General features: G+C 42.8%; 4 protein-coding genes across 6 annotated transcripts; 1 reads left to right on the top strand and 3 right to left on the bottom strand.

The window, feature by feature from the left end:
• Positions 1-27470: 27470 nt before the first annotated feature.
• Positions 27471-48778, top strand: b4galt6 (UDP-Gal:betaGlcNAc beta 1,4- galactosyltransferase, polypeptide 6). Of its 2 annotated transcripts, none has more exons than XM_064935786.1 (9): positions 27471-28031; positions 34113-34229; positions 34580-34693; positions 35663-35787; positions 36354-36470; positions 36664-36851; positions 37562-37684; positions 37787-37888; positions 44264-48778. In XM_064935786.1, the coding sequence occupies exons 1-9, from the start codon at positions 27917-27919 to the stop codon at positions 44409-44411; spliced, it is 1149 nt and encodes a 382-aa protein (XP_064791858.1). In that variant the 5' UTR covers positions 27471-27916; the 3' UTR covers positions 44412-48778. The 2 variants fall into 2 exon arrangements, with proteins under 2 accessions (XP_064791858.1, XP_064791860.1); XM_064935788.1 differs by lacking the exon at positions 27471-28031 and adding an exon at positions 28051-32480.
• Positions 48779-51182: 2404 nt separating this feature from the next.
• On the bottom strand, positions 51183-54466 carry ttr (transthyretin (prealbumin, amyloidosis type I)). Its single transcript, XM_064935785.1, has 4 exons — positions 54341-54466; positions 52265-52404; positions 51973-52108; positions 51183-51351 (listed from the first exon to the last, which is right to left on the bottom strand). Exons 1-4 carry the CDS (start codon positions 54404-54406, stop codon positions 51244-51246), a joined length of 450 nt encoding a protein of 149 aa, XP_064791857.1. The 5' UTR covers positions 54407-54466; the 3' UTR covers positions 51183-51243.
• Positions 54467-57068: 2602 nt separating this feature from the next.
• LOC135513090 (desmoglein-2.1-like) lies at positions 57069-94422 on the bottom strand. The gene is given in 16 exon segments (XM_064935784.1): positions 57069-59300; positions 59376-62159; positions 62349-62708; positions 65869-65993; positions 66163-66408; positions 71153-71374; positions 72913-73055; positions 76958-77135; positions 77138-77462; positions 77633-77818; positions 85307-85441; positions 85795-85964; positions 86300-86438; positions 88320-88475; positions 89273-89401; positions 94232-94422. Coding segments are annotated over 16 exon segments (6297 nt in total). The 5' UTR covers positions 94295-94422; the 3' UTR covers positions 57069-58364.
• Positions 94423-111643: 17221 nt separating this feature from the next.
• LOC135513088 (desmoglein-2.1-like) lies at positions 111644-133737 on the bottom strand. Of its 2 annotated transcripts, XM_064935783.1 has the most exons (15): positions 133565-133737; positions 130898-131032; positions 128441-128599; positions 128167-128308; positions 127652-127815; positions 127074-127208; positions 126553-126738; positions 125936-126399; positions 125440-125582; positions 120928-121149; positions 120015-120254; positions 117820-117950; positions 117354-117671; positions 115634-116595; positions 111644-115556 (listed from the first exon to the last, which is right to left on the bottom strand). In XM_064935783.1, exons 1-15 carry the CDS (start codon positions 133613-133615, stop codon positions 115400-115402), a joined length of 3609 nt encoding a protein of 1202 aa, XP_064791855.1. In that variant the 5' UTR covers positions 133616-133737; the 3' UTR covers positions 111644-115399. The 2 variants fall into 2 exon arrangements, with proteins under 2 accessions (XP_064791855.1, XP_064791854.1); XM_064935782.1 differs by having other exon boundaries at positions 115516-116595; positions 130898-131029; positions 133565-133736.
• Positions 133738-143254: the final 9517 nt, after the last annotated feature.

Here is a 143254-nt window from a genome sequence, read left to right as displayed (position 1 = left end):
CCTATATCCATCCTGCCTATCTAAGGTCTTCGAAAGCCAATTCAACAAACAGGTCACTGACCATCTCGAATCCCACCGTACCTTCTCCGCTGTGCAATTTGGTTTCCGAGCCGGTCATGGGTGCACCTCAGCCACGCTCAAGGTACTAAACGATATCATAACCGCCATCGATAAAAGACAGTACTGTGCAGCCATCTTCATCGACCTTGCCAAGGCTTTCGACTCTGTCAATCACCATATTCTTATCGTCAGACTCAGTAGCCTCGGTTTTTCTGATGACTGCCTTGCCTGGTTCACCAACTACTTTGCAGACAGAGTTCAGTGTGTCAAATCGGAGGGCATGCTGTCCGGTCCTCTGGCAGTCTCTATGGGGGTGCCACAGGGTTAAATTCTCGGGCCGACTCTTTTCTCTGTATATATCAATGATGTTGCTCTTGCTGCGGGCGATTCCCTGATCCACCTCTACGCAAACGACACCATTCTGTATACCTCCGGTCCGTCCTTGGACACTGTGCTATCTAACCTCCAAACGAGCTTCAATGCCATACAGCACTCCTTCCGTGGCCTCCAACTGCTCTTAAACACTAGTAAAACCAAATGCATGCTTTTCAACCGTTCGCTGCCTGCACCCGCATACCCGACTAGCATCACTACCCTGGATGGTTCCGACCTATAATATGTGGACATCTATAAGTACCTAGGTGTCTGGCAAGACTGTGAACTCTCCTTCCAGACTCATATCAAACATCTTCAATATAAAATCAAATCTAGAGTCAGCTTTCTATTCCGCAACAAAGCCTCCTTCACTCACACCGCCAAACTTACCCTAGTAAAACTGACTATCCTACCGATCCTTGACTTCTGCGATGTCATCTACAAAATGGTTTCCAACACTCTACTCAGCAAACTGGATGCAGTTTATCACAGAGCCATCCGTTTTGTTACTAAAGCACCTTATACCACCCACCACTGCGACCTGTATGCTCTAGTCGGCTGGCCCTCGCTACATATTCGTCGCCAGACCCACTGTGGCTCCGGGTCATCTACAAGTCCATGCTAGGTAAAGCTCCGCCTTATCTCAGTTCACTGGTCACGATGGCAACACCCATCCGTAGCACGCGCTCCAGCAGGTGTATCTCACTGATCATCCCTAAAGCCAACACCTCATTTGGCCGCCTTTCGTTCCAGTTCTCTGCTGCCTGTGACTGGAACGAATTGCAAAAATCGCTGAAGTTGGAGACTTTTATCTCCCTCACCAACTTCAAACATCTGCTATCTGAGCAGCTAACCCGATCGCTGCAGCTGTACATAGTCTATCTGTAAATAGCCCACCCAATTTTACCTACCTCATCCCCATACTGTTTATATTTATTTACTTTTTTCTGCTCTTTTGCACACCAATATCTCTACCTGTACATGACCATCTGATCATTTATCACGCCAGTGTTAATCTGCAAAATTGTAATTATTCGCCTACCTCCTCATGCCTTTTGCACACAATGTATATAGACTCTATTTTTCTAGTGTGTTATTGACTTGTTAATTGTTTAAGGCAACAGCAGCCCTCAGACATGCTGACATTGTGGGTCATGTTCAGCAAGGGAGAGGAGGCCTTGGGCTAACTAGCCGTGCTGCTTGGAGTAAGGCCACTGCACCAGAGCGGCGGAAGATGGTAGTGCAGGAAGTACGCCATCAGGAGGAGGCTGCAAGGTGGGCCAAGGCAGTCTCTCTTTCCAAACAGGGATAGTGGATTCGATGGGACAGTGTGGAGAAGAGGAAGATCAGCTGGAAGGACCTGTGGGCCATGGAAGTGAGGCGGTTGAGCTTTTCCATCAGAGCAACATATGACGTCCTTCCAACACCAGTTAATCTTCACCAATGGTATGGTGAAGATCCGGACTGTGCCCTCTGTTTCCTGCCAGCTAACCTCAGGCACATTCTCAAAGGGTGTAAAACAAGCCTCACCCAAGGACGCTACACTTGGCGTCACAACCAAGTCCTTAAAAACCTTGCTTCCGCCCTGGAGGACAAGCGAGCTGCCACCAACTCCCTACCACCCCCAGCAGCCACACACCCCTTACGGACAAACTTTGTCCGCGAAGTGGCTAAACCACCGAAGAGCGGCTCTACACCATTAGAGTGAGACCAGCTGCGCTTGGCCCGCGACTGGAAAATGCTAGCTGACATTGGCTTGCAACTTGTGTTTCCTCCGGAGATCGCAACCACCACCCTAAGACTTGACATGGTGCTCTGGTCCCGTTCGCTCAAGAAGGTCTTCATCAGCTGGGCCCCGAAGTGAGAGGGCCAGGAGGTATGCGGTCAACAATGCTTGACTCAGTGAGGAGGACGCCCCTGCCATGCATAGTCCCATGGGTTGTTGGCTATCAACAACAAGGCAACTCCTATGACTAATTGGGAATGGGAAGCAAGCTTAGGATTGATCACCCTGTCGCTGGCCTCCTTTGGGGAGGGTGTATAGTGTGAAAGGCCGAAACACCCTAGGAACCAAAGGTACACTACTGACAATGCGCTCCCCAAATTTCACCAGGCTCACTGTTCATTAACTCTTGGAAGTGCTTGCACAAAGGATAGTAACATCTCATCCTGTGTTCTTGGAATCAAACTTCATCTGAAAGTTTCCATATTGATTATTTTGAACCCAAGAACACATTTTAGAACAGTAATATCAGTATGAAATATGCTAACATGATTGCCATTGCTAGCTAGATAGCTAGCTAAAACGGGTGCCTCGCAACACACATCTTAAGAAGATTTGTAAGAATGTATGAGTTAATGAGAAATTCATAAAATCATAACATATTGTTGAGGAATTGCACTTCCGAACTATCTTATGGCTGTGTTTTCTTTTTCTTAAGAAGCTTCTTAAGTTTTTGCATAAAAAGTGTTTTGTGAATCTGGGCCCTGGTATCCACAAGGACAATAAAACCAAATGACACAGATACACAGTCATCTTCACTGCCCAGGGTGAACAGGAAGAGAACTACAGTAGTGGGTGTGCAGGCTTTTGCTCTAGCCCTACACTGACACACCTAATTCAGCTAATCAAGGTCTTGATAAGCAGCTTATTAGATAGATCACACATACCACAAACTGTATAGAAACACTCACGACGTAAACTGGAGAGTTAATGCAAGCATAGAGAGTCATTTGTTTCTCCTCACAGTTTTCTCCGGGAAAGATGCCAGTCTCGTGAAGCATCTGCCTGCCGGTGTGGGTCATGATATGAGTGTGTGAGTGTGTGTCATGCACGCATATGAGTGTGTGTGTGCGTGCTGGTGTGTGTATCTATGTGCGAGCTGGAATAGGTTCGGCAGCAGTGTTGGGAAGAAGTGAACTACATGTAGTTCATCTAGTAATTTAACTTCATTTTGCAGTAGCTTGGTGGTAGTTGAGCTAAATTGAAATCTAGATAGTATTTTCAGTACTTATTTACTTTTTTTGCCATGTAGCTAACTACTGGAACTACACACTACTTTTTTTGCAAAACGAAAATATGGGTGAAGTAGGTATGAATTTACTTTATTTTTAGGCATCAGTCCTAACTAATTCTCACTTGAAACAGTTTTTGTGTTTAATTGGATAAATGAAACATTCTGTTAACATCTGACTACAGTGATCTGTTCTTGCAATCTGTATTCTATGACTTTTCAGATTTAGATATAGTTTTTCACTAACTATTCAAAGTAGCTTTAGTTAAGTGAACTATATCTATCTTAACTTCTTCCAGTGTGAAATAATTGGTAGCTTGGTAAACTATACTTTCAGAGTAGCTTCCCCAACACTGGATGCTAGCAGATTAAAGCAATGGGAAACACACTGATTGGCCATTTCCATGGAACCCAAGCAGTTTATTAGTGTGACGTTTCCTTTCTTAATTTCAGGGTTGGGAGGAATCCGATCAACCAGCTGTAGGGGGGGCGGCTCCAACCAACCAACCAACCAACCAGACAAAGCCTAAAGTCTACATTGACTAAAGCAGTCTCAAAAATGAGAGCAAGGCAACAATAGATCACATGAAGAATATCAATGAGCTGTTTGTGATATCATTCTCATCAGTTCAGCTCTCGTGGTCCACTGACTGAGTCACAGATTTCCCAAAAGGCAAAGCAACACGTCCAGACTAAATAATATATTCCACAATATCTACTACATATGTGTTTGATCATGAATAGGATGATATAACTTTAATCATTTACAATGAGTCACTGACTTCCCGATAGGTTAGTAAGGGTCTGTTGTGCTCTGGATGGCACGGTAGAATTAACTTGACATGGGGTATTGAATGTGATGAGATCAGCTGATTCCTCATCCAGTTTGATTTGTCAATACCCCTCCTTCTCATCTAGGATAGTGAAGATCTTCTTGACTGCTAGCTTGCATTGCACATCCTCTGAGGTGGGAATGGAGAAGTGTTGGTGCTGTATGGCCTTGTTCAGGTCCTTAGGATCCAAACACACCCAAAGAGAACCATTTTTATTTTCTGTTATGACTAGGCTGCTCACCCACTCAGTTGGTTTTGTTACTTTGCTCACCACACCCCTCTGCTCTTGATTGTCCAATGCCTCTTTCAGCCAGTTAAGCACAGCATAAGGGATTTTACTACATCCATGAACAACAGGAGGGACTTTAGGATCAATGTAGATGTGGCACTGGCCTGGAGTCCTTTAAACACAGATGCATCGTGCTTGAGTGGCTCCTCCTTGGAGCATGGTGTGCAATTGTTACAACTTTTCTGATGAGGTCAAGCTGCACACAGGCCTCTCTGCCTAGTAGTGGTGTGTCAGATGCATCTGTAACAGAACTGTAGCAGGGCTCATTTGTGCCGCGTGTGCACTTGCAATGTCATGGTTTCGTTTGGTTTAACGCGGGAGCTTCCATAGGCTATGAGTACAGTCTCAGTCTCTCAGTTTGAATTACTTGGGCAATTTGCTTGTGGGAGCACATTAGCTTCAGCTCCTGTGTCTAACTTAAAGTTGACCGTCTGTCACCCTATTAGCAAGTTTGTGCCAGCCAGCCAGCAGCTTTGTTGAGTGCTTGTGTCACTGCATCTATGAACATGTCCACTTCCTTGACCTCTGTTTCATCAGAAGCAACATCTGTCCCTGACCTACACACAGCTGCAAAGGGATTTCTCTTGACACATTTTTTTTTTATACTCAACATTGAATGCAGGACAACTCTTTGGTTTGTCTGTTTTTCCACAAGTATTCGTCTGTTGCTCACTGGTTGAGTGCTCGGCCTGTCTTTGTTCTGACTGACCTCATGATTGCTTAACATGGCAGCCCTTTTTCCCCCATACAACGCACAAACTGGTCTGTGCTATTGGTAGCTGACCTACAGTTGTTTAGCCTGAGCTGATGTAACTTATTTTGCACGGCAAACATACAGTGCCTTGCAAAGTATTAACTTAAGGGGGCTGAATAATTTTGCACGCCCAATTTTTCAGTTTTTGATTTGTTAAAAAAGTTTGAAATATCCAATAAATGTCGTTCCACTTCATGATTGTGTCCCACTTGTTGTTGATTCTTCACAAAAAAATACAGTTTTATATCTTTGTTTGAAGCCTGAAATGTGGCAAAAGGTCGCAAAGTTCAAGGGGGCCGAATACTTTCGCAAGGCACTGTATATTGCCTTAGCTAGAGTTAAATCTGAAATGGAGAGTAGTTTCTCTCTTAGCCCACTATCTTTGACACTAAATACGATATTGTCCCTTCGCATTAGATTCTCAGTGTCTTTGAACTCAGTTACATGTTCCCAGTCTCAGTTCGGCTATAAACTTGTTAATACCTGCCTGTTCATTGAACTTGTGTGCCCAAAATGGATGTCTCTCCAAAACAGTGTGGTGAACAGTAGTTTTCAAACGCTTTAATTACCTCGGCCAGTTTCTTGTTTTCGTTGTCTGCATAAGTTACGTGATCTCCATCGTGTTGTTTATCGACAGCGCCTCCTCACCGATGCAATGTAACAAAACTGCTATTTTCTAGCCTCTGAATTTCCATTTAGCCCACTGGCTAAGTAGTACGTTCAGTCTTTGTTCCCATTTCCGCCAATTTCCTGCGAGGTTTCCAGTCAATAACAACGGAGATCGTGGTATAAACGACTGCATTGCTGCTAATCCCAAGCTTGACAGCCTACAATATTAAAGTATGTTGCTTCACTCATGTTAGTGTATGCCTGCTAACTAGCCACTCATTTTAGTAGTCTACTAGTGAAGTACAGTCGTGGCCAAAAGTTTTGAGAATGACACATTAATTTTCACAAATTCTGCTACCTCAGTTTGTATGATGGCAATTTGCATATACTCCAGAATGTTTTGAAGAGTGATCAATTAATTGCAAAGTCCCTCATGTATTTTTAGAGTAACAGTGGGTGTAAAATAAGGAAATGCTTGTGCTTCTAGTACTGACTATGCAGTAATATCTAACAAGTAATCTAGCAAATTCACAACTACCTTATATACACACACACACACACACACACATGTAAAGGGATGAATAAGAATATGTACAAATAAATATATGGATGAGCGAGATGCAGTAGATGGTGTAGAATAAAGTATATACATATGAGATGAGTAATGTAGGATATGTAAACATTTATTAAAGTGGCGTTATTTAAAGTGACTAGTGATATCTTTTAAGTCCATTTATTTAAGTGGCCAGAGATGAGTCTGTATGTTGGCAGCAGCCTCTCTAAGTTAGTGCTGGCTGTTTAACAGTCTGATGGCCTTGAGATAGAAGCTGTTTTTCAGTCTCTCGGTCCCAGCTTTGATGCACCTGTATTGACCTCGCCTTCTGGATGATAGTGGGGTGAACAGGCAGTGGCTGGGGTGGTTGTTGTCTTGGATTATCTTTTTGGCCTTCCTGTAACATCGGGTGCTGTAGGTGTCCTGGAGGGCAGGTAGTTTGCCCTGGTGATGCGTTGTGCAGACCACACTACCAAGGAGAGCCTTGTGGTTGAGGGCTGTGCAAATGCCATACCAGCCCAATAGGATGCTCTCGATTGTGCAACTGTAAAAGTTTGAGTGTTTTAGATGACAAGCCAAATTTCTTCAGCCTCCCGAGGTTGAAGAGGCGCTGTTGCGCCTTCTTCACCACACTGTCTGTGTGGGTGGATCATGTTTCTGGTAGCCTTGCCATGATTAAAAGCGGTGGATCGCGCTTTCAGTTTTGCGTGAATGCTGCCATCAATCCACGGTGTTGCGTCTTTGGCTATGCTGGATTAAGTGATATGACATGCTATTCTATAAAATAATTTCTCTATAATTAATATTACCTGATTAAGCTAATCAGCTAAATAATTAACTAGAAAGTCGGGGCACCACAAAATAATGTTTATAGAGCTGTAATCTTCCGAATAAACTCTTAAAGACCTGGTAATCTTTTACCTCAATAGCAGTCAATATTGAATTGTCACTTCATTTCGTCTCATCTGAAAGTTGCAAATTATTATCTTCATGAACCCTGGCTAACAAGTTGAATCAGCTATACAAAATTTGGTTTAATTATTTATTTACTAAATGCCTAAATAATCACACAGAATTACATATACACAGAATGTATCATACATTGATTACAAATTATGTCAAAGGAAAACGTCCCTGGCGGACGGAACAGATACGACGGCTGGTTACACAAAGCGAGGGGGTTGGGTTTCAGTGAAAGAGCAGGAAGACTGAGTAACAAAGGGAGAAGCTATGCTATCATAAATACAGAATCGTATGCATTCTAAATAACCGCCCATTTGAAAAAGGAGGATACAATAAATATTTACTCTGAGCTGCACTTCGGTAGAATGTTCATAGATGGGAGGTCGGGTGGTACAGCATGGATCTCTGGTCCTCTGAAGACTGTCTAGTGGTGAACTGGAGCGTGGTAGAATGGATACTCTGTCCGTCCTCTCCTAACCTACGTTTAGCGGGCGGAGGAGGTAGCACTTCTTTAGTGAATAAGAGTTCTAAGTTCATATCAAGTTGCCATATTTTAAGCTCATGCTATATTCTGGCTGGTATAGTCGAAATTCATCCTTCCGGTGGGTAGGTTGTCACCTTCACATTGAAATTTGTTGCCAATTGTGTTAGGTTCTTGCTGATGTTGGCTTAGTTCCGTAGGTGATCTTTGTCCTTTCAACGTGGGGAGTGCCAGTCCACACGTCCTTGGAACAGAAAGTTACATTTTTGTCAACAGGTTTATATAGTGTTGAAAGAAGGGCGCGTTTCATAGTTTACAACCCATGTCTGTTCAATTGGGCGGGGCCTCTGAGTGAGCAGAGTGGTGTTCTTCTGACAAACCGTTCTCTCATTAAGAAGCTTAAAATTACATTTAATCTTTTCACAAATAGTTTCATATTTAAACATTTAAATTGCACAACAATTCCATGTGAATCTGATCTAACTAGAATGTGTATATTTTCCAAGATACAGTTTGTCGTCCTATCATCAGTAATCATGTCTCAGATGCCAACTGAACTGACATCATATTCATTAATTCGTCATTAATTAGCTGACATGCCCAGCTAGTGTTTGAGAACTGTACAAGTTCAGCTGATGCTATTCCAAGTTTGGACTGGGCTTCTTTGAACTTGTGGTGATTGACTAGGGATGTACTGAAAAACAAATACACATTCTCCAAGAAGCTGAAACTCAGCAGCCAAGGGAATATCCCTGCAAGTATTACACAACACCAAATTAAGCTCATGGGCATAGCAATGTACATAAATTGCCTCCGGATGCAGCACTCTGAAATGTGCTTGCTCACCTCCTTTGGACCCACTCATGACAGCTGCACCATCATAGGTCTGTGCAACGCACTTCACAACTGCTATCCCTCTCCTTTGGAGCTACTGTTGCAACTCATTTACTATCGATTAGGCATCAAATGACTTGATTTCTGCTCGTGCTAGTAAATGCTCCTTAACTGTCCCCTCAGTCACATACCTAACACACAGAGCCAACTGTTCAGACTGCCCATCCCTGGCCTCAACCGCCACCATGGCATACATTCCAGACTTTGATATCTCAGAGACGATGGTGTATGTAATCTCTTGAGCACAGTGTCATGACTGTCCTGATCAGGTCAGGTTACAGGAGACCACAACCCTACAGATTATCTCTAAACCCCAACAGAGGAGGAGAAATCTAGGGGTCTGAAGATCTGGGGGTTTTATGACCCTTCATGCCCCTGATAAATCTCAGGCCACAGACAAATTCCTTTGTCGTGTTACTATGGAGAACCAGCCTCAGAACATTAAACATGAAATAAAGGGACTTTGGAACAATGGTTTACGTCAGCCACAATGGTGGTCATGACGATAAATGGAATATGAAAATGTATGTCTTTTTTTTTTTTTTTGCTATTAAAGGTTAATAGATGAAGTTATTACGAAAACATTGTAACATCCACCGTTTTCCTAGTATATGTTTGATGTTTATACGTTGTGTGAAAAATGTCCGAATCAAAGGGAATGTTTTGGTAAAGATGAAATGTGAAGTTGTCCAAAATTGGATTTGAGAAAAACCTAGACCTTGCTCTTAACTTGGTACGCCCAGAGAATTGCCCTAAAGGCGGTTACGCCCACTTCTGACCCAAGGGTATAAAACCTGTGAGTAAAGAATTTACAGAGAAGACTACGTGACCCAAGTTGCAGCCAAGGTCTAAAAAGTCAACGAACCCAAAACGCAACGCAAGTTTGAAGACACAAATCCTTTTCTACCCAAGTTACGGATGAGTAGCTGTGTCTAAGCGGGTGAATTCAAGTCAAACCACCTAGCCTCCATCTCCCATCAAATCATGGTATCTACACTGTTTCATTCCAACGCTCTGAGCTACAGAGCTGTCTGTCCTCAGAAGACCCCTTCCAGAGCAAGAGTGAGGGAACAGACTCCTAAGCCAAAAGGACACTGACATCGGGAGGACGAGCAGAGAGGTGCGCCAGAGAAGTGTGTCACCGAGCAGCTGAACGGTCCCCTGAACGGTCAGAGAATGCAGAGAATCCTCGGAGACCTTCCCCACGTAATTACATCATTATATTCTGACCCATAAGAGCGGCAGTTTGGGGCAAGGCTAGGGTTAGCATAGCATAGCTGACAAATTCACCCAAATGTATATTTCTCTCGTGTACTTTCTTTTTCCTCTCTCTTTCAAATCCCCATTTTGGGTAACATGCGCCATAGTGTGTTGGCCCGTTATACTAAGTTCTAATCAATAGCCTATAATGTGTTTTGTCTATGTGTATCTTTTATCATCATTTTAGCTTTCTAGTAAATAAATATTCAACTAAGTTTGGTGTGGTACGAACTCATTGGTGAGACCCGGGTCCGTGCAGATTCACGGACTATACGACGTTCAGAACGAGATTGTAGAGGTAACTGTTTAATTAGCGACTGTTGTAAAATCGATATTCCAATATTCTTTGAGTTAATTTTTGGAAATAGAAACTCAATAAAAACTAGTTATCCCCATGGTGCCCCAGGTTAATAATTGCTTGATTCAGTTAATCACGCAATTAGAAACTTTTAATCATTCGATGAACAACAGTCGTCACATTAACTAATACGTCACAACAACAGCATTCGATCATGTCATTTGGAGATTCTGAAGAGAGATGCATTGCATTTGATGGAGTATTGTACCTTTGCAGGAAAGGGTCAAACTCCTTCAAATGCTCCATACGTTCAGGAAAGCTCCCTCTATTTGTGCTTTCACTAGATTCATCATTGGCACGGAAAGAGTCTCTGTCTTCCTCACATTGAGGTGACCGCAACAATTCTTCTCAGATACTCCCTTCTCTCTGCAATATCACTAGCATGGGCAGATGTTAAAATCTGAGCAATGTTCCCATGATTGCTAGTTGCCTGGTAGCTTTTCCATGCCACAACACTGTCTCTCTGTGTTTGTGCCTTCTCATGTTAACCGAAGATATACAAAGCTTTTTTCAAATTTTTGCAGCCATTACTGTCAAAATATTCCAATTTAATTTTTTTGCCAAAACCTCTACAAGCCAGCAGTGCCCTTTTCTGTGTACCAAAACTTTTATGTGGGTAGCTATTCAGCTTCACTTGTTTGGGCCCAGTGTTTTTGCTGCAGTGGCTTGATTACTTTCTTTCTCTGGATCTGTTTGTTGTCCCGCTCTCTCTGGATCTGTTTGTTGTCCCTCTCTCTCTGGATCTGTTTGTTGTCCCTCTCTCTCTGGATCTGTTTGTTGTTCCTCCCTCTCTGGATCTGTTTGTTGTCCCTCACTCTCTGGATCTGTTTGTTGTTCCTCCCTCTCTGGATCTGTTTGTTGTCCCTCTCTCTCTGGATCTGTTTGTTGTCCCTCTCTCTCTGGATCTGTTTGTTGTCCCTCTCTCTCTGGATCTGTTTGTTGTTCCTCCCTCTCTGGATCTGTTTGTTGTCCCTCCCTCTCTGGATCTGTTTGTTGTCCCTCCCTCTCTGGATCTGTTTGTTGTCCCTCCCTCTCTGGATCTGTTTGTTGTCCCTCTCTCTCTGGATCTGTTTGTTGTTCCTCCCTCTCTGGATCTGTTTGTTGTTCCTCCCCGTCTGGATCTGTTTGTTGTTCCTCTCTCTCTGGATCTGTTTGTTGTCCCTCTCTCTCTGGATCTGTTTGTTGACCCTCTCTCTCTGGATCTGTTTGTTGTTCCTCCCTCTCTGGATCTGTTTGTTGTCCCTCCCTCTCTGGATCTGTTTGTTGTCCCTCCCTCTCTGGATCTGTTTGCTGTCCCTCCCCGTCTGGATCTGTTTGTTGTCCCCTTGTTGTCCATACAGCAACACCCTTAGATTTCTGATCTGTACAAAGCACATTGCAACCATTTATGCCAATATTTTTGTCAGTAATAGATTTTTTTAAGCCAGGTTTCAGAAAGCATACATAAATCAGGGTCTGCAGTTTTTATCCATTTATTCACAAAATAAAGGTTCGGCAGAAGACTTCTTACATATATATGCAAAAACTTCAGGCCACTCTGACTACTTAATTCGTCAGAGGTAAGAATGTCAGGACCTGGATTAGACTGGACATTTCCAGACAATAGAAGCAACAAGATAATTGCAAATCTAGATCGAGGGTTGCAACATTTGGAGTTACAGACAGCAGTTGAAGGAGAATCCAGAGTCCAGATTCTTTAACGCCACATATTTCAGGAGATGTGTGAAGTCCAGAGACAAGGTTAAGTACCAAGAGAACAGTCCTGACATGCAAGAGTCCCATTTCTCATGGGCATTTCCTCTCATGTGCATTTCCGGAGCAAGTGTGGGGTTTCTCACAATACTCAAGGGAGAAACAATCATATATTTCCTCATTCACAGTGCAACAGGCTCTAAAAGTATCGCCAACATTGTAAAAGCCAAGGGTAGACAGCAGCAAAATAAACAATAGCATCATGTTTGTTAAATGCCCTAAAAGTCACTAATCAAATAGTTCAACCGCTGATCAATAAAAAGTCAGCGACGTATGAGTATGATGTAGGCGAGCAAAGGTCCCGGGAGAGAGAGAGAAAGTGGCGAGGGCACCTGTACAAGAATAGGAGATACAGAACAGGGCAGGCATCTCACAACTCGCTCCCGTGTTGGCGTCTAGATGTGAGATCCGGTGACTGTGCTGGCCACTCCTCTGAATGTGGGGGGACATGTCCCCCGTCCCTAGTGAAAGTTGCACCGCTGCACACGTACTGTACACACGCACTTGCTCTTACTTCTTGTGAATGGACGGACTGTGACGAGAAATAGTCTCCCGAATTTCAACACTAAAGGCACATTTTTTTTCTGTGAGGTCCCCATTACTAGCCAAATAATCAAAAAACGCCAAAAAACGAACAATTTAGACAGGCTAAAGATGGACAGCCTCATCTGGTATTTGGCCAAGCTGTCCCTGCCTAGAGAATTACAGACAGTATGGAAAATGTTCAGAAAACATCAGACAACTGACGTTGCTGTGTCTTCTGATTAATCAATTTCACACAGGCACCTTGGTTTTACTACTACTTGTTCTGTTTAGCATTGGGTAAAGGATGCATCCCAAATGGCACCCTATTCTGTCCCTTTATAGTGCACTACTTTTGGTCAAATGTAGTGCACTGTATAGGGAATAGGGTGCCATTTGGGACAGACAGAAGTCTCCAGATGCACTTATGTGGCAGTCAAGAGGATGATCTAAATTAGCTAATGGACCAGATCAAAGTGTGTACCAGGCCACTTCTAGTTTCATTACCCGTCTGATTATTTGTACTTTGTTCCCCTCGGGTCCCATGGTTGACATTGATCATGTCTGTTGAGCGCGCAATAATACGAGTTGTGTCTCCTATTAACTTATTGAGAGGAATGCAATCTAGCAGTGTGCGGCTGTGCTTCTGATCATTTTGATACGCATTGTTATTTATTTATTATTATTATTATTTCATTGGAAAGGAAGAGCATGTGAGTCAGATCAGAGAGTGTGTATAAATGTAAATGTTGGAGACAAACTATGACCCGTTCTGGCTATGCCAGTGCAATGATCATACGTGCCAAAGGGACACATGTGTTCATGATTTTCAGGTGCGCATAGACTGCATTAACTTGTGTGGTGTCACCATCTAGTGGCCATGGGCATCTCCTGACATGTACAGAAGGACTTCTGAACAACACAGCTTGAAGGGTAGCCTGGTTAAGCAGACTGATCGCTGCTGCGCTCATGTTTCATTTCACTTGAAAAACAATGTGAGCTATTATAAGACCAGGATGCAAGGGTATTTTGGTTTGCAAGGGTACTTCAAGGGCAGCTAGGGGCCTAAATCTTAAAATACCTGGGGGCCAAGTTTCTTATGGGTGCCATTTCATGATGTGGCACCTGGGACTTGAGTTTGAGGCCCTCGTTCAAAAGCAAAATCTATCATTACAAAGTTTAAAAAAATATACATTACAATAAATTACAATAAATGAATGCATGAATAATTTGTGAAGTCTATCAGGCCCATTTAGCAGCGAGTGAGGGATAGTGTGGTAAACTGAATTAAAATATTCATTGGGGGTGACAGCTGCTGTGTGAAACACCAGGCTGTGCCAAGATATCAGGGGTGAATCACAGGACAGGAGGGAGGGAACACCGGGGAATGGAATGGTATCACCAAATCAAACACATGGTTTCCTTGTATTTGATACCATTCCATTCACTTAATTCTAGTCATTATTATGAGTCGCCCTCCCCTCATCAGCCTCCTTTGGCTAGAATACATAGCTAAACAGACTGGTACCCAGACCAGGCTAACATTCCACTCCTTGTACTCTGCGTTTTGGCTACAGAATATATGAGTACAACTCTGGGATGAGCATCAACTGATTGGGAAACATTGTGTGCAAAGAGCCTAAATAAAATGTATGATTCCACAAATCAATTGTGAAAAATGCAACCCGACTGGCTCAACCTGACTTTTGATTCTTCCTGAATTTTAAAGCTATGGTAGTACCTCAGATGAAAAGCAGTCTTCTGTTTACCTCTCACAAGGCACACATATACCCTACATAGGCTGCGTTTAGACAGGCAGCTCAACTCTGAAATTTTTTCCACTATTTGGTATTTTGACCAATCAGATCAGCCCTGAAAAAATATCAGATGTGAAAAGATCTGATGTCATTGGTCAAAAGACCAGTAAAAACACTTAAAAGATTGAATGAATGACTCATGACTGACAACTACTGGAGTGGTTTCTATAATCTTAATGTTTTGCTCAAATAACATGGTCCATTGTTGAATTATGGCATGGGTTACTGGAAGTCACATCTGAAACACAAAATATAATGTACAGTCGTAGCCAAAAGTTTTGAGAATGACACGAATATACATTTTCACAAAGTCTACTGCCTCAGTTTGTATGATGGCAATTTGCATATACTCCAGAATGTTATAAAGAGTGATCAGATGAATTGCAATTAATTGCAAAGTCCTTCTTTGCAATGCAAATGAACTGAATCCCCCAAAAACATCTCCACTGCATTTCAGCCCTGCCACAAAAGGACCAGCTGACATGTCAGTGATTCTCTTGTTAACACAGGTGAGAGTGTTGAAAAGGACAAGGCTGGAGATCACTCTGTCATGCTGATTGAGTTTGAATAACAGACTGAAAGCTTCAAAAGGAGGGTGGTGCTTGGAATCATTATTCTTCCTCTGTCAACCATGGTTACCTGCAAGGAAACACGTGCCGTCATCATTGCTTTGCACAAAAAGGGCTTCACAGGCAAGGATATTGCTGCCAGTAAGATTGCACCTAAATCGACCATTTATCGGATCATCAAGAACTTCAAGGAGAGAGATTCAATTGTTGTGAAGAATGCTTCAGGGCACCCAAGAAAGTCCAACAAGCGCCAGGACCGTCTCCTAAAGTTGATTCAGCTGCGGGATTGGGGCACCACCAGTACAGAACTTGCTCAGGAATGGCAGCAGGCAGGTGTGAGTGCATTTGCACACACAGTGAGGGGAAGACCTTTGGAGGATGGCCTGGTGTCAAGAAGGGCAGTAAAGAAGCCACTTCTTTCAAGGAAAAACATCAAGGACAGACTGATATTCTGCAAAAGGTACAGGGATTGGACTGGGGTAATGTCATTTTCTCTGATGAATCCCCTTTCCCATTGTTTAGGGCATCTGGAAAAAAGCTTGTCCGGAGAAGACGAGGTGAGCGCTATCATCAGTCCTGTGTCTTGCCAACAGTAAAGCATCCTGAGACCATTCATGTATGGGGTTGCTTCTCAGTCAAGGAGTGGGCTCACTCACAATTTTGCCGAAGAACACAGCCTTGAATAAAGAATGGTACCAACACATCCTCCAAGAGCAACTTCTCCCAACCATCCAGGAACAGTTTGGTGACGAGCAATGCCTTTTTCAGCATGATGGAGCACTTTGCCATAAGGCAAACGTGATAATGGGCCATGGCCAGGAAACTCCCCAGACCTTAATCCCATTGAGAACTTGTGGTCAATCCTCAAGAGGAGGGTGGACAAACAAAAACCCACAAATTCTGACAAACTCCAAGCATTGATTATGCAAGAATGGGCTGCCATCAGTCAGGATGTGGCCCAGAAGTTAATTGACAGCATGCCAGGGCGGATTGCAGAGGTCTTGAAAAAGAAGGGTCAACACTGCAAATATTGACTCTTTGCATCAACTTAATGTAATTGTCAATAAAAGCCTTTGACACTTATGAAATGCTTGTAATTATACTTCAGTATTCCATAGTAACATCTGACAAAATTATCTAAAGACACTGAAGCAGCAAACTTTGTGGAAATTAATATTTGTGTCATTCTCAAAACATTTGGCCACGACTGTACAAATGACATCTGTGCACTTAACATCTGTATTTGAAAATTGCCTTTGAAAATCAAATTGACACTTACAATGCAGATTCCTTCACTTCAAGTGTCCATTGCAGACTAACAAATTGACAGTTACCCTGTAGATAATGCAGTGACTTAAAGTCAGTAAAACAATTCCACACAAGATGAAGAATAAATAAGGGGTTAATTTCATTGGGAACTTGCTGGCTAAATGACAGAAAATATGCCTTACATTGGCTGGGGTCTTTCCATAGGCAGCTGAGCTTTTCAGACCAGAAGGATCAACTGCAGGAGTGCAAAATATGATTTTTTTTTGTTGTTCTTACAAATAATTTTGCTATCCAGTTCTATCAGAGACACTCAACCCTCACTAAAGCTGGCTAAGTTACCTAGCTAGCAAGCAGTATATTGCTTGGCTAGCCAATAACATTTAACAATAGATTTGGAAATTACATTTGATCTAATACATACATGATATGAATTCTACTTAACTCTACTCAACAATTTCCAAAACAATTCTTCACACTGCACATTGGTGGCAAGCTAAAGGAGAGTTTATCTGGCTTGCTGGCACAGCTTGCTAGCAAGCTAGATAAACTCTTGCTTGCAGTTGAATAAATTATGTTCTTCCTCTGTCACCTACAAGGTTAAAAACATATTTTAATGCAATATGAATCTTTTATCAAATAAAATGCCATTATCCACAAGAAAGCTTTTTGGCAGTGACAGCTGCTCTTCCCCTTCTTCTGATGAAAATGCACAATTGCAATGGCTACTCTGTCAGTTCGAGGTGAGGCTCAGGAACATTTCAAATTGTGATTGACAGCTCGGAAAAAATATATTTCTCAATATATTCACAGATATGTTCTACATGTCGTTTCAAAATAAACACTTCAATAGCTACTGAATGTATTTTCAACTACAACTCAATGATCCAACTTTTTGGGTGTGAGTGTATTTTACACATTTTACAAATATATTTACATATTTTATTTAGTTATTTGATAAATACATTTTCACAATATATTTTAATATATATTTTGTGGATATATATCCCCCCCCCCCCCAAAAAAAAAGAAAATTCTGTATGTAGGCGTCAGGAGTGTAACTGCATTAGAGCAGTTAGATCGGTGAGTGGCTGCTTGTGTGGTTGTCACAAATTGAAAATCTTTCAATGAAATAACAAGGATTTCCTGTATACAATCCTAATCGAGGTGTAGAGGCTCCATTGGATTATTACTAATAAGACCAGGTGAATGATGTGCATCCAATGGCAGTGTCTGCTAGTGATACACGGGTTCACTCATAACCCGCAGTCCCCGCGGTTATATCCACCGGGCGTGTTTAGGATCATTAAGTAGTGTGTGGATGAAGGGCACCGGCCTGCGGCTTAAATCATTCATGTGCAATTTATGTTTATACTGAAGTTTTTCTTTCAGTATTTTAGGCTATCTGACATTAGTGCAAAAGTGCCAAACAGCCAACATGCCAAATGCTTTTGGGAATGGGCAGAAAAAGCAAACGTCGAGCCACAGAGGCAAAGAGGACAATGTCAGAGTTGAATTCAATAAGATAAAAGCTGCTTCGACTCCTGGGGCGGGCCGGGCGCAGTGCGCGCTAACCAAGGTGCACGCTAACCAAGGTGCACGTTAACCAAGGTGCGCACTAACCAAGGTTGCCAGGTGCACGGTGTTTCCTCCAACACATTGGTGCGGCTGGCTTCCGGGTTGGATGCGTGCTGTGTTAAGAAGCAGAGCGGCTTGGTTGGGTTGTGTTTCGGTGGACGCATGACTCTCCCGAGCCCGTACGTGAGTTGTAGCGGAGAGACAAGAAAGTAGCTACTAAAAACAATTGGATACCATGAAATTTGGGAGAAAAGGGATAAAAATAAATAAAAAATGAAGAGAAAAGCTGCTTAATGGAGAGTTGAAAATAAAGACAAGGGAGGGCCAGAAGTAATGTTTGGGAAAGAATTGGTGAAGTAATAAAAGAGGATGATAGCAGATAGCTATGTTATGTATGATGATTGTGAGGTGATGGGGACTTCAAATAGGTCTGTGGCATGTTAAGGGAACTATAGCCTACTGTTCAGATGGGTTACAGAGAAATTAAAATATGGACACAGACTGTAGGTCTATAACCTCAAATATCCTTAATATTAACTCTTGCAGCATTTCTTGCATTAAAATTATATACCAAATGGAGGCTAAATTTGGTGGAGAAATAATATTATTTATTTCAGCGTCTTGAGAGAATTTGAATGCGCAGTGAGATACTGTCTGTAGAGGTCCTTTCTTTATCAGCATCATAAAAGCTGATAGTATTTAAACCACATTGGAACAGTGGCACATGCATGTGTCAAGCTCTGTTTTTTTACTTAATAAAATGTGTTTATAAGCCAGACAACAAAGTTCAAATTAACCACCTAAAATCGATATATCAATAAACATTCCGAAGGCACCGGGGTAAAGGAGATCAAAATCCACAGCCACTCCATTCTATTAGTCCAGGACCTGTCTGTTAGGCTGGGAAAAAAAACGCAAGCAATACATTCCGATCAGACAGTCACTGGAGGAAAAACTAATTAAATTTAAACCCTGCATCAAGGGAATACTGTGGGTATGGAAGGGAACACAATGGATGGAATTATCAAGCACCGATGAAGACCTAATCAAGGTTCAAGAAACCTTCCCAGAAACCTTCCTAGTTCAAGGAGGAGAGACCCCTGCTATGAGAAGAGGTTGAAGTAGGAAATAACAATGAGCGTACGAGGCTACAAACAATGACACCTGGGACCACAGCTTATCATAAATTGAGACTATATCCTTTCCCCCTCCCCCCTATAAAATCTATACTTTACTTTCCCCATATAACTGTTCTCCTCTATGACGTAATTATAGAAGTAGCCGATGCCAATGGACTACATGGACACTGAAAAGACAATTGAAAGTGGGAAATATAGCATGTATGTCAATAACTGTTCTAGGGATGTAGGTGTGTTTGTGTATAAATGGGAGGGTGAGGGATGGTGAATATGAATATGTGTAGGAGGGTGGGAGAGAATGATTGTATGGATGCATAGGTTATATGTTTTAGGCAGGAATGGATGAGTAAGTTGATGGAGGGATGGGTTTAAGTGTGTCAGAGGTAGGGAGGATGGGAAAATGACTCCTTGTGGATTTGTGTAACTAGATAATAACCACATTCTCTTTCAATAATAATGAATGCCAACATAAGTTTTGACTTTTGAACCATTCTTCAAACATTATTACATTTATGTTCAGTAAATTCACAAATGTTTGTTCTAATATAATTAGCACTTAGCTCTTAAGTATAAGCAAGCAAAGAGCTCCGATGAGGTAGGCCTATTCGTTCAGCAATTTCGCAAATGGACAGCGCCAGAAATTCAGATAGATATTAGTTCAGAAAAATGCAGCAAGAAGCCTTAACTGTACTCTTCTTTAAAAACCTGTTTGGGCTAGGCGTTTCGCTAGCGGAACCACTTCCGGTGAAACTGGTGGGGGCGCAATTCAGATAAATAATCGTAAAAATGATGGATATTAAACATTTATGTACATACCAGTGTCTTATATCGGTTGAAAGCTTAAATTCTTGTTAATTCTTGTTAATCCAATTTATAGTATCCATTACAGTGAAAGCAAGCCATGAGCTTGTTTGAGGAAGGCTCCCCACATCAAAATATTTTTCCACCGGCACAGGTTTCATAAATTCACAAATAGCGATTAAATATTCTCTTACTTTTTGAAAATCTTTCTCTGATTTGTCACCCAAAGGGTCCCAGCTATAACATGTAGTGTTGTTTTGTTAGATAAAATCCTTTATATCCCCAAAGGTCTGTTTAGTTGGCGCCATCGATTTGAGTAATCCACTCGTTCAACATGGAGAGAAAGGAATGCGAAAATCCACCGCTAAACTTTGTTTCAACAAGTCAAAATAGGTTTCAATGTACTCCTCAGATACCTTAAAATGTAATCAAACTATAATATTTCTTACGGAAAGAAGTATGTTCAATAGGAAACCGATTTTAGCAGGTGCGTCTTGTCGTCATCGCGCTCCCAAACATGAATTTCCAAGACTGTGTCCCTGTACTAAAACTCATATTTCTTACTCGTTTTGGAAGACAAGCCTGAAACCTTGAACATAGACTGCTGACACCCTGTGGAAGCCATAGAAATTGCATCCTGGGAGCTAGAATTCAGTATGCCCCTATACCTTCCATTGTAAGAGCAAGGTCTTTCTCAACAAAACAAATTCTGGTTGGTTTTTCTTTGGGTTTTCTCCTACCATATCTATTGTGTTATATTCTCCTACATTATTTTAACATTTCTGCAAACTGCACTGTGTGTGTTTTTTTTCAATGGTACAAATTATATGCATATCCTGGCTTCAGGGCCTGAGCAACAGGCAGTTTCCTTTGGACATATCAGTCAGGTGGAAATTGAGAAAAAAGGGGCCCAACTGATAAGGGAATATATAGGTTTAAGGTAATGATTAGATAATTCCACCCTGAAAAGGTAACTATTAGTGATTATTAGTTTATGTTACATGTATAATGAATAATTAAAGTACTAAATGTATGTCTAACAAGGTTCGGTAGAGACATGTGAGGGAGAGAAATGTGTGTGTGTGTCTAAGAAAATACCGTGAAAAATTCAACTGTGTATGACCTGACCTGGCTCGAACTCTGAGAAACTTACAATAGGACAGGGAGTCCTTTCAAGGTTCCTCTAATCTCGTGGGAATGGAACTGCCGGCTTGGTGGTGATAAACAGTGGATACAACTCACCTACTGTTCGTGTGTATGTATGTGCGTAGGATATCTACTGTTTGTGTGGAGGTATGTGCGTAAGTAGGGAGTGAGTTATAAAATGGATGTCTTTGTATTATGGACTTCAGAATGTTCTCGTGAATAAACTGTACAAACCTTTTGCATAAGCTGAGTCTTTGCCTCATTATTGTTAAACCCAGGGTCTTACAAACCTCAGGGATTGGTCAAAGCTTATTGATTGTTAGTTATTATCATTGGGATTGAAAATGACACCAACCCTAAGAAGTTAAGTCACCACAGAGAGAGAAAAAGAGAGGCTAACCGCTGAGTCTGGGTTTCGCTCTATGTGGTCTAAAGAGGAAGGACAATATCATTTATTTAACCAGGCAAGTCAGTTAAGAACAAATTCTTATTTAGAATGATGGCCCATCCCGGCCAAACCCTAATGATAAATGTACCATATTACGTATTGGATCACTAAAAAATGCACATTTTACATTACCATGTAGTTTACCAATTAAATGGTCTGACGGAGATGTGGACGTACTCGGTATACAAATCCCAAAAGAAAGAAATGATCTCACTCCAATCATTTTTTATAGAAAGTTAGTAAAAATAGATAAGATCTTGCTACCATGGAAAGGAAAATACCTGTCTATTTGTGGAAAAATCACCCTGATTAACTCCTTAGTTATATCACAGTTTACCTATTTGCTTATGGTTTTGCCTACACCTAGTGACCTGCTTTTTAAATTATATGAACAAAAAAGATTCAATTTTATTTGGAATGGCAAACCAGATAAAATTAAAAGGGCCTATTTATATAACGAATATGAATTCGGTGGGCAGAGATTATTAAAGCATTAGACCTCTCACTAAAGGCACCAGTCATACAAAAGTTATACTTCAATCCAAACTGGTTCTCTAGTCAATGTGTACGAATGTCTCATCCTATATTCAGGAAGGGCCTTTTCCCCTTTATTCAGATTACAACCTGCTCACTTTCGGTTGTTTGAAAAGGAAATCATCTCCAAAATATCTTTATTTTTTAAACAAGCCTTAGAAAGTTGGTTGCAATTTCAGTTTAATCCACCTGAAAGGACGGAACAAATAGTACAACAAATATTGTGGTTAAATTCAAATATACTAATTGATTTAAAAAAAACTGTATTTATTGAAGAAATGTTTAAAAAAGGTATAATTTTAGTGAATGATATCATAAATAGGACTGGTGGAGTTATGTCATACATGCAGCTAACACAGACATATGGAAATATCTGCTCTACCCAAAATTACAACCAAATAATTGCAGCATTACCACAAAAATGGAAGAGGCAAGTAGAAGGGGAAAAAAGTAAGGAACTTGTATGTCAGCCCTGTATTAAAGAACATAAATGGTTAAAGAAAAGTGTGATAAATAAAAACATATACCAATTTAATTTAAGGACAAAAAAACTGACAGCTGTGCCATATAAATTGCTAAATAGTTGGGAAGAGATTTTCGATGTACCCATTCCATGGCACATGGTTTATGAATTGATATGCAAAACAACGCCGGATTCAAAACTTCGACATTTTCTATATAAATTACTATACAAAATTCTTGCAACTAATAGAATGTTATATATATATATGGGGGTGTCACGCCCTGGTCGAAGTATATTATGTTTGTCTTCATTTATTTGGTCAGGCCAGGGTGTGACTTGGGTTATTGTGGTGTGTTTTTGTCTTGGGGTTTTGTGGGGTGTCTAGCATAGTCTATGGCTGCCTGAGGCGGTTCTCAATCAGAGTCAGGTGATTATCGGTGTCTCTGATTGGGAACCATATTTAGGCAGCCATATTCTTTGAGTATTTCGTGGGTGATTGTTCCTGTCTCTGTGTTTGTATTCACCAGATAGGCTGTATAGGTTTTCACGTTCTGTTTGTTGTTTTGTATATTTAAGTTATTTCATGTATAGTTAATTTTTTCATTAAAGAACATGAGTAACCACCACGCTGCATTTTGGTCCGCTTCTCCTTCAACAGACGAACTCCGTTACAGGGGGATACAATCTTCCCAGCTCTGCAGATTCTGCTGTGAGGAGGCAGAGTCATTAGATCATTTATTTTGGTAACAACAAAATCAAACTAATTACATGGAATGTGCACAGGCTTCATGATGATAAAATAGCATATGATTCTTGAACACTTAGAGATTGTCAGGAGATGTGGTTTTCCTGCAAGAGTTACATTTAAAAAAAGGAGACATTTAATATTTAAAGAGGAGCTGGGTTAGAAAGGCATATGCTACCACCTACTGTAGTAACAGTAGAGGTGTAGGCATCCTGATAGATAAGACTACACCCTTTCCCTTATATCCCAGCACACAGACCAAGAAGGCCATTTTCTAATGTTGAATTGCACCATACATGTTGAAAAATACATGTTGATTTCAGTGAATATCCCACAATGGGCAAATCTGGTGTACTGTATTGCGATATAATTAATCAAATTCCGACAGGAAATATTATTTTAGCAGGACGCCTAAATCATACATTTGATAAGATTGACAGACACAGCAAAAACAAAAGGCAAATTCAAGGAACCTCAGAGGTTGAAAAATTACATCTCTACAAATAATTTACAGGACACTACTACTATTGCCAAATAGAAAAGACTACCCCTTTTTTTCAAAGTAAGAAAAGCTTTTCAAGAATTGACAAAAAAATGTATTTCACGTAAGTGAAAAATTAAAAACCATTTCAAATGTAGACAAAAAGGACTGAGATATCTCCCGATATAATTTGGGATGCTTTTAAGGCGCACATTAGGATAAAGATAATCTCATACTCTGAAAAAATGTAATCTGAGAATTGTAAATGAAAGACAAATAAATCACTATTTTAGTAAAAGCCCATAAAAAGGTAAATATGATTTTACTTTTGAAGAGAGCCAACAACTACAGGTTAAACTCAAATAAAGCATACTATTCAATGGCAAATAAACCTGCTAAATATCTCACAGCACTCACAAAACAAATACACGCCAAACCAGTTAAAATGTAAGATAAATATACAAATGACAACACATATGTCACTCAATTCAGTAATTCCTGGATTTAACATTCCAGACTTGGAATTGTATCAACTCGTCACCCAGGCTTTTACTTGCCACAATAAACGTCCTCTCACTGTCAACTGCATTTATTTTCAGCAAACTTAATACGTGTAAATATTTGTATGAACACAACAATATTCAACAACTGAAATATAAACTGAACAAGTTCCACGAACATGTGCCTAACAGAAATGGAATAATGTGTCCCTGAACAAAGGAGGGGTCAAAATCAAAAGTAACAGTCAGTATCTGGTGTGGCCACCAGCTGCATTAAGTACTGCAGTTCATCTCCTTCTCATGAACTGCACCAGATTTTCCAGTTCTTGCTGTGAGATGTTACCCCACTTTTCCACCAAGGCACCTGCAAGATCCTGGACATTTCTGGGGGGAATGGCTCTAGCCCTCACCCTCCGATCCAACAGGTCCCAGACGTGCTCAATGGGATTGAGATCCTGGCTCTTCGCTGGCCATGGCAGAACACTGACATTCCTGTCTTGCAGGAAATCACGAACAGAACGAGCAGTATGGCTGGTGGCATTGTCATGCTGGAGGGTCAAGTCAGGATGAGCCTGCAGGAAGGGTACCACATGAGGAAGGAGGATGTCTTTCCTGTAACGCACAGTGTTGAGATTGCCTGCAATGACAACAAGCTCAGTCTGATGATGTGACACACCGCTCCAGACCATGACGAACCCTCCACCTCCAAATCGATCCCTCTCCAGAGTACAGGCCTTGGTGTAACACTCATTCCTTCGACGATAAACGCGAATCCAACAATCACCCCTGGTGAGACACAACCGTGACTTGTCAGTAAAGAACACTTTTTGCCAGTCCTCTCTGGTCCAGCGACGTTGTTGCCGGTGATGTCTGGTGAGGACCTCCCTTACAACAGGCCTACAAGCCCTCAGTCCAGCCTCTCTTAGCCTATTGTGGACAGTCTGAGCACTGATGGAGGGATTGTGCATTACTGGTGTAACTCGGGCAGTTGTTGCGTCCATCCTATACTTGTCCTGCAGGTGTGATGTTTGGATGTACCGATCCTGTGCAGGTGTTGTTACACGTGGTCTGCCACTGTGAGGACAATCTGCTGTCCGTCCTGTCTCCCTGTAGTGCTATCTTTGGCGCCTCACAGTACGGACATTGCAATTAATTGCCCTGGCCACATCTGCAGTCCTCATGCCTCCTTGCATCATACCACTGGGTTCGCCCGGCAGTGGAGGCTGCTGAGGGGAGAAAGGCTCACAATAATGGCCGGAACGGTGCAAATGGAATGGCATCAAACACTTGGAAACCATGTGTTTGATACCATTCCAATGATTCTGGTCCAGTCATTACCACAAGCTTGTTCTCTCCAATTAAAGTGCCACCAACCTCCTGTGCTTAACCTCCCAGATCAGGAAAAACTCTGGGTCCCAGGACCCCCCCTCCCCCATAACACATATTGGAAGGAACTATGAAATGTAAGATGATATATGATAATGTTATATAACGTTATGATATATGATAACGTTACTTCAAAAACTTCTTATTTTTTTTAAAACACAACAAATACAAAGAAACAGAAATATACAAACAAGAGTACATAAACCTAACAGACAGGGGTATTACATATCAAGATTCATTTTCAATTTGTTAAATACTATTATGGTGCGTATTGCTTTTTTGTTTTTACATTTACTGATCATTTCAAAATAATATTTAAATTCTATCTTAAATAATGTGAAGAGGGGTTTGTTCTCTGCCCCATTCATTTTATGGGTAAAGAATCTTTGATGAAAGATAAACAAATTAACAATGAAAGTTAAATCAGGGTCCATATCATTTGGATCAAAATAAAACATAACATCAGAGTCTCTCAAATTAACATTAATAGTAGTTTATCTTAAAATAAAATGGTTTTAGAAGAGGGAATAATAATATATTGACATAGTTTCCTTATATACATGTTATTACATTTATAGTTTAAAATGGCAATTTCTTCTGATTGTATTGAGACTACAAAATCCTCAATTGTTGCACTTAGAGTATTGTTATATTCTCCTAAAAGAAGAATAGCACCTTTAGGGACAGCTCTAACAACAATTTGATACTCCTCAGGAGTGAATGTAACATTGTGTGTTCTCATGAATGCTGGATAATCATACAGTTGTCCATCATTATTCAATAATTGTTTAACCCAAATAATGTTGTTGCCAAACCAGTTCTGGAAAAACAAAGACTTGTTTTTGTATTTTGTGTCTTTATTATTCCAGATTGTATACCTATGTGGGGAAAAATTGTGTTTGTACATGAGGTTCCAAGTTATAAGTACTTGTTTATGAAAGTTTGCAAGCTTAATAGGGATTTTACCCATATCAAAGTTGCATTTTAGTAAGAATTCTAGACCACCAATCGGAATATTAAATTAGGGATGATATTCCAAATGTAATCCTTATTTCTTAAATAGTTTTGTATCCATTTAATCTTAAAAATTATATTAGAGGTTTTAAAATCCAGAGCATTCAACCCTCCCTCACTTTGGGTGCTACATATTACCGCTTTAAAAAAATTATAAATAATTAGGTTTATTCCTCCATATGAAGTTAAATAATTCAGTATCAGCCATTTTAGTTACTGACAGAGGAACATCCAAGGCAAGGAAGGTATAAACTAATATGGACAGACCTTCAGATGTTGATAAAAGTGCACATCCAGATAAAGAAATATCTCTTAATAACCAGGAGTTAAATCTCTTTCCAATTTTCTCTACAATAGGAGAGACATTTAAATTGGCCCTTACTTCCTGATATTTGCTAACTTTAATACCAAGATATGTGTTCACATCTTTTACAGGGATATTACATACTGAGTTTAATTCACATCTTTTCAACGAAAATAATTCACATTTCATAATATTCAGAGATAAACATAATACATGTGAGAAGGCATGAATACACTCAATAGCTTTCCTGACTTTATTATGATCTTTCAAAAAAAATGGTGGTGTCGTCAGTCACTTGTGAACACCTCACATCTTGGACCTGTTGTGCCACCTCTGAAATCACACAATCTTACAAATTAAGAAAAATATCCTCTACTAATTAAAATAGTCGATTTAGTATCTCGAAATGTTTAGATAGTATGTCGACATACTATCTACGTCTACAAAAATCGCGGTGGGGATGCGCTTCCATGCAATCAGAATCGTCAGATATCCCTGCTGATTTGGTGAAGTAGTTTGCCAAGTGTGAGTGTTTTGGAAACATAGTTGAGACTTACTTGTGTGTGGTGGGAGGAGGCAGCGGTGCAGACCAGCTTCCACCCGATGGTCTTCTTTTAAACCTTCAACGCCGGGCGAGATATACATATCTAAGCATGGACCAGTATAACGAGTATTCCTAAGAAATGTGCCAGTATTAGTTATTTGTCTACACATAAGTAGCTAACGGTTTCACTATGCCCGATGGACAGTGTTCTTTGATGCTTGGCAGTTCCTGATGCAGGCCTATTTTTTTCGATCTGGAAATTTCTTGACGGGAAAACCAAGATTGGGCAGCTTGGCTAGCTATCCCAGTATTACCCTTTTCGCTGCATCCCCGACTCAAATTATGCGGGTTATGTCGTTGCATTGATTTTGCATGACCATATAATCTACTTTTACATGTCAATTTAAGTATTATTTTTTTATTCAAACAGTATTTATGGGATTAGCGGTAAATCAGAAACAAATATGGTGAATTGGAGGCGGCTGCTGCGGGTATCGAACCGCTCCTTTTTGGCCTTAATTGTTTTCTTCTCCATGTCAACGACGTGTCTCTACTTCATATATGTTGCTCCTGGAATAGGTGAGTTCATTAGCTAACTAAACACGATAAACTAATGTTATCGCTTACTACCCAACCATGGCATCATTAGGGATGCTTTCCTGACAACTAGCTGGCTAATGTTACTAATTAGCTTGTTGCTAGCTAGGTGGATGGATGGATGGATGGCTGGCTGGCTAGCTAGCTAACGTTACTCAAATCAGAGTTAATTCATCGTGACTGTGTGGCCAATCGGACAAGCTAGTGATTAGTTTACAAACTGTTAGGATTAGTTAGTGAACCGGTACCTTGTCGATCTAAGTTAACGCAATCATCCACGACTAACTAGTTATGTTGCTACAATACTACCACGGATCTGTGCAAAACTGCTACAATAGCTAGCTAATTATATATTTTTTAATTAAAAAAAATGTACTTCTTGCTGATGTGAAACATAAGGTGCATATCAACGTATGTTTCGAAAATCGGTTTGAAAGCGATAATTATTCACTTTTCTAAATGCAAACAGCGTCGGGATTGTAGTTCACATGGAACCAAATATGGGCGAATGTAACTGTTTTAAACCCTAGCAACATTCGGAGTAGGGTTTTTGAGAGAGCTATGTTGCTGCTAGCTAGCTAGCCAGCCAACTATCGTTAGTTAGCTAGCAGCACAATATAGCCAACTACCGTTAGTTAGCTAGCAGCACAATGTAGCCAACTACCGTTAGTTAGCTAGCAGCACAATGTAGCCAACTACCGTTAGTTAGCTAGCAGCACAATGTAGCCAACAACCGGTAGTTAACAAGCAGCACAATATAGCCAACTACCGTCAGTTAGCTAGCAGCACAATGTAGCCAACTACCGGTAGTTAGCTAGCAGCACAATATAGCCAACTACCGTCAGTTAGCGAGCACCACAATGTAGCCAACTACCGTTAATTAGCTAGCAGCACAATATAGGTAACTGGTTACTGTAGCAACATTGACTGAGAGCGATCCGGATTTTGCAACTTGTCTGCTTGCTCCGAAACCATCCGTCTAACAATGTAATAAGCTAGCTAGTTATCCTAACTAATTCATTTTCTTTCAGGGATTTCATAAAGAACATTTAACTGATGATTGACTGGGCCTGTTAGCTACCCATTGGCAACAAGCTCTTATAAACATCTGTCATGCTGTTGGGCCATGCCATGGTGGAAATATGGGGTTGTCCACATTTACAAATCATTGACAGAGCCTGCAAGTCGGTCCACATGACCAATCCTGCTAGCTAGCTGGTTTAGTAGCTACAGTACAGCTAAAATGATAGGTCTATATTTTTTTCACATGAACAGAGAGTGAGCAAGGTAACCTAGAATAGGACCCATGTCTATACCATTAGTCAGCCAATGCTTACGAAAATGTCAATAGACCAGCTGTTTCCAAGTAGGCTAACACTTGTCTTGAAAGTTATTTTGGAGCCGTTTGTTTGTTTGTTTACACCCACACCAGTCCAACACAGAACATGTGCTTTTTAACATGCTTAATTACCTGTTTCTGGTAGGAAAACTATTTCCCTCATATTGTAAGTCATATAGGTCATATTTCATAGAAATCTGGAAACACTACATAAATGTTTAACTATGACCATAGGAGTTGGCAAGACTGCACAGAGTAATGCTCTGTTTGATATCTCCGGAACTTCCCACTGACTATGTCCCGCCTACATTTGCAATTTGGGCAACTCTGGCTACTATAGCATTTGTCACATTAGCTGAAACCTAACCCTTTCTCTTCAAAGATTCTCTCAGACAAAGCAGTTTTCAGGCCTGGCCATGCATGGATGGTTTCTACTGAGGAGCTGATAAAGTCAGCACTTAGAGAAAAAATAAAATAATACATGGATCAATGTGTTTAGTTTGGATGGTCAAAAAGAGATTCACCTGACTTTGTATACCATATGTTAGGGGCCTACTGGTTAAAATTTTGGATTTTGAAACTGCACAGAAATAGAGCGGGGACATTTGTTTTTAGGCCTAAATGTCATGGGTGTTGTCCACTGACTGGTTCTGTGTGGCTGGCCTGGGATGACCTGTCGAGGCATTGGTTTTGTTGTGGTGTGCTGTTCAGTCCCTGCGGGGTTCTGTGATTCCAAAGTGTTTAGCAAAATGAACAATGCCCTGCATATTATGAGGGCTTGCAAGTTGGACCTATCACTGCACTATTTCTGCATAGAAGAGGCAAATCATTGCAATATTATCACATAAATGGACCCATCAGCACAGTACAAAAAGGGGGCTCGCAATTTCTACCAATCACTGCATAATATGGCTAAATCAAGCCACGTCAACAAACATCTTCCCTCATCAGTGTATTTTTGCAAAAAATTCATAGCATCTTGCCACGCAAAATGTCAGGATTGCTGCAGCAAAATCAACTATTTCCCCCCTGCAAATATAACAAAAAATCCGGGAGTGACTGGCTGATGTAGTAATTGTCACCAAAGTTGTTAGCTCTCCCAGATGAGCACAGTGACACAACTATCTGGGTGGGGACAAAAACTAATTTCAAACTAAAATACCGTTCAAAAGTTAGGAGTCACATAGAAATGTCCTTGTTTTTCAAAGAAAAGCACATTTTGTCTATTTTTAAAATAACATCTAATTGATCAGAAATACAGTGTAGACATTGTTAATGTTCTAAATGCCTATTGTAGCTGGAAACACCTGATTTTTAATGGAATATCTACATGGGTGTACAGAGGCCCATTATCAGCAACAATCACTCCTGTGGCATGTTGTTAGCTAATCCAAGTTTATCTTTTGAGAGGCTAATTGTTCATTAGAAAACCCTTTTGCAATTATGTTAGCACAGCTGAAAACTGTTGTCCTTATAAAATAATCAATACAACTGGCTTTCTTTAGACTAGTTTAGTATCTGGAGCATCAGCATTTGTGAGTTTGATTACAGGCTCAAAATTGCCAGAAACAAATCACTTTCTTCTGAAACTCGTCAGTCTATTCTTGTTATGAGAAATGAAGGCTATTCCATGTGAGAAATTGCCAAGAAACTGAAGATTTTGTACAACGCTGTGTACTACTTCCTTCACAAAACAGCGCAAACTGTATCTAACCAGAATAGAAAGAGTGGGAGGCCCCGGTGCACAACTGAGCAAGAGGACAAGTACATTGTTTCTCAAACTAGATGCCTCTCAAGTCCTAAACTGGCAACTTCATTTAATAGTACCAGCAAAACACCAGTCTCAATGTCAACAGTGAAGAGGCGACTCCAGGATGCTGGCCTCCATTCCTTAATATTGGATGTTTCCGTTTGTTTGTGCGCCTTGTCTCCAATGATTGGGACAGTTTGATTATGTAATGGGTCTGGATTATATAGTCAGTTGGTCACAGTTCGTATTCCACAGTTAGCTACGGTCAGCAAATAGCATGTTACACACCCTCATCTGTGCTTTTTACATTGCTTACAAAGTGTGATAATGCCCTAGTTGTGATGGCACAGCACTGACGCTGATTTGCAAATATTTGTGGTTCAGACTCAGTCTTACACGGTCTCTAATAACAGTAACAAGGTTTATTTGCTTTATGCTGTTAGGCTATACTATAGGCTAGTCAGAGCTGCAGTCCTGGTTGAAGCCTTGTTACTTAGCCTGAAAAGGTGTCTGTGAATGTATTCGTTAGCGTTTCATTGGAATGGGCTCGTAGTGCTTGACCTGTCCTCTTTACCGAAGTAGATACACTCATGCATACACACATTAATGCTTGCACACTGTACACATACACAGGGTGCTCACGCACACACTGCAGACTGAGAGGGAGTCATACTTCTGGAATCCATCATTCAACAGTACTGTCATTGTTTGCTGTGGCAGGTTTGCATCCTTATAAAGATTAAAGAACTGAACTGCCACACAGGATCAACTTAAGGTCCTCTGTAATGGGTGATAAAGCAAGGCATGCAGAAGGTGTGCTTAAATGCGGGGCTGGGAGATTGTGGTGTCTCGGGGTGTGAGTTTGTGGCGTTGCAATTTGTGTGTGTATTTGATGATGTGACCGTGTTTGATTAAATGCTTGAGTGTGTAAACTGACAAGGTGTGTGTGTGTGTGTGTGTGTGTGTAACCTTAGCTGACGAGGTGTGTCTGTGCACCCTGGCTGTTTTGCTGCAGTAGTGAATAGTGGTAAATGATTCAGGGCTCTGCTGCCTGTCTGTAGTCTACCGTGACTCTGAGTCCCAAATGGCACCCAATTCTCTATATATCACACTACTTTTGACTGGGCACCATAGTGTGTAGTGCACACTATAGGGTGCTATTTAGGATGCAACCTGAGACGGGGAATTTCCTCTTATCGTGCCTCTTATCTTGCCCGTCGGCCCGGTGCGTCTCATCGCTAGCTGCTGCTGGGCGTTAAACCGTGGCATTGGGCCGGTGACAGCGAAGGTTGTTCCTTTATGGCCAAGAGGCTGAGGGAGAGGAAGCTTTAACGCTGATGACGTGAGTCTGCTAATTTACTGTCACTGCACTTAGGAGTCACTGGACTGGTACGTGAAGGGGGTGTAATTGAACCACTCAAAACACTTCTGATTTCACTCTTCCTCTTTCTGTCCCTCTCTCTATTCCTCCCTGTACCTGTATTCCACCTCGTCGTCCTCCATCTCTCTTCCATCCTCTCTCTCTTCCTCCCTGTACCTGTATTCCCCCTCCACCTTGTCATCTTCCATCCTCTCTCTCTTCCTCCCTGTACCTGTATTCCCCCTCCACCTTGTCGTCCTCCATCTCTCTTCCATCCTCTCTCTATTCCTCCCTGTACCTGTGTTCCACCTCGTTGACTTCCATCCTCTCTCTATTCCTCCCTGTACCTGTATTCCACCTTGTTGTCCTCATCTCTCTTCCATCCTCTCTCTTCCTCCCTGCACCTGTATTCACCCTCCACCTCGTCGTCCTCCATCTCTCTTCCATCCTCTCTTCCTCCCTGCACCTGTATTCTACCTCGTCGTCCTCATCTCTCTCTCGCTCTGTCCCTGCACCTTGTCGTCCTCATCTCTTCCATCCTCTCTCTCTCTTCCTCCCTGCACCTGTATTCCACCTCGTCATCCTCATCTCTCTCTCGCTCTGTCCCTGCACCTCGTCGTCCTCATCTCTCTCTCGCTCTGTCCCTGCACCTCGTCGTCCTCATCTCTCTCTCGCTCTGTCCCTGCACCTCGTCGTCATCCTCATCTCTGTCCCTCTCGCTCTGCTCTGTCCCTGCACCTCGTCGTCCTCATCTCTCTCTCGCTCTGTCCCTGCACCTCGTCGTCCTCATCTCTCTCGCTCTGTCCCTGCACCTCGTCGTCCTCATCTCTCTCTCGCTCTGTCCCTGCACCTCGTCGTCCTCATCTCTCTCTCGCTCTGTCCCTGCACCTCGTACGCCTCATCTCTCTCTCGCTCTGTCCCTGCACCTCGTCGTCCTCATCTCTCTCTCGCTCTGTCCCTGCTCTCTCTCCTCGTCCGTCCTCATCTCTCTCGCTCGCTCTGTCCTGCACCTCGTCGTCCTCATCTCTCTCGCTCTGTCCCTGCACCTCGTCGTCCTCATCTCTCTCGCTCTGTCCCTGCACCTCGTCGTCCTCATCTCTCTCTCGCTCTGTCCCTGCACCTCGTCGTCCTCATCTCTCTCTCGCTCTGTCCCTGCACCTCGTCGTCCTCATCTCTCTCTCGCTCTGTCCCTGCACCTCGTCGTCCTCATCTCTCTCTCGCTCTGTCCCTGCACCTCGTCGTCCTCATCTCTCTCTCGCTCTGTCCCTGCACCTCGTCGTCCTCATCTCTCTCTCGCTCTGTCCCTGCACCTCGCTCGTCCCGTCCTCCTCATCTCTCTCTCGCTCTGTCCCTGCACCTCGTCGTCCTCATCTCTCTCTCGCTCTGTCCTGCACCTCGTCGTCCTCATCTCTCTCTCGCTCTGTCCCTCGTCGTCCTCATGCTCTCTCGCTCTGTCCCTGCACCTCGTCATCTCATCTCGCTCTGTCCCTGCACCTCGTCGTCCTCATCTCTCTCGCTCTGTCCCTGCACCTCGTCGTCCTCATCTCTCTCTCGCTCTGTCCTTGCACCTGTATTCCCCTTCTCTCCCCATCTTTCTCTTGTTACCTCTCTCAGCCAACACCTACTTCTTCATGGTGCAGGCCCAGGGTATCATGTTGAGGGATAACGTGAGGACCATTGGCCAGATGATCAGACTCTACACCAATAAGAACAGTACCCTCAACGGCACAGGTGAGTTGGATTGGAGACCCCCGTCCCACCGACCCCGTCTAGCCAACCTCCTGTATTAGCAGGGTAGCAGGCTTGACGGTGCTTTAACCAACATGGGACGGTGGGCAGCCAGAAATCCCACAAATGGCCCTCGCTCACAATCTTAAGGGAGTAAGAATTGCTATTTTCCTTCTGTTCTTGTGATTTTTGCCTGCACTTCGTCTCATGTTGTTTGAACTGCTGTCTAACACCCCCTACACACACACTACCTATTAATCAGCATGATCCCTCTCTTATCTACCTAAAAGGGGGAAGATGGGAAAAGTCCAAAGAAAAACATTTATTTACATGTCATTGTTTTGTTTCTGTAGATTACCCAGATGGCAGTAACTCCAGTGAATATATGGTTCAACCAACCACATACCTTCCTGAGAACTTCACATACGCCCAGAACCTCCCCTGCCCAGAACGCTTACCTTCTATGAGTAAGTAACCAGGATACTAACCTTCAAACATCAATTTGCCAACTAAGAGAATCTTACTGAGATCAGGTGATGATATTATGTAACTACTCTCATGAGATAAGCTACTCTTTGGTGTGTCTTTGTGCTGCCTCTCCCTCTCTAGGCTGTTATCACGCTGGTTAGATCTAGATGGATGCTCTGGCAAAAGTTACATATTTTGCGTTAACGATAATCCCCTCTGTGCTGTCAGTGAAGTCTGAAGACAAATGGGAGGACTGTTCTATGGCACACATACAGTTTGTGTACCAAACAGTAAGAACACCTGCTCTTTCCATGACAGACTGACCAGGTGAAAGCTATGATCCCTTATTGATGTCACCTGTAAAATCTACTTCAATCAGTGTAGATGAAGGGGAGGAGACGGGTACATTTATTTTTAAGCCTTGGGAAAATTGACATGGATTGTGTATGTGTGCCATTCAGAGGGTGAATGCAAGGCAAAAGATTTGAAGTGCCTTTGAACGGGGTATAGTAGTAGGTGCCAGGTGCACCGGTTTGTGTCAAGAACTGCAACACTGCTGTTTTTTTCACACTTAACAGTTTCCTGTGGCTGCTTTGCGTGATGTGTTGTCTCTACCTTTTACCCTTTGTGCTGTTGTCTGTGCTCAATAATGTTTGCCATGTTTTATGCTGCTACCATGTTGTTGCTACCATGCTGTTTTGTCATGTGTTGCTGCCTTACTATGTTGTCTTAGGTCTCTCTTTATGTAGTGTTGTCTCTCTTGTTGTGCTGTGTGTTTTGTCCAATATTTATATAATGTTTTAATCCCAAGCCCCTATCCCTGCATGAGGCCTTTTGGTAGGCCATCATTGTAAATAAGATTGTTTTTCTTAACTGACTTGCCTTCTTGTAGGGAGTCCTTCCCCATAGCTATGAATAGTAGTGATGTTTGTAGTGATGTTAAACAGGTCTGTGTTGTGTATTCTCAGAGGGTCCCATAGATGTGAATATGACTGAGATTCCTATGGAGGAGATTGATCTGAAGTTCTCTAAGTATCTGGATGTTCAGTTTGGTGGCCACTGGAGACCCAAGGACTGCAAACCACGCTGGAAGGTAGGACTGTGGACATGTAGGACTGCAAACCACGCTGGAAGGTAGGACTGTGGACATGTAGGACTGCAAACCACGCTGAAAGGTAGGACTGTGGACATGTAGGACTGTGGACATGTAGGACTGCAAACCACGCTGGAAGGTAGGACTGTGGACATGTAGGACTGCAAACCACGCTGGAAGGTAGGACTGTGGACATGTAGGACTGCAAACCACGCTGGAAGGTAGGACTGTGGACATGTAGGACTGCAAACCACGCTGGAAGGTAGGACTGTGGACATGTAGGACTGCAAACCACGCTGGAAGGTAGGACTGTGGACATGTAGGACTGTGGACATGTAGGACTGTGGACATGTAGGACTGTGGACATGTAGGACTGTGGACATGTCAGTTATTTTACTACTTTTCCGATCTCTGTTATCAATATAGAAATGTAACTGTAGTCATATTTCTATTCACCTATCTTTATTTTATTTTATTAGAAGTGTATCTTATGCTTCCCCTGAATTCAAAACACATGAGCTTATACCCACAGCATGTATATCTGACTGTCCCCGCTCTTTGTGTAGGTAGCCATCTTGATCCCGTTCCGTAACCGCCACGAGCACCTTCCCATCCTTTTCCAGCACCTCACCCCCATACTGCAGAGACAGAGACTGCAGTTCGCCTACTACGTCATCGAGCAGGTAACACCATTTTCTGTTCGTCTGTAAACAAGATCTGTTGTTACTACCCACATTTATACTGTCATCCTATTTGTTCTCTTTGTTTTGTCAACTCTGCCACCCACTGGTCAGAAATATAGAATCTATGATGTTGACAGAGCCATGTTATTTAATGTGCCTTTCTCTCGTTCCTCCATCTTTCCCTCTCTCTCAGTCTGGGACGCAGCCCTTCAACAGAGCCATGTTGTTTAATGTGGGTTTCCTGGAGGCCATGAAGGATCTGGACTGGGACTGTCTGGTGTTCCACGATGTTGACCACATCCCAGAGAATGACCGTAACTACTACGGGTGTGGTCAGATGCCTCGCCACTTCGCAGCCAAACTGGACAAGTACATGTACCTGTAAGTCACCTGAACACTTGGCGTGTCAACTTGTCAATGCCCCAGGCACATCTTCCAAGAAACACTTAGAAAAGCACTTCATTAGACCGCCTCCTCACTCAAGGGGAAAATAGGACCTCTGATCTTGTTTAGTGACCGAAGATGAGACATGGAGAGTTGACGCTGTCCCATAACCAGACTATGGTTTCACTTCCTGCATGGTATGGGAGACATGTACTGAAGAGTCTCTTTATGTTGATTTATTTATGGTCATTATTGTTAAATATTTTACATGTTTCTTTCTTTACAGACTTATTTCTACAACAAAAGGAATTAATTAATGTTTTCATGATTTTCTCTGAGTTTTGTTCAATGTGAGAATAATTTGGGAATAAACCGCTTCATTTAAACAGACTGTAAAACAGAGGCTTGAAGGCTAAACCATGTTGTCATTGGCTCTTACAAGGTCCTGAAGTAAGGCTTAATTTATGAACAGATTATCCTCTCTGGTTATGTGTGCATCTCTTCTAAATTTGATGGCTGTATTGTGCGTAGTCTGAACCTAATTGTGTGTTGTAACACAGCCAGACTTGTTCTTTGTTGCTTGGTGCTTACCTTTTGACACTGACTGGTAAGGGTTCTCACTCGCTCCCCAGGCAGAGCTTGGCTATGTAGTTGTCTGTCCCCTGTCCGTGTGTATGTGTAACAGTGTCTGTGTGTGTTTTGCACAGTCTACCCTACAGTGAGTTCTTCGGGGGCGTGAGTGGACTTACAGTGGAGCAGTTCCGCAAGATCAACGGCTTTCCCAATGCATTCTGGGGCTGGGGAGGAGAGGACGATGACCTCTGGAACAGGTCAGTGAGTTTGTCAGTTGTCTGTGTGTTTGAGAGAGACAGTCATGTAATATCTAATTGGGTAACTTAGTGAAAGACTATCTGTCCCCTTCTCTCCCCCAGAGTGCACTATGCTGGTCTGAACGTCACGAGGCCGGAGGGAGAGATGGGTAAATACAAGTCCATCCCACACCACCACCGAGGAGAAGTGCAGTTCCTCGGCAGGTCAGTAACGCGAGCAAACATACGCATTAGCAGTGCATCGCCGGTGGCGTCACCATGTTAAAGAATGTTTACCTAACGTTACCGTAAACGTCAAATTAGTTTTGCTCTTTCAATACACTCTGCTCTGGTAAAGGTTTCTATCTCCTTATAGGGTTCAGTGTTACTCGCTACTTGAATGCAGCTGTTTCCTCATCCATTACTCCCCATTGAGCAGGTTGTCCAGCGCCCTCTGCAGGCAGGGATGTCGCTGCATTTAAATCAAATTTTATTGGTGTTCGCTTTAAATTGCTTCTATTCATCTTAACAATAACTTTAATGTTATTGTACTCATGGAACAGTCAACTGTGTGACATATTTCTGACTATCACAATTCTGTAGTCCTGCTAGCCTTGGTGTACACAGAGATATGATCAATATAATAGGGGTTGCTTTCCTTCCAGGGTTTGTGTAGGTGTTTGCTCTGCCAGCTTTGAGTTATTTAACCTCCCGTTCATTGGCCTAGTCCCTTTTGCCCTGTTGAGTCATGTCTCTTTACTCAAGTAAACCAGGTCTCATCCTCATACAGCCTCCAGAGTAACTCTGTCCTAGAGGACTGATCCTCATACAGCCTCCAGAGTAACTCTGTCCTAGAGGACTGATCCTCATACAGCCTCCAGAGTAACTCTGTCCTAGAGGACTGATCCTCATACAGCCTCCAGAGTAACTCTGTCCTAGAGGACTGATCCTCATCCTCATACTGATCCTCATACAGCCTCCAGAGTAACTCTGTCTGTCCTCCAGAGAGGACTGATCCTCATACAGCCTCCAGAGTAACTCTGTCTGTCCTGTCCTAGAGGACTGATCCTCATACAGCCTCCAGAGTAACTCTGTCCTAGAGGACTGATCCTCATACAGCCTCCAGAGTAACTCTGTCCAGAGACTGATCCTCTACAGCCTCCAGAGTAACTCTGTCCTAGAGGACTGATCCTCATACAGCCTCCAGAGTAACTCTGTCCTAGAGGACTGATCCTCATACAGCCTCCAGAGTAACTCTCAACTAGTGTCCTAGAGGACTGATCCTCATACAGCCTCCAGAGTAACTCTGTCCTAGAGGACTGATCCTCATACAGCCTCCAGAGTAACTCTGTCCTAGAGGACTGATCCTCATACAGCCTCCAGAGTAACTCTGTCCTAGAGGACTGATCCTCATACAGCCTCCAGTCCTAACTCTGTCCTAGAGGACTGATCCTCATACAGCCTCCAGAGTAACTCTGTCCTAGAGGACTGATCCTCATACAGCCTCCAGAGTAACTCTGTCCTAGAGGACTGATCCTCATACAGCCTCCAGAGTAACTCTGTCCTAGAGGACTGATCCTCAGACAGCCTCCAGAGTAACTCTGTCCTAGAGGACTGATCCTCATACAGCCTCCAGAGTAACTCTACCCTAGAGCACTGGAGGGAGGGACAGCGTTTAGATGATTTAGATTGTCATTAGCTGTTGCACATACAGCAGATACTCCCTGTTCCTGGGGTTCAGAGTAGGGGGAGAGTTTCTCTTTTGGGGTTAGGGTTTTCCTTCTGCAACTGGAGCAGATAGCTTTAATGCTAATGAATCAGCGTACACTAAGGAACCTTCTGGTATTCTTATGCTTGTGTGTACAGTGCATTCAAATTATTCAGACCCCTTGACTTTTTCCATATTTTGTTATGTTTCAGCCTTATTCTAAAATTGATTAAATGTATTACATTTTATATAAGTATTCTGACCTTTCACTCAGTACTTTGTTAAAGCACCTTTGGCAACGATCACAACCTCGAGTCTTCTTGGTTATGACACTAAAAGCTTGGCACACCTGTATTTGGGGAGTTTCTACCATTTTGTTCTCTGAAGTTCCTCTCATGCACTGTCAGGTTGGATGGGGAGTGTCACTGTACAGCTATTTTCAGGTCTCTCCAGAGATGTTCGATTGGAATCAAGTCTGGGCTCTGGCTGGGCAACTCAAGAACATTCAGAGACTTGTCCCGAAGCCACTCCTGCGTTGTTTTAGCTGTGTGCTTAGGGTCATTGTCCTGTTGAAGGTGAACCTTCGCCCAGTCTGAGGTCCTGGGCGCTCTGGAGCAGGTTTTTATCAAGGATCTCTGTACTTTGCTCCGTTCAATTTCCCCTCAATCCTGACTAGTCGCCACTACCATGTTTCACCGTAGGGATTGTGCCAGGTTTTCTCAAGATGTGACACTTAGCATTCAGGCCAAAGAGTTCTATCTTGGTTTCATCAGACCAGAGAATCTTTTTTCTCATGGTTTGAGTGTCCTTTAGGTGCCTTTTTGGCAAACTCCAAGCAGGCTGTCATGTGCCTTTTACTGAGGAGTGCCTTCCGTCTGGTCGCTCTACCGTAAAGGCCTGATTGGTGGAGTGCTGCATAGATGGTTGTTCTTTTGGAAGGTTATCCCATCTCTACAGAGGAGCTCTGTCAGTGACTATTGGGTTCTTGATCACCTCCCTGACCAAGGCCTTTCTCCCCCGGTTGCTCAGTTTCCAAATCATGTCCAATCAATTGAATTTACCACAGGTGGACTCCAATCAATTTGTAGAAACATCTCAAGGATGATCAATGGAAACCAGATGCACGTGAGCTAAATTTAGAGTCTCATAGCAAAGGGTATTAATGCTTATTTGATTAAGGTATTACTGTTTCTATTTTTAATACATTTCTAAAAACCTGTTTTCGCTTTGTCATTATTGGGTATTGTGTGTAGATTGATGAGAGAAATATTTTAAAATAAGTCTTATACAATGTGGAAAAAGTCAAGGTCAAGGTCTTTCCGAATGCACTGTATGTGTAACTGATAGATGTTTTTAATGTATGTATTATAAATAAATGTATTTTGTCTGTCTTTTTGTTGTTACTTGTCGTATTGGCGTCGGCTAATGGGGATCCTAATAAGTTAAATCAAATGCTGAAGATAACTAAGGTTCCCCCTAATTTCATTAGCATTAATGCTAACTAAGGATCCCCCTGGTGTCATTATGCTAGCTAAGGATCCCTGTGGTGTGTAATTGATTTGGTGTCAATACTAAGTGCTAATGTAGTTTTGTGGAAATTATTCAACTATTTATGTTGAATATAATAACTACATTCTTTAATCTGACTCCAATATTATGTGAATAAATGCAACTAGCTGTGTGTCTCTGAATGACGGCCTTGGAACAGTGGGTGAACTGCCTGTTCAGAGGCAGAACGACAGATTTGTACCTTGTCAGCTCGGGGGTTTGAACTTGCAACCTTCCGGTTACTAGTTCAACGCTCTCACTACTAGGCTACCCTGCCGCCCCATGAACATATGTGTAACTTGCCCGTTATACAGTTATTACGAGACTAGATACAATTATTACGAGACTATACAATAGCTAATCCTGGCAACCAAAGTTCTAGCATTAATTTGAGCAAGCAGATCAGAGACGTCAAGTTGTTATCCAAGCATGTATAGTGTAAATCAGTGGTTCCCAACCAGGGGTACTTGTCCTATTCATGCGGGGTACTTGAGAAGACTCATGAGACCATAGGCCTACTGGTAAAATGTACATGAGGGGGTACTTCAGGGATACTCCGGGCAGAGCTAAATTCAGTTGGTGGTACAGTAAATGAAAACGGTTGGGAACCACTGGTGTAGATAACTACCAATAGTAGTTAAACTAAATTTATAAGAGTGTATAGTCAATCAAATAATTACTCCATAAACCAGGAATGCATTTACTCAATTCGACTAATAGAATGTATTAGTCATAAAAAGCAATTGGTGTACATGAAATACATGATACATTAGTCTACTCAGAGTAAATTACCATCACCAATAGACTAAGACTTACAGTGCCCTCAAAGTCTTCAAACCCCTTGACTTTTTACGCATTTTGTTACAGCCTGAATTTAAAATGGATTAAATTGAGATTTTTTTGTTGTCCCTGGCCTACACATAATTCCCCTATGTCAAAGTGGAATTATGTTTTTAGTTATTTTTACACATAAATGGAAAAAGCTGAAATGTCTTGAGTAAATAAGTATTCAAACCCTTTTATTATGGCAAGCCCAAATAATTTCAGGAGTAAAAATGTGCTTAATAAGTTGCATGGACTCTGTGTGCAATAATGTTTAAGATGGATTTTGAATGACCATCTTATCTCTGTACCCCACACATACAATTATATGTAAGGTCCCTCAGTCTAGCAGTGAATTTCAAACTAAGACCAGAGGTCTTCCAAAGGGCTCCTATTGGTAGATGGTTAAAAAAAACAATGAATATCCCTTTTGAGCCTGGTGAAGTTCTTAATTATACTGGATGGTGTATCAATACACCCAGTCACTACAAAGCTCCAGGTGTCCTTCCTAACTTAGTTTCCAGAGAGGAAGGAAACTGCTCAGGGATTTCACCATGAGGTCAGTAGTGACTTTAAAACAGTTTAATGGATGTGATGGGAGAACTGAGGATGGATCAGCAACATTGTAGTTACTACACAATACTAACCTGATTTGACAGAGTGTAAAGAAGGAAACTTAGGAAACTACAGAACAAAAATATTCCAAAGCATGCATCCTGTTTTCAACATGGCACTAACGTGATGTATTGTCTCAACCTTCTTTCCCTTTGTTTTGTTCTGCTACCATGTTGTATAGCTACCATGCTGTGTTGTCATGTGTTGCTGCCGTGCTATGTTGTCTTCGGTCTCTCTTTATGTGGTGTTGTCTCTTGTCGTGATGTGTGTCTTGTCTTATATTTTTTTTTATCCCAACCCCGCCAGAGACCTTTTGGTAGGCTGTCATTGTAAATAAGAATTTGTTCTTAACTGACTTGCCTAGTTAAATAAAAAGTAGTACTGCAAAAAATGTGGCAAAGCAATTCCCTTGTCCTGAATACAAAGTTGTATGTTTGGGGCAAATCCAATATAACACATTACTGAGTATCACTCACCATTATTTTCAAACCTAGGGGTCGCTGCATCATGTTATGTGTATGCCTGTTGTTTTCAGTATAAAAAATAAACGGAATATAGCTAAGCACAGGCAAAATCCTAGAAGAAAACCTGGTTCAGGTTGCTTTCCAACAGACATTGGAAGATGACTTCACCTTTCAGCAGGATAATAACCTAAAAACAAGGCCAAATCTACACTGGAATTGCTTACCAAGAAGACAGTGAATGTTCCTGAGTGGCCAAGTTACAGTTTTGACTTAACTGCTTGAAAATCTATGGCAGACCTGTCTAGCAATTATTAACAACTAATTTGGCAGACCTTGAAGAATTTTGAAAATAATAATGGGCAGATGTTGTACAACACATGTGTGGCAAGCTCTTAGACTTACCCAGAAAAATTCACAGCTATCATCGCTGCCAAAGGTGCTTCTACTAAGTATTGACTTGGGTATGAATACTTATGTAAATTAGATTTGTGTTTCATTTGCAAATTTGTCTGAAAACAGGTTTTCACTTTGTCATTATGAGGTATTGTGTGTAGATGGGTGAGGATGAAACATATTTTGAATTTCGGCTGTAACACAATGTGGAATACGTCAGGTTATGAATACTTTCTGAAGGCACTAACGTGGTTCCCCATGTCTTCAGTTAAGAATCATCTCTAAGAGTACATTTGTGTGTAATACACACAGGAGCTTGCTAGCAACTTCTCAAAGTATGGAAAAATTCACTGTCCTTTTAAATCAAATTCAAGCAGAAACTTATATTAACATTTTTAAAAACAAAAGACAGGAAAACACACCCAGATTCTAATCAACTCAATTTAAATTATAGGAACGCACCGTGTTGCTCCCTCTTTGAACTGTCCTCTGTCCGACAAACAAATCTGTACCACTTACAGTACAATAAAACATATCAAAATTCGTAGCTCTTTATTAACTCTTGAAACAGTCCAAACATTTACAATTTAATTCACACTAACATTAATTTCCTCAAGTTTTCATCAGTCTTCACACCAACGTGTCCGTGCTCCCAGGGATCTGTGGGGACATCTCTTCTCCATGAATTCCACAGATAAGGTGTGTTTGACCACTGTGACAGCCCACAAATGAGTCATCACGCTGGACCTCAGGGCCTGTAAATCACCAGGCACAAGTATCTCACCTTCTCTCATGTTTCCACCAAACGAACTAGGCCAATCCTCTGGTTTCACTGTGACTCCAGGTATAAATCGTACTGTAACGGCTGGCTGCACCACCTCTCCTCTCTTTCCCTGTGTCTGCACCTGAAATGGAACCCTATTCTTACGTAGTTAACTACTTTTGTTCAGGGCACCTAGGGAATATGTATTTATAACGGATGCCGTTTTGTGACTGTCAGTATGGATGTTAACTGCTCGCTTATCCTCACCCTCCCTGTCCTCTCTCCAGGTACAAGTTACTGAGGTATTCCAAAGAAAGGCAGCACCTGGATGGACTGAACAACCTCAACTATACCCCTGAGATCTCCCTGAGCTCCCTGTACAAGAACATCACCGTGGACCTCCACCCTGACCTGGCCCCCATTACAGACTACTGAACTCTGACCCCCACTGTACCTGACCTCATCACACCCCCTCACACTCCAACTGGGACCCCAAAGCAGGGCAGAGGGGGGCTGGGGGTGTGGTGGGAGGCACACCGTGTAACGCTGCCAAGAAACCTTACTCTGAAGAAAATGTCCAACTAAAATATGAAAGCGGAAGGGACATAGGGTCTGTTTAATCGAACAATTGTGTGTGTGTTCTGTGAGGATTGTGGATGTTGAGATGGGGTGTGTGTGTGTGTCTGCATGTCAATGTGTCCATGCTGGCTTTAGCTACTAAGCTACTTAACATCAACATGTCATGATTCAGTATGAGGAGGGAGAGGCAGTGTTTTCACATCAGATGTTTACTGCAAAGCCTTAAAGTGTCAGGCTCAGCCTCAGAACCATGGCTCTCTGGTTGCCTCCCAAATCACACCCTATTCCCTATATATTGCCCAGGGTCCTTAGTGCTCTGGTCAAAAGTAGTGCACTATATAGGGGAAAAAGGTGCCATTTGGGACTTTGCCTTTATCTCACAGCTCAGCACAGTTTTCACTTTTAACATCTCAGTACCATCACCTTACAAGCCAACAGACATTTTGTGTCTTCACTTTATATCATTTTTACACCGGTTAAAAAAAAAAAAAGAAACATATTCCTTAAAGAGGACAGGCGCTAAGTGAAGGTGACTTATTTGTGATGTACATTTTCTGAAATGGTCAAATGTTTATTTTTTTCTTCAGTTTTTGCCTTTTTTTAACAGATGTTTTTAAAGCACTATCCTGTTTCTCTGTGTCACATGAGTGTTTTGCTGTTCCTTTGCTGCACTGCTGACACGCATGATGCACAGAGCACGTATGTAAATACTTGACTCTTCAAGCTCGAGCATAGAACACGTATGTAAATATTCAGCCTTTTAAACGCTCAGAGCCTGTTGTTATTCCAGTGGATTTTAATTTTGTTTTGGCAGCTACCTTCCTGAGGACTTACCTGGTTCTTCCATTTAAATGGAAAGATGTTCTAACAATAGGTGGCTTAAAAAAGAAAATATACCAATCTCTTAGGCTGACATTTTGCATGCCTTAATTTATTTTATTACCAGATGATTTTTTTTCTTTAATTATAATTTATATCATTTTGAGATGTCTATATTTTGTTCCAGTTTAGCCTTTTGTGTCTTTTTTTCCCTCGAGGTGCACTGCGTGAAAAGACTGATGTTATGGAGGGTGTTCCTGTACAGAAAGACAGGTCAGAGGTCTATAGTCGCTCTGGTCCAGGGTGTTATGTCAGGCTTGCTGAGCCTTCAACAGCAAGCCACCTGCAACAACCTGGAGCAGAGCTTAAGACTGGAGATTCTAAAGCTGGATGTCATTTTTCCTCTGGTATTTGTAGTCTGTTATTATGGAGGAGTTTATACAGTGTGGACAGTGTGTTTGGTACAGGATTATGTTTCAAGCGTGTGTGTCTCATGTATTAGGTAACTGGACCATGTGTTTGAGCATATGTTAGGTGTCTTTAATGAGTGTGAGCTTGCAGATTGGCCAGTGTGTCTGTCTGAACCAATAATTTATATATACACTAGATGACTGACGTCAGGCGAGGTTTTGAAGCTACCACCACTCCATCTTGGCACTACGTCTACATCGCAAAAAAAATATATATTTTTGAAACTGTAGAAAGGCATTTATTCATGTTTAGCTCACAATTTAAAAGTATGCATTAAGTGTGTAATAGAGTAAACATACAAATAATTTGTTTTCCTTAAAGTATAATTTATTGAAAGTTCTAATGCTACTGTCCCCATTACTACAACAAAAATACTTGTAATTTTGTCCTGTGTAGAATTTCATTCATTCCTATGGAGGACTGCTTCTTCTGGAGTGCCAATATTACTGACCGGTGGCTTCAAAGCCTCTTACTGGCCAATAGCAATCCAGGGTTTGTATACATTATTGGTCTGAACTGTGGCGTGTTCCTAATAAGCGTGCAAGGCATTGAGAGGGGCCAGAATGAGAGAACGGAAGCTAATGCTAACAGCTAACCCTGTTCTTGAATGGTACAGACTGCAACTTGGGCCATAAAGACTTGAAATTCTTAAATATTTAGCACTAATATTAGCAAGGAAAAATGTAGGAGGAATTTTATTTTTTACTTAGCGTTTTTTTCTTGTACATAGTTGTTTCTCATACACTTCATATTTATGCATAGATGTACTTTTCTGTGTTATCCTAGTGATTTGTTCATTTGTCAAGTGTACTTCTCAAGTAGAACTGCTCTATCCAAACAACCCAGGTTTTCTCCATCACAGTACTGCAAGAATGCAGGAGAACGAGAGTGTGAATCAAACTGGGATACTCCTGTCCTGCTCCAAACATGGGGTTTGTTGAAAATGGCACCCTGTGTCCTAAAGTGCACTATTTTTGACTGGACTCCTATGCATCCTGGTAAAAAGAAGTAAACTATACAGGGAGTAGGGTGTCATTTGGGACGTAGCCTTGCACTCTCGGTCCTGTCACTCTTGTAGTGCTGGGGAGGAACAGTCATTTCTGCTCATAAGCTAAAGTGGTTAACAAAGCACCAGGCTAAAGTCTGTGTTTGGTTTGGCTCCGACATGGCTACAATGGTCACATAAGACCTCAATGTTGTATTTCTGACCAATCAGATGAGGCGAGACAGAATCTAAAAAGACATGGTAGTAATGACATTCTTTTGGAGGTGGTCAACCGTGCCAAAGTTCCACTTCTGTTACCCATTATCATCATTCTACCTACCTCTCTTCTGCACTTATCTCTACTCGTTCCCCTTTTCATTCTCTTCCCATGATCCTCTATTGTGTCTCAGTAACTTGTCAGTGTTGAGAGAAACCTGACAGACTAGTGTTGATCATAGGGATCAGGGTCAAGGTATTAAAAGCGATATACCTATGACATACTGTATACAAGGTATTTCTCTGTATATGGCTCTGGGTATAGGTCAGTGTTTGGGGCTTCTCTTGTGTTATGCCTTATGCTCCATAACAGATCTTTGCAATGTTGGATAAATGCTCTCGTTGTTTTTATACGTTGCAGAAGATGTGAGCAGCCTAGCTGTCGTCCCTCTTTTGAGGGCATTATGAGTTACTGTAGCAGAGACACTGAGTCGGTGGCTTCTTTCTCTGGATCCCGTCATCTTACTTGCTACAAAGGATCCGCTTCTTTTTATCTAATCCTATTATATTGTCTCTTTCACTTTGTTCAGGGAACAGTTTGAAGAGATTAATTATGAAAAGCATCCATCACTGGAGCTGGTCTAGGATCAGTGTTCTGGCTGTGTCCCAAATGGCCACACCCTCTGTTGTACATTATTTATTGTTATTGCCTCTGGGGGGAGGGAAGGGTAGGTTAGGGGGCCGCCGGGCAGTGTGCTGGCTACACCCGGTCACAAGTGTTTTGGTTTACACCCCCAGCTGACCTGTGAGGAGGGCAAGGACCTCCCTCACCCTTCCTACTGCCTCTGTATTGTTTGTTTTTTCTTCTTTAAAATGACTATATTCACCACTACACAGTAATGTGGACTATTACATTTTTGCAGTATTCATATTTGTGCCTTTTTCCCTTTTTTTCTCGGTTTTCACTTTACATTCTTGCTTGAAAGGTAAAGGTTTGGATTGTTTTTGAACTGAAGTTAGAGTGCACTTTTTTCAAATTCATTTTTTTTTCAGTCAGTTGCTCTGATTAAGACGCACGATACGTTTCCATGACAATGGGCTGAGTAGGTGTGTATCAATGATTGTCCGTAATCAATTTTTCTGCTGTTCAGAGGTCTGGCTGCTTGGACCATGTACAATCCTCTTGAATCCTCAGCTCTCCAGTCTCCTCAATATGCTCTGCTCTGTTTGAACAAAGAGTCATAACTGGAGCCAGAGGGCAGACTCTCGCGTTACTATCATCCGCCAGGAAGTGCAGAATGATGCAGAGGAAGTAGTGACTTTTAAAATTAGTGTCACCTGGTCTACAAATCATAAATTCTCATTTGAGGTCAGGCATATTCATTTCGACTTTGTGGGTTTGTAATTTTTAGATTGTTCTGAGGACACAGTTGTGAAAATAAAAGACCTTAATTTGTTGTAGCGCCTTCTCATGCGCCACACACCTTCTCGCAGTTCTGTCTTGTTCTGCAATTTTGTTGCCTATAGTCATGTGCTATAATTCCCCCCAGACATCAGACAACTTTTTACATGGTGAAGCCGACCGGTTAGCCATCTTGTCAATCTTCCACAATCTTTGGTATAACAGCCAGTAAAAGAGTACTAGAGTTGAACTGTTAGACTTTGTAAAGTTGTTTTTCTTTTTGTCAACAAAAGATGAATAAACAACTTCATTGCCAGGTTCTGGGAAACACCTCTGAAATCTGACAGATTTTTTTGAATGTGTTCTTTTCCTGCATCTTCGACCGCTGGTTCTTATGCTGTGTTTAAAACCAAGCGGGAATGTGGTAATTACCAGTTGGATGCATTTGTGTGTTTTGAACTCATTGAGAAACGCCGAATGGCTAATGGCCAGCAAGCTGCGTAATCCATTAACTAAAAGTACGACGATCATACTTTTAAGCAAAAAGCCATGTTAATAGAAAGCTTTTTATAAATGTTTTGTTGCATATAACTGCATTTCCTTAGTAGGTGACGTCAGAGGTCAGCATGTGGGAGAAGTCGGAGCTCAGATGATAGACGAGTTTCCCAGTAGAAATGACCAGTTGGAGGGGTGATAAAATCCTTTTATTTTATATTTTATTTATCCCATTTGTATGTAGTAAATACCACCTTCTCACTTGGTTATGAACTCAGCATTATCATTAGGTTGTCAAAAGGCCAAAACAGAAAGAGATCATACATAGAGAAATAACTGTGCAAGACTACATAGTTGAATTCGGAAGTTTAGCCAAATACATTTAAACATCGTTTTTCACAATTCCTGACATTTTAATCCTGGTAAAAATTCCCTGGTTTAGGTCAATTAGGATCACCACTTTATTTTAAGAATGTGAAATGTCAGAATAATAGTAGAGAGAATGATTTATTTAAGCTTTTATTTCTTTCATCACATTCCCAGTGGGTCAGAAGTTCACATGCACTCAATTAGTATTTGGTAGCATTGCCTTTTAAATTGTTTAACTTGGGTCAGACATTTCAGGTAGCCTTCCACAAGCTTCCCACAATAAGTTGGGTGAATTTTGGCCCATTCCTCTTGACAGAGCTGGTGTAACGGAGTCAGGTTTGTAGGCCTCCTTGCTCGCACACGCTTTTTCAGTTCTGCCCACAAATTTTCTATGGGATTGAGGTCAGGGCTTTGTGATGGCCACTCCAACACCTTGACCTTGTTGTCCTTAAGCCATTTTGCAACAACTTTGGAAGTATGCTTGGGGTCATTGTTAATTTGGAAGACCCATTTGCAACCAAGCTTTAACTTCCTGACTGATGTCTTGAGATGTTGCTTCAATATATCCATTTAATGTTGACGTCATGATGCCATCTGTTTTGTGAAGTACAGCAGTCCCTCCTGCAGCAAAGCAGCCCCACAACATGAAGCACGGGGGTGGCAGCATCAAGTTTGGGATAGTGTTCTTCAGCTTGCAAGCATCCCCATTTTTCTTCTAAACATAAATGGTCATTATGGCCAAACAGTTCTGTATTTGTTTCATCAGACCAGAGGACATTTCTCCAAAAAGTACGATCTTTGTCCTCATGTGCAGTTGCAAACCGTAGTCTGGCATTTTTATGGAGGTTTTGGAGCACTGGCTTCTTCCTTGCTGAGCGGCCTTTCAGGTTATATCGATATTGGACTCGTTTTACTGTGGATATAAATACTTTTGTACCTGTTTCCTCCAGCATCTTCAAGGTCCTTTGCTGTTCTGGGATTGATTTGCACTTTTCGAAACCAAAGTACGTTTACCTCTAGGAGACAGAACGTGTCTCCTTCCTGAGCGGTATGACGTCTGCGTGGTCCCATGGTGTTTATACTTGCGTACTGTTGTTTATACAGATGAACGTGGCACCTTCAGGCGTTTGGAAATTGCTCCCAAGGATGAAATGGACAATTTTTCTTTTTTTTTAGGTTTTGGCTGATTTCTTTAGATTTTTCCCAAGATGTCAAGCAAAGATACACTGCGTTTTGAAGGTAGGCATTGAAACACATCCACAGGTACGCCTCCAATTGACTCAAATGATGTAAATCAGAAGCTACTAAAGCCATGGAATCTGGAATTGTCCAAGCTGTTTCAAGGAACAGTCAACTTAGTGTATGTAAACCTCTGACCCACTGGAATTGTGATACAGTGAATTTTAAGTGAAATAATCTAAGTAATTGTTGGAAAATGACTTGTGTCATGCATGAAGTAATGTCCTAACCAACTTGCCAAAACTAGTTTAACAAGAAATTTGGAGTCGTTGAAAAATTAGTTTTAATGACTCCAACCTAAGTGTATGTAAACTCCAGACTTCAACTGTACTTAACAAGTTGTATTATACAGTAACTGGGCTTTAGGTATGTGCAACCCTTTGATTAACCTTCACCACTATTCATTACCTTAGTTAACCTACACAGTAGCCTGTAGAAGGGATCTGAACTAATCCATGGATGTAAATTCATCCGACAGGTGACTGGTACTCATACGAGACCCTCGTCCTTCAGCAGATCAGTGCAGACAGTTGTCACGCTATGTGTAGTTGGACAACGATGAATGTCTGGAATATGAGTATGTTGGTGAATGTGTGTGGCATTGTATGTTCAACAAAGGAAGGCCCAGTCAGTCGTTTACCTGCACTTTTATTTGTTAAGCTTGGTCAGGTGTGTGTGTGTGTGTGTGTGTGTCACTCGTGTGCTTTCATCACGACAGCCGTGGTAGTGTAGGAGAAGGGACTCAGCAACAGGGCCAGAGTGTAGTGGCGATGTCCCTCCGCGTGGGCCTCGAACACCACCTGTACACACGGCACATCAGTTTGTACTGCTGTTTTACTTCTATGAATTCTCTCCCACAGACTGACATCCAGGAAGACCGATTTACTTTTGTCCAACTAGGTCTATGAACTCTTTTCACTTAGGACAAATTCTTTCCATTGAGGACAAACATTGTAGAGTAGCAAACAAAGCTATTGATACAGGTCAAAGCCAGTGTGCTATCGCAAGCCATTTAATCACATCATGACGATTCATAATGGAAGGGGGGATATTGTCACATTCTGTTACTTTCTTTTCCATTTAACCAGCTAATTATTTTGTCTCAGATTTTTAGGTCCAAATGTTTATGGGTTGTCTTACTTTCCATGGTGAGTATTATTTTAGCTATGGGGAACAACTGGTGTAGTTCTAGATGTAACTCAGTAATGTGTCAGAAGACTAGATTACAAATGTCCACTGTCTGGCCTACTACACACTCAGGTTGTATACAAGGTTCTACATGGAACCAAAAAGGGTTTTCCTTTGGAGACAGCCATAGAACCTTTTTTTCTAAGAGTGTACTGTTGTACATCATGCAACACAACCTTAGTTTGTACTAGGTCTCAGCAGTGAGAGGGTTAAAGGTTGGTGATTGTACTCACTTCAGCAGTCTCGTGGAAAGGTGTGGTTCCCTGAGACTTCCAGTAGGCTTTAGTGTCAAACTCAACTCGGTACACCCCCGACTGGAAGTCCTGATCTGAGATCAGATTATGGACTTCCCCTGTCAAGTCTGTCACGCTAAGAGAGAGAGGGTGTCACAGGTTAAACTCTTTTATAGCTTAGAAGCATAACATTTCATTATGAAATTGGTTAACAAATCTTTCTGAATGCATATGATTTTAGTTTAAGTCAGTTAACAACATTGCCCAAACAGTGGTGCTGCCTCATACGTACCCACTAGCAACCTGTGCCCAGGTCATTCCATTGACTCGTCGGGAGACACTCAGTGCCACGGCGCCCGCTGGTACACCCTTCACCGCATCCAAAATCTTAACCATCAACGGGCAGTGAGTGTCTGACTCACCATGCCTGTCCTGGACTCCAAACCACAATCATGGTTATAAATAATACAATCCATGAACTGGCTGGACCACAAACCAACTGTCACACACTGTACACAGTATCAAGGTCATTCAAGACTTACCACAATACAATCATAACTAACAATACACATAACACAGGACCTAGTTTACAAAGACAAACACTAGAAACAACATCCTGGGCATTGGGAAGACTGACCACACAAATAGAAACACCCATGGCTGTCCAGACAGTTAAGTTCAGTGTTACTTTTTGGCTATCAGTTGGTGCCCAGCATTAGCACACCCATGTGCCTACGCCAGCCAGACACAACACCCCTTACAAAAAAGAAATGCAGTTTTGAAAGTGCACTAACTGCAGTTGACGGTGGGATTTTGGATGCAGTAATTGCAGAATAACTTCAGTTTACTGGGCAGCAGGTAGCCTAGTGGTTAGAGCGTCGGGTCAAGTAACCGAAAGGTTGCTAGATCTAATCCCTGAGCTGACGAGGTTCAGGGACAGAATTACACATTTTTACAAGGCAGTTAACCCACTGTTCCTAGGCTGTCATTGTAAATAAGAATTTGTTCTGAACTGACTTGCCTCGTTAAATAAAATAAAAACTGCAGTGGCACTGCAAAATTACTGCAGTAATATTGTATTTGCAGCATACTGCAGTCTTACGAAATAAGGGACAACTCTGCCAACAGGGTCAGAAATACATAGTAGACAGACAGTAACCTATAGTAAAGCATTCTGTCATCACTATTGGTCAGAAGGCTGGTAGAGTTTAAATAATAGCTATAGAAATGGTTAAACATTTAACCAGTTGTAATCACGACACTCAACCTTAATATTGTTTATTTGGTTCTATCATGAGATAAAACCAGTCATGAAACAGAAGGCTTGGAATATGGGCTTGACTTTCTAATTATGAAAGTATCTGACAAAGTTAGACATTACAAAACTGCCATTTTGTAATGTCTGAGCTTTGGATTTTGAGGATAGAAAATGGTAGGTAAGCCTAGGAACTTTGTCCAGTGCTCCCATGTAAAATGGGGGAGGAAAGAATGACTACTTTTTCCAGCTAATTTGTCATTTCCAGTGTAGTTGGAGGACAAGAAGGTCAAAGTGCGGATGTGGACCAGAGAGAACAAGTGGTGATGTGAGGTCATTGACCGCGTTGCATTCCATCATACACTGATGGTAAACACTACTGCCTGTAATGCACGCGCACACACTCTTAAGATGCTGATAGCATCTGACAGTGTTAGAAGCTACTCTGAAAATATAGTTTACCAAGCTGCCAATTACTTCACACTGAAGGAAGTTAAGCTACCCTTAAGAAAAATATACTTAACTAAAGTTAGTGACAAAATAGTTCATATCACTTAAACTATTTTGTGGTAAATTATCTAAATTTGAAATATCATACACTACAAATTGCAAAAACAGATCACTCTGGACTCAGATGTTAACAGAACGTGTAATTTGGCTAATTTAACACACAAACTGTGTTAAGTGACAGTCATGCAGGTCTGATGGCGATAAAGAAAGAAATTGTCTACTTCACCTTTTTTTTTATTTTTGCCCAAAAAAGTAGTGTAGTTCTAGTTCCAGTAGTTGGCTACACCTCTACATGGCAAGAAAGTATTTTTTTATTTTGCTACTGCAAAATGTAGTTAAACTAGTAATTTAACTATGTAGTTCAGTATTCCAACACTGGCATCTAATATCTCAACTTCAAACACAAACAACTGCGCAAATGTTCCATATTCTAGGTATGACTTTATGATCTAATATTGTACGTTTACACAGCTAACAAACCTTATCAGTTATTGTGTATCAGTTATATGCCCTAACAACATTCTGACAACATGCCCTGACAAGCCCACACTGAATGGTGCAGTGACCCCTGACAAAGACCGGCAGACGCCCAAACATACTCACCACTGGGGCGGCGCTACAGAGTAGGAGAGCAGTGGCTAGCAGCACACAGAGCAGTGAACTGTCCATTTGGAGCGATAACTGGTTGGCGGCTCTAACACAGTCGACCTATAAACTTAGACTGACTGGCATAGAATTGGGCAACACACCCCTATCTGGTACCTTTATACACTGCCCCCCCCCCGGGGCCTGACGAGAGAGGCCGATGCCTGCATCTATTGACTAGGTCAATAATGAGAGAATCAGTAACTCTCACACACATCATACTTTGTGGCCATCTTATAAAACGTTTCTTGTTGTTGGCCACCAGATTTGCACACATCTCAGGAGGGATTTTGTCCCACTCCTCTTTGCAGATCTTCTCCAAGTCATTAAGGTTGAGGCTGATGTTTGGTAACTCGAACCTTCAGCTCCCTCCACAGATGTTCTATTGGATTAAGGTCTGGAGACTGGCTCGGCCACTCCAGGACCTTAATGTGCTTCTTCTTGAGCCACTCCTTTGTTGCCTTGGCCGTTTGGGTCATTGTCATGCTGGAATACCTATCCACGGCCCATTTTCAATGCCCTGGCTGAGGGAAGGAGGTTCTCACACAAAATTTGACGGTACATGACCCTGTCCATCGTCCCTTTGATTCGGTGAAGTTGTCCTGTTCCCTGAGCAGAAAAACACCCCCAAAGCATAATGTTTCCACCTCCATGTTTGATGGTGGGGATGGTATTCTTGGGGTCATAGGCAGCATTCCTCCTCCTCTAAACACTGCGAGTTGATGCCAAAGAGATCCATTTTGGTCTCATCTGACCACAACACTGTCACCCAGTTGTCCTCTGAATAATTCAGATGTTCATTGGCAAACTTCAGATGGGCATGTATGTGCTTTCTTGAGCAGGGGGACCTTGCGGGCGCTGCAGGATCTCAGTCCTTCATGGTGTAGTGTTACCAATTATTTTCTTGGTGACTATGATCCCAGCTGCCTTGAGATCATTGACAAGATCGTCCCGTGCAGTTTTGGGCTGATTCCTCAACATTCTCATGATCATTGCAACTCCACGAGGTGAGATCTTGCATGGAGCCCCAGGCTGAGGGAGATTGACAGTTCTTTTGTGTTTCTTCCATTTGCGAATAATCTCACCAACTGTTGTCATCTTCTCACCAAGCTGCTTGGCGATGGTCTTGTAGCCCATTCCAGCCTTGTGTAGGTCTACAATATTGTCCCTGACATCCTTGGAGAGCTCTTTGGTCTTGGCCACGGTGGAGAGTTTGGAATCCGATTGATTGATTGCTTCTGTGGACAGGTGTCTTTTATACAGGTAACAAACTGAGCTTAGGAGCACTCCCTTTAAGAGTGTGCTCCTAATCTCAGCTCATTACCTGTATAAAATACACCTGTGAGCCAGAAATCTTTCTGAGAGGGGATCAAATACTTATTTCCCTCATTAAAATGCAAATCAATTTATACAATTTTTGACATGAGTTTTTCTGGATTTTTTTGTTGTTTTTCTGTCTCTCACTGTTCAAATAAACCTACCATTAAAATTATAGATGGATAATTTCTTTGTCAGTGGGCAAATGTACAAAATCAGCAGGGGATCAAATACTTTTTTCCCTCACTGTAGGTGCCAGTCTTCTAAGATTACAGATTAGTCTAACCTGGAACAACAATGGATGGGCGGATATAAATGTCACCTAAATTAACCTGGAGATAGAATTACAAACCATGTTCTCTCAATGCCCAGACCCAGATTTACCTGTCATTAGGTGAAATGACATTACATTGCAGAATGTTATCAGAAGTATCTACTGTCTATCACTAAAAACATCACTGCCAAACAGAGATTCATAGCACCTCATACCAATCTCAAATATGACCTACATCCAGGTTCTGGAGGATACTCTAGCATACACAGAAGTACAAGTTCAGCTCTTGAAGTATAAAATGCTTTCCTGAAGACAGATGGACTCCACAAGAATTAATGAGAAAACAAGGCCCTAGATAATTCCTGACTTTTCAAAGTTATTTTCCAACATGTTCCTGTTCCAATACTTCCTCTCCTCAGTTGGCTAATGATAAGAGGCTTAGTGTACTGTAATGTGTCAAGCTACTGTCATACGGTACACTCTCTTCTTACATTTTGCCTGCAGATGGAGCCAAAGCATTTATAGCTCATGTTGGTTAGTGATAAACCACCAGGGAAGGCCTATATTCAGTAGGTTGCAATGTTCAGAGGCCGACACACAGATAAACAAGTTTGCTATATAGGTGTTAAACTCTTCTGCATACTTTTGACCTTTTTATCAGAGTATTCCCATATAAAACAGGACAGTCTGTGTTAACAAGTGCGTGTGCTGTTGAGAAGTGTATCTGTTGGCCCGTGGTTGGAGAGTTTTGTGGTGTGTGTGAAGACACCCTGCAGGTCTCTTCATGTATTTTTTTACTGCTTCTCTTCTCACTGCCCTGAGGGGAATCAAAATATAGATGATTGTTTATGACACCTATGAGAACCACAGACCACAGGTATTTAGTCTCAAACGGCACCCTATTCCCGATTGTAGTGAACTACTTTTCAAAAGTAGTGCACCACAAAGGGAATAGGGTGCCATTTGGAACATATGCACACACTCAGCAGTTTATTGAGCTAGAACTGACAACCGAGAGAAACCACTGGCTGTAAAGAGATTAATACGCACTAATAAAAAATACAAATCACCAAAACATTTATTTAATGTGTTTAGACAATTTATTTCATTTATTATATTTGTTAAAAAAAGGAAACAACATTCAACGTCAGAAGTTTCAAACATCAAACCATCATTGGCATTCCATCTTTGTTAACAAAAACAATGGTGTCTGTGTTGGTGTCTGTGTAGCGATTCCCAGTGATATAGTATATGATGATGCAGGATAAATTGTACATTACAAGTATTATTTTTCACATTTATTTTCCCCCATACAAACGCAGTCTTATCTAAACATACCCCACTCTGTCTTGTGATTTACAATAATGATGTTTCAGTAGTTTCTGTTTGAGAAAAGCTGACACCCATTGACTTTGTAGTAAAGGCTGAAATAAGACTACATACCACAACAACCGAAAGACCCAACATACTGCTTTACATAAAGGGTCAACCATTATTGAGAAACCAATGACTGACAAACATAAAGCTGTGATGCAAAACCAAACCTACAAACAGAAAAAAAACGGATCTATATTTCACATCTGCCAACTTCTGAAGGTTGGTTCATAAAGCAGTAATTGCCTGTTCACTACTCTGCAGAACATTGACAATAAATACATTTGGCTTCTTCAACCTGTCATGCCCTGTCATAAGCATCAGAGGGGCTATTAGAACAGGAGTGGGAAACTATGGAGGAACAGAAACGGTGTGATGTATAAAGGTGTTAAAAGGTATGGAAAAGAGTTGATCAGAGTATTTGCGTATAAAACGTGACAGTCTGTAGTAATAGATAGGTGTGCTGTTTTCCTGACTGTGTGAAGTCGCTCTGCAGGTTTCTGCATGTTTGTTTTAATTGTTATTTTCTCAGTTCCCCAAGGGGAATCACAACTGATATGATATTTTATGACACCTATGAGAACCACAGACCACAGTGTCTCCCTATGTTTTTATTTAACTAGGCAGTTAAGAACAAATTCAGATTTACATTGACAGCCTACCTCGGCCAAACCCAGACGACGCTGGCCAATTGTGTGCTGCCCTATGGGACTCCCAATCACAGCCGGATGTGATAAAGCCTTGATTTGAACCAGGCACCGAACCAGGGACTGCCTCTTGCACTGAGATGCAATGCCTTAGACCGCTGCGCCACAGTGCACTACTTTTGACCAGAACCACAAAAGCTGAAAGACCCAACATACTGCTTTACATAAAAGATCGTCTATGATTGAGAAAACAATGACTGACAAACATAAACCTGTGAAGCAAAACCAATGAACAAAAACCTATAAACAGAAAGTCAGATATATACAAAAGTATTCTCCGCATTATGGCTGTGCAAAGTGCAAAGAGCTCTCACTGTTGTTTGCACTTTGCTGTGGGACTCTTTGGACTCTTGGGAGTAGATTCTCTCTTGGAGCCCATCCTGAATTTGCTACGGAAAGATGAAGCCAATGTCTTTGGGGCCTGTTCTGACCCACCAGCCTCCCCTGCGGCCTCACCTGATGTCTCACCCGCAGCCTCCACTACTGTATCATCCACTGCTGCACCTGCCACTGCATTTATAGCCTCACCTGCCTCAACAGAAACCTCACATGTAGCCTCTGGTGTTGAAGAAGTCACCTCTAGGTCCTCGGCTAATTCTTCGCTAGGGGACTCAATCTCTTCTGTAGCTACTGTGGACTCTGTCTGTTGGTCAGCACTAGCCTCTACTTCCTCAACTGTCTCAACAGCAGACTCCATCTCCTCTCCTACAACATTCTCACTATCGTCTATTTCCTCTTTTAGTGGTTTGACTTCAGCGATTTGGCGAGAGGTGACCAGACTCTCTCCCACCTCGTCATCCTCTTCTGATTCCTCTACATCACCTGTAGCCTTTAGGGCTGAACAAACTGTTTCTTCTGCTACTAGTTCAACAGACTCCACCTCACCCTCCACAGTCACTAAGTCTGTGCCTCCAGATAAATCTTGATCAACAGAAACTTGGCTCTCCCTAACAACAGTGCCCTCATCTATCATTCCATCACCTGACGTTGGCATCAGGCCTGTAGTATACTGGCTTGGTATGTCCTCTATGTTCTCTGAGTCTAGTGTTTCAGTCTCTTCTGATGTCTCTATGTCCTGATCTACCTCTGTGTACTCCTGTTCTGGTGCTGACTCATCAAATGCTTCACTCTGTACCACAGAAGTATCTTCCTCTGTCACCTGGGAAGACTCCACCTCTCCCTCCACCTCTCCCTCCAGCTCTCCCTCCAGCTCTCCCTCCAGCTCTCCCTCCAGCTCTCCCTCCAGCTCTTCCACCCCTCCCTCCATCTCTTCCTCCACCTCTCCCTCCACCTCCTCCTCTGTCGCCTGGGAAGACTCCACCTCTCCCTCCAGCTCTCCCTCCAGCTCTTCCACCCCTCCCTCCATCTCTTCCTCCACCTCTCCCTCCACCTCCTCCTCTGTCGCCTGGGAAGACTCCACCTCTCCCTCCACCTCCTCCTCTGCCGCCTGGGAAGACTCCAGCTCTCCCTCTAGCTCTCCCTCTAGCTCTCCCTCCAGCTCTCCCTCTAGCTCTCCCTCTAGCTCTCCCTCCAGCTCTCCCTCCAGCTCTCCCTCCAGCTCTCCCTCCAGCTCTCCCTCTAGCTCTCCCTCCAGCTCTCCCTCCAGCTCTCCCTCTAGCTCTCCCTCGAGCTCTCCCTCGAGCTCTCCCTCTAGCTCTCCCTCTAGCTCTCCCTCCATCTCCACCTTTTCCTCCACTTCTTCCTCCATCTCTTCCTCCTCTTCTCCCTCCATCTCTTCCTCCACTTCTTCCTCCATCTCTCCCTCCATCTCTCCCTTCACCTCTCCTATCTGAGCACTCAGCGCTGCCTCCTCATCTCCCTGACTTCCCTCCTCCTGGACATCAGTGTCGCTATGTGATATTGGCTGATTCTGCCGCAACTCTGACATCAATTCCTCCTCAGGACTACCCTCTTCTTCTTGGGCATCAAGTGCACTGTAAGCCGCTATGAGCAATTCTGATTTTAAGAAAACTTCTTCAGGTGCCTTCCCCTCCTCTTCCTGGTTATATGTTAGGCTATCTACTGTGAGCTCATCTAACTGAAGCTGTGACATAATTTCCTCCTCAGCTGTACCCTCCTCTTGGCTATCAGTGATGTCATCAACTGTGACCGGATCTTGCTGTGCTTCTGATACCATCATCTCTTCTGTCTCAGTAATATCCTTCTCTCGTTGACCGTTAGTGACTGGATCCACAGTTAGCTGAAATTCCTGCGATTCTGAAACCACTTCCTCTTCCAGAGTCAGTTCTGTTGATTCTTCCTCGGGTCGCTGATCTGTACCAACTAGATCTATAATGTCTTCTTCCTTGACTGGCTGATCTGTACCAACTAGATCTATAATGTCTTCTTCCTCGGCTGACTGCTCTGTACCAACTAGATCTATAGAGTCTTCATCCTCAGTTGGCTGATCTGTACCAACTAAATCTATAATGTCTGATTCGGACATGGATGCTTCTTCTGAGGAGGCCTCAACTACCATGGACACATCCTCATCCGACAGCTGGTCCTCAGAGTTAACTAGGCCTTCTTCATTGAGAGCTCCAGAGACTTCATTTAATTGAGTTGATGCATCTTCATCTGTTGGATGGCTTGACTCAATGGATTGGTATGTTAGTTTGTGTTCCAGTGACTCAGATGGCTCAACCTGTTCTGTTGATGGCTCTGAGGTCAAAGCTAAAGTTACGGATTCTTCCTCAGTCACAGCTGTTTCTTTTGTCTGTTCTAAAGGCTCCTCTTCCTCCTCCTCATTCTCTTCCTCCTGCTTTTCCTCTTCTTCCTCCTCCTCTTCCTCTTCCTCCCCTTCCTCTTCCTCCTCTTCCTCCTCCTCTATTTGCTCACCTGGTTCACTATGGCCCTCAAACACCAGTTTCCTCTCAATCTCTGCCACTCTGGACTCTGGTATTTCAACAGTAACCGGAGTTGGTTGAGAATCACCTGTTGGCGCTGCCCCCTCCATCTGTCCACGGCTACCCCCTGGGGGGCTCAGTGGCACCCACATTGGGAGTCCCTGCGATCCTATAACTATCTGCCCTATCCCCCCTGGCCCCATTCCAGCCGGCCCAACCCCAATAGGCCCACCCCCAACCTGCCTCACCCTTGTAAAGGTATGTCCTGGCATAACGCCATACACACCTCCACCACCCCCACCCACACCCTGGGCTGCCAGGCCTAAAACCCCCTGAGGGGGAGCAGCCTCCTTCAACAGGAACGCACCCCTGGGCAAACTGCCCTGAGAAGGTGCACCTGGGACCCCAGACCCCACCTGTGGCTCTCCACTTACATTAACCTGCCTTTCCATGTAAACATAGTTACCATCAGGGCTGTGCCCCACTACAGACAGACCACCCAGGCCACCCCTGGGTAGGGAGCCTTGGATCCACCCAGGGCTTCTGGGACTACCCAGCCCCAGCATGGTGGGGCTTCCTGGGGTACTGGGACTGGTGGGGCTAGTGGAGGTCTCTGATATGACCCTGTTGCCTTGGATGACAAGGCCTCCCAGACTTCCCATGGTTCCAGACACAGGGGGCCCGTTGAGCACTACCATACGGTTTAGGTTGGTGGTAGAGCCGCCATCAGCCAGTACATACTGTATGGGTTGCATCAGGGGCTGCACCATGGGCTGCATGGTGGTGTAGTACATAGGCTGTTGCTGCAGCAGAATCGTCTGCGTAGGGGGCGGTGGGAAAGTGGCGGACTGACTGATTGAGAAGTTACTAACCCCAGTGGCAGGGGGACTGGTGGGAGGTGTTTGGGAGATATTGACTCTGCTGGTGCTGGTGGATGATTGGTTGATATTGACATTTCTAATGGAAGATTTGGTGATGTTGACATTGTTGGCGGTGACGATGCTCTCTCTTTTGATTTCGGGGTGTTTTGGCTCGAAGATGCGCTCCACCATTCTAGGTTTGGGTTGAGGTTTTGGAGGAGAGCAGATGTCAGCCAGGGTCTTGAACTTTGGCCCCAGGTCATTGAGGAACTGGAGGTCGTTGTCAGATTCCAGTAGGCTGCAGCATCCCACCGAGCCGACAGGAGAGCCCTGGCCCTCGTAGTCATACACCAACTTACTGTCTTTCAGTGGAGGGTTCTGAGATGCACATGTCACTTTCTGCATGAGGGGATAAGATAGACTCATTTGACATACTGTGTGCCTTTTTTGTGATCAGAACTTAGATTGTACATGCTCGAGACCTAATGTTGTATATGTTGGGGACCTAAATCAAATGTGGTCATAAGACATTTTCAACATATTGAAATACAGTATTTTCCCTCATAACAAAGATGTTCAACCATTTACCTGTGAGTAGTAGCCATCCAGGAAAGTACATGGGAGTGCCATGTCCTCATAGATGTCTTGTTTGACATGTGAGGTGTGTGTGGCGTATCTGGAATGCATGGTGCTGCTTCCCAGCCCCATACTAGCCTCAAAGCCTCCACCATTCTGGAGTCCATAGGTGTAGTCCATCTCCATACCCATGTGGCTCTGCTCCCGACGCAGTGTATGCATGTCCTCACTGGAGACCCCACTGCTCTGATGTATATTGTTTGTAGTATTACGTGAGGATTTTGTGGCGATGTTTGCTGGCCGAATTGATCCTGTTCCTAGTGCAGCCCTTCCATCAGTTACGGTTGTAGGAATACTGAGTAGGGGCACCTCCTACACAACAAAACAAAAAAACAAATAGACAATCAAACCGACATGTTGATACATGTCAAATAACCATAGGAATGCAACACAATCTTAAAATTACCTATTTTACATACAATAAAAGTTTGTGGACATTCCTTAAAATTACTGGATTTGGCTATTTCAGCCACACCCGTTGCTGACAGGTGTATAAAATCAAGCCCACAACCATGCAATCTCCATAGACAAGAATTGGCAGTAGAAAAGCCTGTACTGAAGAGCTCAGCATAGGATGCCACCTCAGTTTATCATATTTCTGCCCTGCTAGAGTTGTAAAGGCTGTTATTGTGAAGTGGAAACGTCTAGGAACAACAATGGCTTAACTGCGAAGTGGTAGACCACACAAGCTCACAGAACAGGACCGCTGAGTGTTGAAGTGCATAGCGTTTAAAAACATTTTTGACACTCATTACTGATTTCCAAACTGCCTCTGGAAGCAACGTCAGCACAATAACTGTTTGTTGGGAGCTTAAAAATCACCATGCGCAATATCAAGTGTCGGCTGGAGTGGTGAAAAGTTTGCCGCCATTGGACTCTGGAGCAGTGGAAACGTGTTCTCTGGAGTGATGAATCACACTTCACCATCTGGCAGTCCGACGGATGAATCTGGGTTTGGTGGATGTCAGGAGAACGTGCCAATGGTAAAGTTTGGTGGAGGAGGAATAATTTGGGGCCGTTTTCTTGGTTCGGGGTTGGCCCCTTAGTTCCAGTGAAGGGAAATCGTAATGCTACAGCATATAATTACTGTACATTCTAGACAATTCCTTGCTTCCAACTTTGTGGCAACAGTTTGGGGAAGGCCCTTTCCTGTTCAGCATGACAATGCCCCTGTTCACAAAGCGAGATCCATACAGAAATGGTTTGTCAAGATCGGTGTGGAAGAACTTGACTTGCCTGCACAGAGCCTGGACCTAAACTCCATCGAACACCTTTGGGATGAATTATAACACTGACTGCAAGCCGGGTCTAATCGCCCAACATCAGTGCCCGACCTCACTAATGTTTGTGGCTGAATGGGAGCAATTCCCCTCAGCAATGTTCCAACATCTAGTGGAAAGCCTTCCTGGAATAGTGGAAGCTGTTATAGCAGCAACGGGGGGGACCAACTCCATATTAATGCACATAATTTTGGAATGAGATGTTCGACGAGCAGTGTATATAGTGGCCATATAGTGTATTTACGTAAAAGCATTGAATATGTACCGTAATTTCCGGACTATAAGCCTCTACTTTTTTTCCCACGCTTTGAACCTCGTGGTTTATACAATGACGCGGCTAATTTATGGATTTTTCCCGCTTTCACAAGATTCATGCCGCCAAAAAACTGAGCACCGTCACATAATGTGACGTAAATCGAGCGCGCTCAAACTTCCCATCATTCTGATTACGGTAGTCATTTTGTCACCCTCATCATGGCAAAGACACGGAGAAATGCATATGATGCAGCTTTCAAGTTGAAGGCGATCGATCTGGCTGTTGGAAAAGGAAATAGAGCTGTTGCACGGGAGCTTGGCCTTAATGAGTCGATGATAAGACGTTGGAAACAGCAGCGTGAGGAACTGACTCAGTGCAAAAAGACAACAAAAGCTTTCAGAGGGAAGAAAAGCAGATGGCCCGTACTAGAAAATGAGCTTGAAGACTGGGTCAACACACAGAGAGCAGACGGCCGAGGTGTTTCAACTGTGCAGATCCGACTGAAAGCCAAAACAATCGCCACCGCAATGAAGTTTGAGGATTTTAGAGGTGGACCATCGTGGTGTCTAAGATTTATGAGACGTAAAGGCCTGTCCATCAGGGTACGGACGAGTCTGTGTCAGCAGCTCCCTCCCGACTACGAGGAAAAAGTTTCAAACTCCCGCAAATTCACTGATGCAAAGATAGAGGAGCATTCCATCGGCCCGCACAACATCATAAATATGGATGAGGTTCCTCTGACGTTTGACCTGCCTCTCACTCGGACTGTCAACAGGAAAGGCGAATCATCCGTCACGCTGAAAACAACTGGGCATGAAAAAACGCACTTCACCTGTGTTCTGAGCTGCACGGCATCGGGAGAAAAGCTTCCACCGATGTTGAAATTTAAACACATGACGATGACAAAATAAAAATTCCAGAGAGGAATTGTTATGAAAGTCAACAAGAAAGGATGGATGACGGAAGGCCTAATGCATGAATGGCATACGGAGTGTTACGGCAAGCGACCGGGGGGATTCTTTCACAAGAACAAGGCATTGCTCGTGTTGGACAGCATGAGGGCCCACATAACAGATTCTGTGAAAGAAGCCATCAAGAGGACAAACTCAATTCCAGCTGTGATTCCTGGGGGCACAACAAAGTATTTGCAGCCACTGGACATCAGTGTAAATTATGCATTTAAGGTGGCGCTCCATGTTCAGTGGGAGGCTTGGATGCCAAGTGGGGAGAATACCTTCACTAAAACGGGCTGCATGCGAAGAGCCACTTATGGTCAAGTCTGCCAGTGGGTCCTGACAGTGTGGAGCATTGTCAAAAAATCCACTATCATCAACTGGTTTCGAAAGGCTGGACTGCTGCGTGTTGTTGAGGGCAGTTCAGCGGGGAATTTGCCTCCGGATGAAAGTGACGAGAGTGACAATGAAAACGATCCAACATCTGATGAAGCAATTCTGAGGCTATTCAACTCCGACACCGAAGGAGATGACTTCAGTGGTTTCAGTGCACAGGAGGAGGAAGATAGTGACCAATGACTTTCTTGGTAGGCTACTGTTTAATTTTTGTGACAAGCCGTGTTTCGTTAAAGCCTATTTATTTTTGTTACAAGCCGTATTTCGTTAAAGCCTATTTATTTTTGTTACAAGCCGTGTTTCGTTTAAAGGCTGTGCAAAGTTAATTTGTTTCAATGTACCGGTAGGCACCTGCGGTTTATAGACATGTGCGGCTTATTTATGTACAAAATACATTTAAAAAAAATCAGTTGGTGCGGTTTATATTCAGGTGCGCTTAATAGTCCAGAAATGACGGTATGTCACATACAGTATGTTGATGTTTGTAATTGTGAATATTTTACATATAATAAGCTATACATCTCATAACTGACATAAACTAACAAAATAGTTACAATGTCAATATGGGAACTTGAAGAAGGCATCACCTTATCCTCTCCCTTTCCCTCAGTGTGGTAGGACATGAGGTATTCCTTGGCATCGAACGGCAGGTCAGTGAACTGGTCAGCGAAGGCTCCTCTACACTGACAGAACAGCAGCATCAGAGGTACCACTGCAAACACAGAGACAAGGAGACACACTTCAGGGTGAGTATGAACGTGTGTGTGCGCACGTGTTGTGTCTATATGAACTGATGTGTATTCCTAATAAACTTGTGAGGCATGACTTTGTGTGTGTGTGTGTGTGAAATATATGAGTGTCTTTAGCATAGCCCAACTCACGTAGCAGAACACAGCTGGCTAAGATGAGCAGTCCGATGGCAGGGGTACCAATTATGGCGTCGGTGGTCTTTTGGCGTAAACTGATAGTCCTGGAGCCACAGTCTTCCCCCTCCAAACAGGTACATACCTCCACCTTGAACACCTGTGGCTCTGGGCAGGACAGGCCCTGCTCGTCTGCTACTGCCACCCTCACCTCATACTCACCCGGCCATAATGCCTCAGTAGATCGCAAGACAGCCATCGTGCCTAGGATATGGAGGGATGTAGGGAGAGAGAAAGAGAAACAGAGAGAGATACTATGAATCTCCATGAATATGGATGAAATGTTTGACTGCATCATTACAGTGCATATTAACTTAATTTATGTTGGTAAGGTCTTATGTAATTTGTTTTAATATAATTTTTGGTGTGAGGGGTTTGAGTGCTATTGCAAGCAGTTAAGGGGGCAGAAATATCATTGTCTAGTTCCTCTTCCTAGTGAGAAACAGTTATCAAATCAAATCAAGTCCAATTTTATTTGTCACATACACATGGTTAGCAGATGTTAATGCGAGTGTAGCGAAATGCTTGTGCTTCTACTTCCGACAATGCAGTAATAACCAACAAGTAATCTACAGTGCCTTGCGAAAGTATTCGGCCCCCTTGAACTTTGCGACCTTTTGCCACATTTCAGGCTTCAAACATAAAGATATAAAACTGTATTTTTTTGTGAAGAATCAACAACAAGTGGGACACAATCATGAAGTGGAATGACATTTATTGGATATTTCAAACTTTTTTAACAAATCAAAAACTGAAAAATTGGGCGTGCAAAATTATTCAGCCCCCTTAAGTTAATACTTTGTAGCGCCACCTTTTGCTGCGATTACAGCTGTAAGTCGCTTGGGGTATGTCTCTATCAGTTTTGCACATCGAGAGACTGACATTTTTCCCCATTCCTCCTTACAAAACAGCTCGAGCTCAGTGAGGTTGGATGGAGAGCATTTGTGAACAGCAGTTTTCAGTTCTTTCCAACAGATTCTTGATTGGATTCAGGTCTGGACTTTGACTTGGCCATTCTAACACCTGGATATGTTTATTTTTGAACCATTCCATTGTAGATTTTGCTTTATGTTTTGGATCATTGTCTTGTTGGAAGACAAATCTCTGTCCCAGTCTCAGGTCTTTTGTCCCTGTCCCAGTCATCAGGTTTTCTTCCAGAATGGTCCTGTATTTGGCTCCATCCATCTTCCCATCAATTTTAACCATCTTCCCTGTCCCTGCTGAAGAAAAGCAGGCCCAAACCATGATGCTGCCACCACCATGTTTGACAGTGGGGATGGTGTGTTCAGGGTGATGCGCTGTGTTGCTTTTACGCCAAACAAAACGTTTTGCATTGTTGCCAAAAAGTTCAATTTTGGTTTAATCTGACCAGAGCACCTTCTTCCACATGTTTGGTGTGTCTCCCAGGTGGCTTGTGGCAAACTTTAAACAACACTTTTTATGGATATCTTTAAGAAATGGCTTTCTTCTTGTCACTCTTCCATAAAGGCCAGATTTGTGCAATATACGACTGATTGTTGTTCTATGGACAGAGTCTCCCACCTCAGCTGTAGATCTCTGCAGTTCATCCAGAGTGATCATGGGCCTCTTGGCTGCATCTCTGATCAGTCTTCTCCTTGTATGAGCTGAAAGTTTAGAGGGACAGCCAGGTCTTGGTAGATTTGCAGTGGTCTGATACTCCTTCCATTTCAATATTATCGCTTGCACAGTGCTCCTTGGGATGTTTAAAGCTTGGGAAATCTTTTTGTATCCAAATCCGGCTTTAAACTTCTTCACAACAGTATCTCGGACCTGCCTGGTGTGTTCCTTGCTCTTCATGATGCTCTCTGCGCTTTTAACGGACCTCTGAGACTATCACAGTGCAGGTGCATTTATACGGAGACTTGATTACACACAGGTGGATTGTATTTATCATCATTAGTCATTTAGGTCAACATTGGATCATTCAGAGATCAAAATACAGTTATTACAGTTATTACTTTATGTTTGAAGCCTGAAATGTGGCAAAAGGTCGCAAAGTTCAAGGGGGCCGAATACTTTCGCAAGGCACTGTAACTAACAATTCCAAAACTACTGTCTTATACACACAAGTGTAAGGGGATAAAGAATATGTACATAAAGATATATGAATGAGTGATGGTACACAGCGTAGGCAAGATACAGTAGATGGTATCGAGTACAGTATATACATATGAGATGAGTATGTAAACAAAGTGGCATAGCTAAAGTGGCTAGTGATACATGTATTACATAAAGATGCAGTAGATGATATAGAGTACAGTATATACGTATACATATGAGATGAATAATGTAGGGTATGTAAACATTTTATTAGGTAGCATTGTTTAAAGTGGCTAGTGATATATTTTACATCATTTCCCATCAATTCCCATTATTAAAGTGGCTGGAGTTGAGTCAGTGTGTTGGCAGCAGCCACTCAATGTTAGTGGTGGCTGTTTAACAGTCTGATGGCCTTGAGATAGAAGCTGTTTTTCAGTCTCTCGGTCCCAGCTTTGATGCACCTGTACTGACCTCGTCATCTGGATGATAGCGGGGTGAACAGGCAGTGGCTCGGGTGGTTGCTGTCCTTGATGATCTGTATGGCCTTCCTGTAACATCGGGTGGTGTAGGTGTCCTGGAGGGCAGGTAGTTTGCCCCCGGTGATGCGTTGTGCAGACCTCACTACCCTCTGGAGAGCCTTACGGTTGTGGGCGGAGCAGTTGCCGTACCAGGCAGTGATACAGCCCGCCAGGATGCTCTCGATTGTGCATCTGTAGAAGTTTGTGAGTGCTTTTGGTGACAAGCCGAATTTCTTCAGCCTCCTGAGGTTGAAGAGGCGCTGCTGCACCTTCTTCACGATGCTGTCTGTGTGGGGGGACCAATTCAGTTTGTCTGTGATGTGTATGCCGAGGAACTTAAATCTTACTACCCTCTCCACTACTGTTCCATCGATGTGGATAGGGGGGTGTTCCCTCTGCTGTTTCCTGAAGTCCACAATCAGTGTGAGGTTATTTTCCTGACACCACACTCCGAGGGCCCTCACCTCCTCCCTGTAGGCCGTCTCGTCGTTGTTGGTAATCAAGCCTACCACTGTTGTGTCGTTTTGATGATTGAGTTGGAGGCGTGTGTGGCCACGCAGTCGTGGGTGAACAGGGAGTACAGGAGAGGGCTCAGAACGCACCCTTGTGGGGCCCCAGTGTTGAGGATCAGCGGGGTGGAGATGTTGTTGCCTACCCTCACCACCTGGGGGCGGCCCGTCAGGAAGTCCAGTACCCAGTTGCACAGGGCGGGGTCGAGACCCAGGGTCTCGAGCTTGATGACGGGCTTGGAGGGTACTATGGTGTTAAATGCCGAGCTGTAGTCGATGAACAGCATTCTCACATAGGTATTCCTCTTGTCCAGATGGTTTAGGGCAGTGTGCAGCATGGTTGAGATTGCAACGTCTGTGGACCTATTTGGGCGGTAAGCAAATTGGAGTGGGTCTAGGGTGTCAGGTAGGGTGGAGGTGATATGGTCCTTGACTAGTCTCTCAAAGCACTTCATGATGACGGAAGTGAGTGCTACGGGGCAGTAGTCGTTTAGCTCAGTTACCTTAGCTTTCTTGGGAACAGGAACAATGGTGGCCCTCTTGAAGCATGTGGGAACAGCAGACTGGTATAGGGATTGATTGAATATGGCCGTAAACACACCAGCCAGCTAGTCTGGGCGCGGCTGGGGATGCCGTCTGGGCCTGCAGCCTTGCGAGGGTTAACATGTTTAAATGTTTTACTCACCCCGGCTGCAGTGAAGGAGAGTCCGCATGTTTTCGTTGCAGGCCGTGTCAGTGGCACTGTATTGTCCTCAAAGCGGGCAAAAAAGTTATTTAGTCTGCCTGGGAGCAAGACATCCTGGTCCGTGGCGGGGCTGGTTTTCTTTTTGTAATCCGTGATTGACTGTAGACCCTGCCACATACCTCTTGTGTCTGAGCCGTTGAATTGAGATTCTACTTTGTCTCTATACTGACGCTTAGCTTGTTTGATTGCCTTGCGGAGGGAATAGCTACACTCTTTGTAGCTATAGATAGACAATGGACAGTGCCTTCAGAAAGTATTCATACCCTTGACTTATTCCACATTTTGTTGTTACAGCCTGAATTCAAAATGGATCAAATATTTTTTTCCCACCAATCTGCACACAATACCCTATATCGACAAAGTGAAAACATGTTTTTTAAATGGATTTAAATGAAATACAGATATCTCATTTACATAAGTATTCACACCCCTGAGTCAATACATGTTAGAAACACCCTTGGCAGCGATTACCACTGTGAGTCTTTCTGGGTAAGTCTCTAAGAGCTTTGTACACCTGGATTGCACAATATTTGCCCATTGTTCTTTTCAAAGTTCTTCAAGCTCTGTCAAATTGGTTGTTGACAGTGGTGGAAAAAGTACTCAATTGTCATACTTGAGTAAAAGTAAAGATACCTTAATAGAAAATGACTCAAGTAACAGTGAAAGTCCCCCAGTAAAAAAAGTAAAAGTCTAAAAGTATTTGGTTTGAAATATACTTAAGTTTCAAAAGTAAATATAATTGCTAAAATACACTGATTCCTTATTTTAAGCCAACCAGACGGCACAATTGTATTTTTTATTTATAAATAGCCATAGTGGAGTGAGTCCATGCAATTTATTATGTCACTTATTAAACACATTTTTATCCCTGGACTTATTTAGGCTTGCCATAACAAATTGGTTGCGTACTTATTACATTTCATCTTTAAATGTTTCATTCATTTGTTCAAATTTCGAAAAACATAATTCCACTTTGACATTATGGGGTACTGTATTGTGTGTAGGCCAGTGACTAAAAATTTTTAAATTTAGGCTGTAACACCAAAAAATGTGGAAAAGTCCAGGGGTGTGAATACGTTCTGAAAGCACTGTACATGTTCCTGTACTGTTCTTACCATTGATGTGTTCTATTTCCCATTTGCCACGTGTCCCCTCAGCCACCACGGTGAAGGTGAACGGAGCTCCATTGGGCGAGATATCCTCGTCGAACGCGGTGGCGTTGACCGTATGTTTGCCCGAGCACACGCTCTCATAGGTAGTAGTCAGCATGGGGCAGTGGTCATTGAAGTCTTGGACCTGGATGGCTATGGTGCCCGTGGCTGTCTTAGAGGGCATATCTGTAAAACAATAGATGTTTTCATAGTCAAACTCATACAGACCACCGTTTCAGGCATACTAATGACAAGTCTTATAATGCATTGTAACTGGATCATATTGCATTATACTGTACCTTTCAGCATTGAGTGAAGTGTTACCACAGGGACATTACTTTGGCTTAATACACTCTTAAAAATATTGGTTCCAAAAGGGTTCTTTGGCTGTCCCTATAGGAGAGCCCTTTTTGGTTCCAAGAACAATGCTTTTGGGTTCCATGTTAAACCCTCTGTGGAAAGGATTCTGCACGGTTCTAGATATCACCTTTTGTGTAGCTCTGGGACCTTCATTTTAGTTTACAGTGCCTTCAGAAAGTATTCACATCCCTTCACTTTTCCCACATTTTGTTGTTACAAAGGGGATTAAAATGGATTTAATTGTCATGTTTTGTCGACAATCTACATAAAATACTCTGTAATGTCAGTAGAAGAAAAATTCTAACATTTGTAAAAGATAAATAAAACACTCTACTGTATCTTGATTAGATAAGTATTGAACCCCTTGAATCAATACATGCAGAAATGTTTTGGTACCCTTCCCTCGAGCTGTGCCTCGACACATACCTGACTCGGAGCTCTATGGACAATTCCTTTGACCTCATAGATTGGTTTTATGCTCTGACATGCACTGTCTACTGTTGAAACGTATATAGACAGGCCTTTCCAAATCATGTCCAATCAATTGACTATACCACAGGTGGACTCAAATTAGAAACATCTCAAGGATGATCAATGGAAACGAGATGCACCTGAGCTCAATTTCGAGTCTCATAGAAAAGGGTCTATTTTCTTATGTAAATACGGTATTTCTGATTTTTCTTTTAATAAATTTGAGGGAAAAAATCTAAAAACCTGTTTGCTTTGCTTTGTCATTATCGGGTATTGTGAGTAGATTGCAGAGGATTTTTAACATTTTATTTAATCCATTTTAGAATAAGGCTGAAACGTAACAAAATGTGGAAAAAGTCAAGGGGTCTGAATACTTTACGAAGGCACTGTATCTATGCATTTTTATTTTCTGGACTCTGATTAGTTTTCATTTCTCATGGATAGACGTGTTGCTTCATGTTGTTGTTTTTGACAGGCATCTCTCCATCGTCATCACATTTGATTCCCTTAGTTGAGCAATAAGCCTACACCCAGAATAGTTAAGCTGTTTAAAAGGACCGGTCTCTGCTGTGCTTTTTCCAAGATGAATTATCTCCGGCAAATATTTCCACCCGCTCTCATAAACATTGAACTTGTTAAGGGAGGATGAGAGTTGAGCAACACACCCAGCTGTATTAGATTAGAAACTCAGTGGCAAGGCCTGGGCCAACAGCATGACAAGAAGATCATTTTGAATTATGAGAAGTATTTATGACAGTTACTGTTGAGGCTAATTTCTAACAGGCTAACCTTCATATTAATGTCGAAGAATGAAGAAGAATGAAGATGATAGTCAGTATTTTAGTCAATTTCTGTATTAAGCCCTAGCTAGACACTAAAGTATCTTACAGTACCTTGGGTAATGACGAGTATCTTGGCAAAGTATGTCCCATTCACCAAGAACTTAGACTCTCGATCTGGCGTCTTGATAAGTCTTATCTCAGCTGTCTTGTCATCGATGGTCACCCAGTTGTCTGGGTCATAGGCTTTGGCATACCTGGAAAAGGCAGTGAGGAATATGGATTAATATTAACAAGACAACTTACAGACACATTAAGAGTCTGAATATGTCAAATCTTGGGCGATTCCTAATGAACAAAAACAAAAAATACCATTATTTTGGATTTTCACCACTAAATTATTTTAGGCTAATGGTCCTTTGGAGAAAGGATTGTAAGACAGATATTTGACATTTGTATCTTAAAGTGTAAATAATTAATTGAAGTTGGAATATTTGTAAAAAGACATGTTTAATCTGTACAAAGCAAAAGTTGGTGTCATATGAAAATTTACCGCTTGCTCTGTAATTGTGTAGTAGTAATTTGATTTCCAAATTACTACTACAGGTAGCCTGTAGTGGTTAGAACGTTGGGCCAGTAACCGGAAGGTTGCTGGATCGAAGGCCGCTGGGCAGGTAGCCTAGTGGTTAGAGCGAACTGGAAGGTTGCTGGATCAAATCCCTGAGCTGACAAGGTAAAAATCTGTTGTTGTGCCCCTGAACAAGGCAGTTAACCCACTGTTCCCTGGTAGGCCATCATTGTAAAAAATAATTTGTTCTTAACTGACTTGCCTAGTTAAATAAAGGTTCAATTAAAAAATATTCACATTTCAAAACAATTCCTACACACATTTATGAATATTAACATGAATATTGAAAATATACAATTTTTGATTTGGCAAATGTGTCAATATCTTGTTGAACATAATATAATCTACAGGCATATCAAAGTGGGATCTGCTATTTTTAGTGTTGTGACCCAATTTGTAAGCATTACTAACAGAGTGAACGTGAAAAGGATAACAAATGGTCGCCCTTTGCTAGTTATTTGCAGGATGTGCAATGATACAAGTAAAAGGAGGGATGTGATTGGGTACACTGCCTACTTTTCCAATTTCTCTGTATAAAATGGGCCATAACGTTAAAAACTAACAGTGATCCCACTATGGAACTTTGATATGCCCGTAGAGTATTATGTTAAACAATGTAGAGAAACATTTGCCAAATCAAAATGTTATATTTTTTAATATTCTTAAATGTATGTAAGAAATGTGTAATTGAAATCAAAATACTACACCAACTTTAGCTTTGTAACACCTACAACATGGAGTCTCAAAGAGGCTTGGGTCAGGCCGAAATGTCACAAAATGTCATAATTAAATTCATTATTTCTCAGTTAGGCTTTTTAAGATGCAAATGTCAAATATATGTCAACAATCTTTCCTCCAAAGGACCCGTCTATGGATTACATTTAGTGGAAATCCTCAAAAACGTGGTCTTTTTTTGTTTTACTTTTGTGAGGAATCACCCTCTTATGTTTTTGGCATCTTAGCTTTTATATTACTGTTGATCACCAGGGGTGGAAAAACCTTGGATCACTGTTACTCTAACTTCCGCGACGCATATAAGGCCCTGCCCCGCCCCCCTTTCGGAAAAGCTGACCACGACTCCATTTTGCTGATACCTGCCTACAGACAAAAATTAAAAAAAGAAGCTCCCACGCTGAGGTCTGTCCAACGCTGGTCCGACCAAGCTGACTCCACACTCCAAGACTGCTTCCATCACGTGGACTGGGATATGTTTCGTATTGCGTCAGATAACAACATTGACGAATACGCTGATTCGGTGTGCGAGTTCATTAGAACGTGCGTTGAAGATGTCGTTCCCATAGCAACGATTAAAACATTCCCTAACCAGAAACCGTGGATTGATGGCAGCATTTGCGTGAAACTGAAAGCGCGAACCACTGCTTTCAATCAGGGCAAGGTGTCTGGTAACATGACTGAATACAAACAGTGCAGCTATTCCCTCCGTAAGGCTATCAAACAAGCTAAGCGTCAGTACAGAGACAAAGTAGAATCTCAATTCAACGGCTCAGACACAAGAGGCATGTGGCAGGGTCTACAGTCAATCACGGACTACAGGAAGAAATCCAGCCCCGCCACAGACCAGGATGTCTTGCTCCCAGGCAGACTAAATAACTTTTTTGCCCGCTTTGAGGACAATACAGTGCCACTGACACGGCCTGCAACGGAAACATGCGGTCTCTCCTTCACTGCAGCCGAGGTGAGTAAAACATTTAAACGTGTTAACCCTCGCAAGGCTGAAGGCCCAGACGGCATCCCCAGCCGCGCCCTCAGAGCATGCGCAGACCAGCTGGCTGGTGTGTTTACGGACATATTCAATCAATCCCTATACCAGTCTGCTGTTCCCACATGCTTCAAGAGGGCCACCATTGTTCCTGTTCCCATGAAAGCTAAGGTAACTGAGCTAAACGACTACCACCCTGTAGCACTCACTTCCGTCATCATGAAGTGCTTTGAGAGACTAGTCAAGGACCATATCACCTCCATCCTACCTGACACCCTAGACCCACTCCAATTTGCTTACCGCCCAAATAGGTCCACAGACGATGCAATCTCAACCACACTGCACACTGCCCTAACCAATCTGGACAAGAGGAAGACCTATGTGAGAATGCTTTTCAGCGACTACAGCTCGGCATTCAACACCATAGTACCCTCCTCCCCGCTGACAACATCTCCTCCCCGCTGATCCTCAATACTGGGGCCCCACAAGGGTGCGTTCTGAGCCCTCTCCTGTACACCCTGTTCACCCACGACTGCGTGGCCACGCACGCCTCCAACTCAATCATCAAAACGACACAACAGTGGTAGGCTTGATTACCAACAACGACGAGACGGCCTACAGGGAGGAGGTGAGGGCCCTCGGAGTGTGGTGTCAGGAAAATAACCTCACACTCAACGTCAACAAAACTAAGAAGATGATTGTGGACTTCAGGAAACAGCAGAGGGAACACCCCCCTATCCACATCGATGGAACAGTAGTGGAGAGAGTAGCAAGTTTTAAGTTCCTCGGCATACACATCACAGACAAACTGAATTGGTCCACTCACACAGACAGCATCGTGAAGAAGGCGCAGCAGCGCCTCTTCAACCTCAGGAGGCTGAAGAAATTCAGCTTGTCACCAAAAGCACTCACAAACTTCTACAGATGCACAATCGAGAGCATCCTGGCGGGCTGTATCACCGCCTGGTACGGCAACTGCTCCGCCCTCAACCATAAGGCTCTCCAGAGGGTAGTGAGGTCTGCACAACGCATCACCGGGGGCAAACTACCTGCCCTCCAGGACACCTACACCACCCGATGTTACAGGAAGGCCATAAAGATCATCAAGGACATCAACCACCCGAGCCACTGCCTATTCACCCCGCTATCATCCAGAAGGCGAGGTCAGTACAGGTGCATCAAAGCTGGGACCGAGAGACTGAAAAACAGCTTCTATCTCAAGGCCATCAGACTGTTAAACAGTCACCACTAACATTGAGTGGCTGCTGCCAACACACTGACACTGACTCAACTCCAGCCACTTTAATAATGGGAATTGATGGGAAATGATGTAAATATATCACTAGCCACTTTAAACAATGCTACCTTATATAATGTTACTTACCCTACATTATTCTTCTCATATGCATACGTATATACTGTACTCTATATCATCGACTGCATCCTTATGTAATACATGTATCACTAGCCACTTTAACTATGCCACTTTGTTTACATACTCATCTCATATGTATATACTGTACTCGATACCATCTACTGTATCTTGCCTATGCTGCTCTGTACCATCACTCATTCATATATCCTTATGTACATAGTCTTTATCCCCTTACACTGTGTATAAGACAGTAGTTTAGGAATTGTTAGTTAGATTACTTGTTGGTTATTACTGCATTGTCGGAACTAGAAGCACAAGCATTTCGTTACACTCGCATTAACATCTGCTAACCATGTGTATGTGACAAATAAAATTTGATTTGATTTGACTGATAATTTTACCCGTTTCTGGTCGTTTCCTTGGTCAGCCCACTAACCTGACGTTCTCAGCAGGCTCCCCTGTATCTCCATCCACAGCAGGGTACGAGGCGATCACTCCGTCCTTCGGCATTTTGTTGGGATCCTCAGAGACAGACACAGGTTTGGTGCTGGGCTTAAATGCTGGACCTTCCGGCATGTTGTTAACTGCGATCGAAATCGGGTAGTTCTTCCCCCTTTAGGCTTTGGCTTTGGTTTCGGCTTCCCATTGGGATCAGGCTTAACCCCAGGCCCAACTCCTGGTTTAACCCCAGCCCCAACAACCACCCCTGCATTCACCCCCACATCTCCCCCAACATCCACTCCTACTTCAACACCAGCTCCTGCTCCAGCGCCTGCCCCAGCTCCAGCTCCAACCCCATCTCCAGTTCCAGCTCCCGGCCCTCCCCCCCCCCCAGCATTAACATCCACATCCATCGCTACAGCACTCCCTACAACAAAAGGAGCTACGTTCTCAATGACTATTCCAAGTTCTAATTTCTGGACTTCCTCGAAATCTACTGCCTGCGGGTTTGAGATGAGGAAAAAATATATTAAACTCTTAGACATACTGCGTCAATAGGCATCTACAGAACTGAGTTTGACAACTCAAACCATATGTGAAAATACAGTCAGATAACATAAGCTCAAAATGTCCAAACAACATTGAGTGAGGTCTTAGAGTCCAGTCATACCTTGATCAGCTTCAGAATGCCTTCGTTGGTGTCTTGGTCCGTCTCGATGGAGAAGAGTCCATCCTCGTTGCCTTGGGTGATGTGAAAGACGGCCCGCCAGTTATCTGTGTATTCTAGATCTCTGTCCACTGTTTTGATCCTCATCACAATGACATCAGCAATGTTCTCGTCAACGTTCCCTGCATACTGACAGAACAATGGCAGGGATCAGTCTCAACAAATATACAGTATTTTATACAGTATGTTTCTGCCATAGGTAACAGGCTGAGGTCCCTTTATTGTTTAATCCCCCACGTTACAATGGTACAGTACAAATATAAATGCCAAGCTATAGTTTGACATCTGATTGTGCTAGCTGAATGGCGGCCAGATACAGTCCTATAGAAAGTCTAGACCACGTTGAACTTTTTTCACATTTTGTTGCGTTACAAAGTGGAATTGAGATATATTTAATTTTAATTTTTTGTTATTGATCTAAACAAAATACTCCGTAATGTCAAACTGAAAATAAAATTCTACAAATGTTTACATATTTAATAACTAAAATATAGTCATTGCATAAGTATTCTCCCCCTTTGTTTAGGCAAGCCTAAATTAGTTCAGAAGTAAAATTTGCAGTGGTGTAAAGTACTTAAGTAAAAATTCTTGAAAGTACTATTTTTTGGGGGGTATCTGTGCTTTACTATTTTTTTTACAACTTTTACTTCACTACATTCCTAATGAAAATATTGTACTTTTTACTTCCTACATTTTCCCTGACAACCCAAAGTATTCGTTACATTTTGAATGCTTACCAGGACAGGAAAATGGTCAAATTCACACACTTATCAAGAGAACACTTGTTCATCCCTACTGCCTCTGGGCAGGCGGACTCACTAAACACAAATGCATCTTTTGTAAATAATATCAGAGTGTTTTAGTGTGCCCCTGGCTGTCCGTCAATTTTTAAAACAAGAAAATGGTGCCATCTGCTGCATTATATAAGGAATTTTAAATTATTTATACTTTTACATTTGATCCTTATGTATATTTTAGCAATTCCATTTACTTTTGATACTTCAGTATATTTAAAACCAAATACTTTTAGACTTTTACTCAAGTAGTATTTTATTGGCTGACTTTTACTTGAATAACTTTCTAGTAACATATCTATACTTTTACTCAAGTATGACAATTGGGTACTTTTTCCACCACTGAAAAATGTGGCTTAACAAATCACATAATAAGTTACATGGGACTCACTCTGTGTGAAATAATAGGGCTTGACATGATTTTTGAATGACTACCCCTTCCTCTGTCCTCATTACATACAACATCTGTAAGGTCCCTCAGTCAAGTATTGAATTTAAAGCACAGATTCAACTACAAAGACCAGGGAGATTTCCGAAAGCCTCATAAAGAAGGGCAGTGATTGATAGATTGGTAACAATAACAAATCAGACATTGAATATATCTTTAAGCATGGTCAAGTTAACAATGATACTGTGTATAATCTATTAAACCTGTCATGTCTTATTATGTCTGTTCCTGTCCTTTCTCTTCACTCTGTCTCTCTCTGCTGGTCTTATTAGGTTACCTTCTCTGTCTCCCCTTCTTCAGCTGTTCTACATCTCCCCTAACTAGCTCATTCATCCTTTCCCACCTGTTCTCTCTTTCTCCTCTGATTAGGTCTCTATTTCTTTCTCTGTTCCTGCTACTTTCAGTGTCAGATTCTTGTTTGTGTTTTTCATGCCAGAAGCAAGCTATCGTCTCGTTTGCTTCCACCTTGTCCTATCCTGTCGGAGTCGGCCTGGCAGGTGCATTGACAACGTCGGAAGAGGATTTATGCCATTCCTGTTTTTTCATTAAAGAACTCTGTTTTCTGTTAAAACCGCTTTTGGGTCTTCACTCAAGTACATAACAGAAGAATCTGACCAAGAATGGACCCAGCGGCTCCGGACCCTTTTCACTCCGCCGTCGAGATCCAGGGAGCGATGCTAGGCAGACACGAGGAGGAATTGTCTGCTGCTCGACATGCTGTTGAGACCCTGGCCGTCCAAGTCTCCGACCTCACAAGACAGGTTCACCAACTCCACCTCGATCCACCGCCCACTTCCAGGGTTTCCGAGTCTCCGGAGCCCAGGATCAACAACCCGCCGTGTTACTCTGGGAGCCCACTGAGTGCCGCTCATTCTTCACTCAGTGTGATGTGGTGTTCTCTCTCTAGCCCAACACTTACTCCAGGAGCGCAGCCCGCATCGCCTACGTCATTTCTCTCCTTACCGGACGGGCGCGTGAGTGGGGCACGGCAATCTGGGAGGCGAGGGCTGAGTGTATTAACCAGTATTTGGAGATGATACGGGTTTTTGACCGTTCTGTTTTTGGGGAGGAGGCTTCCAGGGCCCTGTCTTCCCTATGTCAGGGGAATCGATCCATAACGGATTATTCTATTGAGTTTCGCACTCTCGCTGCCTCTAGTGACTGGAACGAGCCGGCTTTGCTCGCTCGTTTTCTGGAGGGTCTCCTCGTCGAGGTTAAGGATGAGATCCTCTCCCGGGAGGTTCCTTCCAGTCTGGACTCCTTAATAGCTCTCGCTATTCGCATAGAGCGACGGTTTGATCTTCGTCGCCGAGCTCGTGGAAAGGAGTTCGCGTTCTCCGTTGCTCCCCTCTCCACATCACTGCCACCTGCCGCATCACTGCCACCCTCCTCCGCCGGCTCGGATGCTGAGCCTATGCAGCTGGGGGTATCCGCATCTCGGTCAAGGAGAAGGAACGGAGAATCACCAATCGCCTCTGTCTCTACTGCGGCTCCGCTGGTCATTTTGTCACCTCATGCCCAGTAAAAGCCAGAGCTCATCAGTAAGAGGAGGGCTACTGGTGAGCGCAACTACTCAGGTCTCTCCTTCAAGATCATGCACTACCTTTCCGGTCCATCTCCGCTGGCCCGGTTCATCTGCTTCCTGCAGTGCCTTGATAGACTCTGGGGCGGAGGGCTGTTTTATGGACGAGACCTGGGCTCGGGAACATGACATTCCTCTCAGACAGTTAGGGGAGCCCACGGCCTTGTTCGCTTTAGATGGTAGTTCTCTCCCCAAGATTCAGCGTGAGACGCTGCCTTTAACCCTCACTGTCTCTGGTAATCATAGCGAAACCATTTCTTTTTTAATTTTTCGTTCACCTTTTACACCTGTTGTTTTGGGTCATCCCTGGCTAGTGCGCCATAACCCTTCTATTAATTGGTCTAGTAATACTATCCTATCCTGGAATGTTTCTTGTCATGTGACCTGTTTAATGTCTGCTATCCCTCCTGTTTCCTCTGTCTCTTCTTCACAGGAGGAGCCTGGCGATTTGACAGGGGTGCCGGAGGAGTATCACGATCTGCGCACGGTGTTCAGTCGTTCCAAGGCCACTTCTCTCCCTCCACACCGGTCGTATGACTGTAGTATTGATCTCCTTCCGGGAACTACTCCCCCGGGGTAGATTATACTCTCTGTCGGCTCCCGAACGTAAGGCTCTCGAGGATTATTTGTCTGTTTCGCTCGACGCCGGTACCATAGTCTCCTCCTCCTCTCCCGCCGGAGCGGGGTTTTTTTTTGTTCAGAAGAAGGACGGGTCCCTGCGCCCATGCGTGGATTATCGAGGGCTGAATGACATAACAGTTAAGAATCGTTATCCGCTTCCTCTTATGTCTTCAGCCTTCGAGATCCTGCAGGGAGCCAGGTTTTTCACCAAATTGGACCTTCGTAACGCCTACCATCTCGTGCGCATCAGGGAGGGGGACGAGTGGAAGACGGCGTTTAACACTCCGTTAGGGCACTTTGAATACCGGGTTCTTCCTTTCGGCCTCGTTAACGCTCCAGCTGTCTTTCAGGCACTAGTTAACGACGTCCTGAGAGACATGCTGAACATTTTTGTTTTCGTTTACATGGACGATATCCTGATTTTTTCACCGTCTCTCCCGATTCATGTTCAGCACGTGCGACGCGTCCTCCAGCGCCTTTTGGAGAACTGTCTTTATGTGAAGGCTGAGAAGTGCACTTTTCATGCCGCCTCTGTCCCTTTTCTCGGTTCCGTTATTTCCGCTGAGGGCATTAAGATGGATCCCGCTAAGGTCCAGGCTGTCATTGATTGGCCCGTTCCTAAGTCACGCGTCGAGCTGCAGCGCTTTCTGGGCTTCGCGAATTTCTATCGTCGTTTCATCCGTAATTTCGGTCAGGTGGCAGCTCCCCTCACAGCCCTTACTTCTGTTAAGACGTGCTTTAAGTGGTCCGTTTCCGCCCAGGGAGCTTTTGATCTTCTTAAGAATCGTTTTACATCCGCACCTATTCTTGTTACACCTGACATCTCTAGACAGTTTGTTGTTGAGGTTGACGCGTCAGAGGTGGGCGTGGGAGCCATTCTTTCTCAGCGCTCTCTCTCTGACGGCAAGGTCCATCCTTGTGCGTTTTTCTCTCATCGCTTATCGCCGTCAGAACGTAACTATGATGTTGGTAATCGCGAACTGCTCGCCATCCGCTTAGCCCTAGGCGAATGGCGACAGTGGTTGGAGGGGCGACCGTTCCTTTTGTCGTTTGGACTGACCATAGGAACCTTGAGTACATCCGTTCAGCCAAACGACTTAATGCGCGTCAGGCTCGTTGGGCTCTGTTTTTCGCTCGTTTCGAGTTTGTTATTTCTTATCGTCCGGGCTCAAAAAACACCAAACCTGATGCTTTATCTCGTCTCTTCAGTTCTTCTGAGGTCTCCACCGACCCCGAGGGATTCTCCCTGAGAGGCGTGTTGTCGGGTTGACTGTCTGGGGAATTGAGAGGCAGGTAAAGCAAGCACTCGCTCACACTCCGTCGCCGCGAGCTTGTCCTAGGAACCTTCTGTTCATTCCCGTTCCTACTCGTCCGGCCGTTCTTCAGTGGGCCCACTCTGCCAAGTTAGCCGGCCACCCCGGCGTTCGGGGTACGCTCGCTTCCATTCGCCAGCGTTTCTGGTGGCCCACTCGGGAACGTGACGCGCGTCGATTTGTCGCTGCTTGTTCGGTCTGCGCGCAGACTAAATCTGGGAACTCTCCTCCTGCCGGCCGTCTCAGACCGCTTCCCATTCCCTCTCGACCGTGGTCTCACATCGCTTTAGATTTTATCACCGGACTGCCTTCATCAGCGGGGAAGACAGTTATTCTTACGGTTGTCGATAGATTCTCTAAGGCGGCTCATTTCATTCCTCTCGCTAAGCTCCCTTCTGCTAAGGAGACGGCTCAGATCATTATCGAGAATGTTTTCCGAATTCATGGCCTTCCGTCAGACGTCGTTTCAGACAGAGGCCCGCAGTTCACGTCTCAATTTTGGAGGGAGTTTTGCCGTTTGATTGGGGCTTCCGTCAGTCTCTCGTCCGGCTTTCATCCCCAGTCTAACGGTCAAGCCGAACGGGCCAATCAGACTGTTGGTCGCATTTTACGCAGTCTTTCTTTTCGTAACCCTGCGTCTTGGTCAGAACAGCTCCCCTGGGCAGAGTACGCCCACAACTCGCTTCCTTCGTCTGCTACCGGTCTATCTCCTTTTCAGAGTAGCCTCGGGTACCAGCCTCCGCTGTTCTCATCTCAGCTCGCCGAGTCCTGCGTCCCCTCCGCTCAGGCTTTTGTCCAGCGTTGCGAGCGCACCTGGAAGGGGGTCAGGTCGGCACTTTGCCGTAATAGGGCGCAGACTGTGAGGGCCGCTAATAAGCGTAGGACCAAGAGTCCTAGATATTGTTGCGGTCAGAGAGTATGGCTCTCCACTCAGAACCTTCCCCTTAAGACAGCTTCTCGCAAGTTGGCCCCGCGGTTCATTGGTCCGTTCCGTATTTCTCAGGTCATTAATCCTGTCGCAGTGCGACTTCTTCTCCCGCGCTATCTTCGTCGCGTTCACCCGGTCTTCCATGTCTCCTGTGTTAAGCCCGTTCTTCGCGCCCCCGCTCGTCCCTCCCCCCCCCCATCCTTGTCGAGGGCGCACCTATCTACAGGGTTCGTAAGATTTTGGACATGCGCCCTCGGGGCCGTGGTCATCAGTACCTAGTGGATTGGGAGGGGTACGGTCCTGAGGAGAGGAGTTGGGTTCCCTCTCGGGACGTGCTGGACCGTTCGCTGATCGATGATTTCCTCCGTTGCCGCCAGGTTTCCTCCTCGAGTGCGCCAGGAGGCGCTCGGTGAGTGGGGGGGGGTACTGTCATGTCTTATTATGTCTGTTCCTGTCCTTTCTCTTCACTCTGTCTCTCTCTGCTGGTCTTATTAGGTTACCTTCTCTGTCTCCCCTTCTTCAGCTGTTCTACATCTCCCCTAACTAGCTCATTCATCCTTTCCCACCTGTTCTCTCTTTCTCCTCTGATTAGGTCTCTATTTCTTTCTCTGTTCCTGCTACTTTCAGTGTCAGATTCTTGTTTGTGTTTTTCATGCCAGAAGCAAGCTATCGTCTCGTTTGCTTCCACCTTGTCCTATCCTGTCGGAGTCGGCCTGGCAGGTGCATTGACAACGTCGGAAGAGGATTTATGCCATTCCTGTTTTTTCATTAAAGAACTCTGTTTTCTGTTAAAACCGCTTTTGGGTCTTCACTCAAGTACATAACAAAACCACGCAGACACACCAAAGATGCAGTCATCCCTCTAAACTGAGCTGCAAGACAGGAAGGAAACTGCTCAGGGATGTCAGGCCATTGGTGATTTTAAAACAGCTACAGAGTTCAATGGCTGTGATGGGAGAAAACTGAGGATGGATCAACAACATTGTAGTGACCATAATAATGACCAAAATGCAGAGTGAAAAGAAGAATACAAATGTACAAAATACAAATATTCCAAAACATGCATCTGTATGCAACAAGGCACTAAAGTAATAATAAAAAATAAAAAATTGCAAAGCCTTATGTTTGGGGCAAATCCAACACAACACATCACTGAGTAACTGCCTCCATATTTTCAAGCATGGGGGTGGCTGCATCATGGTATGGGTATGATTGACATCTGGAGAGTTTTTCAGGATGAAAAGAAACGGAATGGAGCTAAGCACAGGTAAAATCCTAGAGGAAAGCCTACTTTATTTAGTCTGCTTTACACCAAACACTGGGAGAGGAATTCACCTTTCAGCAGAACAATAACCTAGCCAAATCTACACGGGAATCGCTAACCAGGAAGACAGAGAAAGTTCCTTAGTGGCCAAGTTACATTTTTTACTTAAATCTGCTTGAAAATCTATGGCAAGACATGAAAATGTACCATATTGCACAATACAAGTTACACCATTCTTATAAGACTTATCCAAGAACACTCACAGCTGTAATTGCTGCCAATGGTGTTTCTATCATGTATTGACTCATTGTGGTGAATACTTAGGTAATCAAAATATATTTGTTTAATTTTCCATTAATCTAAAAGAAAAAAAAATCTTACACTATTGACATGTATTTTGTATAGATTGTTGACAAAAAAAATACAAATCAATCAATTTTATTCACACTTTGTTACGCAACAAAATATTTTTAGAAGTTCAATGGGGTGTAGACTTTCTATAGGCACTGTATGTATTTGAAGGATAACCTCAGTAAAATGAGGAAATATATTATAAACATTTATTATTAATCATTAATATCATTCCCAGATTGTGACCCACTGGCATGGAAAACACAGCATGTAAAACAATCTCAGGAAAGGTTGAAACCTCGGCTGTATCTTTTACCTGCCCCTTCTCCAGTGTGGGGATGTTGTCATTGATGTCCAGGACCTTTATTTCCACAGTTCCTGTTCCCGTGTTGCCTCCAGCTGCCCCGCCCATATCTGTCCCTTGGACGATTATAGTGTACGAATCGTGAGTCTAGAAAAGATAGAGCAAAGAGACTTTTATACACTGCTATTTCACATCAGACCTTGGTTCAGTTAATATTTTAGCTGCTTTTGATTGAGCTTGCCTGGTATACACTTGACTCTTCTGGCTACCAAATAGTCTGAAAATACCATACAGACCACAGGAGGTTTATGGCACCTTAATTAGGGAGAACGGGCTCGTGGTAATGACTGGAGTGTCATCAGTGGAATGGTATCAAACACATGGTTTCCAGATGCCATTCCATTTGTTCCATTCCAGCCATTATTATGAGCCGTTCTCCCCTCAGCAGCCTCCTCTGATACAGACAGTTTGTAGGGCTGTCAAGGCCTCATCAAGTGCACCTCTCTGTCCAGTCTGGCATCCTTTACGAAGAGTTTCCCTGTATTCTCATCGATGGTGAACATAGCTCCGGACCCTGCTGGTTTCTGGCTGAGGATCTTGTAATGGATCTTAGAGTTGATGCTCCCCTCCTGATCATCATCTTTCCCTATGATCTGCATGATTTCTGTGCCTGATGTTTCACAGGGCAGGGGGCAATGGGAGAGGACATTGTGAGACATGTTATTCCAAAGGCAAGAGGCAACCTCTATGTGTTTCTGGATTTGTTAAACACTGTCTTATATGAGGGCATTTGGCGGCAGGTAGTCTAGCGGTTTGAGTGTTGGGCCAGTTACTGAAAGGTTGCTGGTTCAAATACCCGAACCGACAAGGTGTAAAATATGTCAATGTGCTCTTGAGCAAGGCACCTTAACTCCAATCTTCTCCAGGGGTGCTGTACTACTATGGCTGACCCTGTAAAACAAAACATTTCACTGCACTTGTGACAATTTAAAAAATGTCATGTACCTGCTTTGCTGGACTCTGCGATGGACCCAGAGTGGAGCTCAAAGTAAGGTGAGTTATCGTTCAGATCAATGACATGAATCTGCAGAGGAATATCTGCTTCCGCCAAGGTCCCGTTTCTGTACCTGGCCACTCCAGTCAACTGGGACAGGCGGGAAATAATATAATATATATATATATATATATATATATATATATATATATATATATATATATATATACATATATATATATATATATACATATATATATATATATATATATATATATATATATATATATATACAGTGCCTTGCGAAAGTATTCGGCCCCCTTGAACTTTGCGAACTTTTGCCACATTTCAGGCTTCAAACATAAAGATATAAAACTGTATTTTTTGTGAAAAATCAACAACAAGTGGGACACAATCATGAAGTGGAACGACATTTATTGGATATTTCAAACTTTTTTAACAAATCAAAAACTGAAATTGGGTGTGCAAAATTATTCAGCCCCTTTACTTTCAGTGCAGCAAACTCTCTTCAGAAGTTCAGTGAGGATCTCTGAATGATCCAATGTTGACCTAAATGACTAATGATGATAAATACAATCCACCTGTGTGTAATCAAGTCTCCGTATAAATGCACCTGCACTGTGATAGTCTCAGAGGTCCGTTAAAAGCGCAGAGAGCATCATGAAGAACAAGGAACACACCAGGCAGGTCCGAGATACTGTTGTGAAGAAGTTTAAAGCCGGATTTGGATACAAAAAGATTTCCCAAGCTTTAAACATCCCAAGGAGCACTGTGCAAGCGATAATATTGAAATGGAAGGAGCATCAGACCACTGCAAATCTACCAAGACCTGGCCGTCCCTCTAAACTTGCAGCTCATACAAGGAGAAGACTGATCAGAGATGCAGCCAAGAGGCCCATGATCACTCTGGATGAACTGCAGAGATCTACAGCTGATGTGGGAGACTCTGTCCATAGGACGACAATCAGTCGTATATTGCACAAATCTGGCCTTTATGGAAGAGTGGCAAGAAGAAAGCCATTTCTTAAAGATATCCATAAAAAGTGTTGTTCAAAGTTTACCACAAGCCACCTGGGAGACACACCAAACATGTGGAAGAAGGTGCTCTGGTCAGATGAAACCAAAATTGAACTTTTTGGCAACAATGCAAAACGTTTTGTTTGGCGTAAAAGCAACACAGCGCATCACCCTGAACACACCATCCCCACTGTCAAACATGGTGGTGGCAGCATCATGGTTTGGGCCTGCTTTTCTTCAGCAGGGACAGGGAAGATGGTTAAAATTGATGGGAAGATGGATGGAGCCAAATACAGGACCATTCTGGAAGAAAACCTGATGGAGTCTGCAAAAGACCTGAGACAGGGATGGAGATTTGTCTTCCAACAAGACAATGATCCAAAACATAAAGCAAAATCTACAATGGAATGGTTCAAAAATAAACATATCCAGGTGTTAGAATGGCCAAGTCAAAGTCCAGATCTGAATCCAATCGAGAATCTGTGGAAAGAACTGAAAACTGCTGTTCACAAATGCTCTCCATCCAACCTCACTGAGCTCGAGCTGTTTTGCAAGGAGGAATGGGAAAAAATTTCAGTCTCTCGATGTGCAAAACTGATAGAGACATACCCCAAGCGACTTACAGCTGTAATCGCAGCAAAAGGTGGCGCTACAAAGTATTAACTTAAGGGGGCTAAATAATTTTGCACGCCCAATTTTTCCGTTTTTGATTTGTTAAAAAAGTTTTAAATATCCAATTAATGTCGTTCCACTTCATGATTGTGTCCCACTTATTGTTGATTCTTCACAAAAAAATACAGTTTTATATCTTTATGTTTGAAGCCTGAAATGTGGCAAAAGGTCGCAAAGTTCAAGGGGCCCGAATACCTTCGCAAGGCACTGTATATGGGTTATATTGTTTCAGTTACATATTAACAAACACCTTATAAGCTGCTGTCATAACTGCCATGTAATTCTTATAGATGACATCTTCACAATGTCAAGGAGACTCACGTTGTACACGTTGCATTTCTCCCGGTCCAGGATGCCAGTGATGCGTACAAAGCCGTTCTCGGGGTTGACAATAAAAAGGTTAAAGGGGGGTTTGTCAGCCCCCTTCCCTGCCAGGTAATACTCCACCTTCGCCTCTTTGTCCTTATCAGAGCGGATCTGAACAAACAAATTACATTCAAACATAAGGAAACAGAGACAAAGGGATAATCACACCTGAATATAACTTGTGGAGTTCCTCAATGATCCATACATTTAAAAAGTTTCTATTATTGCCTGACGTTTTAAAAACATGTTTTTTACATGCCTAAATTAATTATTTCTAATGACATGTATTTCATCTAATTATATGTATCTATGTTGTCAGTATAGTTGTTTATCATGTGTTAAAATTCCATAGGACTAAAACCACTTCTGCCAGGATGGAGTGACTCACGATTAAGGATTATGCCCAATTGCTTATTTGCATCCAAATAAGCATCACAACAATCAACTTCTATGTCTCTCTAGATGAAACAGGCTGGTAACCTGAATCTCTGCCTCCTTTTCTCACATGAACCAAGTGAACATAATACCCAGACTTATGCTCATCAGCCTAGCCTGCCAATGCCACTCTGGCAACCATGTGTTAGAAACCTGTTCCTAGTTTCATTCCTCCAAGCGCTTAGTTTCTCATGCCATCCACAGAACAGACCTGAGTTTTAAATAGTGGTTGTATTCTTTCAAATAATTATTTTATTGAGCCCGCCTGGGGTGCCAGATGGGTGGGGTGGGTTTGCACTTTTGGAACTATTACATTGATTCCATTGTGCCAGACAGGCAAGCTCAATCAAGTACAGCTCAACAAAATAAGAAATGTGCGAACAGTGGCGCAGTTTCACTTTATGCGGATTTCAGCTTATTTCAGTAGTCATTATGATTCGTCAGGTTTTGCTTTGTGTCTTCATTTCGCAGACCTTGGCAATGTACTCTCTTTTTGTGTAGTCTGTATTCTCGTAGATTTTGGCAGGAGGCAGGATCCATTCTCTCTTCTGTCTCCTGAGATTCTTTCTTTGCATCTCTGCTTCTGCGTCAGCACTGATAACCTGGAATATCAAAAGAGCACATTCAGAGTTACGGGTAATCTTATACAGTTAACGTCTGTGGACACTAGACTGGAAATAAATATTGTTTCCATGCATTTGCCTATTGTCATATATAATAAGAGTTCTGATTTTCTCCATATAGGCCTCCACCTTATTATAAATAAGGTAGTCCCTGCGAGTAGAAGTTGAGAAGCGTGTTTCATGATTTCTAAAAGTGTTGAATAAAAATGCTGTTGTAGTTCTGATCATTGTCTTTAAGGCCCTCAATTAGATCAATGCAATCAGAGGCCTGTGCCGGCCGTGACCGGGAAACCCATGAGGCAATACACAATTGGCCCAGCGTCGCCCGACTTAGGGGAGGGTTTGGCCGGCCGGAATGTCCTTGTTCCATCGTGGTGATAGCAAATCCTGTGGCTGGCCAGGTGCATGCACGCTGACACGGTCACCAGGTGTATGGTGTTTCCTCCGACACAAAATGTTTTTTTGTGGATGGATATAATTTGTATGTATAAAATGTAAGTATAAAATTCCCGGTAGATGGAAACGGACCGATGTACTTGGGCCGATTCTGGGCAGTCATTCATTTTGATTTCGTGCAAAGTCCGACACCTGATTCCGGGCCAATTCAATCAGTCCAGGCCAATTCAATCAGTTCTGGCCCCCCTGAGCCAATTCCTCATTGCTAGTTGTGTGTGTGTGTGTGTGTGTGTGTGTGTGTGTGTGTGTGTGTGTGTGTGTGTGTGTGTGTGTGTGTGTGTGTGTGTGTGTGTGTGTGTGTGTGTGTGTGTGCGTGTGTGTGTGTGTGTGTGAGAGAGACACTGACTGACACTGACTGGCTGACTGACTGTTGGCACAGAAATAAGGCGGATTATGGCTACAGACGGGTTGCGTCTGTTTTCTGTCTGATCAGATAAAGAAATACTCTCATCCATCACACCATATGCAAAAGATGTGATAGGTCCGCACTCAAAAAGATATTTCATAAAGCTTACTTTCTTTTTAAATGTAGTTTTTTATTTTCACTGCATCAGGGATAGTGTACACAGACATTTCAGTTTTGCAGCCTTCTTCAGTGTATAGGTACAAAACCTTGTATATAGATAGACCAGAGAAGTCACATCCCTGATTGTCAGATGAGTGGCAACCCAAATTAGAAGCACCTGCTGCTCATCGGTTGATCACCTGTGTTCCCTACAAATGCTGCTTCGAATTAAAAAGATTTGTACCTGCACACTGAAAAAGTCTGCAATGCCTAAACATCTGTGTACGCTATACCTGATGTAGTGAAAAAAATATTAATTAAGCTTTATGTTACAGCTTTTTGAGCGTGGACCGATTAGACATTTTGTTTCTGTTTGTGAGTTTTACGCACCAGCCAAGCTTCTGAGCGCAAAGGTCCCCTTTTGATTGCATGGCAGGGTTCCCCAACTGGCGGCCAGCGGGCTGAAATTGCCCCTTGGATGATTTTACTTACCCCCCAAGTTTTCTTAGCAAATTGTTTTAATATTTTTAATGTTGGACTATAAAAACACCAGATTTTTTCAAATGTATTTTGGAAATCGGTATCAAAGTATTCCCACGCATAATAGAGAGATGTATGTTATCGTATACAAATGTAAGCAAGGTTTGAAATGATTATGTTTTGTGAAATATTATATCTGTTTGGGCTCCTTGCAGTCAATTTGCAGACCTTCTCAATAAAAAAATCTGCCAGCGGCTGAATCTAGTTGATGATTCCTGGTGTATGGTATCTAGCCTATAGCCTATAAGCTGTGTTTGAACATGTACATAATGCATGTCCTGGATTGTGGCCTGTCTCTCTTTCTAGAGAGGAACATTTTGTCCCCTATAGCGTCCACACCTCCTGTTAGCTGGGGAGAAAGTTAGTGTTGAGCACAGAGGTTTATTGCTTGAGCGAAATAGATCTGTCTTTTCCTGCCTTTGTCAATTGCTTTCTACAAAATAAAAATGTAATCATACTGTATGTGTCACGGGTCCGACTGAGGGAGGTTTCCCTTCCCGGTCGGGTGGCGCTCCGCGGTGGTTGTCACAGGCCTATTAGCTGCCACTGATTGTCTTTTCTCCCCCTCCTTGTATGTTTATTGGTAGCACCTGTGTGAATGATTAGTTTGTCTTTATTAGACAGCCGGCCCGCCTGGTTGTTGTGCGGGATTATTCTTTGTAACCTTCTGCTCTGTATCAGAGGAACGTGTTAGTTCCTAGTTGTGCCTTTTTTGAATCGTCATTTTGACATTCCCTGTGTTTTGGGGCCGTGATCATTGTTAGCACCCTGAGGTGCGTTTAGTGCATTAAAGAGCACAGCATTGTACTCTCTGTCTCCTGCCTTTGACTCCACACCCACGACACCCGGATTGTTACAGTATGTTTTTAACCTGAGGCACGAGGCTACATGAACAGTACATGGTGTTGCAATGAGGCGGCAGGTAGCCTAGTGGTTAAGAGCATTGGGCCAATAACTGGAAGGATGCTAGTTTGAATTGCTGACCCAGTAAATTGGAAAAATCTGAAGTTCTGCCCTTGAGCAAGGCATTTAACCTCCAGCAACTGCTCCCCAGGAGCCAATGAGGTTGATTAAGGAGGCCCCCCGCACCTCTCTGCTTCAGAGGGGTTGGGTTGAATGTGGAAGACGCATTTCGTTTGAATGCATTCAGTTGTGCAACTGACTAGGTATCCCCTTTCCCAACAAGTGTGTGTATGTTCTGTTGATTTTTAGTGACCTATATTATTTGCATTGCATGTCAAACAAAGTATCTCTGTTGGAAGTACTTCACAGGTATTTGAATGAGCGGTTACATTTTTCAGCTTCTCCCTCTCTCTCTGTTTTGGATTGTGCTGTTCCTGGAATGGGTTAAGGTCAGTTGAGAGGAACCTGGAACAAGTTATGATTTTAATTGTGCCCATGTGGCTTTTTCTTGCTTTTTAAAAATTTTTTTTTAACCTTTACCTGTACACACTGGGTGCACAAAACATTAGGAACACCTGCTCTTTCCATGGCATAGACTGGCCAGGTGAATCCAGATGAAACCCCACCTCTTCAAGGAATACCTAGGATAGGATAAGTAATCCTTCTCACCCCCCCCCCCCCCCTTAAATGATTTAGATGCACTATTGTAAAGTGGCTGTTCCACTGGATGTCAGAAGGTGAATTCACCAATTTGTAAGTCGCTCTGGATAAGAGCGTCTGCTAAATGACTTAAATGTAACTGTAAATGAGAGCTATGATCCCAAACTGATGTCCCACTGGCTATGTCAGCCATATGTAATGTGCTATATTTCATATAGAACACCTGCAGAGAGTCCTGAACTATGGGATCTCTATGGTGTCACCACTGTTCCATACCTTCCTGGGGTGTTATGGAGGCAGACTGTGTACCTACTGCAAAGGCTGATGTTTCAACAGAGCGAGCTGCTGTTTCTTTGCAACTACCATCCACTTACTTGTACATTATGTACTCAGACTATACACTGAACCCCTCAGGCCATGTTGTTATACAACAGGTTATCTGACAAGGTCACCTGTTCAATCCACTTCAATCAGTGTAGATGAAGGGGAGGAGACAAATTTAGGAAGGATGTTTAAACCTAGAGACAATTGAGATATGGAAGGGCGCAACGGTTTGAGTGTGTCAAGTACTGCAACGCTTCTGGGTTTTTATCCCTCAACAGTTTCCTGTGTGTATCAAGAATGGTCCACCACCCAAAGGACATCCAGCCAACTTCACACAATTGTGGGAGCATTGGAGTCAACATGGGCCAGCATCCCTGTGGAACGCTTTCGAAACATTGTGGAGTCCATGCCCGACAAATTAAGGCTGTTCTGAGGGCAAAGGGAGGTGCAGCTCAATATTAGGAAGGTGTTGCTAATGTTTTGTACACTCAGTGTAAACAGCACTTATAAGATTACAATGGCTAATGGCTAATGGGTTAAAGCAATAATAAAGACCAAGATGCAACAAAGACCAAAGTAAAATACTACTTAGCCTCTTTGACTCACAACACACAGCACTGAAGAATGAATCCACACTGAAGAATCATGCATAGTATATTGTTTCACTGCATAAATCACTCATAATGATGGTCATTGTGCTTGTCTGCATGGAATGAATGGGCTTCTGCAATAACTTGTTTCTCAACAACGTTGCACAAGCAACTTTGTAATTAGAAAAAGAGAATGTTCTCTGACACTAACTTCTTTCAGCTATAGAGCAGGGATCATCAACTACATTCAGCCACGGGACAATTTTTTTCTTGAGCGGATGGTCACGGGGCCGGAACATAATTACAAATTATTTCTAGACTGCAAATTGACCGCAAGAAGCCCAAACAGATATAATGTTTGACTAAAACATAATCATTTTAAACCTTGCTTACATTTGTTTACAATCACGTGTCTCTCTATTATCTGTGAGAATACTTGGGAACAGATTTCTTAAATTAAAATCACTTGGAGCTGATTTCCTGATGTTTTCAGTCTTTTGTGTCACAAAAAAAATAATATTTTTTTAAAGATTGGGGGGCCAAATAAAACCACCCATGGGCCGCCAGTTGGGGAACCCTGCTAATGAGGCATCAACAGTGTTTAAAGTTGTGCTTCCAGCTTTGCGGCACAAGAGCAAATAGGTGTTTTTATAAAGCACATTTAATAAGGCTCATGCCTAATTAAGACTAATACAAGACAGCAGATTGCAATCAAATGACCTAACCTGAAGCATAAAATATCTACTTGCAATAACAGGCTCTCCTTCAACATTTTATATTTACATTTCAATATAAATCATCATATTTCAATAAAGCGCCAGGGGTACTCACCAGTGCCACAATCAGCAGAAGCAGCAGGCAGACTCCTGCATGCCTGACCCTAGCCCTAGCCATGACAGTGTTATAGAGTCTGTACCATACAGACAGTTAATGTACAGTACAGTCCCCCTCTCTCTTTAGTCTTACTCTCTCCCTCAGAATGTAGAATTTAGTCTTGAGAATTCATGAGGGGGGTGTTAAATATGAGGGGAGGGAGGTGTCTTATGTACTTTCTCCTCAGGGACACTGGACAGCTACAGCATGTAGCTTACCCCTTCTCCCCCTCTCTTCCTCTGGGTGAATATTTTTGAAAGGTGTGTTCCTGTGTGGTGCTGACACAGGGAGCTGGCAGGCTGGTATACTTTATAGTGCCTTCCAGCCAGGGCGGTCGCACTAACACTTAAACTGGCTCTGCCTGTCTTAGGTTGTGACACAGATGGCACCTTATTCCCTATATAGTGCATTACTTTTGATCAGAGCCGTATGGGCCCTGGTCATAAGTAGTGCACTACATAGAAAGAAAGGTGCACTTTGTGACACAGAATTACTCTCAGTTGATAAAACATCAACAAAGGAAAACAAAGTCATCAACGTCAGCTTGTCTGATAAGCCAGCTGTGAATTACAGCTTGGCTCAGTCCCAAATTGCACCCTATTTCCTATAAAGTGCTCTAGTTTTGATGGACCCTGGTCAAAAGTAGTACACTATATAGGGAACAGTTTGCCATTTAGGAGCCATACCTGTCTTGGGTGTGATGGGATTTTTGTGTAAAAACCAGTGAGAATTAGTGGAGCGTTATTTGCAGTGTGTGGAATTATTCAAACCCTAGTACCTTATGAAAAAAAAGTTGATTACTGGAGGAAGTATGGTTGCTAAGCACGTATGACTGATTATAATGTTAAGAGGGAAAGTTATTTGGGGGTAATTATTTTGAAATAGGTGTGGAAATACAATGACCATACCTGTTTTGTTTAACAAGTCACATAATAAGTTGCATGGACTAACTCTGTGTGTTCAACATAATTATTTTAAGACTACCTCATCCCTGTACCTCACACATACATTTATCTGTAAGGTCCCGCAGTTGAACAGTGCATTTCAAACAAAGATTCAACCAGAAAGACCAGGGATGATTCCAAATACCTCACAAAGATGGGCACCTATTAGTAGATGGGTAAATATATAAAAAACAGACATTGAATATCCCTTTGACCAAGGTGAAGTTATTAATTACACTTTGGATGGTGTATCATCAATACACCCAGTCACAACAAAGACACAGTTATCCTTCCTAACTCAGTTGCCGGAAAAGAAGGAACCCGCTCAGTGATTTCACCATGAGGAGGATGGTGACTTTAAAACAGTTGCAGAGTTTAATGGCTGTGATAGGAGAATACTGAGGATGGAGCAACAATATTGGAGTTACTCCACAATGCTAACCTAAATGACATAGTAAAAAGATGGAAGCCTGTACAGAATTAAAATATTCCAAAACATGCATCATGTTTGCAATAAGGCACTAAAGTAAAATAGCAAAAATTGTTGCAAAGAAATTAACTCTGTCTTGAATACAAAAGGTTATGTTTGGGGGCAAATCCAACACAACACATCCCTGAGTACCACTCTTCATATTTTCAAGCATGGTGGTGGCTGCATCATGTTATGGATATGCTTGTCATCGGCAAGGACTAAGGAGTTTTTTTTAGGAGAATAAAAATAAACACAAGCAAAACACTAAAGGAAAAGTCTGCTTTCCAACAGACACTGGGAGACAGATTCACCTTTCAGCAGGACAATTAACTAAAACAGACTTACCAAGACCACATTGAATGTTCCTGGGTGGCCTAGTTACAGGTTTAACTTATATCGGCTTTCAAATCTATTGCAAGACTTAATGGCTGTCTCACAATAATCAACAACCAACTTGATAATACTTGAAGAATCTTTTCAAGAATGATGTGTAAATATTGTACAATCCAGGTATGTAAAGCTCTTAGAGACATATCCAGAAAGATTCACAAATGTAATCGCTGCCAAAGTTAATTAAAACATGTATTGACTCAGGGGTGTGAATAATTATGTAAATGAGATATTTTTGTATTTTCACTTTGTGATGATGTGGTATTGTGTGTACATCGGTGAGAAAAAAACACTTAAAAAAAAACGCAAAACTGCAGCTAATTTGCTGTTATTCCGGCTGCAGAGGTTGGCTATCGAGCAAGCAAGGGATAATGCTGGCAACAGAACATAAGAACGAATGACTGGGTCACGTCTATAGATAAAGAACAAACAGAATTAACAACTGGGTCGCGTCCCTGGCTATAGAACAAAGTGGAAAGTTGAGAAAGTATGAATTCACTGAACATAATTACTTGAAAACATGTAATTTTTACCGATATAGGTGTGCTTTAGTAATGTACATTACCTTGGAAAAATGAACTCTGCGAAGGGACTTGGGTTCGCCTCATCCCACTGAGTCATCCATTATTTCCAAGGTAATGTGCAAAACGTCGGCGATTATCCATTAAGTATCGTATGTAGTTTCTTGCAATAGCACCCTGTGACTTTAAATAATATTTTTCACAAAACCTTGATTCCTAAAAGATGTGTCTGGAAATGTGTCTAAAATCCTAAATGAATCAGGAATAAGCAGGGTCAGCTATACCATAAGGACTATTATTCATGTCCTCATTACATGTAGTGCAACAAGGCCTGTAATGTTTTTTACTTTTGATAGATTTAAACAAACAATATTGGAATCACCGTGGTCACAATTATAAACTGTCAACTTCATCTGCCTGATAGATTCAAATATAATATTAATGTTGGTTCAAATATGTTTTTTTGAGTCATTAAGCAACTGAGGATAAACTAAATTGCTACTATGTTACAACTTAAATGAAAATGTTTTTTTTTGTCAACTCGTAAAACAATCTCCTACATTGTTTTGTCTAACGTCAACTCCGTCGGAGTGTTAGAAGATCTGATAGAATGGTTATGTTTTTACTGGGGATGTTCAAGTGAATGATTTTCCATATTTTACAAATGTTTGTATTTAACTTTTTAGAGGCAAAAATATGGCTGTTAGCTAAGCCCCTATATATTTTTTAATCAATATTCTGAAAACATCACATTTCATAATAAATCACATCACATAATCACATTTCTGCAAAATACACTACCAGTCAAAAGGTTGGACACACCTACTCATTCAAGAGTTTTTCTTTATTTTTACTATTTTCTACATTGTAGAATAGTAGTGAAGACATCGAAACTATGAAATAACACATGGAATCATGTAGTAACCGAAAAAGTGTTAAACAAATCAAAATATATTTTTGATTTTAGATTCTTCAAAGTAGTCACCCTTTGCCTTGATGACAGCTTTGCACACTGGCATTCTCTCAACCAACTTCATGACGAATGTCACGTGTGCTCCCTCACTGGCCTCTAGGTCACCAGGCTGCTCATTATGGCGCACCCCTGTCACCATCGTTACGTGCACCTATGTGTCCTTCCCCAGGTGTTATTGTTTCTGTTTCATGCCTGTGTGTTGTTCGTGTTTCTTGTTTTGCGTTTATTTATGAAAACACTCACTCCCTGAACTTGGTTCCCGACGCTCAGCGCACATCGTTACAGAATAACGCCTCACCTAAGGGAAGCATCAGGGAGTGTTTTTTTTTCCACAGCTGGAATGATGTCTGGCCCGGGAGCAGCTACAGGCTTTCATGCCTCAGCCAGATCGCCAGGCTCCCCTGCCTCAGCCAGCTCCCCTGCCTCAGCCAGCTCCCCTGCCTCAGCCAGCTCGTTGGGCTTTCATGCCTTCATCGGATCACCAGGCTCCCCTGCCTCAGCCAGCTCCCCTGCCTCAGCCAGCTCCCCTGCCTCAGCCAGCTCGTTGGGCTTTCATGCCTTCATCGGATCACCAGGCTCCCCTGCCTCAGCCAGCTCCCCTGCCTCAGCCAGCTCGTTGGGCTTTCATGCCTTCATCGGATCACCAGGCTCCCCTGCGGCCAACGGCTCGTCAGGCTTTCGTGCCTCAGCCGGATCTCCAGGCTCCCCTGCCTCAGCCGGTATGTCAGGTTCCCGTGTTCCAGCCGGCCACGCCGGGGAAGGGGTAGCATCAGGTATCGTTGGGTAGTCCTTTGCATTGGGTGATGTAAGTTTCCAGACAATTCTCAGCCTATCATGCTGATCAAATCATGGTGGGACACTGTGTGACCTTTGTGTGTGCTAGCGTCGCAATTTCTTTTTAGAAATCCATGTTATTAAATTATTGCACCCCCACTGCTCACGTGCGCCAACAAGCTTTTATGGCCTCAATTTCACTCACTCTCCCCAAGAGTATAGTCCCTAGAAACATTCCAGATAGAGACAGTGAAATATCCATTTTCCCAGAGAAAACACAAAACACTTAGTATTCATTTACACTATATCGATTCAGAAACTCAAACGTGAACTATAAACCAAACCTAATGATAATTCCCCTTTACCTCAAATCATTAATCATAAGTTTTAAACAACGTCAATGTATATGATTACTTAAATGAACATGCTATCCTTAGATACAATTAACCCGATAACATTATTATCCAACGTATTACTTTTCCCCTCTGCCGCAAATGTCGTACATTTCTCAGTGTAAGAAATCCGTAATTTAATCCCAGATATTTAATAAAAATGTAAACGTATTTTCCCCTTGGCTCCATCAACTCACATATTTTAGATAACTTCCATCCATCCCGGTATGAAGAATCCTACTTAAACACACCAGAACAAATGCTTAACTAAGTTAAATCAAACAATCACAACCATCGGAATCCATTACCACAATGTTTTACGATTCAGACATCCAGTCTCTCTCTCAAATCTTATGATGCCTACCTAACGTATCAGCTGCTAGTTTTTAGCATCTTTCCTGACTATCCTGGCGACTCTCAAATTACGTTTAGTGCACCGTGAGCAAAAGTTTTTAAAATAGTTAGTTATTCCATATGCTACAAAGTGTTGTTTAAATAACCCTACCATACCCCCTGTTGATACATGGCTTTGCCCATGTAACAATATAGCAGCATATTTTAACAGTGACTTTGGTAAAATCGGTAGATCCCTTTTGTGCCAAATACCTCCTCTATCTACGGCTCCCTTTTTGACCCATTTAGTAATTTCCTCAATGGGGGCTCCAAGCTGACTTTCCCTCAGTATTTCGGTGTTGATATAAACTTCCTCATTTAAGTGTGAGTCTATGTGTGAGTGTGGTTTCCCCCCTGCTCTCTTCGCTTCCTCATCTGCCCGTCTATTCCCAATACTGACGCTGTCCATGTCCTTAGTATGTGCCTCGCATTTACAAATGGCTATTTTTTTTGTAGTAGAATTGCCTCTAGTAAATTCAAGATTATTTGCGCGTGAGTAATGGGTTTACCTGCTGTGGTTATCATGCCCCTGTTTCTCCACTGTGCTTAGAATAAATGAGCAGTGTTAAAGGCATAAGCACTATCTGTATGTATCGTAATGCATTTACCCTTACCTAATATACAAGCCCTGGTGAGGGCCACAATTTCAGCTTGTTGAGCAGAGTCATTCTTTGGTAAAGCTTCAGCTTCCAGCACCTTAGTGAGAGTCACTACTGCATAACCCGTAGCATTTGAGCCATCTGGGTTCTTCCTAGAAGACCCATCAACGAACATAGTTATTTCTGCAAAGGCAGATCAGTTAGATCTGGCTCAAATCATGGGTGCTCCCATCTGTGGCTATAGGAATTAGAGTGGAGGGGTTCAAAGTGGTAGAACGCTCAATTGTTAGGTTTGGCATATTCAACAGAATAATCATACAAGACAAATGTCTTGTATGATTTTTGTCCATACTATTGTCCATACTATTTTGTCTTTAGCTGTCATAGCCTTACCATAGATCAATTTACTAATCCCCTGTGTGCAATGCAAAGTGTGGGACCCATGCTCTACAATAGTTAATCATTCCCAAGAAACTGATCTGTTTTTTGTTCAATGGTTTGGGTGCTTCTAGAATGGCTGTTTTCCTTGTTGAATTGAGAGTCCTCCCTTCCTGAGTTATGGTGTGTCCTAAATAGAGAACTTGTTTCTGCCAGAGCTGTAACTTCCCCTTATTAACTTTGTGACATTGGTCAGCTAAGAAGAGGAACAGAGCAAGAGTGTCCTCTTTACAGGCCTCCTGTGAGGAGTTGGACAACAGGATATCATCCACATCTTTTTTCCTTTTTTCTCTGTCAGTGCTGTTCGTGGTGGACCGCATATCTTTTTACCTCTGGGAGAGTTGCCAACCCCCACCCCACTAAGTTCTTTTTCAACCCCTTACTGATTTCCAGATTTCTGCATTCCAGTTAATAAGGCTATTTTTAGTTGCTGATGATAGGGATTATTTTGTCCCACGCTCCACTGTATAATGTCCCCATTATTCCCAGTTGGCACCCAGGCTCTGTGCACAGATGATAGGGATTATTTTGTCCCACGCTCCACTGTATAATGTCCCCATTATTCCCAGTTGGCACCCAGGCTCTGCGCACAGATGATAGGGATTATTTTGTCCCACGCTCCACTGTATAATGTCCCCATTATTCCCAGTTGGCACCCAGGCTCTGTGCACAGATGATAGGGATTATTTTGTCCCACGCTCCACTGTATAATGTCCCCATTATTCCCAGTTGGCACCCAGGCTCCCAGGCTCTGCGCACAGCAAACCAATCCTTTCCCACTATGGCTCTAACTGCTCTTTCCACCTCCCCTGTGTTTAGCCTGTTTTAGGGTGTGGAATTCCTTCTACTGCCTGTTCTACGTCCCTCTGTGTCCAGGGTCGATAGACCCGAACAGTGGGTTCGTTGCCCTCTATCCCAGCTTGGGGGTTGGGTAGCTCTATCAGGGAAAACTGCTCTTCTCTCTCTACACTATCTTCTTCCCTGCTATAATACTGGGAATCTCTCCTATGCCTTGGTCTATTTTTTCCTCCTATATCAGAGGGTTTTCTGAGTAGTCCCGATCGGTTCTGATTCGGTGAAGGTGTCTGATATTTTTCCCTCCCCGACCTATTTTCCTTCTTCTCTATCTGAATCGCTACCAATGCTCTTTCCGTCTGCACCTTCCTCAATACTGCCCTAATCAGCTCCTGCTCTCTCTCTGTGCCTTTCTGCCCCTCTGGACTCACACCCAGATCATAAGCTGGGGGAGGCTCAGCACAGAGCGGCAATTGCACTCTCCTCTGAGCCATCCCCACCTCATCGTCGGGATTATCTCTGTACGCCTGGTCCACTAGAGAAGGATATAGGTTTTGATCTCCACCCCCACCCAATTGACCACTTTTTCCCGCTGTGGGAGCGGAGGGCAGAGTATCTTGTTTTTTCTATCTTAAACACATTTTAACGTTTCAGTTCATAATTTTGCACGCCCAATTTTTCAGTTTTTGATTTGTTAAAAAAGTTTGAAATATCCAATAAATGTCGTTCCACTTCATGATTGTGTCCCACTTGTTGTTGATTCTTCACAAAAAATACAGTTTTATATCTTTGTTTGAAGCCTGAAATGTGGCAAAAGGTCGCAAAGTTCAAGGGGGCCGAATACTTTCGCAAGGCACTGTACAATTGGGAATGGGAGCAAGAGAGAAAATTCATATATGTACAGTACATAATAGCATTTGGACGAGTCCTGATTGATATGTATACATAATTAGTCATCATTGATAAAAATTCCCTTAACACTTTTACACCTGCATTGCTTGCTTTTTAGGGTTTTAGGCTGGGTTTCTGTACAGCACTTTGAGATATCAGCTGATGTAAGAAGGGCTATATAAATACATTTTATTTGATTTTATCTAAGGGCCTGGGGCTAGGTTTATACTAAGCTAACATATGGAATTGTTTTATAATGGTCATACCAAGGACCATTTTTATTTAGAATTTTAAAACCCCTGTAGGTATACATTAAAAAAAGCATTTTTGAAGTGTCTGTCCTATATTTGAGAGAGATTATATTTTTCTCGTGGAATTATCCGTATATGTTTGCCCCATTCGCTTATGTACATTTTTCGGCCCGGTATCGGGTTACCTTCAGACACAGCGACCCATGCAAAAGATATCTCTAGCTTAAACAGGCATATTTTGATGGGGATATTTTATTATGCGGTGCGCGGACATCGGCTATATATATATTTTTTTAACTAGTATTGGCCAATATCTGCATAGCACATGCTTCGGCGGTGTTGGAGGTGTAATTGTGGTATGAGCTGTTATCATATTCAGTTTTTTCATTGATTTGGAGGAATGTCTAGAGTAAACTACTCTCACCTGACTTTTTCTGCTGGCTCTGAAGTGTCTCTGTCGAAGGCAGGATATGTAGCGATGACGTCTGATTAGGGGCTTCCGTCCTCTGGGCTCTCTGACACAGGTATTCCCTTCACCTTGGGCGTAAAGACAGGCCCTTCTGGCATATTTTTTACAGCAATCTTCAATGGGTAAATTTTACCACCTTTTGGCCTTCGTTTTGGGTTATACTTTGCAACAGCCCCAGGCTTTGCTCCTACCCAAACCACAAGATCAAGGTCAAGATCAGCATCAGCTCCTGCCCCATCTCCACCACCACCTCCTCCTCATCCACCTCTTCCACAACCTGCTCCACCTCTATCCTGTCCCCATCTCCCTCCCCCTCTCCCCCGAATACAGGTGCTTTGTTATACACCACCAATTGCAGCTTGATGTCAGGATTCTCCTCAAAGTCCACAAGCTGCAAGAGAGAGCGATGGATGACTGGTTAGTTATGACAAGCCTGACATTATTGTACAGTAATCCTTAAGAGTCTATTGACTCATCCGTGCATCAATTTAAGTAACACAATACAAAAATCCCTATCAATCCACCACATCCGCCTATGTCGGCTGTGGAAGGTGGGTGAGATACAGCGGTGTTGTCAGACTACAGTATAAGACATCCCGAAAATCGGTCTTCTCGCAAAGATGTCTGAAGCGTCCGAATGGTCAAAAATATGGGGTTAAATATGTGTAAAAATATATATTTCCCGAGCTTTCTCATATCTCCTAGATATAGGACAGACACTTCAAAACCATTTTTTAATGGGATTTTGACATTTATGAATGTTGTTATATGGGCTATAGTAGTAAAGGACAAATTCAATATTTTATCACATACTTTTAAAGTGTATTTTTGGGATACATAAAGGGGTCCTAAAATTCTAAATCAAATTGCTAAATGATCCAGTCGGACCGTAACAGCTAGCCAGTCTGACCATAACAACACATATCTTCACTTCCGTTATTTAACATGAACTATTGTGACATTACCATTTCTCCAGTAGGTGGAAGTATTTACTATCCTACAATAGCTTAGAGAGATTCTTCTTAATGAATGAAAAGCATAATTTACACTGTTTTCATTAACCTGTGTGTCACTATACTGACAGAATCATCTCCTACCTTAAGGAGCATCAGAACTCCCTTGTTGGTCTTGGGGTCTGTCTCAATGGCGAAGACGCTATCCTCATTGCCCTTGACGATCTCAAACATAGCCTGACATTTATCTGTCTTCTTCAGTTCTGGATCTAACGCCTAGATCCTTACCACCTCCATGTTGGCTGTGTTCACCTTACTGACAGGGTACTACACATACAGGACAGATATACAGTTCTAAAAATTATATTAATAATCTCAGAATAATCTCACACACCAGTAATGGTTATAAAGATGTAATGCACATCTATGCAGATAAACCAACCTGTCCACTCATACTTTTGCAAATACTCTCTGTGTGGTTTTGTGTGGCATATAGGTACTGATTTGAATAATATGTTAAAATACTACAGCTGCAGTTTTCACCTCATTCTTCTCCAATGTGGGGATATTGTCATTGATGTCCAGCATGTTTATGTGCACGATGGCTGTCCCTGTGTTGCCTCCAGGTGCCCCATCCATATCAGATCCTTGGACAGTCAGAATGTAAGAACTCTATCTCTGTAGACAGATTGAAAAATATTCTGTTTAAGGGTTAAGAGTTAAGGTTAGGGGCTAGGTGCACAATATAGACATGCAGTGACAAAGGCACGCTGGTGTTTAGCAACATTTCCCAATTCGGTCCTGGGTACGCCAAGGGGTGCACATTTTAGTTTTTTTGCTCTGGCACAACACAGCTGATGATGAGTTGACCCAAAACCAAAATGTGCACCGCTTTGGGTCCCCAGGACCGTGTTTGGGTGACGCTGGTCTATAGCAATGAGGCCAAATGTAAATACTTCCTGGTCTATCATTGGCTCCTTCACGTAAATGCCTTATTACTAGGCTATTCAAAATTAACTTTGTAAGCCAATCAATTGACCAACAGCATTGCCTAGGCCTATATATTCTCTCCCAGACTCATGGATAGAACAATTGGAGTGTAGCAATAGGTAACCAGTCCGCCAGTATGCATAATAATAGTCCACACTCAAAGGCAATTTCTAGAATTTGTTTATTTATGGAGTATAGGCTAGACCAATATGTACCAAAGACATCTTAAATCAGTTGTATGAGGTAGGCTATGTATTGTATAACGGCACAATCATTATTTTAATATTTCCCCTCCCCCCCGAGTTTGGGCACATATATAGGCCTATGCATAAGCTCTAATATGTGTATGGTGTTTTGAATTAATCATCACCTTAGAAATCGCTGTCCATTTTCGTTGTGTTAGGCTTTGAAACAACATCCACAATGACCATGTTTTCCACTCAGTTTCAACCTGTTGTTGAACTTCTTTCTTCATCACAATGAGGTGAGCTTTAAAAGCACGATACTGTTTAGATGATTAGTGTTTGATGCATTTGCGTTGATGTCAGAGTGGTTAGAGGGACAATAGAGCCCTGAGTACCAGGCCATTAGCGACCTGATTGTAATTAGCGAGTTGGGTACCACCAATGCATGTCCAAAGTTCATAAAAGGAGATTACTGTGGCGGTGTTTTTCTTTTCCGAGTTCCCACCATAAATCCAGAGAATGCCAGACTTTGATGACAAAGTTTTATGACAAAATTTGCCCACAAAGGACCACCGCGCCATGTTAAAGTGAGCACATCACAAGCCAAGGTGAATCCAAAAATGTCTTGTATGGTGCTGCATAAATTATGTAGTATGCAAGGGAGATATGTATACTATAGCTAAGAAAGTAATACACTACGTATGTTGTGTAGTAAGCTGTTAGTAGCCCATGTGCATCACCCTAATAATTTGGTCTATTTTCACCTCTTAATGTCACATTACTGTTCTGACTCGGTGATGCTGCACATGTAGCCTATAACCTGTTTTTGAGAAATGTCATCATCTGATATTGTAAGAGGTTTCATTGTCTGCTTATATACCCCTTTAATTATCTTACGGTTCTGACTTGGTGTACAATGGAAAATACTGTAAGAGCAGACCATGTTCTGCATTCTGTCGCTGTACATTTCAAAAGTGCTGAACACATAGTTATATTGACTACGTCCATCTTACTGTAGCTCGCTTATTAATGTCGGAATGCCTCTTATCCACTCATCGTTCCGTTATGCCATAATTTGTACATCTCAATCATCAGTAGAAACCACATTTGTTTAACCCTTGTTTAACCCAAATCTATTTTGCATGAAGAAACAACCTGTCATTCATGACAAACATTGTGAATATCTGGGTTTTTCCTCTTCACTTTGCAGAAAGACTGATCAGTGGACACCACTCGTTTTTATTACAACACACGTGTCATCATTGTTTTCTTTACTAAAGTAGAGGTTTATTATTATTATTATTATTATTGCTAAAGGTACTGTATAGGTGTAAACATACTTTTTTTAGCAAGAGATAGCACTTGTGTAGCCTAAGAAAGTAGCAGAAATGTGCAGAAAGTAGTTTTGAATGCATTTTATTGAAGGGAAACAATAACAGTCTTGAACTTTTTTGGAAACAGTGTTAAATTCTTATATAATATACAATTAGGATTTCAACTACAAAATACTAGTCTTCTCAAATTTTTATACATTTTTTAAAACCATTTAACCACCCACAAGTTGTATAAACCACAACAATACATATGCATAAAATAAGATGGATACAAAACAAAAATGTGAAGAACATAAATTATTCAACTCTAATTAGCACGTGTAGGACAGTATGCAAGTGTGTGCTTGGACTTTGCAGATGTATTTCTCACATGTGCAGCACATAGTATTTGTTTTACAGTTCTTTGGGGGGCAGAATTGGCATCTCCTCCTCTTGCCTGCCCCAGCTGCAGCCTCAGGTGGATCAGGACAAGATTCAGCCCCCTGAACAGCTTTCACAAGCGCTGCAGAGGCTGCTGTGCAGGGGAGGTGCTCCCTTCTTTGAGTGTGTGGGGTTACAAGTGCCTTTCCCAGCTGCTCCAGGAACACACTTCTCTTGTTCCGTTTATCAGCCATCCAGGTAGGGTTGATCTTGTTCCATATCACAAAGGCATGTATTGAGGACACATCAATGATGTTATGGAAGATGACCAGGGGCCAGCGGGCAGTCATCCTCCTGCAGCTGTAAGTTCCAATCACCTTGTCCAGGTTGTCCACACCTCCTTTGTTGTGATTGTAGTCCAGGATGATGGCTGGCTTCCTGTCCTCATGATCACTGATCTCAGCTTTGTGCAGTGTGCTCAGGAGGACCACATTCTTGTTCCTCTTTGGGAGGTAAGAAACTAGAGTGGTGAGGGGGTAAAGGCAAACTTTGATGAGAAAGCCTCTCTCCCCCTTGTTGTGAGGAGTGCAGGGGGAGCTCAGGCTTGTTCTTTCTAACTGTGCCAACTATCTTCCTTTTCAAGAGCTGCTGGCTGAGTTCAATCAGTAGCACACATAATCTCAATTTCTTGTGTGTGTATGTGTGTGTGTGTGTGTGTGTGTGTGTGCCTTTGTGTCTTTTGTTGTGTGTAAATGAAAAATGACCCTAAGATAATCTTTGTACCCTGGTGATGTACATTTTTAATTGAAATATGATCAAAGGCGATGTTTCACTTTTTTTGTATAGCAAGCCCTCGTGCCAAATTGAGTCGAAAGCTTTTTTGAAATCAACAAAGCATGAGAAGACTTTGCCTCTGTTTTGGTTGGTTTGTTTGTCAATTAGGGTATGCAGGGTGAATACGTGGTCTGTCGTATGGTAATTTGGTAAAAAGTCTATTTGACATTTGCTCAGTACATTGTTTTCATTGAGGAAATGTACGAGTCTGCTGTTAATGATAATGTATTAGATTTTCCCAAGGTTGCTGTTGACGCATATCCCACTTTAGTTATTGGGGTCAAATGTGTCTCTCTCGCTCTCATTTTCCCTCGTAATCTCTCCCTCTCGCTCTCTTTCTTTGCAGAAATTCAACCACGAATGCCTGATTCACGCAGTCTCCTCTGAACAGTTGAAGTTGAGTTGTGTCTCTTACTTGAAATCTGTGAAGCATTTATTTGGGCTGCAATTTCTGAGGCTGGTAAGTCTAAGGAACTTATCATCTGCAGCAGAGGTAACTCTGGGTCTTCCTTTCCTGTGGTGGTCCTCATGAGAGACAGTTTCATCATAGCGCTTGATGGTTTTTCCAAATGCACTTGAAGAAACTTTCAAAGTTCTTGAATTTTTCCAGATTGACTGACCTTCATGTCTTAAAGTAATGATGGACTGTCATTTCTCTTTGCTTATTTGAGCTGTTCTTGCCATAATATGTACTTGGTCTTTTACCAAATAGGGCTATCTTCTGTATACCACCCCTACAACACAACTGATAGGCTCAAACACATTAAGAAGGAAACAAACTCCACAAATTAAAAGGCACACCTTTTAATTGAAATGTATTCCAGGAAGCTGGTTGAAAGAATGCCAAGAGTGTGCAAAGCCGTCACCAAGGAAAAGGGTGGCTACTATAAAGAATATCAAAGATAAAATATATTTGATTTGTTTAACAGGTTTTTTGGTTACTACATGATTCCATATGTGTTATTTTATAGTTTTGATGTCTTCACTATTATTCTACAATATAGAAAATTGTAAAAATGAAGAAATACCCTGGAATGAGTAGGTGTCCAAACTTTTGACCTATATTGTATGTTGAAGAGGGTGGGGCTCAACTTGCATATCTCTCTCTCTCTCTCTCTCTCTCTCTCTCTCTCTCTCTCTATGGTGATTAATGCAGTTGTTAGAGGATGACAAAGTTAAACTTTCATTTACAGAAGAAAAATACACAATGTTTATGTGGACATCACATCAGTAATAATGATTTAACAACAACATATGGCTCACAGTCGAAGTGCATTTTAAACACAGACTCAAGCACAAAGACCTGGCAGGTTTTCCAATGCCTCGCAAAGAAGGGCTCCTATTGTAGATAGATAAAAATAAGAAATAATTCACTGAATATCCATTTAAGCATGGTGAAGTTATTAATTAGGCTTTGGATGGTGTATCAATACACCCAGTCACTACAAAAATGCAGGTGTCCTTCCTAACTCAGTTGCTGGAAAGGGGCAAAGAACCAAATGTTCTTTGTCTTATTATTTTTATTATTTCTTTGTTTTTTACACTATCAGTTTTGCCACTAAATCTTATCCTTCTGAATGTAAGGGTCACTGAATATGCTAGTCACTGAATATACCCACTTTTATCCAGACACAGATGCCATGGATGCAGGGCCATACACAGCCCTTGGGTGGGGCACGTGCTCAAAGTGAAAATTCCATTTATCATTTTCTACTGCTCCTGTAGCCAAATTCTCCATGATTTGTTTGAACAAAGGCCTTAATTTTCTGCAAAAATACATCACACATTGTAGGCTAAGCTACACTAAATCACGCTACAACCAAATATGAAAGGGAGTTAAGTATCTTTGCTAGAATTGGGGTGGGCTGTATCATCTGTTCATTGCTAATGTAGGCTAGAGGAATCAGCTAGTTAGCTAGGCTATACTGTCAAAACAAGCTAGTCTTTGCTTGAGTTGAATTTGTTCTGCCACTGACAAACAGTTGAATTGCTGTTGTCCCCTTCCCTGTCACTGACCGTAAGACACATGCTAGCAACTCCAAAGTAACCTCCCACTGGGCAAAAACTGGTTGAATTGATGTTGTTTCCATGTCGTTTCAACCCCAAAAATGTACGTGGAAAAATAATTGGATTTGCAAAAAGTCATCAACATAAGGGCATTTTGTATTTTTTTCCAACTTTTAAGCTAACTCCAATAACATGGTGAAATGTTTTGTTGATTTTACATTGAATTCACGTTAGTTGACAACTCAACCAAATGTAAATCAAAACTAGATGTTGAACTGATGTCTGTGCCCAGTGGGAAGACACTAGATTTAGGCTGATTTAAGCCACACACAAACAACAAAGGGTTGCGTTCTGTTCAATAAGCCATCAACAGGACATCTGAAAAATACAGAAGTATGACAAAAGTGACAACTTTGCTCTGAAAATGTTAGAATTAAATCCTGTATGATAACTAACTCAGCAATATAGGGTCAAATAAAGTGGACTCAATATGGGCCTCAGTCATGACACACAATGACATTTACAAGCAAGAAATTGGGTTCTGTCCTAAATCAAATTAAACGGTTTGAGTTGACACTGGTCCTTCAACACTGGCTCAAGTTATCAGTACTCAATTTAAGTGACTTATTCAGGGACCCTGATCTTAATACAGCATTGTCGCTCCTCTCTGTCTGTTCTTGCATTTGAGTCCAACGACTGTAACATACTCTGAAATAATGATAGAATATGAATCTGTTTACGCACACCCTGGACCTTACACCCTCTTTATTTTTATTTTGACAGTAAACAAATAGAGATGCAGCCTTAGGTAGAAAGTAGCAACACACACAACTCTGTGAACTCATCACAACAGAGACCCAGTAACAGAGTGACAGCTGGTAGGTGAGCCATCTTAGGTTTGCCAGATCCACACCTTCACTGGCCGCCGCTGGTACACCTGGCAGGTAGAGAAGACAAGGACAGGATAACACAGGTGGTTGTAAACCTAGCAAACGGCTAACGGCTGTGTTCTGTTCTACTGCTCTGCTACTGCTCTTGCTGCAGCCCATCCACTATGTGTCTTGTCTGTCTATCCTTGTGTGGAATGTGTATTGGTCGTGGTTAGATAGTTATGAGTGTCTGCTCTGGATGAGTAGGGTTCAGAGGCAGAGATGTTGCAGTAGTGCTTACAGGTAGGTATGAAGCCAATGCAGTACAGCTCCCCAGCAGCATACAATCTGTACAGACTGAGGTAAAAACCCAACTGAGAACACCCTCTCAGTCATATCTTCTTTTCACTAAATCCTCTCAGTCCCACCTCCCCTTTGTATTCTCTCTATTTCTTATACATGGCTGCCTCACCCCCTCCCTCTCTCTCTTTCTTCTCTCTCCCTCCCGCTCTCTCTGTCTCTCTTTCTCCCTCTCGTTGTACCACCCTTTTTGTATCCTTTTTAAGATTTAAGACCGCTTTCTGGAGTCTCTTTGAATGCCTTTCCAATGTCTCCGTTGCGTGCGTTTCTCTCTCTGTGTGTTTATAAAGAAGGCCCTTGTGTAAGCTGCCTTCACATTCATTTTGGATTTAAAAAAGGGGTAAATAGTATAAAAAGGTGCCAGGAGGAGAAGGGATGTGGTGAGGTGGGGGTGATGTGGTCCCAAGGTCTGGTGTGTGTGAGGACTCGGGCAGCTGAGTTTTGTACAGCTCTGTCCAGTGTTTTGACAGGGAGTCCGTAGAGAATGGCGCTGCAGTAGTCCAGGTGTGATAAAACAAAGGCGTGAATTTCAGCAGTGGGGTGTGAGTAAATAGAATTTCAGCAGTGGGGTGTGAGTAAATAGAATTTCAACAGTGGGGTGTGAGTAAATAGAATTTCAGCAGTGGGGTGTGAGTAAACAGAATTTCAGCAGTGCGGTCAAAGAGAGAGGGTCTGAGTCGTTTCTGAGGTGGAAGAAGGCTGTTTTTTTGTGTACAATATGTTAATGATCTGACTTGAACTTCACTAGAAATGCCACAGAGAAAATAGGATAAACAGAGATCAAAGAAACCTGAGGGTTCTGTAGAATTAAACGACCAGATTAAAAAGTGCATAAGAGAAGAAATTCACATGGAACCCATAATTGTTGAACAAGTGCCAAGAAAACTGTTGATAGATGCGAAGCTACCCACAACATATTAATTATGTAACTTGAACTTCTACAGGAATGTCACAGAGACAATGGGGACAAACAGAGAAAACCAAACCTGTTTCTCTAACTGCAGACTTGGAGAGACTCGCACTTGGTTTGTGTTTGTGGCAGTATACTGCCTGAGCATGCCCTGTCCTGATAGACCTCATTCCTCAAAGCTGAGCCTTGAGTGTTAAATTAAAAAGTTCACAAGAGAGAGATCATAGATGACTTTGGTCAAAAAGGCTAGTCGACGGCATCAGGAATAACAAAAGAGGAGCTTTATTGAAGCTGTAACATTTAAAATAATGTCTCTTTTACAAACCAAAATAGAAACATTACTTAAGAGTGAGTGTTCCAGAGACGTTTCAGGAGATAAAAGCCTGATTGAACTGTGACTCATGTCAAAACCTTAAGGGATAGCGTACTATAATTGTTATTTATATAATAGACTTGCTTCAAAAGTGCTGTATATAATTAATGTATTGGACACTCCTAACTTCAGTCTAAATAACCAAACTGACTTTGATCTCTAAATACAGTTGACATGAAACTTTGGCTCGATGACATTTTGTTGATGAAATCTGAGATCAGACAGACAACAAAGACAGTGACTGTGCAGGAGGTCAGTAGTTTGTATCTTCTTGTGCAATACAGCAATAGTTCTTTATCGCAGTCCTCTCCTTTTTGCCAAACTTTCTCTGGAACAAACACGCCTAAGAAAAACTGTTTTCAGATATACCCAGCGTTTGACAAAATACATACCAGTGCATTTAACAGAAGAGTAACATAAAATAAACTATACAATGTTCCCCTGGTACTTTGAGAATTATTAGATAATCTTAGACATGTGGTAATAATTTCCCCCTCTTCCCATTCTTGTTAAAAACAAAATAGACATTGATTGGATAAATCCATGTTTAGGTAACAGTCTGAGTGCATACACAAACACAACAAGGTATAAAAAAAGTTACATAAAAATATGAGAATATTTGTACACAAAAACACAAACAACATAAAAATACTAAGACCCATCCTTAAGTACTATAACTGATGCAACTACAAGTATAGATTCAATCAAACCTGGATCAAATTAAAAGCTTTGGGGCATAGCTATTATACTTTGTTTCAGAATGAGCACCCAACAGTTACGTGAGAAAAACTGTGTGACAATCGCAGTATTATTACGTTGACAAACTCCAACTTCATGTTTTGAGCTTAAGACTGAAAAATGGAAGCACATTCTTCATGCTTCAAGCTCTGAGAACATGCTTGCTGCTTTTAGAAAGTCCAATTAATGACGTATACGTTAAATTCAGATCAAACAAAACCATCAAATAGTTACAATACAATACAAGCAGAGACAGAAAAAGAATATCTAAACAAACCTGTCTAATCACTGAAATAACAAACATGGATGTGTATGCCAGAGATGGGTGTAGAATATATAGTTTATAGCTCAGCCACTTCTGTTGTATCTCTTTGCCTATTGGCTATAGCTCATCCACTTCTGTTGTATCTCTTTGCCTATTGGCTATAGCTCATCCACTTCTGTTGTATCTCTTTGCCTATTGGCTATAGCTCATCCACTTCTGTCCTATGTGAGGCTTGCTCAGAGCCCTGCTCAGCGGGACTAGCAGGTTCCAGGTATAAGATGCCAACAAGGTGCAGAATCTTACACTGACTGGACAAGATGTCAGGGTTGGTATGGAAATGTACAGTCTAACATGCTCTTGGTGTGCATGGACAAGTCCCACAGACTGAAGAGGAGGTGTGTGTGTGTAAGTGTGCCTTCATGCGCGTGTGGTGGGGGGCTGAGAGCCTGTCTCAGGGAGACGTGGGTGGAGATGTTCACATAAAATAACAGCAATCACACCTCTGTGGATGACAAACTCACACTAACAGCCAATAGAAAAACAAAAAAGCTTTAGATTTGTTTCGCCTGTAAAGAAGTGCTCAATACTCAATACAGTGCTCCTAATCAAAATCAGGTTGATCCTTGATGCTAATCAACAGAAATTAGGGTTGACCCCAATTATTTGACTGGTTGAATGTTTGCTAGATAGGCTGTTGGTCGACCAAGGCTTTTTTTAGTTGAGCAGTAGCAAATATATATTTTTATGGCACAGGACATGCCTGTCTTATTCGCGGCCATCTCAGTGAACTAATCCATTACAGAGGTCGCGGGGACGGCACAGTCCAAGAAGAAGGGGCATGTGGCTTCACAATGCACTTCTCTCTCCAGAACACCCTCTCTCCCGCCAATTTGTGCACATTCATTGTTTCATAACTTCATAGTGTGAATTGTTGGCGCCTGATTTTTAGTGTCTATCAATTCCCCATTACATATATCACCAGTAGTACATCCAGTTAATTCCTATAATTTCTAATCTACAATGTTTTTTTGGTTACGGTAATGTGTGTTAATGCATTCAATATAATTCCAGTATTTTACCTTTGTCATTGTCAGAGTGGTCATGTTGTTTGCAGAGCGAACAACCTATGCTACACTTGTGAGAAACCAGTTCTGGTTAATTTAATTATATTTATGAGTTTTGTCAATTTAGTCATTGTCTTTTGTTTGGAGCGCTCCTGTCAATGTTGAGTAAGGACGCGCACTTGATTAACCATATAAGTAGGCCTATAGGCTACCTGGCCTGCAGGCACATGTAGGCATATAAATGTGCCCATTTGGGGATCTGATAGCATTTCTGTTTGGCTTAACACACCACCACTAATGACCTTTGGAGCTTCTCAAAGAAATTTTTCTTCACCTCAAACAACAGCAAGCAAACAAAGTCTGTTTTTACATCCATTGAGAATGACAATAGTTCATCAATGTATTTGAAAAATCTTTCCAGCTCTCTACCTTTGATAAACACTCAGTGTGAAAGGGAAAAATGTCATGCTCTGATCAGTGGAAACATCGTAAAAATAGGCCTACCTGATTACTTCTTATCCCTTGCACAAATAGCCTACAGGTGTGTCTCATTGGCTCGCAAAAGTCTTGAGGGCCCAATATTTTATACAATGTGGCAAGGTTCTTCAGGCCAGACCCAAGTTAATAGTTGATACAATGTTTCAAGTTCGTTGCAGACAGGTCATGTGTAGCCAATGTGATTTATGGGATATTTATTTTTATCAGGATATTTTCTACCTGCAGGCTGCAATGTTTTTTATTTGTTGGCTTCATAGGCTCTTTTTACATAGTTAGCAATGGCAATAGAAGTAACTTTTTAGGTTTGTATCATTTTCATTTAGATATAATTTTTTTAAGATACAAAGATGTTATTATTAATGAAAACTGCTACACAAAAATGTGCATATGAAAATCATAACTGGCACACAAATCAGTAGAAATGGTAGGATAAATTTGAATTCCACATGAGAAAGTTTGCTGACCCCTTGTGTAGCCTATTCCTGGCAAGTTCAGGACAGTAACATCAGAATTTGCGAAGGCCAGTAGGAGCGGGAGGAGGATGGTAGGGACAGGCAAAAAAAGAAAATAATTCTGGTTATCTTTATCCCTAGTTCCCTCTTTAGGCATTTGTGTTAATTTAATCAAACAGTGTGCTTATAGCATCAGACAAGCTCAATGCATATATAGTTGATTAGTTCATTATTTTTTATAGTTCATTACTTCAGATGGAAGCTGAATCGCACTCACATGAAAACACACATGCACACACTGCATGATCGAACTAAGGTGGGATGCTTTATAGGCCTGGCTGATAGAATTCGCTGTGCAAGCAGACACAAGGTTAAAATCTGTAAAATATTCTGAACCTGCACATTTACACTTGCCCACTGCCACATTTTTTAAACAACAATCTAACACTTTCTCATTCTAAAACCCACTATACATCTAAGAATGATATGCTTTACAGGGACAAAAAAATACCCCCATCTTGACCACTGAATTGAAATCAAAACTTTCAAGGTGGTGACATTTCCATCCATAAATAACTTCAGTGGCATTTAATGTGTCTTGTGTTTATAGTATTATATTATCTGTCGAGACCTTATTTACTAGTGCTCTGGTTGGTCACAACTCTTTTCTCTATCACCGCCTTGCGGGAGGAGGATGCGGGGCCTACGCTGACCTTGCTGGAGGACCCGTTCAATCCTACAATGCCGCTCTGTGAGCCTGCGCTGGACTGCTCTGTGGTGTAGAGGACACTGTGTGAGCCAGAGAGGCCGTTCCTCTGCATGGACCCCTGGGAGAACCCTAACACCCCTCCCTGGCCTTTCTGCACCCCACTACCTCCGCTGATACCCCCTGTCCCTCCATCACCAGCATGCTCTGTGACCCTGATAAGCCCCCTCGCTGCAGGGAGCTACTCTGCTGCAGCCAGGCCTGACCCCCCTGAAGGACCTGACCCCCTTGTACCAACTGCCCCCCCTGAAGAACTTGCCCTCCCTGAAAAACCTGCCCCCCTTGCAGCATTTGCCCCCCTTGGAGCATCTGCCCCCCCTGCATCACCGGCCCATCCACCACCATCATACCCTGAGAACCAGACATGTTCCCCATATGCATCAGGCCTCCCTCTCCCCTGCCAAGCGTGCCCTGAGCCTGGTTACCGGTCACCACCTGTTGCCCTTGCAGCACTAGGCCCTGGGCCGAGCCTGACGGAGGCCCGTTGACCATTATCATGCCCTGTATGTTGGGAACCTGTTGCTCCACTACATAGTGCATCTGCTGCACCACGGGCTGCATCATAGGCTGCATGGTGGTGTAGTACATAGGCTGTTGCTGCAGTAGGAAGGTCTGGCCCTGGCTTCCTCCCACCATGTCCTGCCTCAGAGTAGACAAACGATCTGACTCCCTCACCACAGCCCTCTCAACGTGTGTCACCTGGGCCGGGGCAGGGGGCGGTGCTGGGGCTGGGGCTGGTGCTGGGTCTGGTGCTGGGGCTGGGACTGGGGCGGCGGAAACCAGTCTGGACGCCACATTGGTCGTCACACTGCTGGCTGCTGTTGGCATGGAGATGATGGGTCTGGGTGGCAGGGGCGCAGAGACAGTTTGGAACCTCTCTCCGCGGCACACCTCGGCCAGGGTCTTGAACTTTGGCCCTAGGTCATTGAGGAACTGGAGGTCGTTGTCAGATTCCAGGAGGCTGCAGCATCCCACCGAGCCCACAGCAGAGCCCTGGCCCTCGTAGTCATACACCAACATACTGTCCTTCTGGATGTGGTTTTCAGCTGCACAGTGAGCTTTCTGAAAATACAACACAGACCCACACAGACATATGTTACAATACAGACACATCAATTAATTCTACCGCCTGCCACCATTCATTATATCAAATCAAATGTATTTATATAGCCCTTCTTACATCAGCTGATATCTCAAAGTACTGTACAGAAACCCAGCCTAAAACCCCAAACAGCAAGCAATGCAGGTGTAGAAGCAGTGTCCATACATTCAGTGTATATAGATGGGTTAGCTGACAAGGTCACGGAAATTATGTGCCCACTTCAATGGGTCAGAAGTCCATGAGTTGTTGTGATTCTGGATGGCCAGATAGCTACCAACGATGACAAGAAACTGCCATGAGGGGAATCGTAAGTGACTAGTTACAGCTTGTTTCTGATACGTTTTGTTTTGAGGTGTTTTGACTGATTTCATGTCAATGCTAATATGGCAAAAAATACGCTAGCTAGCTAACCAACAACAGCAATGATGTATTTGCCAGACATCAAGTGCTCATTGTGCAAATGTATTTATGTTTTCAATAAACATTTGGAGATTAAATATAGTTTACATATTGTCAACAATCTAACCCAACCCCGTCTGTTTTGTCCCATAATTGCACATATGTCGGTTTTGTTGCTAAACAACCAACCAGGGACAGTTAAACCAGTTAAATATACACACAACCGTTCATATATGGACACTGTATTTCTATTTGTGCTCTCTACTCCATGTTGATTCACAATCTACTGACCTGACAGATCTATTTTCTGCCTCCTTACCTGAGAGTAGTATTCCTCCAGGTAGTGATCAGGCAGGGCGATGCCTTCATAGGCTCCTCCTCCTTCTCTGCTCTCATACTCAGAATAAAAGCCCCCTCCATTCCCATGGCCGATTATCTCTCCTCCATTATTATATCCAATATCCATAAGGCCGTCTGATTGGTAGAATCCACCACCCATCGTGGAAGAGGAGTTCTGGAACTGACCACCACCTATCATTAGCCCCGCCCCTCCGGCCGTTGCTGCAATGGTTTCCGCATTGACCATTTTGACCCTTCCTGTGTCGACCTGAACTGGTGCGTTCAGCAGAGGTACTTCCTGTAAGAGGTCAGGGGTCCAAAAAAATATTGCTGTGACATCTTGGACCATTAACCCCAACGAGAAACATACTACCATAGTGGAATCATTCACACAAAAGATTATCTGTGACCCCGCATGCACACACACCCTTCTTTCCCCTTCTTACCGTGTTCTCCCCCTGTCCCTCAGTGTGGTAGGATATAAGTTGTGCCTTGGCGTCAAAGGGCATCTCAGTGAAGCCCCCAGGAAGACCTCCGGCACCCCCACACGTACAGAACAACAGCAGGAGAGGGATTACTATGGAGACAGAACCATGAGGGGGGTTAGACAAAACATAAGAGTAGCAGCTTCAATTAAAAACTGAGAGCTATGACAGAGCTATGCCCTGCCATTATACGGCATAAGCAAGAAAGCAAGAGTAGGGCTGATGTTGACCATACAGTGAGCTCCAAAAGTATTGGGACAGCGATACATTTGTTGTTTTGCCTATGTACTCCAGCCCTATAGATTTGACGGGTGAACTGTTTAGAAATTCTAGCACTTTTTGACCAAAGCCCACCCATTTTAGGGGACCAAAAGTATTGGGACAAATGTACTTATGTGTATTAAAGTAGTAAAAAGTTATGTATTTGGTGGTCCCATATTCATAGCACGCAATGACTACAACAAGCTTGTGACTCTACACATTGTTGGATGCATTTTCTGTTTGTTTTGGTTGCGTTTCAGATTATTTTGTGCCCAATAGAAATTAATGGTAAATAATGTATTGTGTTATTTTGGAGTAAATGAAACTAGAATATGTTTCTAAACACTTCTCTATTAATGTGGATACTACCATGATTACGGATAATCCTGAATTAATTGTGAATAATGATGAGTGAGAAAGCTACAGCGGCATAAATATCATACCTCCCCAAAAATGCTAACCTCCCCTGTAATTGTAATGGTGCGAGGTTAGCATGTCTTGGGGGTATGATATTTGTGAGTCTATAACTTTCTAACTCATAATTATTCATGATTCATTTAGGATGAGCCGTAATCACAGCCTGGTCTCATAGACTAGATGTAATATAGTAAATGTAAATCCACTCACAGTACAAGATTTACAAGTGTGGCAGGAGACCAACTACTTTTTTGTTTATACCGTATGATTTAGTTAAAGGGGCACAGACATGGGTGGGACAGGGAGGGCATTGGTCTACCCACTTGGGAGCCAGGCCCACCCATTCGGGAGCCAGGGCCCAGCCAATCAGAATGAGTTTTTCCTCACAAAAGGGCTTTATTAAAGACACAAATACTCCTCAGCAACCCCCCTGTGGCATTGTGTTGTGTGACAAAACTGCACATTTTAAGTGGCCTTTTATTTTCCCCAGCACAAGGTGTAATGATCATGCTGTTTAACCAGATTCTTGATATGCTACATCTGTCAGGTGGATGGATTATCTTGGCAAAGGAGAAATCGTCACACACAGGGATGAAAACGAATTTGTGCACAAAATTTGAGATAAATAGTTTTTTGTGCATACGGAACTTTTCTGGGATCTTGTATTTCAGCTCATGAAACATGGGACCAACACTTTACATGTTGCGTTTATATTTTTGATCAGTATATTTCAGGTGTCGACTCAGACTTGCTCTGACATAAATATCAATCAAGTTCAGGCAATGATGTTTGATTAGGCATTCTGTAGGAAATTCAGTCTTAAATGGCTCAATAGATGACTTAGTGATATGGCTCTCTTGTCTCCTCAACTAAAACTGGGATTGTTTAAAGACAGATCAGTTCAGAGCTGTGTCAGAGAGGAGGGACTATGGGAAGAGTTTAGTGTACCAGCCATAGAAATAGATAGAGGATTCATCATAGATCTGACCCATTTTAGCATGGACATTGCCATTAAGGGCTTCCACCATGCTTTGGCCATTTTAAAGTAGTCAACTGGGTGGGGATTTCTATGGGCTGCAGCTTCAATGGTGCTGCCCATGCTGTCACAGACGCTATAATGGCACAGATATAAAGATGAGTCACCTATCTATCTCTATGGTACCAGAATATTTAAGAGGATCGGCCTGGCTGAGCAGGGCTCTAAGCAGAATTACTGCTTAGTAAGAATTATCTTCTCATTATATAATCAAGATCAGTGAATCTGCGCCTTGCTCAGGCAATCCCCATCCCCTCGATGACTAACTCTAGATCTAACCATGTCACAATGATGACTTTGATTTTCTCACTATTGTAGACATTGATGAACCCAGTTGGTCAAAAGATTTGTCCTGAAAATATGCAATACATTTCCCTTGTTTCACTGCAAATCCTGAATGCGTCCTGCCTTTTTTTCTTCTAGATGATGACATCATACTCACGCAGTAGCGTCAGCAGACCCAGGAAGAGCAGTCCAATTGCTGCAGGCCCTAGAACTGCCCCAGTAGAGCCCTTAGCTCCTCGCGTCGCGCACGCCTTCCCTTTGTCCGCACACGTGCAGACATCTACCTTTAGCTTCTGCAGGTCAGGACACGCGTGCCCCTGCCGGTCGCGGATCTCCATGGCAACTGCATAGGAGCCCGGCCACAAATCCTTTTGGGACTTCAGGATGGTCGAGGTGTCTGTAGGGTCAGAGGTTAGACACAAACACAGTCAGACATGAGACAGGTTGTCAGATAGATATACTACATCTGTCTGGGGATTGGGACCACAACATGGACGTATCACTTTCCTTCCTCATCTCTATGACTAAGGAAATAGGCAAATCTGTCAAATCAAATTGTATTGGTCACATACACGTGATTAGCAGATGTTATTGCGGGTGTAGCGAAATGCTTGTGCTTCTAGCTCCGACAGTGCAGTAATATCTAACAAATTACACAACATATACCCAATACACACAAATCTAAGTAGGAATGACTTAAGACTATACACATATGGATGGGGCAATGTCAGAGTGGAACGGTCTAAGACACAGTAGAATAGCATAGAAAACAGTATATACATGAGATGCGTAATACCAAATATGTAAACATTAAGTAATTTAGATACCGTAGAATAGTATAGAATACAGTAAAAACATGAGATGAGTAATGCAAGATATGTAAACGTTATTAAGTGACTAAGATACAGTAGAATAGTATATTATACAGTATATGTGATATGATATGCTTGGCTATGCTACCACTCAGTGTAGCTCTTGTTGTTTTCTAGACTAAATAATCCTAATGGTTTTATTGTGTGCCATCATCATCTTATTCCCTCAGTAGGAACTCCATTCTCCAGGCCTCTCACCGTTTAGGTGCTCGACCACCCACACTCCCTCTGTTCCCTCTGGGATGATGGTGAAGGTGAAGGGGGCTCCGTTGGGGAACGCATCCTTGTCCACTGCAGTCACGGTAATAGCATCGGCTGTCATACACATGGTCTGAACGTCACTAGTAAGCGTGGGGCAGTGGTCGTTCAAGTCCTCCACATGGATGGCTACCGTACCCGTGGCTGTCTTAGAGGGCATGTCTGAACAGGAAAAGAGTGCGACAATCAATCAGTCAGTCAGTTAATCAATCAATCAAATGTATTTATAAAGACATAGAAAGGAAGTGTACCCAAAAGCACTTCAGCCCAGCTTGAACAAACGGAATCATGTGCTCGATTTGTAAATCCCAAAACATTCCTTACCCCAGGACACTTGAACAGGTGACTATCAGGGAGAATACAGAAAAAGGAGCACTCTGTTTCTGCATAGATCTGATGGATTTATTAACGAGACAAACAAACAGGCTGACGTTTCGGCGTAATTCGCCTTCATCAGAGCCTTGAGTAGGAAAAGGTGGGAGGCACTAAGCGAGTGCTAACCATGGCTCAAGCCTCCACTTTGAAATTCTGGGGAATTGAGAAAGTTTCTTTCTCCACCAGAGTAGGCAATATTGTGAGGAAATTGCTACCGAGAGAGGCACTTTGGACGGACTGCTTAGACGCAGTCGAGTGAAGGGGTCAGCTCTTTCTCTTCTTTTGTAAAAATGTTTTTGTTTATTTCTCTTTCCTTTGTAATTATTCAAGTGGAATGCACTGTATATGTAGGAAGGAATCTAGAAGGCTTATTATACTTGGCTAAATAGCCCATGCCTAGTTGATATTATTGACAGCTCTAAATGACATGTTTGAAAAACATGGCAAGTGTGACACTCCCTTATGAGATTAAATAGGTGCCTTCCACCTTTTTCTACTCAAGGCTCCGATGAAGGTCAACTACGCTGAAACGTCAGCTGTTTGTTTGTCCCGTTAATAAATCTATCAGATCTATTCAGAAACAGAAACAGCTCATTTTTCTTAATTTCCCTGGATAGTCACCTGTTGAGGGTGTCCTGGGGTAAGGAGTGTTTTTGGATTTAGAAAGCCCTTTTTTACCATCAGTAGTTGTCACAAAGGAATAGGGACGAAGATTGTTAGGGGAGGCAACCCATTTCTGGTTTTGCTGTGCAAGTGGCCATGAATTAAAGGGCGATTCCACCAACTCCATAGGCTTTTCTACAGGCACCCTGGAAATGTGTTAAATTCCACACTCCTCCAAAGGCTCATCGCTCCACGTCCTCTGTCATCTCAGGGAGAGGAATTAGTCAGGCAACTGGCCGGATATATGTCCGGCTCTTTACCTGGATCTCCACTGATCTAACACAACCGTATGGACTTGGCTGTATGGACTTGGCTGTTGCCTCATGCAGGAGGGCCAGCCTGTGGCATTCGCCTCTAGGGCACTCACTCCAAGAGAGCAGAACTATGCCCAGATAGAGAAGGAGTGCCTCAGCATTGTGTTTGCATGTCAACGCTTCTACCACTACTTGTACAGGCGCGACAACATTACCGCAGACTGATCACAAGCCCCTTATTGCTATATTCAGCAAGCCTCTCCTGAATGCCCCGAAACAACTGCAGAGCATGTTACTGGCCCTACAAAGCTACAACCTCAAGGTGGTGTATAAGCCAGGGCCGGAGATGTATGTGAGTGACACGCTCGGCAGGGCTACTGCATCAGGCACACACACACACACACACACATGCTCCATGCATGAACAACTCGCAGTGTTCAGCTTACAAACAGTGCAAGTGGATGTTGAACACATCAACCAGGCTGACTACCTCAATGTTACGGACCAGCGCCTTATACAAATCAGACAGCAAACAGACAGGGACGAGCACCTCCGGGCATTGTGGTCTGTGATTCTGATGGTCTGGCCCTCCTGCAAGGAAGAAACTGCTTGAGCCGTCAGAGAATATTGGCCAGTGAAAGAGGAGCTCAGTGTTCAAAACGGAATAATATTCAAGGGTCAGAGTCGTTATTCCCCGGTCTCTGCGCCCTGAGATGTTGGCGCTCGTGCACTCAAGTCACATCGGAGGTGAGTCTTGTTACAGACAAGCATGTGACACACTGTATTGGCCAGGGAATGCAGAGTGAAATCGAAGACTATGTCAATAAATGCACAGTCTAAAATAAATATGCCATTGAGCAAAAGAGACAGACGATGATGTCCCATGAGTTACCAATGTGCCCCTGGCAGATAGTAGGTCTAGATCTCTTCCAGCACAGTGGCAAAGACTTTCTGCTGGTAGTCGATCATTATTCAGACTTCTGGGAGATTGACCTCCTCCCTGACCTCTCAACAGAGACAACGATTAAACGCTGCAAGGCTCAGTTTGCCAGCTATGGCCAGCCAGATTTCAGATAATGGACCCCAATTCTCTGGATTTGAGTTCCGAAAATTCGCTGCAGAAGGGGAATTCGAGCACATCACGTCATCGCCACGACACCCAAAAGCTAATGGGAAAGTGGAATCGGCGGTCAAAATCACATAACTTCTGCAAAAAAGCTCTGTGAGAGGGCAAGGATGCCTGGAAAGCAATCCTGCAGTGACGCAATACCCCAACAGAAGGCATGGATAGCAGCCCGGCCCAGCACCTCATGGCACGGCGCTTAAAAGCAACAGGTGACAGAAGCGCCACTGAAGCTACGTCACAGAAGACATGTCTCCAAGTTCATCTACGACAAATCAGCAAAAGACTTACCTGAGCTCAGGGTGGGTGAAACAGTGCGGATGAAGTCTACCAGGGGACCAGACAGGCCCCTGTAGACTTGAATCCTGTGTACAGAAAGTTGCACCATGCTCCTACTTGGTCAAAGTGAATGGATCACTGTACCATCGTAACAGTGTTGACCTTCGGATTGCTGAGCCAGCACCTACTCAGAACCCTGATGGTCATAGGGGTCGCATGACAAAGGACGAAACCCCAGCAAGTCACATGGGGCCTGAGGCACTGGGTGGAGAGCTAGGGGATCACAGGTTGGCCGCTCCCTCGCCCATCAATACTCCCCTTAGACAGTCAGGTGACACACCTGTGCGGGAACACGCAGTCCTCGCAGACACCCCCTTTCTTTTCACGAGGCGGGCATCTGTCCCAGCCACCCAAAATACTGTATCTGTAGCTTTCCCATTAGGGATTGTTGACAGACAGGTATATAAAAAATGTGGGAAAAGTGAAGAGACTATCAAAATGTGTGAAGTTGATACCTGAAAAAAAAAACTAAAATGTTCATGTTGGAAATTATTACTAGGTTTGTTTTGTTAGTGAATTGACAGCTCCTGTCCTATTTTATAAAAGGGAAGATGTTATGGGTGTAAGATGGCACAGTGATGCCATCTGTAAATGTTAATTACTGCAACTTCAGTGTTTTTACCGGTGTGCTTGAGATACCCGGATGTATTGCAATGTCCTGAACAAGACTGGTTCCTCGCCACAATTCCTCTATCTCATCTTTCAACATAAAAATATTTAACACTTCTAGAATATTGTAATATATTGCTAATTACAAGCTAGCTAGATAATGCGTGTTTAATTTGTTTTCTTGTTGCATTTAAATATCCCATAGCCAAATGTGTCTTTGGCGCAAGAAAACATGAATGGTTACAAAAGTATCCATTCGTCTCAAGACAAGGGTTTAGCTGTCCTAAAGTTAAGTACATTTCCAAGAAGGAATCCTCAAACATTATGCTTTTCTTAGGAAGAAACATAGGAAAAAAAACAAGAACATTTCCAATAACTTTATTGAGGAATAGCAACTTTGCTGAACTTTCTTCACAAGTCTATAGTTAAGGAAAAAATGGCAGTTAAGAAGGTTTTGTGAATCAGGCCCCTTTACTGTCACTCATTGTCATGCCAAACATGACATGAAATATTTGGCTCGAAAAAGACAGCAATGGAGTTTACAAGAGCACAAACAGATCTGAGAACAGGCTACATCCGGTCAGCCTTGATGCATGGATTATGGAGTATGAGCAGAATACAAGGCTATACGGAGACAGGAGTGTACTCTTCTCTATTTTCAGTGCTTAGCAGAGCCACAGAACATGGATAGTGTTACAAGTTAGGATTCAGGCTCAGGGGTTATATAGACTGATGTTATATAATCTTGTGCTATGTAGAATAGATTGTAATAAGAGATCATGTCATTTCATTCAGAAATGCAACAGAAGGCTATAGACTAACTAGTTCAACTTGAGTTATTCATGTTATGCAACATATGTCCTATACAAAGATAGCAGATGTGATGAGGTAGCCCTCTGTGCAGCTTCAAATCAGTGTCACGCTCGGGCAAAGATGGAATTTCATATTGCACTAACTGTTAAGATTTTGGTTTCTCCCATGGGAGACCCAGGTTCAGATCCTTCCCTTGGCACATTGACATTCAATATACTGTAGGGTGTTGTGTGTCAAGTCTAAGAAGCTAACTGCCAAGAGGCTGAACTAGCTTACCTTGGGTCATGCAGAGAACTTTGGCATAGTATGTCCCGTTGACCAGGAACTTGGACTCTCTGTCAGGCATCTTATTGAGTTTAATATCCCCAGTCAACTCATCAACGGTCAGCCAGTTGTCTGGGTCAGAGCCCTTAGCATACCTACATCAGGAAAAACAGGGATAGTGGAAAATATTTTGGTATATGAACTTATGCATATCGGATAGGGTTTGTGTATTTGAGCTCAACAGATCAGACTAGGTATTGCCATGTGTGTGTGTGTGTTTATTTTACCTTTATTTAACTAGGCAAGTCAGTTAAGAACAAATTCATATTTTCAATGACGGCCTAGGAACAGTGGTTTAACTTTTGGTGACTAGTCCAACTCTCTAACCACTAGAGTGTGTGTGTGTGTGTGTGTGTGTGTGTGTGTGTGTGTGTGTGTGAGAGAGAGTGAGAGAGTGAGAGAGTGAGTGAGTGAGTGAGTGAGAAAGAGAGAGAGAGAGACTACAGACCTGACGTTCTGTGCAGGCATTAGTGTGTCTCCGTCGATGGCATGGTATGAGCCGATCACCTTGTTGATGTTGAAGTCTCCTCCCTCTGAGATGGGGATAGCCTTGACCTTGGGGTCAAACCTTGGCCCCTCTGGCTGGTTCTTCACAGCGATCTTCACTGGGTAGGTCTTCATAGGTTTCCCTGTAGAACCTCCACCACCAACCCACGATCCTCCACCTCCTCCTCCAATGCCTCCTCCACTGCTGCCTCCTCCACTGCCTCCTCCTCCTCCCATCCCACCTCCTCCTCCCGTCCCACCTCCTCCTCCTGTCATACCTCCTCCTCCTCCTCCTCCTCCTCCTCCTCCTCCTGTCCCACTTCCTCCTCCTCCTCCTCCTCCTCCTCCTTCACCATTATAAGGTGGAGCCTGGTTAGCTACGGCTATTCCCAGCTCAAGGTGTTTGACGTCTTCATAGTCTACAGACTAATGGATGGAAGAAACAAAAAGGCACATGGAAACAAATGGATCTGGCACTTGTCTTTCATTTCAGCAAAAAAAGAAAGGAGAAAATGTGTGTGTGTACACAGTATATCTGTGAATGTATGACTGTGCAGTGTGATAGAGCTCATGCCGTACCTTCTTGAGTATCAGAACTCCCTCGTTGGTCTTGGGGTCTGTCTCAATGCTGAAGTAGCCAGCCTCGTTTCCCTTGACGATTTCAAACTGAGCCACCCAGTTAGGAGTGTTCTCCATATCCATGTCCTCCGCTTTGAACCTCATCACCTCCACGTTCTCTGTGTTCTCCTCAATACTGCCCTCATACTGCAGAACCACACAAAGAGTATCAGACACTACATCAGCCTCTAGTGTCCTAATACTATACAGCGGGGGAGTAATATTATCCTGGTCCCAGAACTGTGTATGTGCTAGTCAACACCTCTGACTAGCATAACTAATTAACATTGTCTTCCGACAGATGGTGCCATTCCAAAGCAATGCATTGCCATGAACAGTGCATATGGAGTCATCATCTGACGTGAGACAATGAAACATTTATATTATACAGATCTAGGATCAGGCTGGAGTATGCTTTTGGGAGTGTTTTCTAAAGCACATACAGATTTGGGATCAGGCTGATGGAGTAATGTTCTAGATACCTCATCTTTCTCCAGAGTGGGACGATTGTCGTTCACATCCTTGATGTTGACTCTAATGGTTCCGGTGCCGGTGTTGCCCTCTGGTCTACCGTTCAGATCTGTACCTTTCACTGTCAGCATGTACCAGTCCTGCACCTAGAAAACAAAAGAGATTCAAATATATATATATATATATATTATATATATTTATATAAACTGAGTGTCTAATAACAATCTGTCTATTAAAAACAGCACGCATGCAGCCGGGAAGTCCTTGTCCCATCGCGCTCTAGCGACTCCTGTGGCAGGCCGGGCGCATGTACGCACGGTCGCCAAGGGTGCGGTGTTTCCTCTGACACATCGGTGCGGCTGGCTTACGGGTTAAGCGCGCAGTGTGTCAAGAAGCAGTGCGGCTTGGCGGGGTTGTTTCCGAGGACGAACAGCTCTTAACCTTCGCCTCTCCCTAGTCCGTACGGGAGTTGCAGTGAAGGGACAAGACTGTAACTACCAATTGGATATCACGAAAATGGGGTAAAAATAAAGACAAAATAAATAGAAAGAAAAAAATAAATAAAGATGGGTGACTATGCTGTATGTACCTCTCTGTCCAGTGTGTTTTTTTTAACTTCCAGTACTCCATCATCGGTGATGTGGAACATGCTCTCTCCTGGAGGCTCCTGTTTAATTATGGTGTAGGCAATCTTAGAGTTCTCATTCCCTGGTTCGTCAGCGTCTGTTGCAGTCAATGTCATGATGGACGTGCCTACAGACACAGAAAAAAAACTGTCATCAACACTAATATCTCTATTAATGTTCATCAAATAACATCGCCCCAGGACATTTAAAAAACATTTATGGGATGTTGTCATGCTATCATTAAACTTGGCAACTCAGAATGAAAATCTTGCACCAGCTACTCGATTATTAGTTACGTTGTCTGTCCATGAGAGATTATGCTGTCATTAGCTAGAACACACATTGGGATTGCATTGGCACATTCCCATTTTCTAGGGGAAGTTGGAAACATTTTACATTTGAATCATTTAGCAGACACTCTTAAACAGAGCAAACCACTTTTCTAGGGGAAGTTATTGATTTATTGCCAAACACTTACCTTTTGGGCTGAGCTCATACACCTCTCCTGGTTTAATATCACCAAAAATAGGAGGGTTATCATTTTGATCCACAACTTGGATCCTCAAATCAATGTTCTTTTCTGCTTCACTGCCATCAGTGAACTTAGCGGTACCTGACAACTGAAGAGAAAAAAAACATCACCACATCTATCTATCTATAAATAAACCAAAGGACATCATACATTGCGGCAGTACTAATACACCTGTGCTATATCTTCAGTTATTTGGCTCTGCTGTAGGTGTGATACTCACATTGTACATGGCGATAGTCTCCCGGTCCAGGATACCAGTGATGCGTACAAAGCCAGTGTCAGGGTTCACTATGAACAGGTTGAAGGGGTATTTAGTAGCTCCCACCCCAGTTAGAGAGTACTGCACATTACCAGTCCCATCGTCTGAATCTGACCGGATCTGAAACACAGACACACAGATAGAGGGGTGAGTCGACACAAACACAAAATACAACAAACACGACAGCAATATTAACATTGCTAGAGACGAGAGATACGTATTTAAAGAGTTGGATCAATGTGGTTTCTGCATTATAGTGCATTTACAGTACCAGTCAAAAGTTTAGACACACCTACTCATTCAAGGGTTTTTTATTTTTACTATTTTCTACATTGTAAAATAATAGTGAAGACATCAAAACTATGAAATAACACATGGAATCATGTCGTAACCAAAAAAGTGTTAAACAAATCAAAATATATTTTATATTTGAGATTCTTCAAAGTAGCCACCCTTCGCCTTAATGACAGCTTTGCACAATCTTGGCATTTTCTCAACCAGCTTCACCTGGAATGCTTTTCCAATAGTCTTTAAGGAGTTCCCACATATGCTGAGCACTTCTTGCTGTTCCATCACTCTGTGGTCCAACTCACACCAAACCATCTCAGTTGGATAGAAGTCCGGTGATTGTGGAGGCAAGGTCCTCTGTTGCAGCATTCCATCACTCTCCTTTTTGGTCAAATATCCATTACACAGCCTGGTGGTGTGTTGGGTCATTGTCCTGTTGAAAAACAAATGATAGCCCCACTAAGAGCAAACCAGATGGGATGGCATATCGCTGCAGAATGCTGTGGCAGCCATGCTGGTTCAGTGTGCCTTGAATTCTAAATAAATCCCTGACAGTGTCACCAGCAGAGGACCCCCACACCAGCACACCTCCTTCTCCATGCTTCATGGTGGGAACCACACATGCGGAGATCATCCGTTCACCTACTCTGCGTCTCACAAAGACACGGCGGTAGGAACCAAAAAATCAAAAATTTGGACTAATCTGACCAAAGGACAGATTTCCACCGGTCTAATGTCCATTGCTCGTGTTTCTTGGCCCAAGCAAGTCTCTTCTTATTGGTGTTGTTTTGTAGTTGTTTCTTTGCAGGAATTCGACCATGAAGGCCTGATTCACGCAGTCTCCTCTGAACTTTGTGAAGCATTTATTTGGGCTGCAATTTCCAATTTCTGAGTCTGGTAACTCTAATGAACTTATCCTCACCAGAGGTTACTCTGGGTCTTTCTTTCCTGTGGCGGTCCTCTTGGGAGCCAGTTTCATCATAGTGCTTGATGGTTTTTGTGACTGCACTTGAGGAAACATTCATAGTTCTTGCCATTTTCCGGATTGATTGACCTTCATGTCCTAAAGTAATGATGGACTGTTGTTTCTCTTTGCTTCCTTGAGCTGTTCTTGCCATAATATGGGCTATCTTCTGTATACCACCCCTACCTTGTCACAACACAACTGATTGGCTCAAACGGATTAAGAAGAAAGGAAATTCCACAAATTAACTTTTAACAAGGCACACCTGTCAATTGAAATGCATTCCAGGTGACTACCTCATGAAGCTGGTTGAGAGAATACCAAGAGTGTGCAAAGCTGTCATCAAGGCAAAGGGTGGCTACTTTGAAGAATCTATAATATTAAATACTTTTAGATTTGTTTAACACTTTTTTTGGTTACTACATGATTTCATATGTGTTATTTCATAGTGTTGATGTCTTCACTATTATTCTACAATGTAGAAAATTGTTCAAAAATAAAGAAAATCCCTTGAATAAGTAGTGTTTTTAAATTTAACCAGTTAAGTTGACTGAGAACACATTCTCATTTACAGCAATGACCTGGGGAATAGTTACAGGAGAAAGTGGATGAAGAAGCCAATTGTAAGCTGGGGATGATTAGGTGGCCATGATGGTATTGTGGGCCAGAATGGGAACTTAGCCAAGACACCAGGGTTAACACACCTACTCTTACAATAAGAGCCATGGGATCTTTAGTGACCACAGAAGGTCAGGACACCCATTTAACATCCCATCCACAAGACAGCATCCCTACACAGGGCAATGTCCCCAATCACTGCCCTGGGATTTTCTTTGTTATACCAGAGGAAATAGTGCCTCCTACTGGCCCCCCAACACCACTTCCAGCAGCATCTGGTCTCCCATCTAGGGACTGACTAGGACCAACACTGCTTAGCTTCAGGAGCAAGCCAGCAGTGGGATGCAGGGTGGTATGCTGCTAGGTGTGTTCAAACTTTTGACTGGTACTATACCATGTTAGCTCCCCATTAATATTACATCAGGAAAATCTAAACAATAACTGAATATCTAGAATTAGAACAATATTCTAAATTCTAAAAGTTGGCTTAACTCTCTAAATATATGGCTCTTCAAGCGACCAATTGCACCTCAGTCATGTGTCATTACCTTGGCGATAAACTCTTTCTTGGTGTAGTCTACATTTTCATCTAGTTTCTGGGGAGGTATGATCCATTCCCTCTTGTGTCTCCTAAGCCCAGCGGAATGACGTGCCTCCACCACAGCCACAGACACTAAAACCTGCTTTCACAAAACAAAATACATCAATGTTTACTTCCATGGATAACAGTGACATAGCATTAGCAGAAACCCCCATCCTATCACCCACCCCATCCACTATCAATGTGTCTGGAATATATTAACTGATTGCTCCTCCTTCTCAAGTTCTCATAACTCAGTCGATCTTCCAAATGGTAAAAACCTGGCAGAATTATACTTTATGGTGAGTGATTGTGCACACCGCATGTTTTTCAGAGGTGGAGCGAGAGAAAAAAGGATAAAGAGAGAGAGAGTATTACTTGCATTATGTTTCTCTAGATCAGTGTATCTCAATTTCCAGTCCATGGACTGGGATAGGAGCCTGGCATATTTTTTTACCTGGCAGTCAACAATTTTATCTCCCATTTTAGTTTGGGGTCCTGGTATAGGAAGAGCCATTGTTGTATGTCCCTCTCCTGTAGTGAGTTACTCTTTGATCTGTCATTCAAACACTCAGGTTCCATGAGTTTACTGTGACTTGTAATGAACCTAAACCAGAACTTAAACCTGTTATGATACAGTGTACATTCTAAACCCACTTAAGTACTGAGGCATAACTGTGAAAGCAGTGAGACCGTGCCAAGCCTACTGCAGACCCACCCAGCCAACCACTCCTAAGTAAAGAATAGTTATTGTAGCTCGCAAGGAGGAGTATGAACCTGTATGTAATAGTGGGTGGGCACGTGAGAACAAAAGATGAATCAGGACTGGCAAAAAACACATGCCAAATTGCATCCTATTCCCTATATAGTGCACTACTTTTGACCAGAGCCCTACGTGAGTCCTATAGGCCTGGTCAAAAGTAGTGCACTAAATAGGGAATAGAGTGCGATTTGGGATGCATTAACATGTTTGACAAATAGCCCTGTGGATGGAATGACCAACTAGCTTTGACAGCCAGGTCATCGTCAACATGAAACTGTTGTCACTAGTTACCACAGCCATAAAGTAGTAATTATGGCTAAACCCTGCGTATTTCTACAATTGATGTTCTTCAAATCTGATTTCAAACTTAACCATAAACCTAATATTAACCACAGAATAAATTATTGACTTTTTACAATATAGACAGGCCTAGCACATTTTGACTTTGTGCTTGTGGTAACTAGTAACAACCACATGAAGTCAAATTCATGCCCTTCAAAGAACATTTGAGTGAATGCTGTAGAAATACTATTTTCTATCATGTACAAGGTTAGGTTAGTTCCGTCATATCTCTCAGCTGTGATCCGCAGCCATGATACATACCCAAAACCCACTGGGCACACACTGGTTGAATCAACATCGTTTCCACGTCCTTTCAATGAAATGACATTGAACCATAGTGGAAAATACATTTAATTGACATTTGTGCCCAGTGGGACAGTTCTGCAAGGTTGCAACTAGTTACCACAGCCACAAAGTCATAAACTCCTACTTATTTATACAATTTATTTCTTAAAAATGTTATTTTAAACCTAACCTTAACAACACTTCTAACCTTATGCCAAACCATAACCTTAAATTCAGACCAAAAAGCATTTATTTGTTTTCAGGTATTCTTATGATAGGCCTATAGCCAATTTTGGTGGAAACCATTCTGTGGATGCCATTTTCAAAATGTATTATAGGAGGCCTTATTCATATTTCAAAACCCCTTTCAAGCAGTGCTCTCAAAATGAAAGGGATTCTTTCTCACTGTCATGAGTGAGAGCAATGTTACCATGACACCTGTCTATATGCAAATAACAAAACACTAAACTTTGGACATTTTCTCCTTTTTATGGTGGTTCTGGCTCCACCAGAGGGTTATAACTAAATAACATGTCAGTCCTACGTGACCCCCAAGTAAAGGTTATGGGCTCTTGATTGACTGGGTTATATGCCTAACCACCTGAAATGTGTGGCCTAAAGATTATAAGCCTACTGTCAATATTCGTTAGAAAAGTGACACATCATTATTTTGTAGCCTCAGAAAAAAAATATTGTATAGACCTACAGAAAGAATGGGTGCGCTTGTGGACGGCCATAATCCCTTTGATAGTCAATGAGTTGTGCGCATTTGTCTCGCGCATATTTGATCTGTAGGCAGTCACCTTGTATACAATTTATAAAAGTGTGTATTACACAACTCCTTTTTGTATTTTTAATAACGGCTAACGTTACACGTTATTTATTTTGCAAAGAATAAAATAACATATCGGTGAATTTATTTTTCACCATCAGACCTGCCTATAGCCTAATTCTACCTTGAAACATCGTTTTTGTGTTTAATATGATAAATTACAGATGATGTTATCATCTAACTACATAGGGATCTGTTCATGCAATTTGTATTATATGACATTTCAAATTTAGATAGATAGTAACTTTAGACTATGTGTTTCTTAATGGTAGCTTTAGTTTAGCTTAACTACTTCCAGTGTGACGTAGTTGGTAGCGCGTAAACTATATTTTCCAAGTAATTTAGCTTCCCCAACACACAAAAATATATTTAATCCAAAAACAACGCCGGTAACGTCAAATAAGATAACTCACCGTGAATGTAAGTAGCAAAAAAGCAGCGGCGGGCAAAGAACCCCGATTCATGACCGGAAGAATGTCCCAAAATCCAAACACCTGTGCTAGAATCCGAGCTATATCCACAAGCGAGTCCTCGACGTTATAGTAGTGGACGTAGGTGAGAGACTTCTTTCAGTGCACAGTTGATGTACGGTAAATTGAGGCGGTGCCTCCTCCTCTTCTTTGGTTGGCTGGTGACACCACATCCACACCCTCACCTGGGGTAAGGAGATCTCTCTCTCTCTCTCTCTCTCTCTCTCTCTCTCTCTCTCTCCTCTCCTCGCTCTCTCTCTCCCTCCTCTCTCTCCTATCTCTCCCCCCCCTCTCTCTCAATTCAATTCAATTCAAGGGGCTTTATTGGCATGGGTAACATGTGTTAACATTGCCAAAGCAAGTAAGGTAGATAATATATAAAGTGAAATAAACAATAAAAATTAACAGTAAACATCACACATACAGAAGTTTCAAAACAATAAAGACATTACAAATGTCATATTATATATATATATATACAGTGTTTTTACAATGTACAAATGGTTAAGGACTCAGGATAAAATAAATAAGCATAGATATGGGTTGTATTTACAATGGTGCGTGTTGTTCACTGGTTGCCCTTTTCTCATAGCAACATGTCACAAATCTTGCTGCTCTGATGGCACACTGTGGAATTTCACCCAGTAGATATGGGAGTTTTTCAAAATTGGATTTGTTTTCGAATTCTTTGTGGATCTGTGTAATCTGAGGGAAATATGTCTCTCTAATATGGTCATACATTGGGCAGGAGGTTAGGAAGTGCAGCTCAGTTTCCACCTCATTTTGTGGGCAGTGAGCACATAGCCTGTCTTCTCTTGAGAGCCATGTCTGCCTACGGTGGCCTTTCTCAATAGCAAGGCTATGCTCGCTGAGTCTGTACATAGTCAAAGCTTTCCTTAATTTTGGGTCAGTCACAGTGGTCAGGTATTCTGCCGCTGTGTACTCTCTGTGTAGGGCCAAATAGCATTCTAGTTTGCTCTGTTTTTTTGTTAATTCTTTCCAATGTGTCAAGTAATTATCTTTTTGTTTTCTCCTGATTTGGTTGGGTCTAATTGTGCTGCTGTCATGGGGCTCTGTGGGGTGTGTTTGTGAACAGAGCCCCAGGACCAGCTTGCTTAGGGGACTCTTCTCCAGGTTCATCTCTCTGTAGGTGATGGCTTTGTTGTGGAAGGTTTGGGAATCGCTTCCTTTTTAGGTGGTTATAGAATTTAACAGCTCTTTTCTGGATTTTGATAATTAGTGGGTATCGGCCTAATTCTGCTCTGCATGCATTATTTGGTGTTCTACGTTGTACACGGAGGATATTTTTGCAGAATTCTTCGTGCAGAGTCTCAATTTGGTGTTTGTCCCATTTTGTGAAGTCTTGGTTGGTGAGCGGACCCCAGACCTCACAACCATAAAGGGCAATGGGCTCTATGACTGATTCAAGAGTTTTTAGCCAAATCCTAATTGGTATGTTGAGATTTATGTTCCTTTTGATGGCATAGAATGCCCTTCTTGCCTTGTCTCTCAGATCGTTCACAGCTTTGTGGAAGTTACCTGTGGTGCTGATGTTTAAGCCAAGGTATGTATAGTTTTTTGTGTGCTCTAGGGCAACAGTGTCTAGATGGAATTTGTATTTGTGGTCCTGGTGACTGGACCTTTTTTGGAACACCATTATCTCTCTCTGTGTATGTGAAATAATGTCTTTATTCTTTTGGAACTTTTGTGAGTAATTTGTATTGTTATTTCACTTTTGTTTATTATCTACTTCACTTGCTTTGGCAAGAAAGAGACAGAGCGAGTGAGATAAGACACCCAAAATGCTTATTTTGCTTTTCAAGAGCTTGAGAAAAATGATTATCAGATAATTGGTTTTAAAGTGCCGATACCTCATTGGTTTGAATGGTGCTTAGCAATATTGATATTGTTTTCTTTTGAACTTAACAACTTAACATGGGGCATTTAGAGTGTTATGTAGGTAGATAACATTGAACAGATCAAGGCTATGTAAATAACTCACCTTATAATGACAAGCTATTGTTTTGTCCAGGCTACTATTTCTTGATGCAGTGTCCATATCAGATGAATTTGTATGTTTTCTGCCTCTCTTGCTATCTCTCATATCTCGTTGTATTGTATGACAAAATATTCAAGGACCTTGATGGATGTCTTTTGTATAAAGAGTATATGCAATGTAAACTGTCATGTGGTAAGCCTATTGACAAAATATTACCTGTTTTAGTCACACATTCTGGTAAGGTTGGGTAAAGTTGGGTAATGTAATGTAAGGTAAACGAACATGGCAAGATAGTATACAGTATAGCCTACTGTAAATCACACAGTTACTTCATAAGGTGCTTAGGTCTAGAGTGCACTGCTAGGTGATGATGTGAGAGGAGGCAACTCAGGCCGGCAGGCTGTCAGGGGCCCCAAGGCACAGTTAGACTGGGTAGGAGAATCCTGGCCAAATTTTTTAAACGTGTATTTTTCCATATATTGACACATCTTATGTGTTTTAATCAAATCAACTATATTAATTTATTGTTTAATTTCACTGTTTGATTAAATAATTAAGACACAAATGACCAGAGGGAGTCCGGCCGGGCTGAGGCTTGATGCGCTGTTAAAAAATAAAAAAATACAGCGAGTGACTGTGACGAGCACGCGTCATCTCTCTCTCTGCTGCAGCGACCACCATAGAACATCCGTGTTTATCGCGCTGAAGCTAAAACATAATAACAGCCATTTTTCTCACTGAAAAGTTCTGTTACCCAAATCCCTAATTTGTTTAGGAAAAACATTCCCTATTCCCACAACCCTTGCTCTCTTTATGTGACACATGTATGCATTGCATGCACGTGACTAAAGAATGTTGGAATGAGAATGTCTGTGTCCTGAGCCTGACTCTGCCTTACCCGCATCACCTAGACTTATGACAGTGCCATTTAAAATGTATTGGAAAGAAGTTATCAAGTCATTTCCCATGCTATAGAACATTTAAACAACTATTAGTTAATCTTGTGTGACATATCCTGTAGGGTTAAATGGAATCGAAAGTCAAACATTCTTGCCTTTTAGGCCTAAATGAAAATATTGTTTTAAAGTGGGAATTTTTACAGAAATGAAAGTTGCCAACTCTGCTTCATTATAAATAACAAAACACCTCAGACTGCAATGAAATTAAATGTGCCACTCTTTCAATTCCTTGTAAAAGTAGAGATTCTTCTGTCTGTCAGTATTATCAGCATTCTTTATTTCCTCTTTTCTGTATACCACTCTGGAAAGATAGCTAGCATTAATGTTCTATACACGTGTTCTGTCATGTGGCTGGTTGTGATATGGTATAAAGAGAGGGTGCTGGAAAATACATTAATTCATTAATTGCACTTCATCATTGATGTACAGTTTCGAGCTAAAAGCATTAATATTGGTTAAATTCAATGAGGAGCATGCACGGGTGTGTTTCTGTTAATTCATCTACAGCTTTATGTATCCAAGAAATTAAATAACCAAGCGTAAAATACATTGGGATTAAAAGGAGCCCTCAGTAGAACTGTTCAATTATTTTATGAGGGTGTAGCCGCAGAGGAGTGTTGGATGGATGAGTCATACTTTCAGGGAAACCTGAAAATGAGAGAAAAAAAGAGATAGAGAGAGAGATGAGGGAGTGGGAGAGAGAAGGTGGGGATAGGGGAGAAAGGGAGAATGAAGAGAGAGGCAGAGGGGGTACAGGAAGAAGAGAGAATGAAATAAGGGATGAAAAAGAGTGCAGAATAGAATTTTGAGCGGTGGACAGGGAGAGGAGTATGTACTGTAGGTCGGACTGGAGAGAGGAAAGGGAGAGAGACAGAACCAGTCTTTCTGGAAACGCCCCAACACTTGTCCACCCCAGGTATAAACACAGACAATCAAACCCTGTATGAGCATGTCATACAAAGACACGCACGCACGCACGCACACACACAAAACACACACACAAAACACACACACACACACACACACACACACACACACACACACACACACACACACACACACACACACACACACACACACACACACACACACACACACACACACACACAAACACAAAGAGATTGGCTCTAACACGTTTAATGGAACTTAATAACAAGGGTGGAGTACAGCTGTAAATTCCCCCTCTCTCTCCCTCCCTCTACCTTAATCTCTCTCACTTTCTCCTTTTCTCTGTCCTCTCTTTCTATCTTCTCCATTTGAAACACGACACTGTTGTCATGGTGAAGCATTGTTGGTGTAACCCAACTTGGGGTGTCGTCAGGCACAGAGAGAGAGACATAAAGAGAGGCCTGTATACAGACATCCCTGAGCTGGCTCTAGTTTATACTGACACAACCTCATGTGGACATATGGGTTATGATGTTAAATTAACCAGTAGAATACACACTGGGGAGGGTTTCTTTGTAGCTAAATTATTACTATCGTACTGCATTTCAAATGTTACTCTATTCCCTACATAGTGCACTACTTTTGACCTGGGCTCATAGGACTCTGGTCAAATGTAATGAAGTATGTGGGCCCTGGTCAAATGTAATGCACTATGTAGGGAATCGTGTGCTGTTTGGTACACAGGCATATATTCTCTCCACATCCCTGCTAAACAGTCATGAGAATGTGAACTGAAGCACTTTGCTGTTCTACGAATAGGGTTGTTGAGGAAATAACATGCTACTTTAGTTTACGAAGGCTTCAGGAAATTCACCTTGATCAGGTGTTGCAGAAAGTCCTAGAGGTTTTGTGTTTTGTCTTCTGTGGTATAGCTGTTCTTAGTAATAAGAGGGGAATCCAGTGTGAGATAATGATCATCACAGGTTTATTATTCACACAGGTATTATGATCACAAGTGTACTATATTCACACAGGTATTAGAGACGAACACACCTTGTTAATTAGATGTGACTGTTCTGGGAACAGACTGAAAAGGTGACTCACCTAAGACATGTCTGTTGACTAGCAGGTGCATACATGCACATACCTGTTCCTCTTCATGGCAGTTATTATTGGGGTCAGAGAGAGAGGAAACATCTCTGTCAAATATAGAGTTGGAGGGAGTTTTATTGATGATCAGGGTCGAGGTAAGGTTTATGAAGACTGCTAATGAGTTATTCAAGGGTGCTGCAGTAGGTGTGGTGTGTGTGGTCGGTGGTGTTTTTAGGAGTTGGGAATAAAACAAAAAATATATATATTTGACAAAGTTCAGTTGAAAGTTTTGTGGGTTTAGTCCCAAATAGCACCATAATCGTTATATCAGTTACAGTAGTTTGGTTATTTCCCACTAGAGGGAGACCAGCCTGGTCTCATAGACTAGATGTAACTTGGGAGACAGAGTGAATATATAACTCCACAGTCTACTCCTCTCAGTGAGACAGCAACAGTATTGTTCTGGGTATCATTATGCACCCCCCTCAGGCAGGCGTTGTCATGACTGAGACACTCCTACTAGGCCATGACAGGGCGTGCAAGGCCGTCACCAGGTAGGCATGACCAGGTGGTGCATTGCAGGGTGTCCTGCCAGGTAGACACACCCAAAAGCAGGATCTACCTGTGCTGCCTAGCACCCTGTCTAACACTAGTTATTGTGAAGTAACAACCAGTGGAGGCTCCTCAGAGGAGGAAGGGGAGGACCATCCTCCTCAGTGAAATTTAATTTAAAAAAAATAGTGATATACTAAAAAAAGTTTTTCTTTTTAGATAAAACTATACTAAATATATTCATATGTCGCCAAATAATTGATTAAAACTTTTGTAAGGAAGATCAATAGTAATTTCAACAGCACTCTCTGGGTCAGCACCATGATGTAGTCAGAGGACAGCTAGCTTCTGTCCTCCTCTGGATCCATTGACTTCAATACAAAACCTAGGTGGCTTGTAGGCCTCACCCCTTCCATAGACCTACATGGTAATTATGACCACTTCTGGAGGACGTCCTCCAACCAATCAAAGCTTTTTCAGTATGAACTGACATGTTGTCCATCCAATCATACGATTAGGATCAGAAAACAAACCTAGTGCATTGTATTGGGGTTGTGCCGCAGAGGATTATAAGGAGTTCTATGTGTTGAGAAGCTTGAGTTGGTGGCATTATTGGATAGAGATTGAAAGGTGATAGTTGATTTTTTTTAAATATTATTCAATTCAAATTAGTTTCTTCAAGTTACAGGAGACGGAGGAGGTAGATTATACATTGTTTTCTTGGTTTTATAACTTTATTTTTGTGTCCAGTTAGCAGGGCAAATTGAAATAAATTGCACTAACTTCAGTAGCAAGTACTGTTAGCAATAGCTAACTAGCGAGTTACCAGCTCGAGTGTGCACTTTTCACCACCAATGCTACCGCAAATTGTGTTTAGTTTTTGTTGAACCCCTTCCATTCTCTGGGGTACACAGAAAAGGTGCAAATTAAAACCAAGGGTCGAGCTCTGCCTGAGATCTGTTTCATGAAGAAAGATGAAACGGTGAGGGCGTTTAATACCAATTGGTATCAAAAGTATAGCTGGTTAACGGGGAGCCTTTCATGAATCCGCTTGTAGAGGTATCTCCAGATTGTCTAGGGAGGGAGGCTTACATCTGATGTGGGTAGTACCACCCACTCCCATTGATTTGCTGCAGACCCATAAAACAGACAGAAGAAGCCTGGGTTCCCACTGGGCATGGATCACTGATTGTCAACTTGATGAAATTCAAAGGACCGTACCCACCTGTCGCGGTCGCACTCAAATCACCCAAGCACATTTGGTGTATGCTAATAGCGCGACACTACCGTCTGTGGGATTATTACTGAACGCCTCAAGTCAGAATCCCCCCTAAACGTAACTATACCGTAGTGTAACAGTATAGACTTTACGTCCGTCCCCTCGCTCCGACCTGGGCGCGAACCAGGGACGCTCTGCACACGTCAACAGTCACCCTCAAAGCATCGTTACCCATCGCTCCACAGAAGCCGCGGCCCTTGCAGAGCAAGGGGAACCACTACTTCAAGGTCTCAGAGCAAGTGACGTCACCGATTGAAACGCCACTAGCGCGCACCACCGCTAACTAGCTAGCAATTTCACATCGGCTACAGTAGCACCATGGATATTTGGTTGGCCCGGGATAGTCTGCCTCTTTTGGCAGGTGAGTAGAGCCGTTCGTGACGGGGTTGGGGTGCGGCCGGATGAGTTTCCACCCCTCTCCTGATGCGCACCGCATTTAGTGGGGAACCTGGTGCTAAATCACTCAAAGATGACCTGATTCTGGGTCAGGGTTTCATTCGTAGCAGAGCAGCTCACTCGTTGTGATCTATTGAAAGTCAGCCATCAGTCCAAGCTTTTGTCGGGACAGAAGGCGTCTTTCCTCCACCATCCTCCTTCTTTTATTACAGTTTACCATGTTACATTACATTACATTTACATTTAAGTCATTTAGCAGACGCTCTTATCCAGAGCGACTTACAAATTGGTGAATTCACCTTCTGACATCCAGTGGAACAGCCACTTTACAATAGTGCATCTAAATCATTAAGGGGGGGTGGTGAGAAGGATTACTTATCCTATCCTAGGTATTCCTTGAAGAGGTGGGGTTTCAGGTGTCTCCGGAAGGTGGTGATTGACTCCGCTGTCCTGGCGTCGTGAGGGAGTTTGTTCCACCATTGGGGGGCCAGAGCAGCGAACAGTTTTGACTGGGCTGAGCGGGAACTGTACTTCCTCAATGGTAGGGAGGCGAGCAGGCCAGAGGTGGATGAACGCAGTGCCCTTGCTTGGGTGTAGGGCCTGATCAGAGCCTGGAGGTACTGCGGTGCCGTTCCCCTCACAGCTCCGTAGGCAAGCACCATGGTCTTGTAGCGGATGCGAGCTTCAACTGGAAGCCAGTGGAGAGAGCGGAGGAGCGGGGTGACGTGAGAGAACTTGGGAAGGTTGAACACCAGACGGGCTGCGGCGTTCTGGATGAGTTGTAGGGGTTTAATGGCACAGGCAGGGAGCCCAGCCAACAGCGAGTTGCAGTAATCCAGACGGGAGATGACAAGTGCCTGGATTAGGACCTGCGCCGCTTCCTGTGTGAGGCAGGGTCGTACTCTGCGGATGTTGTAGAGCATGAACCTACAGGAACGGGCCACCGCCATGATGTTGGTTGAGAACGACAGTGTGTTGTCCAGGATCACGCCAAGGTTCTTAGCGCTCTGGGAGGAGGACACAATGGAGTTGTCAACCGTGATGGCGAGATCATGGAACGGGCAGTCCTTCCCCGGGAGGAAGAGCAGCTCCGTCTTGCCGAGGTTCAGCTTGAGGTGGTGATCCGTCATCCACACTGATATGTCTGCCAGACATGCAGAGATGCGATTCACCACCTGGTCATCAGAAGGGGGAAAGGAGAAGATTAATTGTGTGTCGTCTGCGTAGCAATGATAGGAGAGACCATGTGAGGTTATGACAGAGCCAAGTGACTTGGTGTATAGCGAGAATAGGAGAGGGCCTAGAACAGAGCCCTGGGGGACACCAGTGGTGAGAGCGCGTGGCGAGGAGACAGATTCTCGCCACGCCACCTGGTAGGAGCGACCTGTCAGGTAGGACGCAATCCAAGCGTGGGCCGCGCCGGAGATGCCCAACTCGGAGAGGGTGGAGAGGAGGATCTGATGGTTCACAGTATCGAAGGCAGCCGATAGGTCTAGAAGGATGAGAGCAGAGGAGAGAGAGTTAGCTTTAGCAGTGCGGAGCGCCTCCGTGATACAGAGAAGAGCAGTCTCAGTTGAATGACTAGTCTTGAAACCTGACTGATTTGGATCAAGAAGGTCATTCTGAGAGAGATAGCGGGAGAGCTGGCCAAGGACGGCACGTTCAAGAGTTTTGGAGAGAAAAGAAAGAAGGGATACTGGTCTGTAGTTGTTGACATCGGAGGGATCGAGTGTAGGTTTTTTCAGAAGGGGTGCAACTCTCGCTCTCTTGAAGACGGAAGGGACGTAGCCAGCGGTCAGGGATGAGTTGATGAGCGAGGTGAGGTAAGGGAGAAGGTCCCCGGAAATGGTCTGGAGAAGAGAGGAGGGGATAGGGTCAAGCGGGCAGGTTGTTGGGCGGCCGGCCGTCACAAGAAGTGAGATTTCATCTGGAGAGAGAGGGGAGAAAGAGGTCAGAGCACAGAGTAGGGCAGTGTGAGCAGAACCAGCGGTGTCGTTGATTTGAGCAAACGAGGATCGGATGTCGTCGACCTTCTTTTCAAAATGGTTGACGAAGTCATCTGCAGAGAGGGAGGAGGGGGGGGGAGGGGGAGGAGGATTCAGGAGGGAGGAGAAGGTGGCAAAGAGCTTCCTAGGGTTAGAGGCAGATGCTTGGAATTTAGAGTGGTAGAAAGTGGCTTTAGCAGCAGAGACAGAGGAGGAAAATGTAGAGAGGAGGGAGTGAAAGGATGCCAGGTCCGCAGGGAGGCGAGTTTTCCTCCATTTCCGCTCGGCTGCCCGGAGCTCTGTTCTGTGAGCTCGCAATGAGTCATCGAGCCACGGAGCGGGAGGGGAGGACCGAGCCGGCCTGGAGGATAGGGGACATAGAGAGTCAAAGGATGCAGAAAGGGAAGAGAGGAGGGTTGAGGAGGCAGACTCAGGAGAAAGGTTGGAGAAGGTATGAGCAGAGGGAAGAGATGATAGGATGGA

Source organism: Oncorhynchus masou, chromosome 24 (assembly GCF_036934945.1).
Source record: "Oncorhynchus masou masou isolate Uvic2021 chromosome 24, UVic_Omas_1.1, whole genome shotgun sequence".
Lineage (NCBI taxonomy): Eukaryota > Metazoa > Chordata > Actinopteri > Salmoniformes > Salmonidae > Oncorhynchus > Oncorhynchus masou.
This window is presented reverse-complemented; position numbering and strand designations above follow the sequence as displayed.

What these genes read in the sequence shown, in the direction of transcription:
- b4galt6 (XM_064935786.1), top strand. Translation starts at nt 27,917, where the DNA reads ATGGTGAATTGGAGGCGGCTGCTGCGGGTATCGAACCGCTCCTTTTTG. An exon ending in ATATGTTGCTCCTGGAATAG is followed by an intron (nt 28,032 to 34,112) that starts GTGAGTTCATTA and finishes TACCTCTCTCAG; the next exon opens with CCAACACCTACTTCTTCATG. An exon ending in GAAGTGCAGTTCCTCGGCAG is followed by an intron (nt 37,889 to 44,263) that starts GTCAGTAACGCG and finishes TCCTCTCTCCAG; the next exon opens with GTACAAGTTACTGAGGTATT.
- LOC135513088 (XM_064935783.1), bottom strand. Translation starts at nt 133,615, where the DNA reads ATGAATCGGGGTTCTTTGCCCGCCGCTGCTTTTTTGCTACTTACATTC. An exon ending in AAAACACACTGGACAGAGAG is followed by an intron (nt 127,209 to 127,651) that starts GTACATACAGCA and finishes TTTGTTTTCTAG; the next exon opens with GTGCAGGACTGGTACATGCT. An exon ending in AGTTCTCTGCATGACCCAAG is followed by an intron (nt 121,150 to 125,439) that starts GTAAGCTAGTTC and finishes TTTCCTGTTCAG; the next exon opens with ACATGCCCTCTAAGACAGCC.
- ttr (XM_064935785.1), bottom strand. Translation starts at nt 54,406, where the DNA reads ATGGACAGTTCACTGCTCTGTGTGCTGCTAGCCACTGCTCTCCTACTC. An exon ending in TCTGTAGCGCCGCCCCAGTG is followed by an intron (nt 52,405 to 54,340) that starts GTGAGTATGTTT and finishes TTTGGAGTCCAG; the next exon opens with GACAGGCATGGTGAGTCAGA. An exon ending in TGGGCACAGGTTGCTAGTGG is followed by an intron (nt 52,109 to 52,264) that starts GTACGTATGAGG and finishes TCTCTCTCTTAG; the next exon opens with CGTGACAGACTTGACAGGGG.